The sequence below is a fragment of the Prinia subflava genome, chromosome 20, assembly GCF_021018805.1.
Source record: "Prinia subflava isolate CZ2003 ecotype Zambia chromosome 20, Cam_Psub_1.2, whole genome shotgun sequence".
NCBI lineage: Eukaryota > Metazoa > Chordata > Aves > Passeriformes > Cisticolidae > Prinia > Prinia subflava.
In genome coordinates this window covers 8,556,068-8,676,801 of record NC_086266.1, presented here as the reverse complement: position 1 = coordinate 8,676,801, position 120,734 = coordinate 8,556,068, and the positions used below count along the sequence as shown (strand labels likewise).

Genomic DNA, 120,734 nt, shown 5'->3' with positions numbered 1-120,734 from the left:
ATGAAAGGCCTCTGTGTGCACTTGTCCCCAGAGTGGCCGGTGGTGGGCTTGGTGGCAGCCAATGGGACACAGCTTTGTCCCCTTGCTGGGACGAGTCCAGACCACCCACACCAGGGGTCCCTTGACTGAGTTTGCCACTGCAGCTCATGAAGCATGCTGGTTTCACTGTGGAGAAGACAGGGAGATGGGGAGAGCATTTTCTCCTGCAGCTGTGCAACATCCTGTCTTCTGCAGAGAGGTGTCAGCAGCAGGGAGATGGGGTGGGTGGACCCCAGCCTGCCCCAGCCCTGGCAGCTGTGCCTGTTTTCCCACCTCCTTTGAAATGGCCCCCCTTCCCCGCCTCCCCCCCCCCCCAAGTCCTGGCTCAGCCTCCTTCCCAAAGGAAGCCCTAAATCATTAGTGGCAGGGACCAAGGGCTCCAGAACAGACCAGAGCCTGGCTGGTGATCCTTGCATCACAGCTTGAGGTTCCTGGTCCCTGACTGGTACCTTTCTGATGCAGCAATCAGGCACCAAGGACTGAGGAAAAAAACCCAAGTATGTCTGCAGCTGCTAGGGTGAAGCTGGAAAACGCTTTGGGGGGAGATTGCTTCAGCTCTGCCACCTCCAATATTTTTCCCATGGAGCTGGGACTATTGCAAAAATAAACCAGAGTTAAGTCACTGATTTCCCTGCAGTCCTCCTGGGTCTTTCCACTCAGCCCTGCCCATTGCTCAGGGCTCTTCACTCAGGCTGGGCAGGATGCTGTCAGCCTTCAAAAGGCCCCAGCAAGGGATGCCCTGGAGGGGTGAAGAAGCAGAAGTTTCTTTCCTGGCATTCAGTAAATGAGGGATCCCTCTGCAGCTGGTGGCCAGGGCAGGTCAGGCTGGGCAGGGGGCTGCAGCCCCTTCGCAGCCCCACACCTCACGTGGGGGTGAGGCTCCTGAACGTGTTGTGGGGCACACATAGCCACGGCACACCTTGCAGCCCCTACAGGCAAGTCCTGCCTGCACATGTGTGTGCACACAGCACACCCACACACCCATGCCCCCGCATGCACACATGTGTTTGCAGCTCACACGAGAGCGTGCTTTGCACACAGGGGTGCACCCTGCACATGCGTGTGCACATTGGTGTGCCCACACACCACATGTGGTACTAAACACATGTGCAAGTACATTAGTTTAGTACCTGGAGCTGATGATCGTGAGTTTTTTTCCAACCTGAATGCCTCTGTGACCCTGTGACATACACTTTGTGTGCCAAACAAATGCTGCTGTTCTGGGTGCAGATGCACGAGCGCCGCTGGCACCCCCTGCGCATGCTGCCCTAACAGCTGATGCGCAGCCCTGCCTGCACACCTGTGTGTCAGCAGCATGGCACAGGGCAGCTCTGCATGCCCCTGCATAGCGGGAAGGCACCCCCAGCCCTTGGGTGTCATCTGCAGCCCTGCTGGCACCTCCACAGTGGGAGCAGCAGCTCCCAGTTCTGCTGGATCCTGTTTTGTGCCAGCTCTCCCCAGGAGCCCCTCTGAGCTGCCCCAATGCCCCCACAGCAGCAGGGTCCTACACGGGGCTCCAGCTGCATTCCAAGTGGTGGGGGGGCCCTTTCCTAGCGCACCACAGCCCTGGCCTTGCCAGGTTGCTGGCAGCCTTCTCCTCTCCCACCACAAGCATAGCAGGGTGGGCAACACACCACCTTGCTCTTCCTAAAGAGCAGGTCACGATGGACTCACAGTTACCCTATGGCATCAGTGATGAGCGCTTGGAGCAGGCTGGGCAAGAGGGGCCAGTGCCCTGCATCCCCGAGGCAGCAGCGTGGCATCTCCTGTTATCTACACACAATGACAGGAGGTTCATCGGGCTGGACCCGGCTCGTGCCTGTGGTTATTTTGGTAACAGCAACAGCAGCCGCAATACAGGGTAATTGTGACACTAATTGTTGTGCTCTCTGGGGGGAAAAAAAAGCACCCGCAGTTGTCATCAAGCAGTGAGGAGAGATGGTGACACCAGCCAATGACAATATCACCCCAGCAGTGGCCTTGCAGGACCCCAAAGCTGCCAGCAGCCCCTCAGCCCAGAAGATGCCAGCCCCCCTAATGGCTGACATTAAGTGACAACCCCCTCCTCAGCAATGGGACTTGGAATTCTGCAGCTGCCACGGGCCTCTGCCAGCCTGGAGCAAGGGGTGATATGGAGCAGGATGAGGGGATTATCTCTCCCTGCCTGGCATCACACACCTGCAGGGCTGTGGGTCAGAGGACATGGCCTTTCCCCACAGCCCCGGGGACAAGACGTGCTTTTGTCCTGAACCCTGTGTGTTGGACCTGTTCTAGGTGCTGCAGTGCCACTCACCAAGGGATGCTCCTGTCTCAGCAGTGCCAGTGGAGCCAGAGGGGTGGTTGGGGCTTCAGGAACAGCCCTGGCTCCCCAGACTTGGCTCTCCCTCTGCTCCAGGCTGTGTTCATGGCTCCGTGGCAGTTTTCCCGGCTTGCTCTCTCCCAAGGACTCAGCTCAATGGGAGAAAGGCCCTTCAGAGGGTCTGAGGCGTGGGAAATGTTTATAGCCTGGCCTCAGAGACACTGGAGAGCAAACTGGGAAAGGCACAGAGCCAAGGCTGCCCAGGCTGCTCTGCAGAGCCAGGTCTCCCACTCCAAGGGTCAGAGCAGAGTGGGAAAGGAAAAGCTACTGCTTGCAAACACAGCTAAGAAAACTCTGCCTTGTCACAGCCCCAAATCCTGCAACTGTGGTGGTACCAGCCAAGGGACTGGGAATGCCCGCACCAGGGCATCCCAGCCATGCCTGCAAGAACAGAGGGAAGAGTGGCTGGGGACACTGGTGAAGGCTGGGGCCTGTGGGAGCCTGTGGCAGGAAGGGCTGTGGGACAGCTGAGGAACTCCAGGTGTTGTCCAGCAGCTTTGTCCTGGTTCTGGGAAAGGAGATGTAATGCTAGAGGCTGCCCAGGGGTAAATGGGCAGCTGAGTCATCTGCCATGCCAATTTCAGGATCCTGAACAGCAACTGCCTGCCCTATGGCACTGCCATGGGGCTGTTGTGGTGGTCCCCAGGGCTGTGGGGCCTAGCACTGCCAGAGCATACCTGCTGTCCAGATCTTGGTTTCCTCGTCCTGGAGATTCCCTGGTTGAGCAGCTCCCTGAGGCCTGTCAGTACCCCCCAGCTCAGCTGGTGCCTTCCAGGAGCTGTGTGGGACATGCAGAAGCCCCATGCAACCAGGAGCCCTTTGACATGGGCCCAGGTCATGCCCATCAGAGCCCTGGAGGGGTCATAAATCCCCCAACCCAGGGCAACTACCTGGGCACATCTGAATGTGCCTGGGTAGGCATGCACTCCCTGCCTGCAGAGCTGGTGCTGCTGACCCTGCCTGGTCCCAGTCCCAAGCCAGGGGACACCAGAGTCGTGTGTGGCCCACACAGAGGTGGTGGTCCCTGCCACGTTGGGGAAGCCCAGGAAGGGTTTCAGTGAGGGAAGGCTGGAGGAGAACCTACCCTTGGGAAGGCTGACAGGGAACATGTCCTCCTTCTCTTCATGCCCAATGGAGGCAGAATGGGCTCTGTGGCCATGGGCAGGGGACACAGATGACCCTCCCCACCAGGCAGCAGGCATGGGCAGGGATTGTGGTGTGGAGACTCCTCCAACCTGTCAGGCTGGAGGCAGTGTGGGGTGGTGGAGGGAGCCCTGGTAGGCCCTGTGTCCAGCTGTGGGGCTGACTGCTTCCTCCGATAAAGGTACTTGGCTGTACTCCCAGTTCTGTTTTTTCTAGCATGCGAGTGCACACCCTTGAGTCAGCCTGCTGAGAGCTGCAATTTTTCTTTAACTTTGCTACCAGACCCTCTTCCTCCTCCTGCGCCCCTAGCAGCAATTGCTCCCAGCAGTAGTGTGAGGAGGGGAGGTCAGAGAGGACCCAGTTCCAGCCAAGCCCTTCTCAGCATGTTGGAAACTCCCAGAGTCACGGCTTCCCCATGCATGCTGGCATAGGAGAGGAAGAGACAAAAAGGCTCATTGGGTTGTTACAAGCCCTGGATCAAACATCCCATCTTGCTGGTGTTTGTCAACACCATCCCCATGCTGCTGCCAAACCACTGCAGGCCCCCCTGCAGGGGCTGTGGGGCACTCTTGCACCTCACTGCTCCCCTCAAAGGGTCCTACAGCTGCCAAATGCTGGTATGGCATAGCCCAGTGAAAACCCTGCAGCTTTCTCTGAGTATCATGCCTGGCTGTTGGGGCAATGAAGCTAACCCCCACCATGCTACCTGCTCCCGTGGACCAGGGATGCCCAGCCCAAGGGAGGATGGCAGGCTGAACCCTTGGCAGAGCTTTAACCCACAAATCTGTCTGCAGAGCAGAGTGTTTCACACCCATGGGCCGGGGCTGGAGTCCTGTCATTGAACTCAGTGTTATCGCCTCCTGGTTACCCGTGCCCTGCCCCAGCGCTCCTGCCAGCTATGGCTCTGAGCTCCCGAACTATCCTTGCTTAGCTTATTGTGTTATCCTGCACAGCCCTAGCTGGATCACCCACAGATCCTGGCTGCCTTTTCTGGTGCAGTTTCAGGGGAGTGGGGATAGAGCATAGGTGTTTGCAACACTGAAGGGACTACCCTCAGCACGAGGGCTACACAGTGCCCTTGCACCCCACAGCAGGTGGGCAGGGGGCTGCCAGCCCCGGTTCTGCTTCCCCCAGCCCCTCATTCAGCTTTGCAGGGATCCCCAGCCCGAGAGAGGAACCCCAAAGCAGGGCCTCTGGCATCCTCCAAAAACAAGCCTAGGCCCCTTTTCAGGCAGGAGCGGGCTCTCCGGAGCCCTGCTGGGTGCTGGCAGCTGCTGCCCTGTGGCGTGCAGGAGTGCCCGCTCGCTAATTGGGAGGCAGCTCATTATGTAATGAGGACGGAGGCAGGGGATCTTCCAGAGCTGCGCAGCGCACCCCACGCTACCCAAATCTGCTCTCCCAGCCCAGAATAAGCCCTGTTTATGGAATCTCTCAGGCCCCTTCACAGGTGCTGAAGCCTGGTGCTCTCCTGCCTGGCCCAATGCTTGAAGGGAGCCCCAGCAGCCCCCCAATATCTGAAGGACAGCTGGACCCGTTGGGGCTGTGAGGCCCAGACAGACCTGACCCAGCGGGGGCTGGGGGCAGAGTTGTTGTGCTCGGCTGATGCATGAGCCAGCACCCGCAGGAAGTCAGGCAAGGACATGTAGGGCAGCACGGCTTCAGCAGGGACGGTTATTAATACCCTGCCTGGCCTTTGCAAGGAATCCCGGGCATTTTGAACCGGGGACTTTCGCTGAAACCCTGCCGTCACTGACATTTCAGAACAATAACAATGTGAAAGACAAACAGTTGCTGGCAGGATGTATACCTGTGGCTCTGTGTGTGCCTGACCTCAGCAGCCAGCCCTCACGTCATTTGTACCAACCCTTGGGGACAACCTGAGACCATCCATCTCCTGCCTCCAAACCACCTGAAGCCGTCCTACTCCTTTTCAGTGGCATGTCATTTAGATGGTCTCACTTAAGGACATGGAAATGTCTTGTCCTGCCCCATGGCATCTGCCACCCTCTGCCAATCTGGACAGGGCTGCCATACCCAGGGACTTGCAGGTAGGGGGTGGCAAGGACTGGATTCTATCCTGATCCTGGAGTCTGGAGGGCCCAGAGTTTCTTCTCTGCTACCAGAGTTGTTCTGCAGCAAAAGGCCCTTCAAATATGTATATATAAAACTCAGCACACAGAAGATGATCTCCTGTCCCAAAGCCAGCCATTTGCAGCACCTGGATAAATATAACTCAGACCTCGTTTGCAAAGCATCAGGATGGGTTGTAGATTCTCTTGCCTCTCCAGCCCTCTTCCCCTGACATACACTCTTGGCTAAAGTTGGAAATTATGATCTCAGAAGTCTCTTCCAGCCTAACGGGTTCTGTGATTCTCTGCCCTCTACCAACAGGGTCTCAGTCCTTCCCAAGGGCAGGATCCACCTGGAGCCTCACTGGCCTTGGCAGTCCACATAAAGCATAGGGACCCATGCACAGTCACATCCCCTGGGCACACACACAGATTCCAGCCTCTGACAACATATATCCCAAGCCTTTGGTCCCATGCAGCTCACGGCGCTCCCCCAAAGTACAGAGTCAGCTCTAACCCTCTTTGTGCTGGGCAGTGGCCGAGGAGGTGGTGTTGGGTCCCAGCAGAGACCATCCAGGATCAGGCCATGTCTCACTAGGAAAGGATAATGTGATGCTGGAGGGAGGGGGCATGATGTTGGGATCAGGGCAGACCCCAAGTCTTCTTCAGCTTCAACCTCTTCCACATCTATACAGTTTGAAGCCAGAAAAAATCTTAGCCAGCCTTTTCCCCATAGGGCCATGCTGTCATCCCTGCCTGACCTTGGGACACCTACTTCTGCCTGTGCAGAGACAAGTGCCTGCCCTAGCAGATGGACAGTGCTGGAGAATCCCCAGAGAACCAAGATGACAGTCTCCTGAGAAGCTGACATTGGCATCACCACACCAGACTGGCATAGCTGTGCCAGCCCCCTTGGCCATAGCCTTGTGGTCAGGGACAAATAGTTCCCTCCCAAGGGGCTGGAGGGGATGAGCAGAGCCCTCCTGTGCTTCAGAGAATGTCAGGAATATCCTTCTGGAGGGAGCTGAGTCTTGCAGGAGCAGGCAGGAGCAGACATGGTTCATGGTGTGGCACACGCTGCTGCCAGTCCTGCCGAGCCACGCCAACCCAGTGTGCTGTGGCAGAGCCCCTGTGAGCCTGCTCTGCTGGGACATAGGCCCCAAGTCTGCTGCGTCATGAGGTGGGGGTCCCAAGGTGTTGGGATGCCCATGATGGAGACTACAGCAGGCTGAGCCAGCTGCCTGCCTGACATCTTCCCAAGGGTGGGAGGATTTGGGTCCACCAAGGTCAGCACCTCCCAGCAGTACAAGCTACTCCTGCCACTGAAACAAAATCTCCCCAGCACTTTGGTAGTATGCAGAGCTTGCAAGCAACACTGCAGGCTGCAGGTGAGGCCATGTGCAGCTCTGTCTTGTGGGAGTAAAGCAAAGAAAGCCCTGGTGCATGATACTCGAGGCGGGGGGTCTCTCCTGGGCCCCTCCATTGCACAGCTGTCTCAAGGCCAGAAGAAGGAGAGTAGGACAGCTGGGTCCCACACCCACACCACTCTCACACTCACTCATGGCCCCTCTCCCCATCAATGTGTCCTTGTTGCTCCAACCCACTCGACCAGCAGGAATGCTTGCCCTGGCCCTGCTGCCACGGGATGCCCTTTATGCCCTGGCTCCTCTCCTCCTGCATTGCTGCTGCAAAGTGACACCCGACAGACAGGAACAAGTGGTGCTGTGACACAAATGCCACCCTGGTACTGCTGCCCTGGCAGCTTTTGCTTGCTGGCCCAACCTTACAGCGTGAAAGGCAGTGCTTCCCTGCTTTTCCCAAATTCATGCTTCCCCCAGCCCCTCACACAGAGCTTCCCTGCCTCCCTGTGACTCCCGTGGCTTGCCCAGGCCTGGGAGAAAGAGGCACTCAACTCCTTTCATGGCTCAGACCAAAGGATGGGTCACTGCCCACGCTGTTGGATGGATCAGCAGGTCTGGCAGTGCCTGCCCATGATGTGGCTATGCAGAGGTGTCCCCTCATAGCCTGGAGCAGGATGGGCACAGGCTGGCCAGGCTGCCAGGTTGCCCAGGAGAGGCTGGGCAGGAGTGCTGGCATGGCTGGCTGATGTGGGCAAGCAGGCTGGCCTGTACTTTCTGTCCCCATCCAGAGCCAGGCACGTCCTGTTAGATCACATGCTAGTGCACACCTGGGATGCTGCTTCCCCTGCAGTGCCAACCTCCTCCCACACCACTGGCTCCACTCAGCCCCCTGGCCCAGGAAAAGGTGCCATGTGGTCATGGGCCTGCTCTCCCTGGCCTACACTCAGTTGGGCTTGTGTCTGGCTCTGGGGTAATGGTGGCATTACAGAGGGATGGCAAAGACCTTTCTGCTCATTTCATTGGCATCTGCAGGGAGGTGTGCCCAGCCAGGGTGGTGGCAGCTGTCCTCCCTACGCCTGGTGCTTCCATGTGAGCTTGGTCCCTAGGCACTGCCGAGGTTTCCTTGGAAAGCAGTTTGTGATGCCCTGTGTGAGGAAATAGCAGAGAGAAGCCCTTTCTGCACAGGATCCCATGCACTTCTGGAACAGCAGGGCTTTCTGCAGCATGAGCCCTGGAAGCAATTTGTCCAGAGCATGCCTTCCTTGTGCATCCCTAATAACATCTCTGCTATGAGCAAAGGGTATGGAGAGCCTGGCAGTGATCACCCAGCTAAAGAAATCCCTGGAGACAGGTTGGACATGCTGAAATATGTGTTGTCTGAGAAGCCCAGCACTAATCTAACCCTGACTGAGTTGTCCCCAGCCAGCCCCAGAGCCAGAGTCAACTCTGGATTTAGGATTTTGGGGATCCTGTGTTGTCCTGGATGTCAGCTACACACAAGGACGTGTATCCACAAAACTTTTTTCCCCTCCTGTGTTGCTGTAGGAGCATATCAGCCAAAACAACAGGCACCAAATGGTTTGGGTTCCCTGGTACAAGCAGCAGGATGCCCTTATCAGGCATGTTATTGGGGTGTTCCTCTGGCACCCACAATCCTCTGCTGTGTATGCTCTCTCCTTTTGGATGTGTTGGCTCATTCCCCAGAAGGAGAAAGTTCAGGCTGGAGCAAAACAACTGCAAACACAGGTGTGGGCACACCTGACTCCAGTGCCTGGGGCCGTGCACCTGGCTCCCCCATGCTGTGCCACCTAGGGGTGACAGGGGATCACCCAGGCAGCCTCCAGACCAAGGTGCCTGGTCACTGGGTATGATAGATGGACATTGCTTTGCGCCACACCATGGCACAGCCTGTCACAAACACAATGCATGGAGCCTCTTTGGACACATCACACAGCAGGGCATGGAACACAGGCAGCAAGGAATACTAAGAGACACTGACAGGGAGAAATCCTTGTCCCTGGCATCTCTGCTCACTCCCTACCCCACCAGCAGCACCACGGGTCCTCTCCAGCAGAGATGAGTTTGAAAGCAGCCTGCTGTGCCCATATCAGTGGCACCTGGCCCACAGGCACTATCACTGCCCACTGAGCAGCTTAGGTGCTTGGCTCTGACCCCAGCCCTGGCAGCCCGTGCTGAGGACAGTGTCTCACTTTCCCGTTCCCCCACGGTGCCAACTTGCTGCAGCCTCCCAGGGAGGAGGGGAACCTCTTGCTCCTGTTCCTTCTCATCTGGGTAGGTTCCCTGCTCCCCGTACGGGCCAGGTACCGGCGCCTTGGCGGTTGTCCCAGCTCCTCCTTCCCCACCTGAGCGGCAGTTCGGCGTTATGTAAGTGCAGGAAGAGCGTCTCTGCCAAGGCCGGCCCGAGGCAGCAGCCTCTCGGCGGCAGACGCTGCTGGGCGAGGAGGCGGGCGTGCGCCGGGGTGGCTCACACGCGTGGGACAGCCACGTGTGAGCCCACCCGCCTGCCGCTCCGCGCACAGCCCGGGAGCGCGCCCGCAGAGCGTGTGCGCGTAGGGTGGGAAGGGGCTGGCGGGGTGTCTCTGAATGCGTGGGTGCTGCTCACCCTGCGCATTACCCACCCACGGCGGAGCAGCAAGCCCCAGAGCCGCCGCCTGCCATGCCAGCCAGGCAGACATCTGTACCTGACACACTGATGGGCCACAGGTCCCCTCAGGAAGGTGGATGTGTCCCACCTGCTGAAGACATTGGCAGCCTCGGGCACCTGTGGCACTACTGGCCCAGCTCGGTTCTCCCAGGCCGAACTGGGGAGACGCAGACCTGCTAGCCCCCGTACAGCCTGCTTCCCCGCAGGGTGTCACCAGCTCTCTCTGTCACCAGAGCCAGCCCCACACAGCGCCAGTGCAGGACCTGAGACAGCTCTGTCCACTCCTCACCCCTAGGGTTCACCTGATCAGGGCTGGGGAGCCTGCGGAGTGGTAGCCCCTGCGACCTCCTGTTCAGCCTTCTCTGTCCTCACTGCTAGAGGAGGGAGCAGGGCAGACCCCGCAGTCTTGCCTCCTCAGTCCCCCAGGGAATGGATGGGAGCAGCCCTCAGCACGTTCGGCTGTGGGGGCACAGGGAGCCTGCCCAGAGCAGCCCCGAGACCAGCTCGGGCTGGGCAGAGCCGCGCTCTAGAGACGGGAAGTACCACTCTGGGCCAAACCTGTGTCCACTTCGGGGAGGGCCAGGGGAGTTGTCGAAAGGGCAGGAGCTGGCACAGGCACTCTCGGGCTCCCTACCCAGGCTCTCAGTGACGCTCAAGATGGCTTTCGAGGCAGCATAGCTGCTTTCCAAGGAACCTGCTGCGCTCTCCACGCAGGATGGGGCTGATGCCTGTCTGCAGCTGGACACTATCCATGCCCCTGCGGGCACTGTCTGTGTGGACAGAGGTAGCCAGGGAGATGAGCACAGAGGCCAGCGGCCAAGACACACAGCTGGGGGCTGTTGTCACTGCCCGGCAGACACAGGGCACCACAAGATGGGCATGGCGGAGCAGAGCCACCCGGACCCGCACCCAGGGATGGGCTGGCACCACGTACGGACCCCGTGCCAGACGCGGCCTCTCCCCACCCAGATCCCACCGCTGCTGACACCCCTGAGCCCCGGGGTCACACAAGTCCCCCTCTCTTGCCAGCCCCACACCCCTGCCAGCTCCGAGCCCGCTGCCCCCGGCAGCTCCCAGGCTCCCGGTTGTGACACCCACCTGTGAAAGAGGAGGAGGATGGAGAGTAGGGTCTGGTCGATGTTCCTGTTGCAGATGCCCTGGTTGAAGAGGTAGCAGGGGTCCCGCACGACGGGCTCCAGAGAGTCCTGGCGCATGATGGAGCTCAGCTTGTCGGTGTTGAGGTTCTGTTGGACCAGCTGCTCCCGCAGCTGCCGGAAGCTGCTCACGGTGGGGCTGCCTGGGTTGTTGTTCTCGCCCTCGGCCCCCTCCTCCAGCCCGCTCCGGTTGGCCAGGTCCAGGCAGCAGCTGCAGCAGTCCAGCCCCACGGGCGACCGGCACTCTTCCGCGGGCGACGAGGACATCCCGGGTGTCCCCGCGCCTGGCCACGGCAGCGCCCCTGGGGCCGCTCCCGGGGCCGCGGAGGGCGAGCGGCTGCAGGACGCACCCGGTGCCGAGCGCCGCGAGCGGCCCCCGCCCGCCCCGGTCCCGTTCCGCCGGCCCCGCCCCGGCCCCGCCCCGCCCCGGCCCCGTTCCTCCCGCCCGGGCCCCGGCCCCGCCCCGGCCCCGCCCCGGCCCCGCGCATCCTGCCTCTGCTCCGCTCCTCTTCTCGGCGCTCGGGCCCGGCCCCGCTCCACCCCGGGCCAGCCCCTCTCCGCCCGCCCACCGCCCCCTCACCCCGAGCAGCCGTTCCCCGGCAGCGCACGCACCCCACGCTTGGGTCCGGGAGAAGTTGGCGAATTGTAGCATGGGGTGACATGGGGTGACAAAGGGCCATGGTGCCCCCTTCCCGGTGGGGACCCTCGCCCCGCTGTGTGCTTTCCAGCGGTGGCGTGGGGCTCAGGAGGCTGGCGCTGCCCGTGGCATCACTCCCTGAAGGATTGGCGCGGGCAGCCCGCGTGGCTCCGGAGATGGGACAGGAAAGAGGAAAAAGGGGATGAAACGCCGCAGGATGGGGGGGAAAGCCAGGAAGGACCTGGCTCCACTGCTGGGAACATCTGGGAGCTGCCTCGCCGGGAGCCAAGTCAGGCATGGGTGGAACCCACGAAGCCCGGGGGCTATGGATGTTGGCCGTGTTGAAACTCGCGGCAGGTGCCCGGGACTGGGGGATATTCGAGGGGAAATGCGGGTTTTTAGGAGGAGGAGAAGCTTCCCTAGTACTGTTGCATCTCAGGGTGAACGTTTCTGCCATCACTGACTAGCACTGGGGGGCTAGTGAAGAGTGGTTGCGGTACACGATGCTGTCCTGGTGGAGCTGGGGCATGGGACAACACCTCAGAGAAGTGGGACGACTGGCCCGGGCCCCTCGGAATGAGATTCGGGAAGGTGACAAGGTCCCGGCACATGCAGAGATGGGGTGATAGGGGGGCCGCGGGGCTGGGCTGCCATCGCTGCCGGTCAGTGAGCCCCGGGGACCAGCCCGGGGAGCCCTCACCCTTCAGAGAGATGAACAGCCGGGAGCTCGCGGGGAAGGGCAGGGGTCCAAGGAAGCAGAGCTGCGGAGGGGAGGAGCAGGCAGGCTGGGGAAGCCCGTCATGGGCAGGCAGGACGTAGGGGCGGGACGCGGTCTGTACAACGGGGTTGCAAAAGGGCTGATGGAAGGAGCTGCAGGAAGCAGCGATCGGAGGATTGCAGCATGTCTGAAGGGCGCGGGATTGATAAGAGATAAACCGGGTCAAAATCTGGCCGGGCAAAGCCACCAGAGCACTGGAACAGCAGAGGTCCCGGTAGCAGCGCAGTGCTGCCGGGGTTGTTAACAGGGTAGCTGCTACCAGTGAAGAAGCAGGAGTGTCCAACAAACATTCCTGTTCCTTGTTTAGCGTGAAGAAGGAAGATGCATCTCATGAGGATGAAGCAGTTTCCAGGCCATTAGTAACCAGGGGAGTCATGAGACTCCCAGATCCACCGCAGATCCGTATCTGGGAGAGTGGCCACAGTGACCTCGGGTAGGGCTTCCCATGCCAGGCCCCATTGGACCTGGGGACCGGCAGGATCCAGCTCCCGCTGGAGGTGGCACCAGCCTGGGCTCCAAGTGTGGGTGGGGGGAACTGTCAGCCCTGGGATGATGCTGAAAACAGGCGAATACCTGAAGGACAGACGACCCACAGGCTGCCCCAGGAGTGTCCCCTCCTATGCACTGGTGGATGCTGAGGGCTGGTTTTGAGGTGCTTCCTCAGCCCTTCTCGTGGGCAATGGGGGAAGGAAGGGAATTGAGTCTTATCCATCTGCCCTGTGGCAGGGGCTAGTGAGGGGGGTACCTGGTGACCTCACTATTGCCAGGACCCATGGAAACAGGAGGGCGCTGAGATTTCTTCTGTCCCTCCGGTTTCAGAACGGCCCCAGTGAGCTGCGCTGCGGCTGCACCCCGGGTGGAGCTGAGCCCCACGCCGCGCTCCGTGGGCAGGTACCCGCGGGCCCGCAGGAGGCTGCTGCCATCCCGTGGGCACAGGGAGAAGGACGCGCTCAGGGCTGGCATCCCTTCCTCGGCCCCAGCTCCCCCAGTGGCTCTGTCCCGGCTCCGGGGCGTCTTGCGCGGCCCCGACGGCGCTGGAGGCGGCTCCGGGTGCAAGTCTCTGACTCCTCCAGGCTCCTTGTGTCCTTTGGCTGTGCCTCCTCGGCCACGGCCCCTCCAGCTGCAGCAGAGGTGCCACACAGGGCTTGAGGCTACTCCCCAGCCATCAGCTCCTCGCTCCTCATCTTCAACCGGCATACATCATGGGCTACCACCTTCTCACGTGCAAGCCATGATGAACTCCCTAAAGCCCCAGATCCAGGAGCCACATCCTGGTTCAAGGTGATCAGCTGGAGGCGGCAGCTGGAAAGTAGGTTTCCTATGTTTAGCTCTGGCCTTTTTGGGTCCTGCTGTTCACGAGACTGGAGCAGTGCTAGTTTCTGCACACCCACTTCCCTCAAGGGCACCCACATGCCCCACACCCAGACATGTCATTGCAGCCCTAAGCCACAGCTGGTACAGGGTGGCATGCTGAAGGGAGCGAAGACTCAGCCAGCTCTGAGGCAGATCAGGAGGGCAGGGACAGCTTTGGCCCTGGAGCCTATTGCACTCAAAGGGGTTCCATGTTACTCCCTCAGCTCTGAAAAAGATTCCCTACTCCTGGCTGAAATGCAGGGTGTTCTGCTCCCAGCTCAGGGCAGGCACTCCAGTCCTGCTCTGACTTCTCCTGCAGCCCCCTGGACAAGAGGGGGTGGTGGACTGGGACGGAGAGAACAGGGGGACTGTGTAGGGCTGTGGGGTCTTGGGTTCAGCCAGCTCTTTGCCAGCCATGTCCCCAGCCATGTGCTGTCTGTCCTGTGCCACGCAGGTCCCCCAGCCACAGCCCCTCTCCCCAGTGCTCACTTTGGGAAAGCCCTCCCTGTGGAGTCTGGGAGAGAAGATGCTCCCTGTCCTGTTCTCAGGTGGTATCCAGATCACCTCCTATCCTCAAAGATCCCACGGCAGCTGGGTCAGAGGCAGGCAGGGCTCTGTGTGCAATCTGCCTGTCCTGCCTTCCCTATTCCTTCCCCGTTGGTGCAGTGGTGAGAGCTGGCTCATGCCACGGGGCCATCTGCTCCAGGGGAGCCCGCCAGTGCCAGGGCCCCTGCCAGGCCACTCCCCCCCTCGCCCCCCCCCCTCCGATGCCTCCACGGGTGCTAAGAATAACCAGCGCCGTTAGCAGCCGTGGTATTTGTAGGCATCGGCAGTGCCACCCCCGTGCCAGCCTGGATCCATCTGCTGCCTGACGTAAGCCACCCGCCATGGGGGGAGACAGGTGGGCAGGCTTGGGGGCCATGTGTGGCTGTGAGGAGGGGTTCTGTCCCTGTCCCCCCCACCTGAACAGGAGCCAGGATGCTGTGGTGGCACATGGAGGTATTGCTGCCCAGCGCCCAGCATGGAGACATGGAGAGCTGCCCACCTTTCTTTTGTCCTGGTTTTCCCAGTGTTCCACAGACACCCTGTCCCCAGCTCTGCAGGACCCCTGGGAGATCCTATCAGGGATCACCCCAGAGCTGGTGACAGTAGCTTGCCTTCCTACCTGCAGAGGGATGGGGACCCAGCAGGCTCAGTCACCTGGAATCTCCACTAAGGAAGATGAGCCACCCCAGAGGTGTAGAGCAGTGTGTGGGGCAGCTGCCCTGAGCACCAGAGCAGCGCTTTCCCCTGTACATGAGGCCACAAGGACCAACACAGCTCCTCGAGCTTCATGTGTAGTGGAGTCAGAGATCTGCAGCTGGCAGAGGAGTGGGCTGGGAATGCCTCCAGCTGTTGCCACTCTGTTATTGGGGGTTCCCTCCTGGACTATTCCCCAGGAATACAAAGCTGCTGCTTCTCCTCTGAGACCCATATAAGCTGCATTTGCACCTGTGCCTGGGCCATGAAGAGAGGATTCTGCAGGCATACCGTGCTCCTACCAAGGGCAAACAATGCAGAGCCTTCTTCCCGGACAGTGATGGTGAGTCATGCAGAACCAGGCTGGGATGTTTTCTCCTCTCTTTGTGACACTCCAGTAAATCATATAAGATGTCCTGACAGGCCGGGCCAAGGCGACCTGTGGCATGTGGGGCTCCTTGTATCATTGGCCTTTCAGCATGGGGGCTCACCCAGCCCTCAGAATGGCCCTGGGCACAATGCTATTGTCAAGGGGCATTTCCTACTGGGACAGAGGGTAGTGGGCTATTCCAATGCAAGGGTTTGCAGCTCATTGGGGAGGGATTAAAACCAAGCTGGCATTTCCACAGGACTGATGAAAGCCTGGAGTTTCTGTCAACAGAGAGGTAAAACTTCCTGTTCATCCACATGGTGAGCACTAATTGGTATTGAGAAACCATCTTCAAGCTCTGTGAGGAGCACAGCAAAGGGTCATAGAAGCTGCAGGGATGCACTGGGGGAGTACTGAAATCATTATGGCACTCAGGAGTGTGGGTGCTGCTGGCAGAGCATGGAGCGGGCTGGCAGGGCTCAGCTCTGTGCCACTTCACCTGTTTGGAAATTGGGGTTTGGAGCTGAGCAATCTCTGCTCATGGTCTGAGACTGGGGGCACTCCCTGCAAAGGGCAGGTGAGGTCTGTGGTAGAGGTTCAGTAGGGACAGAGACACACTGGTCATTTGGGCATATTTTATTTTATTTTATTTTATTTTATTTTATTTTATTTTATTTTATTTTATTTTATTTTATTTTATTTTATTTTATTTTATTTTATTTTATTTTATTTTATTTTATTTTATTTTATTTTATTTTATTTTATTTTATTTTATTTTATTTTATTTTATTTTATTTTATTTTATTTTATTTTATTTTATTTTATTTTATTTTATTTTGCCTATGCTTCCCTCTGGTGGGAAAGAATTGCTGTGCTGGGGGAAAAAGTCCATGAGTACAATTAGACATGTCATACCACAGTGAAAAAACCCTTCCTGGGTGCCCACTGCTTTGACAGTGGCTGTGGGTGAGGAGGCACCTGCTGTGCCACCCACAGGTAATGCCTCCATCTCCTATGGCTGAAGCTTTGCACTTACCCACTTTCCTGCCTTCATTCCTAGCTTGTGGTTCTCAACATGTTCCCAGGTGTCCAGGGAGGTGCTCCTGCCCTCTCCCTGCTGGTGTTAGGAATAACCCTGTTCCTGCTTGACCTGGGGTGAAATAAACCCCAGTGGGTCCCAGAGCTGTTGGCTCTTGCACCACTGGAACAGGAGACACGGGGCCTGACACAGGCTTGGGGAGGAGGTAGGAGGGCAGGATGTGACACATGGGATGCTGGACCCTATCAGGATCATCCCAGGCCAGGCGCAGCTGGGGCAGCTGAGTTGTTGCAAAGGGTACATGAGGTGGTGGGACCCATCTCTCCTCCCTGCAGTGGGCTCAATGAGACACAGCCTCCCAGGCACCTGTGTGCCTGCACACGAGTGTGTGTCTGTGTGTGTGCTTCCTTTCCTCATCCTCATGTCTGTGGGGCTTCTCTGTGCTCCAGCTGGTGTTGTTAGTCATGGCAAGTACCAGGAATGTTTTATTTTTGGTGGCAATTGAAAGAATGTGCAAATACTCAATGAGACATTACATCTTCCTCCTGAGACTTGTAAGCTGCCTCCCCACAGCAATAAACTCCAGTTTTGAACATTTTGAACTACAAGAAGTGCTTTTGGCTGTGAGTCCCTCTTTCCAGCCCTTTTTGGGAAGGGACAGCAGAGTGTGTGGCTACCTCAGGGCTTGCCAACACACCTACACTGCCAGCTCAGAGCAGCAGCAGTGGATTTAGCCTGAGGTGCTATTGCCTGGCACCTGCTGGCCCTGCAGGTAAACCCATTCCTGGTGCCACCACAGACCTGGTGCTGATGTCCCACTGCTCTGGCAGGGCTGCCTGGTGTGCTGCTGGAGGTGCAACAGATACATCCCCCTCCAGGCTCATCTCTGTGGACTGAATGGTCACTGAATGATGAGAGCAAAGTGGGATGCAGGTATGTTTGTTTGGAGAGATCCAAGAGCACATTGGACTCTCCTGCTCCTCCTGGCTTGGTACCAAGCAGGCCTTCAGACTCTGAGCCTTGTCTGGAGGGATTTTGGGGATACCACCCCACTCAGACCCTTCTCTCAGCCCGCTTCTTCTGCCCAGCCTCCTATACCTCTCCTCAAATTCCCATGGTGGGCATGCAGCAGGTAGGCAGCCTTGGAGACCTTCTTGCCCTGGAGATCCGTGGCAGCATCTCAAGGAGCAGTGACTGATTCAGCCCTCACCTGTGGCCACCCTGGAAGATACAGGAGCTTCTCCTTCAGCCCCCATCTGCCCTGTGCTCCCAGAATGCTGGATTGGTGTTTGCTCAAGGTTCAGCACAAAAGAATCCCCCCACCCCTCTCCTGGATTAGTGAGTGCCCCAATCCCTCAGTCTCTCCTGTGAAGTTGGAAGAGCCACAGAGTCAAAAGTTGCTGCTGGAGGAGGTTTGACACAGCAGCTGGGCTTCCAAAACCACTTAATTGGGGATATTAAAAAATAGTCATCCCTGCAAAGCAATTCATTTCCCTGGAAAGCCCCTGCAGTTTCAGGTTAGTTTCTTCCCAACACTTGTTAATTTATGGGAGACATTATAGGTGTTAATTTACAGGAGAGATTATAACTTATCACAAAGAAGAAGCAGAAAGGCCATGGTTACAATTTCCAGTTCTGCCTTTCATTAACACTAGTGATGGGCTGCCCAGCTGTGGCAGTACCAGGAGGTGGCACACAGTAAATCCTACCCAAAACATTCACGTGAATGACCACACAAATGTGGGCTTTTTAATTCGAATAAAGTTGCTTCATGTTGGACAATTTAATCATGCTCAACATTTATCCAGCAGATGCCCAAGTGGGTGGACAAAATCTTGTCCTTGCCAAGTTTTCCATGGTCAAAGATGAAGATGGAGGCTGGCCAAACTGTGGAGATGAGGTAAGCCTGGTCTGGATGCAGGAATCAAACACAGACCTGTGGCTCCAGCTGCCTGCCTGAATGTGTCTGGGTGACGAGGCTCTGTTGAGACTCCTGCTCACAGCCTGGCCAGGGAGAAGTAGACCTAAGTAGACCTGGCATCCCCAGATCCTTGCATGCTGAGCTGGCTGACGTGGGGCAGTGGCATGGCAGAAAGGGGCCTGGCTGCACCAGGGCAGTCAGGGGCTCTTAGCAGCAGCAAGGGTGGACAGTCCTTCGAGGCTGCATAGAGAAAGAGCTATACTAATGAATGATGTCCCTGTGCTGCTTTTGGGTATGGGATGAGTGGGGCTCCCTATCCCATCGGTGCTGGGGCAGTCTCCCACCTCGGAGAGAAGACAAGCCTACAGTCATCCTGGGACCAGGAACTGGCTGCCAGTCCTCTTGGCCATGACACCATAATGCACACCTTGGAAGATGGGTAGGTAGCAGGAGCTAGAACATGACACACACACTGAGCTCTCTTGTGGAGGGTGGATCCCAAACCCTGTATCCAGCTGCAGAGTTGTTGTGGGACCAGCTGTGCTCCAGTGACACCCACATGGCTGACCTGCGCTGTTCCCCACTCAGATCCTTCAGGAGAGGACATCCTGTTCTATGCGTGCCTCCACACCTCCTCACCTGTCCCCAGCTGCAGGTGGTGAGATGAGCTGGGAGCTATAATAGCCAGCAGGGATGGCAGGTGCAGGGAAGGTCTGTTGCCCTGTTTCTGAAGACTTTTCTAAGCCTTCTGAATTGTTCTTCATATTGGAGTCAGAATTCTTACTTTCTCGCACTTTCTACTATAAACAATAGCTTTGTTTTGCTAACAGTCCTTCATTACATATTTTTAGGTAAGAGGAGAAAGTTGATTGACAGTTGGCTTGACCAATGTATTTTGAGAGGTGGGATGCAATCCTCCAATCCACGGGCACCGTGAGAAATGTATAAAATTGAGTTTTGTAAATAAACTCGATCCTTTTCATGCTTTGCTCACCGGCGTGTCCTCCTGCGGTTCTTTTCGTGTCGTCTGTGACAAAAGTCCCTGTCCCCGCTTACAGCACGGCCGAGGTATGCACGGCAGAAACAAACACGGCTGTGTGCAGACACTGGCCCGCGTGTGTGGCCGCGGCACGCAGAGACACGGACACACGCGGGGGTTCCCCGTGCCGGAGCCGCGTTCCCGTCCCCGCGGCAGCAGCCACTGGATGGCAGCAAGTGCCCGGCGCTGCCACCAGCGCCACCGGCACAGGGAGCGTGGCTGGCGGGCACAGGGCGTGGGGAGCATGTGGGCACCAGAGAGGGGGATCCGCTCCTCGGGGGCGGCCGTGAGTGTCCTGGTGCCAGGGTGTCCTTTATGGAGCCTGCTGAAGGTGAAGGATGACTGTTGGGCAGCGATAAACTGGCACAGCCAGGGAGCTGAAGCAGGGGCAGACGGGCGTGGGACAGATCTGCTGCACAGCCCAGCAGTGCTGGACACTTCCCCAGGGACAGTGGCACAGCACCCACCTGCCCAAAGGCAAGGGGTACAAGATAGCACAGTGTAAGGGATGGAATCATAGAATCATAATTTTTATTAGCAAAAACATCTGAGGTCACTCAATCCAACCATTAGCCCAGCACTGCCCTGGTGCTATTTGGCCCACAAAGCCTCTTGAGCCTTTGATCCTAATTATTGTAGATGTAATGAAAGCACGCTGGCTGCCATCCCTGTGGTGGGTGCTTATGCAAACACCAGGGGGAATTAAAGTCTTCCAGCAGATTCTGTAGCAAACAGCTTCTGATTCTACAGATGGCCCTTGCACAGGAGGGTGTCTTTGCACAGGCATGAGCACGACACCTCAGCCTGATCCAGGTGTTTCACACCTTTCTGGCCCTTCTGGACTTAGCAAGAGAAAATCAGATCCCAGGCTGTTGGCTGCAGGAACCCAGAGGAACATGGAACTCCTCTGGAAATGCTTCCAGTGAATGAAGGATGCTGATGGTTCAGCTGGAGAGGGCTCTTTGGATGAGTGAATGAAGGCTCTTTGCATCCATAGAAAGTGTCCTGGAGATGGTTCTGGGGTGATGAGGTGCTCTCACAATTGAGGACGTTTGGGAAAGCACTCAGGGCAGCTGGAGCTGAGGACAGCAAGGATAAGAAGGATCCAGGCCAGCATGGCATGGTTGGTCCTGCTGGCAGCGGGATCACTTGTTCCCGTGCTTTTGAAATCAGGAAGCCAGGAGTCATCTCCCAGTCCCAGGGAGATGATGGAGGGGAAACCAGTGAGGGAGGAGTTATGTCAGCCACAAGACCTTTGCAAAGGGCTTCTTGTTCCCACTTGGATTTCTGGTCCTGCTTGGACTCAGGGAGGTGCTGTAGTTCTCTTTCTCAGGTGATGTCCCTAAGCCTCAGACAGGAATTAATGGGCTCATGAATGGAACTGTGAGTCTGGGGGGATGAGGGAGATGTCACCTCTAACAGCTAGGTGGGAACCTCTCAGGATTGCTTTTCCCTGCGATCCACCTCGGGGTTGCTGTTCCCTGAGGTTTGTAGGGTTTTCGAGCTTTTCTTGCCCGAAAGAGCCAGAGCCAGAGCCGGAGAAGACAAGCAGAGTCTGCCAGTCCGTGTTTATTCTTTCATTATCTCTTAGTTCTTTCCCAGCTCTGCAGAGCGTCCCCAGCAGAGCAGGACACATGGCAGACTGGGTGGATCAGAGGGTCCTGGGCTTTCTGTATGGTCTCTCTGACCCAACCACTGTCCACAACATACTTTTTGTTTACAAAATCTGCCTGTGTTAACACATCATTTCTACTCTAAACCAATCCTTGTGATCCAACTCAGCAGAAAATGGGGGATGAGAACAAGAACAAGGAGGACAGGACCACTCCCCAGTTCCTCCATCTTGCATCTTCAAGCCCATATACTAAAAATCCTAGATTCTACATTTACACTCTGTGATTAACTAACTACTACTTATTTCAAACTCTCTTGGCTTGTAATTCTTCGTACAATGTGGGCATTCTCTCCCATGGACAGGGATCAAAAGCAGTGTCCTCCTGGGCTCTGTGTGAGGCTGGCTGACCCCCCTGTACAGATCCCAGACCCCCCTGTCCGGTCTCCAAACCCTCCTGCCCGGGTCTCAGACCCTTCAAGACCAGAGGTTGTCCTGGACTCCGACAGGGACCAGGTATGAGTGGCTGCAGGAAGGCGGTTGGTGGGAGAGCTGGCGGAGTCCTACCTGGCAGCAGTGTGGGATTCACAAATGCCCCCAAAGTGCTGATGGGGTTAACTGGGGCACTGGGGGAATAGGCACATTGTTATCGTACGGGGATTACAAATTCCAGGGTGAAGTAAACCAGGTAGCAACAGGCTGTGCTGTTACAGGCCACTATTCAACCAACTGGGAATTGCTCATCAGAAAGCTGGGGCAGAGCAAAAGAATAAACAGCATAAATATCTTAGGAATGACGTAAAAGTTTGTTGTCAGTTTAATGTAATTAAGGTATATTAGTCATTACATAATGGTGAGACATGGACGTAACGATGCCCTTCGGGCCTATCTTATGTGTGTGGCCTTTATGAATAAGAGCTGCTGGGATCCCTCTGTGACATGGGTGGGTGCATGAAGAGGGGAGCACGTGCACCCCAAGTGATTAGACTTGTGTTCCTGAGCATGGCCTCACTCACTCTCCAGCAGCCAGGCTGGGTGTCCTCAGGGACAGGAATAGTCTCAGCACAAAGAGAGAAGGCAAGGCAGAATGCTTTCCTGTCAACAGCTCAAATTCAAGCTTCTCTTCAAAAAACAGAATGTCAAGAAACAGCACAGCTTCAGCATCAGTGGTCACCTGGGAGAAATGTTAAAAGTGGGATCTTAAGCAACCAGTTTCCGTAACACAGGAAAGCATTGGGTTGATTGTGCCCTGATGGATTCCCCAGGATTACTTCAAAGGAGTCTCTCTCCCCAGCCCCCAGCTCATCACCAGTGTGGGGTTTCATCTGAGGAGCCAAACCCCAGGGGACAGAGGGGACTCCCTTAGAAGCTGGGGGCCTGGGAGGCCTTGGAGTGGTGGTTTTGGTGTCAGCAGCACGTGCTAAACCTCATGCTCAGCCTTTTCCATTTGGAATGCTGTGTAACAGCCTCCTGCTGCTGTGCTGCCGGGCTGGCCTGAGTGACATAAGGCTGCCTGGCCAAGGTAGTACCCCCCAAGGTGGGCACCTTGGGATGCTGGGAAGGACCTTCCTTACCCCAAAGAGCTTCTTTCCTTGAGCACTGCTTTGGGAGATGTGTGTGCTGCTGGTGGTCAGCAGGAGCAGGGAAAGACAGCCTTGGTCCCTGGAAGGACAGCTGTGGTCCCTGTCCCTCTCCCTGGAAGGACATCCTGCCTGCTCCTTGTTTATTCCCTGGGGTAAAAATAACCCTGCTTGTCTGCTGAAGCCTGGTTTGTGCTAGACATCTTGCCAGGCCTCAATTTAAAACATGAGGGACATCAGATCCCAACCTGACATCAAATAAAGGGCAAAGCTCAGCTGAGCTGGGCTGTATGTCTGTTGGCAGTGTCCTGCCCTTGGCAGGCTGCTTGGGAATGTGGGCACAGAGACAGCATGGAATGGGGGTGGCTCAGAGGTGAATGGTTATCTTCACAGGAGGATGGAGTTCCCAGACCAAGACTGGGATAGGGCTGTGGCTATCCCAGGGCTGTGTCTGGACTCAGCACTGCTGTTACCCACAGGAAAGGCCTTGTCACCACGTCTCTGCTCTCATGTTTCAGAGCTGCTGGGTTTTAAGTCCTTGCAAGTTCCCAGCTAAGGAAATCCCTTGGCACCCTGATCTTTAGCACACCTTTGAGTCCTTGGGGGTAGTTCCTGGGGAGGGGGGGTACCTGTCTGGGAAATGAAGGTGATTTTTTTTGCACTGTGTTCCTGTGGGCTCACATAAACCTGATCTAAATTCTCTGAGGGTCCAGAGACAGGAGTGAGGGAGAAGGGCAGAATTCAGCCCTCTCATCAGAAATGGCTCTTGCTTGGATAAATTGCTGAGCATCCTCAGGACTCATCAGGGGTGGGAATAACCTGGTTTTCTTTCTCCACTGCTTCTTTTCCATTAGCATCAAGTTTCAGCAGTGTGCTGGCACCATGAGCTTTGGCTGCTGCTGTCTGGGACACTCCTGTATCCATGTTAAGTCCTGCTAAGACTGACCTGGAGGGCACTTATTGGCAAAAGCATAAGGACCTGGACCTGAGGTGGCAGCAGACATCTTGCTGGGTGAGGGCTGCCCTTGGTCAAGGTTTGTTCAGCACAGATTGTTTTGTCCATTAATTGCTGGTGCCTAACAAAGGCACACTCAGCATCAGGTGTATCCCACACAAAGGACCTGAGGTGAGGATGATGGACCTGGCACACCACACATTGAGCAGAGCCAGCCTGGTCCCTTTTGTCCCTGGTAATGCTGGTGCACACTCTGGGCACACCTTCTTGCTCTAGGATTCCTCTTGGCTCTCCCACATCTTCTGGTGCTGAGTAGGGTGTCAGGGGCCCTGCTGAAGCATGGGGACAGACTCCCAATCAGCTCTGCCACAGAGCAGTCCTTTGTGTGTCAGAGTGCACTCCAGAGTCCCTCCTGCAGGGCTGTGTGCCCCAGATGTGTCCAGCCCTGGGGCACATGCTCCTCAGGGACAGGCTTAGGAGAAAGAGGCTGGTGATGCCAGGAGGGAAATGCCAGCTTCTGCTGCCACTTGGACACCTCAGCACAGCCAGGACATGGCACCAGCTCCCAGCACTGTGTCCCCACACCATCCTATGGCTCGCGCCAGCCATTCCTTACAGAGTAAGTTTCAGGCTTTTAATTAAATGTCCCTGAAACTCATTTGAGATGTTTAATTTAAAGTGAGAGCTAATTAATTTTATGGGCCCTGGCCATGCCTGTTTCATTTCTGAGTTAATGCCTGGGTTGTGCTCGTGGAGGTGCAGAAAGCAAGGCAGCCTCTGGCTCCTGGGACTGTCTAGACTGTCCTAGCTGAGTGTGGCTGATGGCCCAGGCAGAGGCTGGTGATCCTGTGTGGGGCTGGCGGCCCTGTGCAGGGCTGGTAGCTCACTTAACCTCCTTGCCAGGCTGGCTCTCACTCCAGCCCAGCTGAGCAGGAGGAAAATAGTGCTGAGTTTGAGCCTCTGTGCCAGCTGGTCCAGCAGGGCTGGACCCACATCCAAGCACCACATCCCAAGGACAGGCTCTGCTCCACAGCATGTCCCTGTTTCCAGGCTCAGCATGGCATTGCCTCACCCTGCATTTGTCAGCCTTGCAAGAACCTTTCCCCCCACTTCAGAGTGGATTTAGGGCCAAAGATTTGCTTTCTCATGGCTGGCCTCTGCAAGACCCCCAGCATCATTGCAATGACTCCCATGGCCATGGGAACTTGGTGGAGCTTCTCCAGCAGCATCTGCTCAGCTTGGGGATGCTCAGAGCATTCTGCCCAGCCCTCCAGTTGTAGGGTGTCCTTGATTATGATCTCGCTGGGAAAAACAGAGGGGCAGCCAGCCCACACCTGCTCACTACATCTGTGTGCCAAATGGCCACCAAGAGACAGCAGTGGCACATGGCAGAGCCCCTTGCTGCTGGCTGCAGGGAGGCTGGGAGCCAGCACACAGGACCTGGAGAGTGAAGGTCCCTCCAGGACCAGCCCAGGGCTGAATGAGGCATGAGGGGGAAAGGGGGTGGGGGGGGAGTGTCAGTCTTTCCCATGCTTCAGACCCACTGGAAAGGGGTTATGGGTGGCTCTGGTGAAGGTCTGCAGGTGCTGGGGTTCAACTGGGCCCCTTGGCATGGTGACCCCATCCCTGCAGACCTGGGTGCACTGATGCCTGCCCCACGGGGAACACAGATGGGTTGTTTCTGAGGGCCTGGCAGACCTGCAGTCTCCTGCTTTATGGTTGACTGTAAAGGGCCTGCTATAAACTGTGATTGAAAACATGAATCATCTCACTAATTAAACAGCATTACTCCATGCCAGGTTATCTGTCTCTTTTGTCAGGATCTTTGTTTTTAAATGGGCATAACTCTCAGGGTAAGCTAAATATTGGCTCCTGGACCCTTTATCACCAAGTAGCAGTGATTTATCCTGCGATTTACCCTGGCAACAGAGAAGGAATAGAATTAATAATAAATACTCATTTCTAAGCCACAGTAAGCCTGGAAGTGTCTAGACATCCACCAGAGCAGCATTACCATTCCACAAACTGAGTTTGATTTGGCTCTGAGAGCATCTTGCCAAGGCCAGCCTGGTCTGGTGGGAGAGACCAGGGTACCTTGGGCACTGCACTGCCCAGCAGGCTCAGTCAGGGGATGTTGTGTGCTGCCCCCACACCAGCTGGTGAGGATCGACAAGGAGGGCCACAAAGGGACTTATTTGTACTTCAGGGCTTGTAGCCAAAGCATCAACTGATGTGATAGCTCATTCTGCAGTGCACTGCTTCCTACTGAGATCAGTTTGGGCAAGGGTGGCTTGATGCTCATATCCCCTCTGAATCACCAGGCTCTGGGCATGGCCTAATTCAAGGTGGGGAGGTTCTCTGTATAGCACAGGCTTCAGGAGGGGTATGCATGTGTCCCAAGTCCCCATCCTTACCAGGTCTTTGTTCACTGTGGCCATGAGCCCTCTCTCCTCCTGCCCAAGCAAACTGGGACTCATGCTGTCCCCATTGGGGGTGGTGCACCCATGCTCTTTGCAAAGAGCCTTGGAACTTGTGTATGAGAGTAAATCCCTGCAAATACTGCTTGCAAATTTCTTTCCAGCTTTGGGAGAGCGGGAGGACCATATCAGGATGTTACTATCACAATGGTAATGTCACTATGGCTGCAGCACTGTCCAGATACAGTTGTCCAGGATGGGTTCTTCCTGGTGGGGTCCTGTGGTGGGACCCCAGCTCCTGCCAGCCCCCAGTCCTAAGGCTGTGCCTGGTCTTGCCGTCTCCCAGGAGCAGCCTCATCCCTGGTTCCTGTGCCATTTGCTTATGGTGCCTCATTGGTATTTACTAAAGGTTCCCAGGGAGTTACCTCACACCCAATGATCTGTGAGTCAACATTGACAGAGCCTGCACGAACACAGGAACAAGGCACAAGCAAACAGTGGCAAATAGTGCAAGGTGTTCAACCAGGAAGATCCTCTGGCCTGTATTAGCAGCATCTGCACAAGGCTAGAGAGAATGTGGAGCACCTCAGAGCAGTGGGTTCTGCAAGCTGGAGCCAGATATTTGTGTTACTACAATGAGGAGAAGAAACCCCTGCCCTGAAGCTCCTGCTCCTCAGCCTCCTTTCTCTGAGTGGATTTATTTGCACTCAGCTCAGCAGTTCAGCTTAACAGCCCACAGCAGCATGTTTGCAGTCATGCAGAATGGACTCAGCAATGCCAACAGGAAGGATCATTCTGGTGGGATGAGACTCTGGGATGCCAGAAGAAGCTGCCTACAGCTTGGGCTGTAGCAGAGCTGTTGTGGGACACATCCCCAGGTTGGCTTGTCTGCTGTAGATGTGGCCCCAAGGCCCTCGTCTGGGTTTTCAGAGGGTACCAAGTAGGGATGTCAATGCCTCAGGACTGTGGGGTTCACCAGGATGCTGGTGGTCCATCCTCATGCACTGCTATCTGTGCCTGTGTCCATCGCTGCTTGAAGGCTGTGGAGTGACCAAACTCCTCTCTGCTCTGTAGAAGACTTGGGGCTCTGTGAAGGACCTGTAGAGAGGAGTGGGGGACATGCTATGTCCCCCCACTACCAGTTTCTCCTGCAGCAAACCAGTTTGGGATCTTTTCCTCACAGCCCAAAATCCCAGCGCTGCTCCAGTTATGTTTGGCTGGCTTCAGGACATAAGCACTGGAAGAAGGGATGGGGGCTTGTCATTTCCAAAATGCTGTTAGTTGTCCACTCAGACTTCCTTCTGCAGCCCACTCAGACTTCCCCTGAGCCACTCCAGTCCTGAGAGAGTTTGCAGGGAAAGCCTGAAACTACCCCTCAAGCCCTCTTTGGGACCTGGGGTACATCTCCAATCCCATCCCAGAAGGGAAGTGGGGAGCAGCCCTCTCTTGCCACTGCCCTGGGTGTGACTGGGCACCTTGAGGCTCATACTGGGGTCTTATTCACCAGCCAGCACAGGAATCAGGGAAGGGTTTGTACCCGCACCCACACCTACACATGCACAAGTGATTTGTGCTGTGACACACCATGGCCAGTGCCAGGGAAAGGTATGTGCTGCTGAGCAGAGGGATGAGCGTGTCTGGCTGCAGAGCATGGCTGACCTGGGGCTCTGCAAACCAGTTCTGCCATTCCAGACATGCTGGTTTTGATATGAGTGTCTTTATCCAGCAGCAGCAAACACTGATGAGATAATTAGAACTAAAACATGGAGTTCATCAAGAGAGCACTGCCCTGCACTGCCAGGAGCTGCGATGTATTGGGAGCTGCTCCTCCCACAGAACCAGGTCTCCTGCATATGTGCTGATATAAAACCTGCTCCCTGGGTGATTTTAAGTGAGTGACAGGAAGAAAACAACTTTATTACCTTGAAAAACCACCAGCTCTCATCACTTCTGCCGCAAGGCAGATGGGCATTGCTGAGACTGAGAGCCAGCTCAGGAGTGGGCAATTGTTGGGGGGAACTGGAGAGAGAGCTGGCAGTGCCCTGGGGCAGCAGAGGTGCCACCACCAGTGCAGGGAGCTGGGGGTCTCTGAGTTGTGCCTGGGCTCCCCAAAAAGATTTCAACACCTTACTCCCTTTCAGCTGAACTACCCCCATTCTTCAGTCTGTAGACAATTTGTATCCCTGCCAGGTGATTTCTCCTGCTTTAAACAAGGGATTTTCAAGGAGATGATTTTCAAAACCCATTTGTATAGTGAAGAGTAGTAGATGAGAATATCACTGACAGTAAAAAAGGCCTGGGGAAAGCTGTGAATGCTGCTGGGAAGGTTTTTTAGGTGAGTAGACACTCAGGAGTGCTTTGCCAGTGTTTTCAAGGCATCTACCATTTATCCACAGGATGCTCCAGGTCACTTGTGATGGCCCTGAAGGGCTCAATTCTTGCCCCCAGAACACACAGGGGGATTTAATAGAGAAAGTTTTAACAAACACTTCTGATGATTTTAACAATTTTTTGCTGTCTGGGAGATCCAGCACAGCCAGTACATCAGTGTGTCCTGGCCAGATAAGTCAGGCAACATGACTCACTTTTTTTTTTTTGGCTGCTACTAATAAAACAGCTCAAGAGACTGTTCAAAGGGTCACAGTCACCAAGGAGTCGCTTGTGTTGCTCTAACGTAAGTCCGAGGAGAAAAGGGAGGTTTGGGACTGTGAAGATGATGACACTCTAGTGTGCTGGCGAGGGCTGTGGGGCCCTGTGGGTCCAGTAATAAGTACAAGCATGATGCTGTACATGGCTCAGGATGATGACATGCATGACCAGGGGGGATGCTCTGTGGGGAGCAGGGGGGATGTATCTGCAGAGCCAGCTAGGCTGGGCTCTCTGTTCTCAGGATGTTGGTAGAGCGAGCAGGCCTGCCTAGTGTTTTGAGGACCTCTGCTGCCCAATGCTCACTTTCTCCCCTTCCTCAGCACCCCATCCCGTGTCTGTTCTGATTCTGCCAGTCTCTGGCTGTTTGAAGCTCTTTTCCAGAGTGGGCTGTCAGGCTGGCTGTGGTTTGAAGCAGAAGCTCCTGACACACCATCAGCACGTGGTGAATAGAGACAGTCTGCAGGAGCTGTGGGAGATGTGGTGAGATGCTGCGGGAGCAGCTTTGAGCTGGAAGCCCTAATAGTGAGGAGGGGGCTCCATGCAAGAGCTCCAGTGGCTCCATCCCCTCAGCATCCTGGAGCAGGAGCTCCAGCTGCTGGGATACTGAGAGTCTGGGCTGGGGCTTGTGGAAGAGCTACAGCATCCGTAAAGCCCCAGAAATGGCCTCTCTGTTGGTGAGAGCCCTCACCCCTTGCCCTTGCCTTCACCCTGCACCCACTTGTACCCCCATGGGGACTGGTGGTAGGTGGGGACAGCTTTGCCTTAAGACTAGCCCTACTCAGAGGCAAGGTTCCTGCACCTGCAGCACTGGGAATTTTGCTGCCCTGTTTCTGTGCTCCCAGCAGGCACCATGGGCCCCCTGGAGCAAGAAGGGTGGCTTATGGTTCTTCTCATGCTCCTTCCTGCACAACAGCATGGATCTGGGAAAAGTGGGTTAGTAAAGGGGTAAGATGTGCTGGTTCCTCTCTTTTGGGCTTTAGCCCTCAGCAGCTGGGAAGCCTGACATCCTCTGGCAGCCAGAGTTGCCTGTGGCTCCTTGTGGGGTGGGGGAGATGGAAGAAGAACAGCAAGTTCCAGATTAATTGCAAGTTCAATGACTGTGTACATGAATATTTAATCATCTACATCTACCATGAATATGCATGATATGCAGATGCGAATGGCAGCCAGCAGTGAGGTGGCTGTAGGCAGGAGTACAGAAGAGGGCTGGAGTGGGAGGAAGAACTGGCACCAGCAGCACCAGCTCTCAGGGAACCCATGTGTCCCTGCAGTCTGGCACACAGGGACCCCAAATGGGAGAAGCTGTGGGACTGCAGGGGACAGCCTGGGGCACACAGTGTGACACCAGGGGCCGTGGGTGACACCAGGGGCAGTGGGTGACATCGGGGGCCATGGGTGACACCGGGGGCCGTGGGTGACATCAGGGGCCATGGGTGACATCGGGGGCTGTGGGTGACACCGGGGGTGGTGGGCACTCACCTTGGTGAGACCTGCTAGCACACACACACATCTGCACTATGCAAGTTGGGCCTGTTCCTTTCAGCAGGGAGAAACAAGGACACATTGAGGACTTTCCTTGTGTCTGAGATTATATTTCCCAGTACTGCTCAAGGACAGGGTCTCTCAAAGAGTTCCAGAGATGCCCCAGGTCACCAACAGCCAGCAGACGGTCTATGAGCCAAGCAACCCAACACCCCAGCTCAAGGCATTGCTGCCAGATAAGAATAATCTCATCAGAAGGAATTCTTCCCTGGGAGGATGCTGAGGCCCTGGCACAGCATGCCCAGAACAGCTGTGGCTGCCCCATCCCTGGAGGTGTCCAAGGCCAGGCTGGATGGGGCTGCAGTGGAACCAGATGCAAGGTCTAGAAGTGAGAGCCTTATCTCCAGTTCCTGTGGGATTGTTATGGTGATTAGTGTTGCTGGGGCCGGGCTGTCAGAGGCAGGTACTGGAGTGCTGTATATCTGTCAGCACAGAGCTTTTTATTACTTGTAATTACACCACGAAATAGCTTTATTTTTTTTTCTGGCATTAAGAAAAGCCATTATGATACGAGGACAAGGCTGTCACTCTCTTTAATTTTCTCATAAAGAACACTGTCAGTGGCTGTTGGTGGCTCCCAGGGCAGAAGGGCCATGGTGGAACCACATTTCTCCACTGTCCCCTGCCTCCTCCAAGACCATCTAGCACTTGGTCATCCCAGTGAGGTGGCTCTAAGCCAGCCAAGTCTATGCCATGGGTGGGGCTGCTTTCCCTAAGCTTCCATGAGAACAGCTCAAGAGGAATGAAATATACTGTCTCAAATTTTCTGGAAGAATTATTTTGTTTTAAACCAGCATTTCACATCAAAATACACGAACCCTACTCTAGATTCCTCCCAAGGAAGAAGCAAATATTTCACTCAGCCCAGGCTTTGGTATGAATGTGGTGGTGAAGAGCCAGTGTCTCCCCAGTTCCCAACAGATGGGGATGTGCAGGTAGAAGCTGGCTCTGGAAGGGACTCCCAGCCATTCCTAGAGGGTGGGAGGGGGGCTTGTCTGCCAACACTACAACACAGTGCTGCTTTTCCTCTCCAGCCCCTGTTTGAAATGGATTAGCTTAGAACATCAAAAGCACTTGCTTTATGTGAGTGTTTGATGTTCCCTGGGGCTGGCTGTATTTGAGGATACAGAAGAGGGAACACGTGTGTGGCATTAGCTCTTCACAGGGGGTCCTGCTGGGCAGGGCATTCCCTCCGTGGCATCTGTTGTGGCCACATCCATTCCCAACCAACAGTGATGGAACTCGTGGCTCCTCGGTGGCCGCTGCCATGGCAGAGGGTCCCATAGACTCCACTGTGGTCACTCCTGCCATCCTCCAGCCCCTGTCTCTCCCAGTCCCACCGGGGAAGCGTCTGATGGATCATTGTCAAAGGGACCCTTGGATAAAGTTTCTTTTTCCCTGCTGCTTTTGCCATGTAGGTGCTGAATGCATTTCTTGGCTTCTTTTAAACACTTTGTTTCCCTGCACTACATAGATTGCAGCAGTAATCTTCTGCTCTGAAAAAGTAATTTAATATTTCTGAACCCACCGTTCCCCCAGATTTGTTCTCTGGAATCCTTGTTCCTCATGATGTCCTGTCACATACACATCCTTTCTGTAGAACAACAATCTTTGAGAAGGAAATAAATTACATCCTTACAGTTCTTCAAATAATAGGAGTTGCTCTGTGAGTTATGGGATTATATCTCCTTCTTCGAGGTTTTATATGCAAAATGCTGTTGCTGAGGGATGGACACAAAGAGGAAAAGGCATTTGCCACAGAGTGAGCGCCTGCCTTAGGGCTGGCAGCAGCAGCTCACAGGATGAGCCTCAAAAGGCTCAGAAAGACCCGGCAAGCCCAGGGATGGGGCAAAGGCGGGACCACAGCTGCTGGCAGCTGCATTCATCAGCCCTGTGCAGCTACATGAGCCGTGACTGCCAAAAAGCCTGGAATGCTGCAAACTCCACTGCTGAAGGATGTGGGGCCACCTTCCCCCAGAGACGTGCCTGCGTGCCCTTGTAAGGATCCAGTGCCAGGACACACTGGAGGTAGAATTTGCCTTTCTGCTTTGCCCAGTCAGATTAAACCCAAATCCTCTGCAGTCTGTTTGGGGGCACAGCTGCACACCAATGCTGCAGCAGCACGGGATAGGGAGGGGACAGGCAGGAGATTGAATGGAGTCAGTGACAATGCTCAGGGGGAAACCTCTGGCCTGAGCCAAGGGCCAAGCCTTTGCTTCTATATTTAATCTATCTCCCAGGGAATCAGGGAGGAAGGGCAGCATTTTGCAGCTTCTCTGGCATTTGCAGGCTCTCTTCCTGCTTTTGCAGATCTGGGTTAATAAACAAATCGGTGCAGCTGATTTTCTGGCCCAGATCCTCTGGTGCCCTGGTTTGCAGCTCGTTCCTATCTGTGAGAGACAGTAGGTGAAGGGCAGTGCACCCATGGGTGACCAGATTCCCTGTGTGCCCAGGACAGCAGGGCCCTTAGGCCAGACCAGTAACTTGGGATATGCTCAGGAAAGTGTGAAATGGATTAATGGCACAGTGGCACTGGGGTCGTGTCTGGAGCTATGCTGTCCTCTACACCTCTGCCTTGGGAACCAGGGTGTCCATGAAGCCCTCCAGCTCCTTGTGAACATGCAACAACAGCACCTGTGGTGCTCAAGCATGGTTAAAAGAACACAGGTACTTCCACCTCTGGAAGATTATGGAAGAGGACACGTGCTCATCTCCCATCCCTTGAAAGTGGTGAGTGTAGAACCACCTGCACTGGTGCTGCAAAGAGCCCACCTGCAGCACAGAGCCACTGGCCCTGAGGCATTCAGAGAGCTGACCTCACTGGAGTGGCAGAGAACAGGGCTCCCACAGGGTCCAGGGGCTCCCATCCAGGTACCCAGAGCCAAGCTTCCAGCCAGTGCCACCAGCCCAGTGCCACTGGAGTACCAAAGACCAAATCCATGAGACCTTTCCCAGCCGGTAGAGGTTGCCCATGAGCCAGAGGGGATCGAACTCAGGGGACAGACTGCAAGGGGACCTTGTTCTTGAGTCAGTGTTGTCCAAGTGCTCTGTCAGTGAGCTGGGAGAAAAGAGGCATTTGCAGGCTGCTGGAGTTTCAAACATCAATAGAAACAGGGCAGGTGTACAGTGTGGGGAGCCAGAGGAAAGCAGGACTGGCCAATAATGTGGGTGCATCTGCACTCTGTGCAAGAGGATCCAGCTCCTCCTCTCTTTGCTCCAGAGCCAGGATGCCTGTGCCTGCCCTGTGCGTGGCAAGAAGCTGAGGGGTTGGGAAAGGCTTAAAAGCCAGTGACAGGAGGGTGGGCTTGTCAGAAGGACTCACGTCAGTCTGCGAAAGCACAGGCACACGTGGCAGGGTTGGCGTGCCGGGCCCAGCTGCAGCCTGTCGCTGGCTGACCGTCTGCATCGCCGCTTCCACACCGCTGCCTCGGCATTGCCCACCACCTGCTCCCACACTCTCAGACTCACCTCCTGGCTCTCTCCTCACTGAAGCTCTGTAGGCAGAGGCTGTCTCGGCTGGAGGAGAACAAACTCTTGCTCAGGGACAGCAAGACTCCCTGGAAACCCATCCTCTGAAACACAGGAGCTGCATGCGTGGCAGAACTGCTCCCTGTTCCCAGAAAACGTGCCTGGGAGGAAGAAGCAAGCAGCCCATATGACCTTAGTGCAGGGAGAAAGGTTCTGCTAGGTCTGGGAATGGGCTGACATGTGAAAAGGGCATCTCTGGCCCCCAGTAGCATCATGTTCTCTCACAAAGGTCTTTAAGACCTTTTATTCAGAGATTGAAGACAGGTGGCTTAGTCCACTGTGCTATGAGGGAAGGCAGCCCAGGGGAGCCAGGAGGCAGACACTGGTGCCATTGGTGCCTTTGGTGCCAGGCAGTGACGTGTGTGCAGCAGAGGAGTTCAGGGTGCAGACAGCTGCCCTGGGGCTGTGCTGTGCTCCTGGTGCCACAGCAGCACAAATGGTCTGTCTCTCCTGCTGCTTTCTCAAAGCCAGTCACTGTCATCAGAGCCACCAGCACTGAGAAAATCAAATGTCTGGGAAACTGCTGGGGTGGGAATGCTGGGGATGCTGGTGGAAACGGTGGGGATGTTGTGCATCACAGCCCTTACTGCCAGGCTCAGCTGCTAATGTGCCCCAGCACTGTCTGTCAGTGATCAATGAGCCCCTTCAGTGTCAGGTGAAGGAAGCAGAGAATGGGACAGAGTGGAGAGGAAGCTCCACTCTGGCCTCTTGTGGCTTACATTGTGGCTTGGCAAACCTCTGCTCCCACTGAGCATCACAGCTGGGGACCACAAGTGATAAATCACTGCCATAACCCTGCACACCCATCACTTTTGTTCAGGAGCAAGGAGCAAGAATCTATTGTGAGAGGCCATTCAGTACCTCTCAATACCGAAAATGTCTCTCCTCAGAAGCACACAGCACATTTGCTTGCAGCTCCCACCCAGGACTGACTGCTGGGTGATGTGGTTGGAGGAGGTTACAGGTGACCAGGACTGGGCAGCTGTAACCCATGAACTGCCCAGGTAACTGAGTTCCTTCACAGCTGCCTCTTCCTCTGGACAGGGATAGAGGTGACCCTTAGCTAAGGACCTGTGATAGAGCTCTAGCCCATGGGCAGCTCCCAGCTCCAGGCTCAGGAAGGGAGAGAACGGGGTCAGTCCAGAGCAAACCCTGCTCACAGTCCCCATCTCCTTCCTGTCTTTGGACCAAGCCAGTACAGAATGAACCAAACTGAGAAATCAGACAGCTGAAAAATAACTCCTCTTTCTTACCTTTCTTTTTCTTTGCATTATTTCTCAGCTGGATTTGTCCCTGCTCTGGTTCACAATGCTATGCCCCTGCAGCGGGTCACAGAGGACTGGGGACAGCAGAAGAACAAACTCCTCAGACTGTCCCTGGAGCCACAGGAGGTCTGTGCCAAGCTGTGCCAAGAGGGCTTTCCAGCCCAGCTGATGTCCAGCCTGTCCTTCAGACAGCGTGGGAAGGCAGTGGGAACTCCAGAAGGGATAAGAGGCTCTGGATCTGGGCTGTAGGCAGTGGCAGAGCAAGCCATTGCCTAAGGGACACAGCCAGTAAACTTTAGCACCCTAGGGTTTGCACCCCGAGGTATTTGAAGCTGTGGCTTCCCCAGGCCTGCATGTCTTCAAGGCGAAATTGAACAGGACTTGGAGCAACCTGGTACAGAGTCAGTGTCCCTGTCCATTGCAGGGAGGTGGAACTAGATAAACTTTAAGGCCCCTCCCAAACCAAATCAGTCTGTGACTCCGTGATTTTATGATTTATATCACGGGATTTGTACCCTGGATTATTATTTGTACCCTGGGTGTTGCTGTCTGAGTTTTTAGACATTCAGACAGAAAACTTAAGTACCCACCATCTGTTACCAGCAGCATCCTTCCCCTGATTGCCTGTGCTTGATGCCAGTCACCAGTCACCCACTGATCTTGTGAGTGATTCTAACTTAAATTTGGTTATATTTTATGGCTGGAATAATCCATATGTTTAATTTTCTATTTAACTGCCGCTCCAAAGTCTTAGTGAGAGCTGGGGAAGGTTTGAGACAGAGTAGAAAATACTGACCTGCCCTGAGCTGGGTCCCTTGATGGCACAAGCAGGGACCTCGAGCAGCCAAAAGAAAACCAACTGTTTGTTACCTGGACAAAGTATCTGCTCAGCTAGGTATGGGGAGGCCAGTTTTCTCTCCCAGACACCAGGTGACTCCAGCAGCAGAGAGCTGCCATCCTGCTTCTGCTCCTGCTCTGACAGTGTGGCCAGACTGGGGACCAAGGGAACTTCCTTCCTGCCCATGACACTGTGGAACTCCTGACATGATCCCAATGTTTGTATTTTCTCAGAGAATTCAGTGAGGGGGCTAGATGTGAAGAGTTAATCTGCCTTGGAAAGGGAGGTGTTACCAGGATGGTGATGTAAAAGGAGTCGGCAGAAACAATCAGAAACCAGACACTGAAATTAAACCTAATTCTTTTGAGTTTAAACCCTGAGTACTAGCATCATGCTGCAAAGCAGCTGCTGCGCCTTGGGAAACAAGGATCCAGCTCTTCAGTACCCTAATAGAGAGGGATCACTGCCAGGATCACAGCAGCACCAGTAAATAGGACTGGTTTTCGGACTCTCACCCCAGTTCATTGATACCAAGTGTTCTGCTAAACCAGGTATGTGTTATCTGGAGACAACGGCAGCATTTCTAGCAGGCTCCTTGTGCATGGGGAGCTGTTGCCAAGGTTCCCTGCCTGGCCCTGGCTCACAGTGCAGATGTGTGGGATGGCCAGTCTGACACAGCAGCTCCACATCCCCTATCTCACCAGGCCAGGAACCCGTGTACAGTGAAACAACCCCAGTGTGGGCGAGCAGCAGAGCCAAGGCCACAGCTCCTGGGTTTGCCTTTGATCTGTGTTCATTTACAAAGAACCTGGATTGAAATAAAAAACCTGGACAGAGGAGAAAATGTTTTTACTTGCATTGGGTCTGCTCTCTTCTGGTATTACTGGCACTGGCAGAGATTTGGCCTTCCATGCAGGCTGCCCAGCAGAGTCACAGCCCTTCCTATTCCCCACTGCTGTGGGACCTTGCTCTGGTTCCCAGCACCACATGCCAACCCAGCTGTGCCTGGTTATGGTGGTGGGAGCTGTTTCTCAGCCCTGGTGGCATTAGCTCCCCCGTCCTCCTCCTTGCAAATATTTGTGTATTTCCTCCTCTCCTGGGGCTGCTCTCCCTTCCCTTGCTCCAGTGAGGGCTTCCAAGGGCTTGAAACATTTACAACCCACTAATGAGGACCTGGCCTGGCTAAAAATTAGATCTCTCTTCAATAAGCACAAGAGAAGTGACCACAGCTAGCTGGGCCTGAGTCCTGAAAGCTGTTTCCCTGCTGGCCCAAGGAGATAGAAAACAGGGGTGCTGGGGAGCCCCTTCTCTTCCTGCCCACCGTGCCCAAGCAGCTCCAGTCAGAGCCCCCCTCCCCAGACCTACAAATCATTGAGCAGTGGGCACAAATTCATTTATTACATCAATTAAAACACGACTTCCTCATTTTTTTTTTGCTTGCAGAGAAACAACCACAGTGTCAGGAAGGTATATAATTATGGCTCATGATGGCAAATTTTACATCCCCAAATTGAAGTATTTAATTAAATTAGATGTTATAAAGCTGTCGTTATGCCCTTCAGATGTTGGTATGCTCAAGAACTTAAAACTCCCTGTATTTGCAGCTCTCACCATCTCGAACTGCTGTTATTTATATGTTTCTAAGCTGTTTCCAAACAGAATAGAATTTATTGCTTTCTGGCCTTATGCCCAGAATGAATGGGCAAATTTTGGGGAAAAAAAATAAAAACTGGAAACTTCTCTCTTTTTTCTCTCCTCTGTCCCTTTCACTGAGGGATGTATAAGCTCTGAAAAACTCCCCAGGGGTTAATGTTGCAGGAGTTGTGTCCAAAATCATCAGGGACTCCTCAGGAATGCTGGAGGGGAGCATCCTGTGAGGGCTGAACAGGAGATGCTGCCCTTGCCCCATGTCTGCCTGAATGATACTGCTTTTGGGGTTTTTTTCTGGAAATGGGTTTTCCCTGATCCTTCTGGGTGATGAGCTGTGTGGCAGAGCTGCAGGACAGATGGACACAACACAGCCCTGCCAACACAGGGGCCAAGGCATGACAGCAAAGCTCAGCAAACAGGATTGCCAAGGCGTGTGTTAGTCCACCCTGTCTGATGTTGGCTCAGCAGCCCGACCCCACAAGGATTTTATTCCCAGAGTTCCAAAATGACCACAGGGTGATCTCTTGAGTGACCCAAAGCATGCTTTGCTGAGCTCAGGCAACTGTGCCCAGCCAAGCTGCTGCTCTCATGGGATATAGTCCCTGAGGTCTGGTAAGCTTCTTGCTTTTACTTGTGGGAAACTGGGATAACTGGGGGAACCCAGGCTAGTAGCCATTTGTGATGCTTCTTGAAGGCTCCCTGTCTTTACCTGTGGCTTGCCATGTCCATTCCCCAGGTACACACACAGAAGTATGCACAGGTGCAGGAGGTCTCCCTCCCCCTCAGACTGGCACAGCCAGTGATCTCTGAAAAAGGGAGTGCTGCATCAAAATGGAAAGAGAGAAAATTTAGGTTGAATGTACAGGCCCTGGCACAGGTTTCCCAGAGAAGCTGTGGCCGCGGCCCCTGGATCCTTGGCAGTGTCCAAGGCCAGGCTGGACGGGACTTAGAGCAGCCTGGGATAGTGGAAGGTGTCCCTGCCAACAACAGGGGTGGAACCAGGTGAGCTTTAAGGTCCCTTCCAACCCAAACCATTCAATGACCGTATGTCCCCAGAAGCATGTGGATAATTGAGGTTTTGGACATCACCTGTCTCGCAGAGGGTTTTGGAGCCTGGTTGTGCCTGGTCCCCAAAGCCACAACCCTCACTGGCCATGTATGAATTAGCATGGCCCCTGGCTTGGTCTGTACCTTAGAACTTCTCCGGGTTGATGTTCCCCGAGATTCTCCTCGGGGCGGCCGTTCCCCGAGGTGGTGAAATCTTCCCCCAGGGTTGCTGTTCCCTGGGTATTTCCCTGGGGTTGCTGTTCCCCAAGATAATAAGGTTTTCTGTCTTCTCTTTGCCCTGAGCGTTTCACACCGAAGGCAGAGACGACACTGTGAGTCCAGCAGCTCAAGTTATCAAGGTTGTTTATTTCATATTATCTAACAGTTCTTGTTCGGCTTTGCAAGGCGTCCCCAGCAAAGCAAGACGCGCTGTTGGACTGGCGCTGGGCTGCCGCTGGACTGGGGCGGATCGGAGAGCCCCGTACCTTATGTACCGTACCCCCAACCCAACCACAGTCCAAGACGTATTTATTGTTTACAGAACATTACCAATACTAACTTGCTACGCTAACATGTCAGTTCTATTCTAAACCAATCTCTAAAGTCCAAATCAGCAAAAGATGGGGGATGAGAACAAGAACAAGGAAACTAGGGGCCACTCCCCAATTCCTCCATCTTGTCCTCTCAGCCCTGTATACTATGAATCCTAATCTCTATATTTATACTCTATAACAAACTACTATCTACTTCTAAATTCTTAGGATCTGTGATTCTTCCTTCATGTGAGCATTCACTTCCATGGATAGAAGCCAGAATCAGAGTCCTTCTGGGCTCTGTGAGAGGCTGGCTGACCCCCTTGTACAGATCCCAGACCCCCCTGTACAGCCCCCTGACTCTCCAGGGCTGTCAGAGGGATCCCCTGGACTCCAACAAGAGCTGAGTAAAATGGTGGCATGTCCTAGGTCACTGTGTCTGTGGGCAGGTGTCAGGGCTGACAATGTGGGGAGAGTCTGCTGTGTGCCAGTGTGGAGCCAGCAGGCACTGCCCGCACAGCCCCTGCACATGGCTGGGAGCAGTGCCTGGTAGGGCAGAGCAGGCAGCTGGAAACGTTTCATAACCAACAGCAGTGGAGGAGCTGGGCACACATTGCTTCAGACATGCTTCTGACAATTTTCTGGCTCCAGACTGTCAACTTCAGCTGAAAAAGGCTGAGCTATTAGTTCATGGTGCAGAACAGAACTGCCTGGGCCTTGTGAGGCCAGGGGGGTGATGTGAAAGTTAGAGAATTATTTTGTATGAATGTTCTTTTAAAAAAATTCTTTCTCTAAGTCCCTGAGGCTTTTCAACTTTGATTCTGTACTCTTGTGTGGAAGCTGCATTGGCCAGCTCTGTCATGTCAATAATGCATGTCACACAGCATCCTGGAGGGCTTACTGGCATTGGGGAACACAACAGGTCATCCTGGTGCAGCGAGCCACTTCCAGAATTGTCTTCTAAATTAAACTGATTAGAGTTCACAGGATGGGAGCAGTTGGAATGCTCAGAACTGGAAAGAAAGATCACTGTCAGACCAAGCTGAGGAGCCACGTGAGCTGGAGCCTGGTCACAGAGCATCAGTACTGTGAGAACAAGCTGCAGAGAGGGGCTGGGATCCAGAGGAGCAGAGGAATATGTCAGTCTCGGCACAGTGAGCACTGAGACAGGCACTGAGAGTGCCCTGGAAAGCCACCTTCGAAGCAGGAGGCACCTGTGGCACATTTGCACCCCTGTTTGAGAGAGGGAAGTCTCTCTAAATGAGTTTTGAACAGGTTCAGTAAGAGGATCAGAGCTGAGAACACATCAGGACCAGTGGGGTTTTTTTGATGAATTCAGGCAGCAATTCTGTCTGTAGGTTATCAGAAAAAAGTGCCTTGATTTGCAGAAATTCCTTCATTATTCTCAGTTTTTCAGAGTGCATTGTGCAGCCTCAGCACTGCTGAGGGAGCTCTCTGTGCCTCCTCGTTCCATCCTGGAGTCTCAGGTCAGTGCCTGACTCGGTCTCTGTGCTACGGCTTCTCACCAAGACTCCAGTGCGGTGAAGGGAAGAGCAGCTGGATTCCATTCTGCCTGAAGAGCTTTCCTTTTCCCTGAAGAGATTTCTCACACCAGGGATGTGTGACCAAAAGTGTGACAAATGGTGTAGGTGATGCATGCCTGCCATCACACCAAATGGTAAGCTGGTGTGGCTTTCTGGAGTGGGAAATGCTCTCTCAAGTGGGAAAACCTGCTTTTACAAATGTTTCACAGAAGAGGATTAGTGAGCAAGCTGGGGACATGAGGTATATCTACCTGTCAGAGCAGCTGTGGCTGCCCCATCCCTGGGAGTGTCCAAGGCCAGGTTGGAAAGGGCTTGGAACACCCTGGGATGCTGGAAGGTGTCCCTGCCCCTGGCAAGGGGTGTATCTGGAAGGGCTTTACAGTCCCTGACACCTAAGCCATCCTGTGATCCTGTGATCCCTGGATGATGAGTTTCACCAGCTGCACGGTCAGTCCAACAAAGCTACCAGCTACAGCCTCAGCATGCACAGGGCGAGGAATTATTAAGAAAACAGAATAAAATGTGCAACATGACCATCGCCATTCCTGAGTCACATGCCAGCAGCATCTTTTTGAATCCCAGCCCCTGCCAGATGGATGTGGGGCAGCCTTGGGGGTCAGCACTACAGCAGGCACCTCTGTCTCCATCCTGAGCACCTACCTCCACATTGTGTGAGGCACTGGCATCGTTTTTACGTTGTTTGGAAGGATTTTGCTGAGGAATCCCTGACAGCTGAGCACTGGGGTGATCAGCTCACAGGCATAAATTCCAATTGGCCAGGCCAACACACCTATGAGCACTTAGGCCACCTGCCCCAGCTGCCCCACAGAGGGCTTCAGCCTGCTCTTCCTGCCCCACACATCTTCCTTGAGGGTCAAACTTTTCTGCTGAAGCCTAATCACTGTCCATCATTTTTGACACAGCCATTAGGACATTCGAAAATGCTTTTCAATGAAAACAAAACCCAGCATTTTTGTTTAATTTTGGTGCTATCAAAAGCTGCTCACTTCTCTATATTTAGCTCCCCCAGAACAAGCTGCAAGAGCTGGGTGAAAGGTGCAGCATGCTGTGTGTGTGTGTGGGGGGGGGGTTATTGCATCCCAACCTCCCACTGGTCCCACACCCAGCAGGGCTCTCTGCCCACACTGGACATCCCCCACGATGCCTCAAATGGGCTGTTGACCTCTCTTTGCTGTGATCATGAAGTGCAAGTTCACAAAGGCTTGGAGGAGTACTAAGACCTGTTGGTTTCTCAATAGCATTTTCCTGTTGGGACAGAGCAGTCCAGTGGAGCCCAGCATGCCAGGGGATTCATGAATGTCATCAGTCTCTGCCTAATTGCTTTTTCCTTTGGCTCAAGGTTTGAGCTTAGGTGTACTGGGAGACATTCCCATTGTGTGTCTTTGTTGGGGAGAGAACTTCTCCATGGAGAATTTTGTCCCAATGAATAACCCACGAGGGAGATGGCAATGAAACACAGCTGGATGTTGGTGAAGAGCAGCACTTTCAGCTCCCTGGAATATGCTACTGAAGAAGGAATAAGCTTGACCCAGATACATGAAATAACACGGTCGCCGACAAAGCACTGCAGCAAGAGCTGGAATTTCACATCTATTAAAAAACCAACTTACTTGCTGTCCACAGATACACAACCCAGAACTAGGGATGCACTGGGATAAAACAGCGTTAGCATAGGCTGGATCCAGCTGATGCGCTGCCACGGTTCTGTGCTGGGGCTGTGCAGCACCAACTCTGCTGCTACACCTGCCTCTCAGCACTGCAGATTTTTTTCCCCTTAAATCCAGTTTGGGCAGGAAGCATGGAAAGCACTTGGCATCTCCTGTGCCAGACACCTGACCTGGATTAGTGCTAGGGACACATACTGTGCATTGGAGCTGCAGGCAAAAAAATCCCCCAAATTAACCCCTCAAGACCCAAATCCTGGAGTTTGCAGCACTGGAACAATGATGATAATTCCTGAAGGCTTGTGTTCCAGGTCTGGAAGTGATGGGCTGCCCACAGCACAAAGGATTTCTGAGAGTTTCATCCTGGCCATCCATATCTGGTGTATTCACCTGCTGTGCAGATCCCCAGGACAACAACTTCCCCTGACCTGAGTCTTCCTTTTCTTCTTTGTAATGGCTCTTCCCCTAATTAGGAGCCATAAATATGATTCTACAAAAAATTAGGTTATGCTCCATGTGTGATGCAGGGAGGACTTTGTACAGAGAGATCAGCTTTAAAGCTGCAGAGTGGGAAGGGATCTTTGCAGGGATTTTAATCCCAGAATGTTCCAGTTCTTTCCAAAGAAAAGAGAGAAAAATAAAGAGATGGAGAAAGAACCATCAACACATGTCTTTTAAAGCCGCTAATGGAAGATTCCCCAAGGTGTTCAGCTGAGCTGGAAATTCTCCTGCTTCACTTCTTGACAGCTTCCTGCCTCTGCCTCAGTTTTTAGCTTGGACACCTCTGTATTTTGGCATTTAAGAACTGACAGAAACAGCAGGACAATGCTGGGACCCAGCAGGACCAGGGCTCCGGGGCCATGCTGTCCCCCAGCTCTGACCCATCTTTTCCACAGGTGTGCCCCGGGACAGGCGAAGGTTTTCTCTTTTTCATGGTGTTAACTCTGATTTGCATGCCTGTGGTTAGTGAGGACCCAGAGTGACTGAGATCTGTGCTCCAGGTAACACAGCCAGCGGTGGCCGTCGGGGCCAGTAGGGATGGGTGGGTCTTTGACATCCCAGCACACCTGAGCTGACACAAAGGCATAAAACGTGCCCTGCTCCTGCCTTCCCCTTGTCATGGACTGTGGGGGTGTGCAGTGTGCACTGACAGCTCTCCAAATTGCCAGATGGCTCATTTTATGCCACTCCTGCATTTCCTTGGAGGGGTGCGTCGGCCTAAAAAAGTGTTTGGATCAAAATGTGACAGAAAACTTGCAGAGATAAGCTTAGAGCTTTTTTATACCATGAATATGGGACAGACCCAACAGTCTCATGATGCACCCATGGGATATGGATACAGAACAGATCTGTGAGTACCAGCAGAGCAAGGTCTGGCACACTAAGCAGGTGTCTGACTCCCAGAGTACTCACTGCACCACAAACAAGCTCATTAGCAAGCAAGTGGCCTATCACTTAATCATCTGTGTGGTGTCATTGACCTCATGTCCAGCCACAGGGAGGGAGGTCACATTGCTTCCAGCACCCTGCTCTGGGACAGTGTGTTTAAGCACTGGGAGTAAGGAGTAAAAGCCTGTGGTTGCTCATCTTGGGCGCTGCCAGCCAGGCCCAGACAAGAAGCCTGTTAGTTCTTGTCTAAAACCAGAAATCTGAATGGAAACCTGAAAGCAAATAGCCCCAACCCTTTGAAAAAATGCCTGGAACAGCATCAGAGTATTTCCCTCTCCAAGGCAACAGCCACTGGGAAACAGGTATAGCAATAACAAATGGCAGATGTATCCAAAAAAGAAATAGTTGAAGTTTCTTTTCCCCAGCGGATCTGCCTCATCCCTTCATGAAACCAGGACTTCATATGAGGTAGCTGGTGGTACTGGCAGGAGATGCTCACAGTCTGCCAGGCCTGAAGTGTGCACAGAACTGGCATAGGAAGAGCCAGTGGTGATTAATGCTTAATATTTCACACCAGAGGTCCCCAAAGCCTCCTGTTTGGGTGAGTGTTCCAGCACCTTTGATGTTAGTCTGTTTTTGTTCATTTCTAAGTTGCAATAAAGCTCCCAGAGCTGGTACTGGAACACCCCTGGCCCTGCTGTACTGCTCTGGACAGTGTAGGACATGTGCAGGGCACTTGACTCTGTGGGGAGGCAGCATCTCTATCTGCCATCAGGATAGAACCAGGAGATGTGTCTCCCAGGTAGCTACCGTGGGGAAGGATATCATCTTCATGTGTATTTCCAGTAGTTCTAAAAAACAATTCCAAAGAGGTCTTGGCATCATCCTCACTGTGTTTCTGAGAGGTGTCCCACAGCAGGGACCCCTCCGCCACATGCAGCCAGTATGGTGTGACCAAAGGGGTGAGGAGTGGTGACATTCCTTGTTATCCACAGGCAGAGGAGCTGCACTTGGGGGCCCTGTCCAGCAGCTGGGAGAGACGGTCTGTTCTCCTGGTGCCCTTTTCCAGGCGACTCAGCTGATTCCTCAGAGCCATTGAACACACAGGAACAGGGAGCAATTTTGCTGCCAAGCCCAGCTAGCCCAGCCAAAGCCATGCAGAGGGACTTCAGGCACACTGAGCAGGTGGCATTGTCCATCCCCACCATAAGGTGGGATCCTGTAGAGCTCTCACAGGGAATGTCCTGTGTCCCAGCTAGGGCTCCCTGGGCTCTGCCTCCCTCGGTACTGGCCGCAACACAAAGGAGCAACACCAGCTGAGCTTCACCTGCCATATGAGAGCTCCTGAAAGCCCTGACACTTCCCGGGGTCTCTGTTCCTACCTGAGATAGAGAGGTGGCTCTTGCTTTGGCTCTTTATGGCAGCCACAGTGTCCAAACAGAGCAAGGAAGGGCAGCTGTTACCAAAAGGATCTGCTCCTTGTGTTCCTGGGTAGTTCTAGCACCATGGCATCCTTCTACCCTAAAAACAGGGAGCACTGTCTGCACACCCCAATGGCACAACCACAGCCCCAGGGCTGGGAGCTGTGTCAGCAGGGCTGGTCCCAAGGATGGGGAGCAGAATCGTAGCTGGATAGTGTCACCAGAGGGTCACAGGGGCAGGGCTTTGGCCAAGTGCTCTTGCAGGGCCACTTATGTGCTATATCCGTCCACTGAACAGCAAAATGCCTTGAAAAGACACTGGCTGGGGACAGGGAAACTGTCACAGCAATGCATATGTCACATACCTGGAAAACACAAAGCAATGTCCACCTGCACCACATTGTAATAAATGGACAAAACAGAGCAAAATTATCTATAAAGGCATATCCACTTAGGGATAACTAAGTCCCCGTGTCTGCCTCTGCCTTCACACAGATATGCTGTTGAAAGCACAGCAGCGTTTAAGGATGCATTGCAGACTTTCCTAGGAAAACATACTTAAAAATCCTAATCTGAGATTGTATTCATCTGACCTACTCAGCACCACATGATCTGTGTAGCAAATCATCTGGATACCAAGTAATTACAGCCTGGTGCTAATAAATGAGCAACAAACTCATAATTATCTGCAGAAGTTTTGATGAATGATTTTTGGAAAACCCTTCATGAATCTTGCTAAGTTTGGGAGGACTCATATTCTATCTGTGCCTGCGGGAATGACTCAGTGGGAAGGACGATGGCTCCTGGCAGTAGTGTGGGGCTATCGCTGATGTCCTGGGAGGGGGGAGGGTTCTGTGCCAGCTTTTCTGGCTGAAAAGCTACAGTTCTTTGTTCTTGTGGAGCATGGCAGACAACCTGTGCTGTGTGTGCAGGGAGAGCCAGAGCCTGCACAGGGACAGTGGCAGTCGTGCTGGCCCCAGGGCGTCTTGCACGGGTGGTCCTGGTGGCCATCCAGTGCCTCCATCCGGGGTCCCATCCAGCCAGAGGGGGCTGGGCAGGCATCACGGCCCAGGTCAGTGATGAGGGGCTGGCAGGGTGCTGCCCATCTGCCCTCACCCTGCCTGGTTCCCAGCATGGCTCCTGCTGTGGCCCAAAGCTGGGAGAGCTGCCTCTCATCCAAAAAGGGCTTGGCATCACCTGATCCCAGCCAGAGATAACGGCAGCAGCGGGTGGGAACCCAGCCCAGGCTGATTCTGGGGCAGGCAGCACGCAGGGCTTTGCAACACTGCTCTGCAGGTATCCAAATGCATCCCCAGGCTCTCTGGGGCAGTTCTGCTAGGGCAAATCCCACCAAGGACATGGAGGGAGTGAGGCTGCCTTTGGCAAGACCCTCTCCTGCAAATATTCACTGTGCAGGAAGGAGCTTCTCTGCTCATCCCTGCTGTGTTCAGCACAGGGTGGAGTTCCCTGTTCTGACAAAGTCCCACTAAAGTGACCCCTGGGCTCTGCTTCCCCAGGCTCACATCTCTCTCTGCGTGTGGGGATGGGGATGAAGGCTGAGGATGAGGCCAAAGCACACATCAGCTCAGCTCCATCACTCTGTCTGTGGTTTGTGCCTGGGCTCAGCACATACCCAGTCATTTCTGGACCCTCCCATGAGGACAGGCAAGTCCTGGGAGCATGCGGCACTCTGTGGCAACGCTCTGCAAAGGCTATGGGCAGCCCTGGAGCTCCCCTGCCCACTGCAGCCCACCCAGCAGCACCCTGGGGTTCCCAACAGGTCCCCCACCCCTGCCTCCGGCAGAATGCCTCGGGAGGTGCTGAGCTCTGCCCAGCCCACTGAGCACTAACCCCTCCCAATAGCAGCATTCCCCCAGGACAGCAGAATCCCATGCACTGAGCCAGCTTTCCTGCCTTCCTGAGCTGGTGGAAATACTTTTTTTCAGACCTGTAAACCTTTGCGAGTGGCTATAAAGTTTCAAAAGCTCACCAAGTGCACTGCAAAACCTGTGAGGACTGACTCAGGTACTTCCTGGGGCTGCCTGCTGGAGGCAGCCCGGTTCCGAATGTTCTGCCCAGTATGAAAATGAATTAAAACAGATTTTTTCCTCACTCTGTCGAGCCAGCAATGTGTTCCCCATACACAACGCTCAGCTGGCTGATGGATGTCTCAGAGGCCTCCTTCCCTGACAGGGTGAAACACCTAAAGCAGAAGGGCTCTCCTGAAGTCCTCATAGCCCTGATTTGTGATGATTTATCCTTGGCAGTGAGTCAGAAGCCATTAGGATGCATGTGCCTCTGAAGGAGCACATTTCTTCTGTCCCTGAGAGCTGCAATTACAATAATGTGCTGTATGAGAGTGAGACCAACTTTTCCAGCAGCAACAAAGCAGCTCCACAAACCCTGGGATGCGACCAGCATGAGGAGACAGTGTTGGGAAGTCTTCTTCCATCAAACAAGCATCAGATCTTAAAACCTTATATGGACTTTTCTTTGAATCAGTGAGTTGCTGGGGAGGCAAAAAGCTTGTCTTATTTTTTTAAGTAGATGGTGAGGTATGACAATCCTCCCATTGTTCCAGGAACTGGAGCTTTAAAAATAAAAATATTTGTGTGAGTTCCCCCCTCTGCAGGAATTTTGTGGCGGCTGAAGACTGATATCCTTGGATAGCTGCAGAGTAGTTTAGTCTAGCAGGAGCCTCTCTGGAAAAAAAGGAGATAAACCACCTCCACAACAACACTTCAGAGCTCTTAGATGTAAAGTTTTTACCTTTTATCTCTATCCAAATGAAAAATATTTTTGCTCTGCCCTGTCAGCTGCATGGTCCATCCCCAGGGCGTAGGGGCAGCAGGGATGACTGGGCAGCTCATGGCACAGATCAGCTCGCTGGTGGGCATTCAGGGCTGCTGGTGGAAATCCCACCACAATCCTCAGTAAATGGTTTGAGTAACTAATCACCCTCCTAATGAGCTGAGTGGTGTTTCCTCTCTGAACTGCTGGGTGAGACTTCCAGCTCTGCTCTTGTGCTAGACCTTGCGTTAGGTGAGAGAAGCTTTTCCCACTTGTCCTCAGCTCCCTACACAGGTTTTCATGGGCTGGACTGGTGTCACCATGGCCTTTGCTACAGGAAGCAGCTGAAATTTTGAAGACTCACCACAGCTTTTCAGCTTCTCTGCGTAGTTTTATCTCCTATGTGGGATGTCCCTTTGCTTCACCAGCCCCAGCAGCAATGGAGGGGCAAGACAGTCAGTGTATGTGTAAACCTGTGCATGGCTCCATCCTCCACCTCCTCCTCTTCCTCCTCCAGGCTTCAATTTCCCATCAAGCCTGAACATCACTTCAATTTGGAGCCAGCACACACCACTCTGCTCCCGAGGAGCCTGCTGAAGGAGGAGCAGAGAAGCAGGCAGTGCACCCCGTCGAACCTGCTAGGCCAGGTGCCTGTTCCACTGGGAATTCCTCTCCTGAGGAAGGGGGGGAGTCACAGCTGGCTGGGGGAGGGGTGGAGAGAGGTAGGGGCTGGAGCTCAGGGAGGCTTCATTTGAACCTCCCATATGGACCTGAGGGCTGACAGCCTGTAATGAGGTGACAACCATATTCATGGGTAGAGACTTCTCCCTCTAGGTCAGCCACTTCCTTGTCACCTCACGCAGCCTCACCTGCTGTGCTCGCAGCTCTTTCAGCATCAGTTGCTCTCCCAGCACCTCTCACTGAACAGCAGCCAGCACAGCACGTTGTTCATGAGATGAGCTTCTCTCGCTCTGATTGGCACTTTGTTCTATTCTTCATGGCCTGCCCCAGTCTCATCTGACTGGCTTGCCACAGCAGGACACAGTGGGGCAAGCTCCACTCTCCGGGCTGCCCAAAAACTCTTGGCCTGTCTCCCTGCTGGAGAGGGACCAATTCCCATCGCAAGTCTGTGTCCAGCTCTCTCCCTGCGTTTCAGCTCTAAGACAGACTCAGTGCCTGTTCCTAAGGTTAGCTGCCTCCCAGGAGGCCTGCCTGCTCCCAGTGCACAGATAACAATCCAGGCTTCATCATTCCTACTGCCCAGATAAACATCTGTGCTTCGCCCGCCGCAGTCTGGCTCATCCCCACACCTGTGCCTTGGCAGCTGCTCTGCCTGTACCACCTCTGGGGAGAGGCTGTGGGCACCCAGCCCACGAGGGTGTCTGAGTCCACACAGCCTCTGTTTTGCAACCTGATCTAGGAAATACCTTCAACGTGCCTTTTCTCTCTCCTCTGCCTCAGTAATAAAGACAGTGCTGTTTAGGAGCACGAGTTATTTACTGAGGGTGGGCAGCGGGCTCAGGACAGCCTCATGTGACCCACACACAGGGATGGCCACCCCAAAACAGGGATCCTGCTCTGGCAAACCTCAGTTCTGTCTCCCCAGTTCCCTGCCCAGCACTTGCTCCTACCCAGAGGTGCTACTGTGAACCCCAAGGGAGGATCTGCTGTCATTTGTCTCTCCTTAAATTCCCTCAAGCTCAGCATTCATTTTTTTCCCACCTTTCAGCTGATGAGTTGTGAACAGGGAGGAGGAATCACTTGCTGGGTGGGTGCCACAGGTGGGAGAATACGCAAGCTGTGAGGGCACATCTTCCCTTTTTGCAAAGTCTTTGATGTCTTTTGAGTGCAGATGATGACTGTTGAGGAAATTTTGAGTGCTCTGGAGTGAGCATATGTTGTGGGTTATATTTGTTTTTTTCTTTTTTCCCATAAGTTGCCGGTAAACTAACTACTGAGTTCTTATGGGTGCTTGAGGAAAGCAAAGAAGTGGCCAAAGGAGAGTGTAGCACCAGGCTACAACTTTTTTGTTAGTCTCTGGGAGTTTTCTCTTGGAGGGGAAAAGATAGGGCAAGGTTTGGGGACAGGTAAAGGGTGGGGGTGGGGGCAGCTACACTGGCTCTTGCTCTCGGCATCAGGGAGAGAAGGCAGGGCTGCTGCTTGCTGTGGGAGGAGTGCACTGTCACCAAGTCCAGTCCTGAGAAATCTACCACCATCTGCTTGTGTGTCCCAGCATTCCGAGCTCACCTCCTCCTGCCCTGCTGGAGCAGGGCCGGTCCTGCCCCGCTGCTGTTTCTTTGTCGCTGTTTTGGGGCTTTCAGCTACTCTGTGGCCCCGCACTGCCCCTGCCCTGCTGGGACATCCTTGCTGTTCCAGCTGCCACCAATGGAGCTTCTGATTTATCTCATCCAGCCCGGGACTTTCCACCCTTCCAGCTTGGTCCAGTCCCACAGAGGCACCAAGATCAAACTGCTCCGGGCTTCGTGAAGCAAAGCCCCTCGAGGTTCCTGGTTCTGTTTATTATTAGTGCTGTAGTTGTTTTTGTTTGTTTGCCTTGTTATACATACAAGTAAAGAACTGATATTTCTATCCCCATACCACTGCCTGAAAGCCCCTTTAATTTTCTAAATTATAATAATTTGGAGGGAGGGGATTTGAATTCTCCATCCCCAGGGAGGCCCTGCCCCTCCCTAGCAGATACCTGTCTTTCAAACCAAGACAGCATATTGCTTTTTTCTGGTTATAAGCCTGACCTAGGTCTTACTTAGTGCATATTTTCTTTGTTTATTTGCTGAGGTGGCCTAATGCTGGGGTGAAGAAACTATAGCAGTGGAATACCTGTTACCTGTCAGTGTGTGAGGTTTAAAGAAAGAGAGAGATTCATGTGAACGTGGAAGGGCTGCCCTGAGTGTGTGTGAGATATGAGGCAGGGAGAGGGAATACTCCTTGCAGCATGGTGAGTCGGTGCACCTCTGGTGATTCTAGGAGCTGGCTGGGGTTGAGGGAGGCTGGTTTGGCTGCCGAGAGCTGGTTTCTCTTTTGCACAGCACAAGGGTTACCTGAAGCATTCCCCAAGCAGCCTGGTCACTGTGGGAGCCCTGTGACAGCAGGCTGAGCCAACCTTGGCTAGGAGCTGGTGAATGCAGGTGTGGTGTGACCTCCCTTTCCCTTTGTGCCGTCACAGGGATGTGTGTGTACAAGGTGACACTCATAAATAGAGCTTTGGAAGTATGTCAGAGGAAGGAGAAATAGTCATAAAAATGCTTTAGAAATTTCTGTGCTTTGAAAGCAAATGTTCCCCTTGGATGCTCCATTTAGCAGGTCCAGCAGCCTGAAATCAAGTTCATGGGGAACATTCCAGCACTGCTGCCCAGCTCCTTACAATGCATGTCCCACTGAATGCAATGCTGTGCTCTGCAGTGTGTGACCTTGGGAGTAACATCTGTACGCCTTTCTTGTTTTATTTCTTACTGAATTGATTGTTTAGGAGTCAAAATCATGTCATTGGGTGCAAGGCTTCTTGGGCTTGGGCCCCTTTCCCATCCAGGGGCTGGTACAGGTGCATTAGCTCAGGCCATCACAGCTGGCTTTGCCTGTGGGATGTTGTTCCGGATGCAGAATTACAGATGTGTAACACTGAGCCCTGGGCTCTGCAAGCATCATGCATGGTTTTGCAACATGAATATGTGACAGCCCAAGCACGCCAGGGAAGAGTACAGGCAGTATGTCATTCCTCTACATGCCTGGCCTGGGGGACTCAGGAGCCTTTTCCTTGGCACAGTAGTACTTCATGAGCAAATCTGCTGCTGAACTCTGGCATGGGGGAGTGCAAAAGGCATTGGCAGTATAGAGATGTGCAGGAGATGGCTGGAAACCTGGCTGAATAATTTTCACCTGTCAAAGCCTGCCTCCGTTCCCTCTTGAGGAGGGAGAAGAGTCCCTCCTGGAGAGGGGAGGCAGAGCAGGGGATTGCTCACAAATAGGGTGACACAAAATCCTGTGCCCATTCTGAAAGAGCTGGGCTGGATTGGGAGAGCATTCAGGGTTGGTTTGAGTGCAGAAAAGGGATGGACTTGGGAAAGCAGACTTTCCTCTTCAGAAATCACCTCTCAGAGCCCATGGGACAGCTCATCTGGCTGCTGGGGCTTCGGCAGGTCTGTCAGACCATGGGGCCTTAACAAAGGGCAGGACACTGCCGCTGAGCCCTTGTGTGACGATGAGGCATCACTCTTATTCAGCAGAGTAAATTCCGGGGCAGATGATAACTCCACCTCCCTCGTCATGGGAGAGAGCTGGAGCTGGTATCAGGCTCTGAAATTCCAGGCCTCAACATGAGGTGGTGCACAGCATCCGCTTCTATCCCTGCTCCGCCGCTCCCTTCGCAGCAGGAGGGAGAGAGAGCAGAATGCCTTTGGGGAAGAGCTGGGTATAAAGGAGGCGCTAATGAGAGCTGGAGAAATGAAATAATCAAAATGTAGAAAAGAAGCGAGAAGAATTTCTTCTGGGGGAATTCATCCATCCAGCCCTGCTAATCTCCACACTGCCGGCCTGCTCTTCAGAAGGAGTGGGAAGAGGGCTACAGAACTTAAAAGGATTTTTTCCCCTCTTTGTTTTTTTCCTCTGTGCTTTGGAAGAACAAGTTTTCGAGGGGGAATCCTGCTTTATAACCTCGTGTTATTCATTCAGTCGGCATGCCAGGCACGTGGGCATAACTCGCAAGTTTCCATTCCTGTCTGTGCAATGTGGTGCAATGTGGATGTGATTGCGGACCAGCCTTGGGCAGGAAAAATGTGTGATGCAGAAGCCGAGATGGTCCCTATTCAAACCCACAGTTCCTGAAGAGGCTGCTAAGCACTTGCCACTCCAACATCACACGTGTTTGTGGGCAGATGAAGATGATCTCCCTGCCCTGGACTTCTCAGCACATCAGTGTGAGGAGCTCTACCCTCCTGCTGCCCTGCAGCTCAATACAGTACCATTTGAACCCTCCCCCTTCTGTGTTTTTAGTGCATACACAGACACGACACTACAGTAATTGTAAATATTTGCCCAAGGTCACCTGTGACGCCTCTTGATTAATGCAGGATCCCAGCTAATCCAGCACCCATCAAGCCTCAAGGGAGGCTGGCATCTGCAGTGATACATGAGGAAAAAACTGTCTGAGGGACTTCAATATACTGTGTCTCTAGCTATGGTCGCAGCCCGCTCTGGGCCTGGCATTGGGTCTGTTCAGCAGCTGGAGCCACAGCTGTGCATGTCCACCACTGCCCCTCAGCTTGGGAGTGCCAGCAACAGCCAGATCCTGCAGAGCAGAGGAGGCACCAGGGCTGATCTCCACTGTGGCATCCCAGCAGCTGCTCCAGCCCCACAAGCTGGTTCTCAGTGTGCAAGGAGACACTGAGACTGATCTCTGCTGTGTCACTCCCGCAGCTGCTCCAGGCCCCTGTGCTCCCTGGCCCTGCTCATTCTGTGGCGAGGCTGACACTGGAGCTGGGAGCTAGAGGGACATGAGCACACTACAGAGCTGCCCACCACTGCACTGTGGTGGCGCAGGGGCACCATCTGGGCTTTGTGTCCCTGGCTGTTGTGGGAGGAAGGCTGAGGAAGCTGAGGCTCTCAGAGATCAGGGCTGAGCTGCCACTGGTCTCTGCTCTCTAGCACTGCAGCAACTGCTGGGCAGTCAGGTTGTCACCCAGAGACCCTCGGTGGTGGGACTTTGCTGTGACCTCCAGCCACCTGCTCATTTTCACTGATCTCAGTTCCCTGCAACCTAATGTGCTATATCTGAGGGTCTGCATATCTCTGCTGTTGCCCTCGAGCTCTGACTCTGCTCAGAGCTTGAACCCACCCCTGGCTACCTGCTGTAGGCTACTGGTGGCTCTGAATTTGGAAAAGTGGCTTTAATTTCCTGCCTGTCCAAGGTCAAAGGATGGGCCTCTGGTCTGGCTGTTCACTCAGCTCACATTGCTCTGCACAGATACAGAGACAAAGGCTGGTCCCTGGACAGCTCTAGATTCTGTGTTTTGGCCACAGCTGACTGGGCTGTGCTTTCACTGCTAGAAAATCAGAGATGGGGTTTAATGCAAACAACATGGTGCACATTAACTCCCCTGTTGTCAGACCCTGCTGGAAGCAAGCATGTGTGATCCCTCTGCACAGTGAAACAGGTGAGAACCAGGCCGGCCATGGTGGTGGCAGCCCTGGTTGCTCAGCAGCCATGCATCTGTCCCATCTCGCTGGAGAGCCGCAGCAGGAGAGCTGCCGTGTGCTCAGTGTCTGCCCCGACTGACACGGGGGGTGTCTGTGTGTGTGTGTCTGTGTCTGTGTGTGTCTGTGTCTGTGTGTGTCTGTGTCTGTGTGTGTCTGTGTGTGTCTCTGTGTGTGTGTGTCTGTGTGTGTGTCTGTGAGAGTGTGTGTGTCTATGTGTGTCTGTGTCTGTGTTTGTGTGTATCTGTGTCTGTCTGTGTGTTTCTGTGTCTGTGTGTCTCTGTGTCTGTGTGTTTGTGTGTATCTGTGTCTGTCTGTGTGTTTGTGTGTATCTGTGTCTGTCTGCGTGTCTCTGTGTCTGTCTGTCTGTCTGTCTATGTGCAGTGATCGGCGCTCAGGGCATGGAGGAGGCGCCTGCTGGTCCTGGCTCACAGCGCCTCCTCCAGCACCTTGCCCGGCCTCACCTTCAGACGTACCAGGAGCCTGGATGGATTTTTCCTCATGCTTATTTTTAAAAAACGGCTCATTTTACACTCTGGGCAGCCTTCAAATATAAATAACCTGTGCCACATGTCCCCATATTACCAGGGAATAAATCAGAGCTCTGAGTTCCCCCTCCCATATTTCCCTTTGATGTTATTGCTGTGGATACATGTATAGGTGCACTTTGCACGTATTAATCCAACCTCACCCAGAGCTGGTTTGCCATATAGAGAACACTGGGACATCTCTTTGTGATGCTGAACCAGGTGGTGAAAACCCCATTTAATTCATTTTTCACTTTGAAAAAAATAAATGTGTTGAAAGACCCGCTGTCAAAGTACCAAGTCTCACCAAAAATACATGGACATACATGGTATCCATCGCATGGGAACACACAATTTCCCACATCTCATAGGGACACACACTGCCCCCCATCCCACAGAAGCACAGGGTGTGCTCCATCCCATGGGAACATGCGCTGCCTCCCCCTCCATGGGAACACACAGTGCCCTTCATCCCAGGGGAACACGCACTGCCCCCGACCCCACAGGGACTCACACCGCCTGTAAACCCACAGGAACACAGAGTGTTCCCGACCCTACAGGAGTACAGAGTGCCCCCAACCCCACGGGGACAGGCATTGTTCCCTGCCCCAAATACTGCCCCCGATCCCACTGGGCACACGGTATCTCCGATCCTACGGGGCACTCGGTGTCCCCGATCCCACCGGGCACTCGATGTCCCCGACACCATGGGGCACACAGAGCCCCTGATCCCACGGGGCACTCGGTGTCCCCAACCCCGGGCCGGGCGGGCTCCCGGAGCCGCTGCCGCGGCCTCACCTGCGGCGGGCGGGGTCAGGAGGGAGGGGCGGGGCCCGTGAGCGCGCGCGGCCCCGCCCCGCCCGCTCCGCGCGCCGCCGCCGCCGTGTCCCCGCGCCTCCAAGATGCCCGGGCAGCGGCGGGAAGGCTCCCGCGGGCCGCCGGTACGTACGGGCACCGGGACGGGCGGGGGCACCGGGGCGGGCCGCGCCGCGCCGGGGGGGCTCCCGCGGGCCGCCGGTAGGTACCGGCATCGGGGCGGGATGCGGCACCGAGTTGGGGAAGGAATGCCGCGGCCCACCGGTAGATACCGGGGCGGGAGAAAGCACCGAACCGGCCGTCGGGGCCCCGGCGCGGCCTTTCCCGCGGGTTTGTAGCAAGTGCCGGGGCGGAGGGCTGCCGCCCTTCGCGGGAGCCGTTGCCGGGTCCCCCCGCTCCCAATCGCCTCACTCGGTTGCCGAGTGTGTCTGCCAAGCCCGCCCAGGCACCTTCCGCCGCTTGGCGGGGAGACCCTGGTGGCCTGTCCCCGCCCGGCCCTTCCCGCGGCCTTCCCGGTTCGCCGGGAGCCGTCCTGCTGGGGAGCGGCGGTGCCTTACGGACGCGGCGGGTACGAACTCGCCGGCTCCCTGCTCCCCGCTCGCGGCTTTGGGGATCCCGCGCCCACCCCGTCATCCCCCCGCGATTCCCCCTCGTCCCGGGGTTTACGGTGGAGAGTGTGGTATCCCCCCCGCCGCCCAGCCCCGTGGCCGCGCTCCAGCTCCGGGCGGTTTGCGGTGCCGGGTTGTCGTTGCTGCCGCAGAGCCGGTGCGGGGCCGGTGCTGCCCTGATCCTCCTGGTCCCCCCTCCCCATGCGCCCCTTCCTCCAGCGCGGCCGGAATCTGATAAACTCCAGGCCATGGAAGTTAATCGGTACCGGGCTCCGTGACCGGCGCTTCGGAAGCCACAGAGGAGACACGGCCACGTGTGGGGATCTGCCAGCGCTGCCCCCCGGGCACCGGGGGTCGGGAGACATTTCCGGGGTACTGCCTGCGCTTTTGGGGGCGGGGGGTAGGTCACTGCTGAGCTGGCAGCGGAGTGTGTTTTGCTTGCGCCAAGGATCTGTGCAGCTGCTGGAAAACGTGCCCGAGAGTGATACCTCGTTCTTGCGCTTTATTTTCGTGTTTTGCCTCAAAAAACATCCCAACCGCAAGTTTATTGCCCCTGTGTGCACATCTGACGAGGGCTGGAGTGCGGTGAAGGGCCGTTCTGCCCTTCGTTCAGCGGTCTGCGGAGTTTCTGGAGAGGGCAGATGGCTCTGCTTGCTCCGTCATTCCCTCAAGTCCGGACACGCCGGCGTTAATGGCTCCTGCCCTTCCTGGCTGTCGCCCAGGTCTCCCCAGCCAGCCCGGAGGTTTCGGCTCAGCTTTTGTTGTCGGAAGGCGGCTTCAAGGAGACCGGCTCTGCCGGAGGAGCTACCGCAGCCGGGTGGGAGCTGGCAGCAATGCCTGGCAGAGCACAGGGCACCGTTGGCTTCCAGGTGGCAGAGGAGCATCATCGGGCAGTGCCTGGCAAATCTGGGAGGTGCCACCGACCTGTCGGCCTGCCGGCAGGGCGTTGAGTGTGGGCTGAAGCTGCTCCTTGACCCTTCTGATGTGGGCAGCAGTGCCCTTCCCTCCTGTACCGCAGCTGCAGCAGGCGGTGACCCTCGGTCTGTGCTGGAGGGGCTGTGCAGAGCTGCCCCTGCTCCCGCGGGTGCCATGGGCTCTGTGCTGAGGTTGTTGCCACTACATTTCACCATCGAGGAGCAGACTCGAGGCTCCTTGCTCGGCTTGTGCCCCTGACCAATGGGTAGTAAAACTGGCCACAGCACAGAGGGAGAGAAGGAGGGAGCCTGGCCCATGCAGCAGTGCTGGAATGCTCTTGCACCGAGGGGATGTTCCCTGAGGATGCTCCTGGGAAAAGACAGTAAGTGCAATAGGAATATGAGGAGGAAGGATGAATTGATGCCAATGACAGCAGCAGCTGTCTCGGTTCAGGCAGGTGGCTACAGAGCCCTGGGTGTGTCGGCTGCTGTGATCCAAGCTGAGTCTGTGCCCTGTGCAGCCTTCCATGGCGGCTGGGAGGCCGTGCCTGTGTGCAGCCCACATCCTGCCTGCTTTGAAAATGCTGCTTTGCAAAAGAAATGGAGCTGCAGTGGGTGATAAATCCCTGCCTTGCAAAGCATGCACCGGGTGAGTTGTGCTGCCCTCTGAGGTACAGGCACGGCTCAGGGGTGTGTGTCAGTGCGTGTGCAAGTTTGTGAGCAGGGTGAGATCGGTCCTGGGACCATATGAGATTGCTAAATGACTTACTTATAGAATCAGGTTTGTGTTGTCTCCTGTTCCACCCCTCTAGGGATGGATAGGTGTTTCCAAACGCACGCTGCAACTCCCCTGGGCTCTCTGTGGGTTTCTGAGCCGTCGACTGGGGCTTCTGTAGTGGGGAGGAGGGTGTTGAGCCTTTTAGCCCTTGAGCCAGCCCCTCGCTTTAGGGGGTTGGTGCATCCCAAAGGCTGGTTTACTGGATAGACCAAGGCTGTCCCATCAGAGATGCTGGAACCAGAACTGTCACTGGAGGCTGCGTAGCTGGTTCATTAAATGAAGCTGATGAGCAGTGTGATTATTTTGTTCATCTGGAAGGAGTTGCTGCTGCTGATTACAAACACCTTCCATAACAAACCCACCTCAACCTGCTTGGAACCCCTCTGAGGTTGATGCTCCCCTCATTGAAGTGAGGGGGTCTGTGGCTGCTCCCCTGAGCTCCCTCCTGGAGAAGGACAAAGCCTCTGGGGGCTGGAGCCTGTGTTGCTGCTTTCCCTTGTTTTTAGTGTTCTTTGCCTGGAAAGCGAGTGTGTGTTGCAGCCTAATGAGTGCCTGGCTGTGCCGTCATCGTGTGCAAGCGGGCAGCCCTGTCAGCCCCTCTGATTAGTGAGCACACTCGTGGGGATGCTGATGACCAGCCTCAGGCTGCTGCTTCCAACACCATCCCCTGCCATGGCTCGCCGCTGTGGAGCCTGGGTCCCAAAAATGCCAGGGCAAGGAGGTCATCAGCGGGAGAATGGTGTGTCTGTGCGGCTCTGAAAGGCGCCTTGTGCCGTGCAAGGGCGGAGGCTCCAGTGGCGTGCAGGGAGTGTCTCACCCCTCGGATCCTGGGTGCCTGTGTGTGTTCCTACACAGTGCTAGAAACATCGGGTTGGACCTTTGTGCCAGCAGCCCCAGAGCTGCCTCTCATCTGGGGTGCGGGGAGGGGCACGGTGCTGAGCTCGGAGCTTGTGGCTATGTCATCCTTGGGAGGACATGGGGCAGAGCTAGGCATGCTGCAGCCCCGGCTTTTGGGGTGCCAGTGGTGGGGCCCTGCCAGCATCAGCAGGATGTGGTGGCTTCAGCATCTGCCCTTCCCCTGTCTTCATCCCAACCCCTGGCCCAGAGAGCATGGCCAGTGGCAGAATTGCCCTTTTCGTGCCTCTGGATGCGCTGCACTTTCTCAGGAAGCAGCCAGTTGTGCTTGCTGGCAGTCCATCACTCTGCCTCGCTCTGGCCCCCTGCCGTGGGGACAGCCTTGCCCTTGTTTTCTGAGGCAGCACCCAGCCCCCAGTAATGCCCATCAACACAGCCAGGAGAGGGGTGGGTTGCTGGCCCCCACAATTGCTCCAGTGTGGGAATGGGGCTGGGTGACAAAAATCTGGGGTGCTGGTGGGAGGGTCAGGCTGGACCCCTTTTTATCTCCTTTTCATGCAGTCTCAGCTCTGTGGTGCTAGTCAGCCTCCATGCTCACTGGTCTCCATGTGACTGTGGGCTTGGCTTCCTCCCCTAGCAAACAAACCTGAAGTGCCCTGGGTGCCTGGAGGGCAGGGGACATCTCTGCTGGGGGAGTTCCCTGTGTTTCAGAGTTGCTGTCATCCCTCTCAGAGAATCACAGAATAGGCTGAGTTGGAAGGGACCCATCAGGATTGTTAGGTTCGATTCCTGGCCCTGCATGGACAGCCCAAGAATCTGACGCCTGAAAGCGTCCAAGTGCTTTATGAGCTCTGGCAGCCTTGAGGCCATCACCATTTCCCTGGGGGGCCTGTCCCAGTGTTCGGTCATCTGCTGGGTGAAAAAACATTTCATGATGTCCAACCTAAATGTCATGTCCCTGACCCCCTTTCCCTCCCCCTATGTGATGTCCCTTTCTTCAGTGCATGTTTGCTCATAGCGGAGCTGTCCCAAATGTCTCCCAGTGGCTGCTCCCAGAGCCCAGGACTGTGGAGGGGACATTGCACCACTGCAAGTGCCAACAGGTCCCCCATTCCCCAGGTGTGTGGGAAAGTTCACTGTGTTCTGTGTTTGCTCCCACCTCAGCCAGGGCTGCCCTGGCATGGTCCAGAAGCATTTTGGACTGTGCTGAACTGGGGGAGTCTCTTAAATCAAAGTGGAAAATGCTTGTGGTAATTCTGGTGGAAACTGTTTATTATTGAAGCTGTGCTGGCTGGGAGGTCCCAGAGAAGAGCTGCTGCAGGAGCCCAGCGCCGCCACCAGGTCTTCCTGACTGGGTGGTGGCATCTGGTTTGCTTCCTTTTGGGCATTTCCCATGGGATTTCTGCCCTTGGACAGGAAGAGGGTGGGGATGGGATCCGGTTGTAATGGAATTTCAGCCAGAGCAGCCTGTGAATAAATGGGGATGCTGCTGTCACTGTGTGGATTAAACTGCTTCTGAGTTTTTTACTCTCAAAAGAGTAGTGACTGAAGAGAAATGGGGGAGAGGGAGGGGAAGGTTGTGTGGGGGTTTTTGTTTGTTTGGAGGAGTTGGAGTTTTTGATGTTTCAGGGATTTTTTTACAGATGTCACAGTTGGATGCTGCAAGCTCTCAGGCCTCAAAACTGTATTTTATAGATCTCAGTCTGGTGATTCTGCTAGAGGAGGAGAAGGAAAACCCACAGGCTTGTGAAAAGCCAGTGTGAGAAATAAATGGAAACTTGCTGCATCACTGAGACTCTGAGGGCAGATCCAAGGGACTCGTGCTGCATCCATGCAGAAAAACACAGCATGTCCGTGTGCCACTTGTGTCGGGGGTCTCCCAGCCTCTAACACTTTCCATGGGATTCCAAAATGAAAGGCCTCCATGACTCTCTGCGATGTCATTATTGTCGTTCATAACTGAGATTCGTGTCTAAGAGGGAAATGAATTGCTCAGTCTATTTCTTGTTTTGCAGATGCAGGAAATAGACCATGCTGGGGTAATGGGCTAGAAATTAAATTTTGCTTTAATACACAAACCCAATTTTGAGTTGGTTGACTGAAGGGGAAAAATTACATTCAGGCAGGAAGCAGAGGCCTGGCTGGAGTGGGGTTCTGTGGGGGCACAGGAGAGGTGGGAACGTGCCGGCTCTCCAAGGTGCAGCCTGCAGCATCCTCTGGCAGCACAGCAGTGATATTGTGGAATAAATTAGCTTTGTTTTTCAAAGAGACACAGAGCAGCTTAAATGCATTTTGTGGATGATCCTCATAGAACCCTACAAACCTGGTTGTGTAACAGAACTGATTGCAGTGAGGCAGGGAAGGGTGGACTCAAAGATGCTCAATAACCCAGAGCAGGAGTGGGCTGGAGAGGTAGCACCAGCCTTTGAGCTCAAGGTATGGGGCTGTGGGCAGCTGTTCACTGCCCCCTGGGCCTCCTGTGGGGGAGTTTTGAGCTGCAGGGTGACCTGGCTCAACACCTCTAAGGAGGAGGCTGGGGTTTTGGCTGGATGCTGTACTGCCTCTGGCCACCCACACTGTCGTGCTGATGGTGACACTGTGATGATGGCACTGCTGGCTGTGGTGCTGCTCAGTGCTCCAGCACTTGGATGAGGGAGACCATGGGCCTGCCAGACTGAATATATATCTATACACATAACACTATTAATTTTTTAAAGGCAGGATTTTTTTAAAGTCTTTTGCTCCTGTCAGTACTTTCCCAAGCCTCTGGCCACTGTTGTGGTCAGTCCTGGAGTGCTGTGCAGAGCTATGCACTCCTGCAGAATGCGATGCTCCCTCCAGCACCCCAGGAATTTGTGTCCACTTGTCATTCCTCAGGGAACTAGGAGTGTCAGGTGCTCTTGGAGATGCCTTGGTGTGTCAAACCCCTAGGGAGGCTCTGGAATCGTCTGTGATTGTGACAGATGCAAAATTCAGAACGTTTTGGGTTCCTTTCAGATCATTAAAGAACTCATCAGTGTGTGAGAGCAGGTATTGTCTCTGCCATGCCTGTTGTCACCAGAAGCCTCTGCCTCCCTCCGGCAGCCCATAGGGAGGGAGCGGAAATGGCCAGAGGAAATTACCTTTCTAGTTACCTGCTTCATCTCCTGAATTGCAGCTGAGCAGAGCTGAAAGGGATGGCAGGCAGATCCACAGCTCCTGCATGCTGCCAGAATTACCTGGCTGCCCATCAGAGCAGAGAGGAGAACTTTGGAGAGATGCAAAGTGGTAGAGCCAAGCTGGCTGGGAATAGGGGTGATGGAGGCAAACGGCATGGTCCAGGTGCTCCACCCAGCTGGGTGGGGGTGGTGGACTTTTCTTTGGTGTGCTCTGGGATGCAGCCTGTGCTGGGTTCAGGGTTATTTGCTGGTCCATTGCCACAGGCTGATCCATAGGGTGATGGGGTAAGCTGCATGGTTCTCCCCTGGCTCTGTGAGCTCCGGGCCTGCCTTCAGCAGTTAATCCCAATCCTGGCATGAGCTGTGGGAATCCATGTCCTGCAGTGGCATGGCTGTGCTGGTGTCCTTGGCTGAGGAAACCCTCCTGGGTGGCTGGGGTGTGAGCTTGGGGCTGGCCCCAGAGGATGCAGTGAGATATTGCTAGTGGAGCATCCTTTGATGTGCTTCATAAAGTGTGAAGGACACCACTGTGGATGTCGGTGACATTCATAGCAGATCATGGGACATGGGGACAGCCAATGGCTCTGCCATAGCTGTCCGTTCTGTGTGCTGGAGCCTCTTCCTTCTCTCTCTAGAGCCCCAGTCCCCTGACAGGGAATATTGCAAGGGGAGGCTGAGCCAAGGGGAATTGGTGCTTTTTTGTTTATAAATGTATTTCATGTATTTTGTTTTGACGGGCAAAAATGCTCCTGTGCAGCAGTGGAGAGGCCTCCCCAAAGAGATGCTAATGGCTTTGAGTCACCTCAGGGTTTGGGGGCATTTTGTCTTGAAAGGCTTTAAATGACCTGTGTAATGCGCTGGAAAAGTGTCCAGGGAACACTGGGTCTCTCTGTCGTTCCACAGCTCCGGGAGGAGGACTGGAAAATCTGGCTGGTCTGTGGAGCACTCCCAAGGGACTGGGGTAGGAAAAAGATTTGAAATTGCTGTGTTTTGAAAACAAGCCCTAGCTGGGCCCTGTCTGGAATGATGAGGTGGTAGCTGTAGGAAGAGCAGATCTCTGGCTGGCTGCGGAGGGAGGCGTGGGGGTCCCGTCCCGGTGGGACACAGGGTCCCTTCCTGCAGCGATGTGGGCGCTCTCCTTGCACTTTGCTCGTGGCTGATCCGGAGCAGCGCTGGCATTGCTGGCTGTGCTGGCTGGAAGCGAAGCACCAGTGCAAGCTCCATCTCCAAACCTCTGCTGGGACCCTCAGTGGATGGGCCCTGCAGCCCCCAGCTTGAGCTGGGATGGCTCTGGGAGAAACGTGTCTCTGACACTTGTCCTTGTGCGCCTGGAGGCATGGAATGGTGAAGCCCCAGGCTGAACCCTCGGCAGCGGCAGCTTCCCTCCTTTTAAATCATTAATCTCTTTAAGCTGGCCTGGGAGCCCAGTTACATCCGTCTGAGTGTCTCTTTCTCAGCATTGCAAAGGGGTGTGGGGGGAGGAGGGTGTTCAAGTCCAAAATATCTGCTACCTGCTTTGTTTCTGCACTGGGCATTAGCACTAATTATCCCCCCATTGTCTCCAGTTCCTGCAGGAAGTCTTGTTTATCCTTCCAGCCTTCCAGGAATGCAGCCCAAGGAGCTGCACAGATATATTTACCCTGGAACAATGGATTTCCCCGGCTCTGTGGTATCTGTCAAAGTGCAGCCAATCTGTCGTTTTGGGGCGGGGAGGTTGGAGAGGGCACTGGGTCGGGACATCGACAAGGCTCTGGGCTGACTCCAAAGCCTCCATGCACAGTGTGAGGCCAGAATCTGCCAGGGGGTCAGAACTGCTGCTCTCCTGCTGCCACACTGAGCAGCAAAATGGGGCTGAACCGATGGCATGGGCAGGGTGTGTTCCCGTGGGCTGGGGGCTGCAGTGGTGCTAGGTCACGTGTGTGTCTTGGAGCTCCATCAGGACACAGGGCAACCCTGAGCCAGCAGGAATGCGACAGAGCCTTAGGTTCAGGCAGCAGCTCCCATCCCCTCTGGAGCCCTTCTTGCTCCCTTGGCCCCTTTCAGTTTTCTCTCTTACCAGCATGGGTCAGAGTGTGCAGAGGGGCAATGCCCAGAACAGGTTGGAGGGCACCATGGTGGGCTGCCCTTCTCGGGCTCTGTGCCTTTGCTGGGGTAGGATTGTGCCATGCAGGCGGTACCCTCCTTGTTTGGTTGAAGATTTATTATTCCATCCCCCTGAAAACATCCCTGCAGCAGAGCTTTGGCTTTTGCATGTCTGGGGGGCCCTGAGGAGCACTGGTGCAGGGCCAGCTCCTTGCTGAGGTGCACTGGCCTCTCACCGTGGTCACACTCACGTGGCAGCAGCACCGGAACCTTCCCAGGTGTGGGTCTATGTCTCCTGGCTGTTTCCCATGTGGGCTTCACCAAGAGCCCAGCCTTGCGTTCACTGTGGTTGTGTCTCTGCACCTCTTTGAACTCCGCTCCTCTGTGGGTGAGTCGTGCCAGTGTCCTGCACTTGGTGTCCTCTAGGAAGCACTGGAGTGGGGATAAACCTGGGGTGCATACCCTGAGGGATGCCCGTCTCCTAGTACAGCACTGGGGCTGTGAGCTGGGACCTGGCTGCTGCTGCTCCAGCCTCTGGAGAGACCGAGAGGTTTTGCCTTGCAGTGCACAGCAAGACGGATCTCTGTGCAGAGCTGGATGATCTCTGCAGAGTCCATCTGGGGGATAAGAGCCATGACTTGTTCTGGAGCCCAAAGGTTATTCCAGAGCACCAGCTGCTACTGCAGCTGTGCCCTCCTTCATCCTTGCCAGGCCAGGGGCTGGTGGCTGCGGTAGGGATGAGGCTGGGCTGGAGCCGCATTGCAGGCGGTGGCTGAGGAAGATGGGAAGAATGCAGAGCCACAGTATGTGCCTGGAGAAAGGCTCAGATCAAAAGGTTGCTGCCATGTGTGGTCTGGCAGGAGCCAGCTGGGAGTGGGGCTGTTTTCTGGAGCTGCTGGTGCAGACATGAGTGCTGGGTCTGCTTGCCTACTGTACAGCATCAGCTGGAGAGGCTGGCAGAGCAGGGTGGCAGGAGAGCACAAAGGGAGGGAAAGGGGTGGTGAGGCCCAGAGCACTGGAGCCCTGTGGCAGGAGGGGAGGGACGATTTGCGGGGGATGGCAGGGCTGCCAGGGCTGTGTGAGTGCTGGATGTGCCAGTTTGGTGCCATGCCCAGTCCCCAGCTGCCTTTCTCAAAGGCCAGGCTGGAAGGGGGTCACTCACATCTGTGATGGCCTTGGGAAGGTGGGTCTGCTCCCATTAAAGCCATGTGCCTGCAGCTGTCAGCTGTCCCTGGCAGTGCCATGGCTGCCCCCACCCCCCCAGTCATCAGCATCACTGTGATCCCCCAGGTCAGCTGAGGTTTCAGCCCCTGAGCTCTGGGGGCAGCTGCTGGCAGAGAGGCAGGGACTGTGGGTTTCAGCATTGCAGGAGGAATGGGAGGGATGGAGGGATATATGCAGTGTGTGGGAAAGAGGGTTGCCATGGGCTATGACCTGACAGACCTGAGACTGGCTGCTGCAGCCCCAGGTTTCATGGATTAGGGAGAGAAGTGCTGGGGACTCTGGGAAGCTGCTGTCTCCTCCAGGAACTGGAAGCAGCTGTGCTGTGCTCCAGGGACCTGGCACAGCAGAGGGGCTGGAGAGGTGCCCTGAGCCTTTTGTGTTCTGTCAACCCTCAGGCCCCTGATGGAGATGGCAGGGGAAGGTTCCTACATGGTGTCAGTGGGAATTGCCCCATAATGTCCTGGAGGACATTGCCATTGCTGCCTGGGGTGTCTTCAAACCCCTCCAGCTGATGAGGAATCCACATGGCATGATTCCCCCTCTATGGCTGGAGAAGCCAGGGAGCAAGCTGCAGGGAATCCCTTCCTGATCCATGCTGCAGCTCAAGGGCTCCAAACACCACATCCCCTGGGAGCCCTTGGTGGATGTATGCTGTGCTGAGGTCCTGTGGGAGCACTTCAGTTGCTGTCACCTTCCTGGACACGGTAGAAAAGAGGCAGAATCTTCCTAGCACCAGGATATCGCTGCAGATCAAACAAAGGATCTCTCTTTGGTGCTTGCATCTCTGACATCATGGAGGTGAATGAGGTGGAGACCTTGTAGGCTTTAGTTGGAGCATCCTTGTCCTGTGCAGGAAACCCAAGACAGTCCTTTTCAACCTTGGAACCTGACAGAAGACATTCAGGAGTTAAGGGGGTTTTGTGATGGAGCAGAATGTCTCATCCCATCAGTGAAGGCAGTGGTGAAGGTGAAATTCCCAGAGGGTGATAGAGTTGCTGCAAATGGAGAAGTTCAAGAGCACAAATGGCCAGTGCCTGCTGGGGTCTGGTGGATCTTCTGGAGGGTTTGAGAATGAAGCAGCTGAACTACCATCACACAGGGGTCTCTCAGTGAAGGGAACTGCTGCATGGGAATGCAGCCTCTGGGCTCTGTCCTTCACTTGAGAGATGCAGGGAGAGCAGTGGATATTGTGTGGAGTAACCTTGCTTTAGCACCAAGCAAATTGGCTGGGAAAATAATTAAAGCTGATATGGAAATGCTGTTTCAGTTTGGTGGATTAGGGACAGCAGCACTGGTTTTATAGGGGGAATCCAGTTGAACTGCAGCAGCCGGTGTTCTTTTTCTAGCATAGCAATAAACTGATTATGGAGGACAGCTGGGAGGTGGATCATTGGGATTTTCAGGAAGCTTCAGACAAATTTGTGGAGTTGCTACAGTGGGAGTGGTGGGAGGAAAAACCAAGTTCTGTTTGGTGTGTTCACATGTGCTGGAAGGGAGGAGTAGAGGTGATGATGTGGCCAAGGGGTGCTCTGTGCTGGCCTGGCTGAGGGATGCTCTGTGCTGGCTGCAGCTTTGAGCTTCAAATTTGGTGTTAAATATGCACAGCTGATGCAAATAAATCACAAAAAATAGTTAAGGGTGGATGTGAATTGGCTGGAGGAGCCTGATGGCCTCCCCTCTCACTGGAGTGCCTTCCTTAGGTCAGAAGCTGTTGCTGATCATGCAGCTAGGGCTGTGTTCCCTCTTAGGACCTTGTTTCTACTGGACAGGCCCATCCCAAGGGCAGATTCAGGGAAGTTGGTTGGGCAGGCTGAGCTGGCAGAAGTGCAGGGTCGTTGACAGAGCTGGGGAAGTGGAGGGGGGAATCTCTCCCCCTCGAGTTGCAGAATGGGTCCCTGCCGCCGTGGGGGAGATGTGGCTGAGGCACAGGCTGTTCTGTCCTCCCCTCAACACTGATCCAGTTTTGAACTAATTTTCCCAAGGAGAACAAAAAGCATAGAGACAACTGCTGCCCAGATTTTGTATCCTGCTGTCACTGAGCCAATTAAGGAAAGGGTTGCCGTGTTTTATTACTTTTTTCGTTAGTGCACGGGTGGAGCAGCATAGCTCTTCTAAAGCCTCATTCTTGGAAGGGGCTGAGAAATGTCGGCTGGAGCTTCTCTGAGGGGGAGAAGGAAAAAAAGAGGGATAAAAAGGGGGAGGGGAAATAAATAATCATACTTGGTGTGGAAAATACCAGCCTGCAGAATTAGCATTTGTCTGAACAGGTCTGGATATCCTGATGTGGGACTATGAAGGCTGGCCAAACTCTTCCCAGGGTTGGTGCTGGGGGAGACCAGAGGGAATTTTATGTGGACTTGGAAAACATGGGTAAAAAAGGGGCCTGGATGCTGGTGGAGAGGAAAGCATGAATTTTGGGTTGGCTGCCTGCGGCCTCAGGTGATGTACACTAGGATGTCCCCCCTCCCAGGTATGGATGGGATGATGTGGGCAGCATCCCTCTTTCCATGTCTCTCCTTCCTTCTTCCCTTGGTGCCAAACCTCTGTACCTCTCCTGACGAACCCGTGACCTTAAGGCAGGGATGAAGTGCTTTGATATTGTAAAAATAGTAATTTGGGAGAAGAGGTGGGGGAACCTTTGTATCCGAGAACCCTTGATGTAACTTGCCAAGGGTAACCAATGCACTCTCATCAAGCTCATGCTGCTCCAGGCAGGCATATGGGTTTTGGAGACCGTCTGGGCTGGAAGTACAAGCAGTGGTCACTGTGTCCCAGAGGACCTGGCACTGGCTCTGCACTGGCCCTACATCACCTCAGCTCTGCCCACCCTGGGGTTCACTGCCCTTCCCTATCTCTTCTGTTCTATTAGTCATTGATTCACACCCCTCCCCCCCTTTTCCCTCGGTTTTGGGCGAAGCTCAGATCAACACAGAAAAATGTTTGTTTGGATGGCATGTATTGTTCACCTGCTGCTGCTGCACATCGTCATTACAGGCCAACGCAGACAGGGCCACTGACCCTTGGGCACAAGTGACACAGGACTGTCTGTAAACACTGTTAGTATTTTATAGCTTTTGTATTTAGGGAGTTAATGACTGTAAAGAAAGCAGATTTTAATCTAGACAGCTATTGTTTGTGCTGTGTCAGTCCTGGACATCAAAGAGAACATCAAAGTGGGAGGCAATAAAGGCTTTGATGGCAGCATGGCTGCTTTGCCAGGTGTAGCATCTTGGAGCAGGTCTCCCCTCCCTCCTCCAGCAGGGTTCCTGCGGCTCCAGCAGGGTTCCTGCGGCTCCAGCAGGGTTCCTGCGGCTCCAGCAGGGTTCCTGCGGCTCCAGCAGGGTTCCTGCGCCTCCAGCAGGGTTCCTGCACCTCCAGCAGGGTTCCTGCACCTTCAGGCAGGCTCCTGCCCCTGCTGCTGTACTGTCTTTGGGCAGGCTACTGTGCCTCCTCCACACCTCCGAAAGGGCTCCTGCTCCTGTCCCAGCCTGAGGCTCCTCTTGGATACATCACAGATAAAAGCTGTTGTCGCAGCTAGGAACACAAGATTAATGTACAAATGTGCCTCAGTAAAAAAAACAAAGGCTGTGTAAACTTTTTGCATTGTTTTCCCTGGGATAGCAGTGGAGCTGGATGTGAAGCATGATGTTGGATGTGGGAGTGTGAGGTGTTGCTCCATGGGACAACTGACTCTGGCAAGGTGCTGGGGAGCCTCTCACACCAATCCAGATTTTAAATTCTTTTCCCAGTCTTGGTCAGGCCATGAAACAAATCTTGTTCTTGTCCTTTCTTTTTCTTTCATCTTTGTATTTGCTGACTGGAGGGAATCTGTGGATGATGTGGGGAGGCGGAGGGGCTGTGTGCCCCCTCAGCTGGGTTCGTGCAGTGGAATGTGGGGCTCTTAGGGCCAGGCAGCCTCTGTGTCTGCAGTGTCTGGCACAGTGAGGGACCGGCATGGGAGGTGTGCCAGCCCAAGTGCCAGGAGGTGCCTGGAGCCCTGGGGGTGCATTGGGACCCCTCATCCTGCCAGGCCTGCAGCGTTGGGGAGCCTGGTGGATCTGGGGCAGCTTGAACAGCCAGGCACAGGGCCAGGAATGCTTCTTCCCTGCTGCTTTCCCGTGGCAGTGGCGGCTCCAAGGCTTCAGAAACCCTCCATGGGCTTTGCAGAGGAAGCTGCTTGGAGCCCTCATGCTCCTCTGCTTGTTTGGATCCAGCAACTTCTCCATTGTCTCTCTTGGGGAAAAGAAGAATAATTTTAAATGTGTGTATGTGTGTGCAAGGCTGCATTTGGCCAGCAAGAGCTGCTGCAGCGTGAACGTATCAAAATATCCAATGGATTTATTTTATAAGCTCCCTGAACGGCTACAGGGACAGCTCAGGGTTTCCTCCAGGCACTTGCAAATCCCATTTCAGACAATGGGGAAGAGATGGTGGGGTAGGGTATGTGGGGCGGTGCGTATGGTAGGATGGGGGTAGGCAGCTCCCAGTGTGACACCCGTGCAGTTTGCCACTTGCAGGTGCTGCCAGCAGCCTGGGGCTGACAGCAGTCAGGCCCTCTCCTGCTTCTGACTCACTCCCTACACTTCGGTTACAGCCCAGGCTGGTTTGGGTTGGAAGGACCTTAAAGCTCATCCAATCCCAATACCCTGCCATGGGCAAGGACACCTTCCACTGTCCCAGGTTGCTTCAAGCCCCTTCCGACCTGGCCTTGGACGATTCCAGCGATTTGGCAGCCACAGCTTCTCTGGGCACCCTGTGCCAAGGCCTCACCACCCTCACAGGGAAGGTTTTTTCCTCTTCTCCCCAAGCAAAGCCTGTGCACCACACCATGGTATTCTGGGGGGAAAACAGGGCAGGGCTGGGCACCACATTGCTTCCCACGGGGTCAGTTCCTGCAGCAGTGCCAGGGTGAGGGCTCCCTGTGGCTGTGACTAAACGGGGCTCTCCCCACATCCACGATGAGGGACACCACAGTGAGCATCACTTGGAGCCTGCCTTGCTGTGGCTGAGGAGACCAGGAGGTACCACTTGTGCACTGGGTGGTGAGTGAGAAAGGAGAGGCTGGATCTGGTTGTGTGTCACTACATGACGGTTTGGGAACATGCTGGGATGCTGGCAGAGGCTGGGTAGCACTTGGGGTGCAGGTCCTGGTGTTCTGCACACCAGAGTTGGGAGCAGCACGTGGAGTTGCCTGCTGGGAGCTGTTTTCCAGCCTTGTGCAAGGCAAAGGAGCTAAAAATACAGCTTGTTTGCCTCCAGCTGGAGTTGATTTAGGCATCCCTGGCTGTTTAGGAGTGCAGTGGAGGACAGCCAGTAGAAGTTTGCCGACTATAATTTTGCTGCTCTGCCCTCCCCACCCTGCTCCAAAATCCAGTGGCCAGGAAGAGCAGGGAGCAGGATGGGATGTTAAGAGCTCCTGACCTGCTCTGCTTAGAGTTTCCATGACTTGATTCACCTTTTCCCCTTCATCAGAAGCAGGCCTGGAGCTGCTGGAGGGGATGTTAAGAGGTTCATCTGTGCCATGCAGAGCAGCCCTTCTGCATGGAATGCCAGCGTGGCCCCACCCCGGTCTTGGCAGTACGTACCAAGACAAACATGAAATCATGTGGTTTCTCCTGGTTTTGTCTCCAGCCTTATGGTCCAGGTCCTGCCCTGGCTGGGCTGGAAGATGTCAGAGGAGCTGCTGCTCCTCCTTTCTTGTCCCCTCCATGTGGCTCCTGTCCCGCTGCAGCTCCAGGCTCTGCTCCATGTGGGGTGAGACAGCTCCAGCCTGTGCTTGCATGGGCCTGGCAAGGCTGGAGCTGGCAGCGTCAGAGCGCGAAGGGTGTCAGGGTGTTGGGGGGGTGACGTGTCCAGCCCCCAGGCACCTGCTGCTGGAGGAAAGGAACAGCCCAGGAGTGCAGCTGTAGTCTCACATCTCTGCTCTCCTTTCTTTCAGGTTCCTGACAGCTTTCCCTGGTTTTTGATGCTGAATCAGGATTGTGTTAACTAAAGATGGAAACACTGGAGTCAGAACTGACCTGCCCAATCTGTCTGGAGTTATTTGAGGACCCCCTTCTGCTGCCCTGTGCCCACAGCCTCTGCTTCAGCTGTGCCCACCGCATTCTGGTGTCCAGCTGCTCCTCCAGTGAGTCCATTGAGCCCATCACCGCCTTCCAGTGCCCAACCTGCCGCTATGTCATCTCCCTCAACCACCGCGGCCTGGAGGGCCTCAAGAGGAATGTGACCTTGCAGAACATCATCGACCGCTTCCAGAAGGCGTCCCTGAGCGGCCCCAACTCCCCCAGCGAGAGCCGCCGCGAGAGGACCTATCGCAACAGCCCTACCATGTCCGTGGCCAGTGAGAGGATCGCCTGCCAGTTCTGCGAGCAGGATCCGCCCCGTGACGCCATCAAGACCTGCATCACCTGCGAGGTGTCCTACTGTGACCGCTGCCTGCGGGCCACCCACCCCAACAAGAAGCCCTTCACCAGCCACCGGCTGGTGGAGCCCGTGCCTGACACGCACTTCCGCGGACTGACGTGCCTGGAGCATGAGAACGAGAAGGTGAACATGTACTGTGTTGCTGATGACCAGCTCATCTGTGCCTTATGTAAACTGGTTGGCCGCCACCGGGACCACCAAGTGGCATCGCTCAGTGATCGCTTTGAGAAGCTGAAGGTAAGGGCGCAGGATCCCTCCCGAGAGCTCTGAAGCTCAACTCTTTATGTGGGAGCTGAGGCTGCAGTGAATGTGATGTGAACCTGCGTGGATATTTGACCTGTATAAAGTTTGAAATCCCTCTCTATCCCCTCTGCATTCTAAATGAGCCTGCAAAACACTTTTCGTTCCTTTTTTTTTAAATGGAAAAACCCTGCAGCAGGTCCCATCTGAGGTCATGCTGGTGAGGCCATGGCTGTGGCAGCAGTCACGTTCCCATTAGAACCCTGCTCATGCCTTTCTCAGCTGCTGCTTCCTCTGGCCTTTCTCCCTTCATGTTCCAGGCTCATTCTGCCCCAGAAGTGCATTTCTTGGATCTTTGACCTGTTCATGTTCAGAACAAAACCAGTCTCTCATGTATTTTGAGGGCAGAAGGAGTACTTCATTGCTTCAGCAAAAACGCAGAACTCTTGGGGAGGGGTTTTGTGCAGACCAGATTATTTTTTCCTCGTTGTTTTTAAACAAACTGGTGCCTGGAAGGAAATCTTCCTAGATGTCCAGTTTCCTGGGCTGGTTTCCCACCTCCCCATCTCCAAACTCTTCTGAACCTGCTGCGAGGTGCCCAGTGCTGTGACTAAACACCCCTGATGGCATGAGGAATGGGATGGGATGTCCTGGGTGTTCATTTCTTATATTCCAGCCACCAAATTTGGCTTTGGATTAGTGCTGCCAAATGGGGCCTGGGGAGGCTCGCTTTGCCTGCCAGTCTCCCATCTCATCATCCTCACCTAAGCTTCCCTAGTGTGCAGAGCTGCGCCAGCAGCCCTGTCCGTAGTCCAGGACATTCTTTTTCCATGAGGAAATGTCTCAATTAGCAAATTGGAAATCTTCAAAAGCAATGACCATATATGTTTGCATGCAATAAAACCTGGGCAGAGAAATTAAAACCCTGGAATATTCCTCCCTGGTCCAGCCTGTGCCAGCCAGGCAAATCCATCTGAGGAAGCCTAACAGGTTGCCAGAACACTATTCTTTTCCCTTTTAAATAAGAGTCTGAAGTGATTTTGGCCATGGAGGGAAGCTTTCCTCTGCTGAAAGCAATCTTCCTGTGCTGTTTATCCTGCCCAGCTCCTCAGTCTCTGCAGGGCTGGAGCTGCTGGGGGCACAGGTTTGAGAGTGGCCACAGCTACCTGGAGAGGACCTCAGTGTGTGTCCTCTTGGTTCGTCCTCCAGCACACCCCTGCCTCTGGTTGTGCATTGCTGGGGCTGGTCTTGGGTGTCTCTTTTCCTGACACTCTGCCTCCACTGCAGAAATTGCTCAGGATTGATTCTGGGCTTCACCAACAGAGCCAGTGTTTGTTTTGGCATCTTGTGCTGTCTCCTTGCATGGCCTCAGTCCAAGCTCCGACCACCGCGTGCTCCCTGGCAGTGATGAAAATCCTTCCAAGTACCTGAAATACTTGAAATCCTTAAATACATGCTGATAGGATGCTGCTGCCTGGGAATCTGTTGCCAGTGGAGCAGCTGCTGCCTCCCGTGGGCCTGCCCCAAGTCCCGTGCCCACGGCAGGGCTCTGCCCCTCTGTCCCCTCCTCTGGACATCATTGTCCCCTCCTCAGGACATCACTGGTGAGCTCAGTGGCTGCTTCTGGAGCTCTGCAATGCTCTCAGGCAGCCAGCAGTGAGCAGATGCACTTAATCCCTGGCTTTGATCCCGCATCTTGAGTGAGCTGGGAACGCCTTTCAAGTTAGATTTTTTTGATGGAAAATTGGGTTTTTGAAGTAACTTCCTGTTGTCAGAAGGGCTGTGCTTTCTACAGAAATCTTTCGTGGGGAATTTTTTTTGTCTCTTTAGAAGAGCTGAATGCGTGAAACTGGACTGGTGTGTGTAAATGAGAAACCTCCTCCCAGTGCTCCCCTTTCTTCCAAGCTGGTTTTACATCTAAAGTCCCCAGCGTGTGCCAGTAGCCTGGCTTCCCTGTGGATGCTCTGCAATGATCCGTCCATACTGTATTATACACCTCCAGATGTTTTAGGAACCATTTTTAATCCCTTTAATGCATGTGATGGGTTTATTTTGTGCATCTTCAACTCCATTTGTTTATGTTGCAAATTACGATTTCAACCCGTGTGAGCAGTTTTCTGGATTTAAACAGGGACCACATGGATGCTGGGCAGGATGGGGCAGAGGACGGAGTGCTGGATTGTGTCCAGAAGTTTTCTGAAGCTGGGATGCCAGGGATGGATGCGGTGACATTCTGTTTCCCTGGGAAGGTTCATGTCAGGGGTTGTCAGCTGCAGGTACCATTCCGTGGTTCTCTGATTCCCCAGTCCAGCAGGCAGCACCGGTGCTCCCGCTGTGCAGGCGTGGCTGGGAGCAGTCCAGTACCTTGGGATGGTGGTGCTTGTTTCCCCTCTCTGTGGGTTCAGGAGGAGTCAAGATGCTGAGCGCAGTCAGGGACAAAAGCTGTCTACTGGCTCAGCTCACTGGCTGGAAGGCGACATTAAAGATGAAATTAAAACCGCGTGTAGATTAAGAGCAAAACTAATGGCCTGACCTAGATATAGCGAGGGCCCAGGACAGCAGTGCATTGTCTGCCGAGTGAAATCTCAGCCAATTATAAATTCAGATTGCTTGAAACTTGTAATTAGCATCCTCTCTGTGGAGCCTGCCTGGGTCCTGCCCACGCTGTGGTGCTGCTGCCGTGCTGGGACATGGTTATACTGGGGGATACAGCAAGAACAGCTCTGTGTGCAGAGCTCCAGCTGGCTCCTCTATCCACAATTTCCAGTGGAAGGAGTATTTGAAGAAAGGATTTTGCCTTAATTACTGGCCACTGTTGATGGCTTTTCCGTGAGCTCTGCTCCCTTTGAAGAGCCAGAGAAGGGCCAGCTCTGAGGATGCTTTTCCTTTGCTGGTGCTGTCTTCTGTAGATTGACAGCCTGGAAATATGCAAAAGAAAGAGAAAAGTGGTGTTTTGTAACACTTACATCCACTCTCTGATGGAGAAGGAGCCACGAGCCAGGTGGAAAACACATCCTCTGTTACCTGTCAGAGCAGCACTGCCTCCCGTGGGGCTGTGGGAGTGAGACCAGGATTAACAAAGCCTCCCTGTGCTGACAAATTGTGCAGAGAGCTGGTAGTGATTCCAAGGCTTTTAGGAGAGTGGTAGGGGAGAAAATTGAGGAAAACCATCCGTCACACTTCCACGTGGGACCTGTTCACCTGGGAGCTGCGAGTGCGTTGCTGCTAGTGCAGGGTGAGTCACAGATAGCTGCTTGATTTATAATTTACTGCACTGCCATGGGGCTCAGAGGAATTTTGATGTGTATATCTCTATTTCTTCACACCAAGAAGAGTCAGCTGAGGACAAGGGCTGCAGTTGTGACTGCTGAGACTCCCACACAGCAGATGGGGGCTTTTCCTAGCTGGAACAGAGTTCTGGTGATGTCAGAGCTGTTGGCCCCTGAGCCCTGAAGCAAGGATGCTTTGGCTGCTTTATTTCCAGAAGGGGAGAGAAGGGGCTGCAGCCCCAGCCAAGGCTCACTCCAGGTTGGTGATGGAGGCTGGAATCCCCCACTTCTCTGGGGACCCCAGGATGCCATGTACCCTCAGCTGCCACAGCCTCAGCTGTGGGGCAAGGGGGCTTTGGGCCCACCCAGCTCAGCCATGAGTTTCTCCACAGCTCTGTGTGTTTTTAGTGTTATCTTAGGGCTAGTTTGTTGTCTAGTGACCTCCCTGAGCAGGGGGACCCATGCCACACCCCAGGGTCCCCACCTCAGGGTGCTCATCCCCATCATTTCCCTCAGTGGCAGAGCAGCAAGTGCTCAGCTGACACTGAACACCCAGAAAATCATCCTCATCCCTGCTTTAATATTGATTGTTTGGAGGTCACAGGGGCCAGAAACCAGCACTGAGGGCTGGGATCTTTGATAATTTTCTTTGCTTCCCAGAAATCTTTTAAGGAAAGATTTTCCTTTTTTACCTTATTAATAACTAAGCTATTATGGATATTGAGATAGCAGAGCTGCAAAACTGCTTTGATTAGATAATCTCTCACTTTTTCCAAACCTATATACACATCCAAGATGATTTCAATGTTGCTATCTCAAGGGCAGTTGAGCTGGAAAATGAAAGCCTAAAACTGTGTGAAAATCCCTTGGTGGCACTATGTTTGGGATGAGGCTGAAGGATTCGTCTCTAGCCTTTGTTTCCTGGAAGATGGCAGCCCAAAACTGGAGTACAAGCTGTCTGCAGGGAGAAGGATGGTTTGCAGATGAGGTTCTTTTTAAATAACACGTGTCACCCTCTTTGATCAAAGTGCCTGTGTTTCTGCAGCAGCGTGTGGTTACCTGTCTGCTTCTCCCTTCTGTGGCTGCAGGTTATTCAGCTGTTCAGAAGAGCCTCCCTTGTGGGCGACTGACCCTCTTGCACTGAGGGGCTGTGGAGAGTGTGAGTCTCCATCCTTCCCCATCCAATGGCTGCATTTCTAGAGAGCTCACAGCTGCTGCATTTTCTATTTTATTTGATTTTTTCCCCCTCTTTCTGCTCCTGGCACTTCAGCCATGCCAGTGACAAGCCCTGCCTGAGGGCAGACTGTGGTGGGCAGAGCTCAGTGGGATGGGACAAGGGGTCTCGAGCTGCTTATGCTGGAAGGTGCCACCCTGTGAACACCTCACTTGGGGGAAACGAAGTCTGGTTTTGCTTTTAAAAAACGCATAGCCAGCAGTTTTGGAGAGCATAGCCCTACTTGAAGGCTGGGCAGCACGGCTGGCCTGGGAGCAGCACTGGGGTGCAGGGTTGGGTGGAGTGGGCTGTGCCTGCATGGCACAGGGCTGTGTGCCCATGCAGCTCCTGGGCTGCAAGGGTGGCTGCTGCAAGGCCACCAGCCCTGCTCCCCCAGCACCACCTCCCTGGGAGATGGAGGAGCAGCAGTGCTGTCTCCCTCCCCACAGTTGGCAGCCCTCTGTTCCCAAAACAACCAGCAGCTTTGCCGAGGGATTTATATTCCTGCCCTGAGTGGCTGTTATTTAATATTCAGGATATATTGCATTTGGGCATGATGAATATTCAAGAGTAGGAATGAGCAGAGCTCAGCCGATGCTGCTGGCTGACTGCTGGGGGTGGCGCTGGCTCTCCTCAGGCTCTGCTCACTGATTCCTGGCATGTGCATCCCTGAAAAATGGGTCCCAGCAACATTCAGTGGTTTTGAGTAATTTGGAAAGTCGACTACATGCAGTTGAGTGTCAGATGAATTTCTCAGCAGGCTCAAAACCTTGCTCTGTGATACTGAATATTGCTATTATTATCACATTAGCCTGTGAAGCACCTGACAGGTGTAATTAAGTGATTTTACCTTGACAGCTGATGTGTTTTAAAAAAAAAAAAAAACTTTGAATATCCAACTAAAGTAGTTTGATGTGCCTTTTTGTAGAAATCAATATGCAGTAGCAGCACATTTGCTGATAAATCCTCCTGTGTCAGGAGTGGAGATGGATCTCAGGGACCTTGGAAAGGAGGAGCGGGTGCTTACCTTACCAGCTGTAGGTTGGTCCTACGGAGTGTCCCAGCTCCTGCTTTGTGCTTTCAGGATCTCCAGGGAAACCATCCCCTTGCTGAAAGGTGCTTGTTGGCTACTGTGGAGCTGAGCACGTCCCCCAGAGCTGACAGACTCTGCTCCCCATGGGAGCTGTGACCTGTCACTTGACCTCAAAGGTCTTTTCCACCCTGAAGGATTCTGTGAGCAGCGGCAGATCAGCCTACCTGGGTTTGATCTTTATCAACAAGCAGGTAGGTCTGTGATGAGGAAAGCAGAGGTGTGTCCCCAAAATTGCCTGAGCTGGCTTCCAGATGAACAGGTTCTTGCACCTCTGATATTGTTTCCGAGCTTTTGGCTGGGTGGTCCGTAGGAGGCACATCTGGAGCAGCTGGAGAGCTCTGTCCTCGCAGGGTGTCATGCCCCTATGGTGCTGTATGATGTGCATGGGACATATAAAGTCTGTACATGTGAGGTAGAGCATTGTGTCAGGAGGTGGAAGGGGAGGCTGTGCAGCCAGGCTGGGTGGCAGCACTGGAATGGCACCAAGTGTGAGTTCCTGCTGACTGGTTACACTTAGAAGACACTCAGACCCCCGGACCTGCCTGTCCCCTGTGCTGGGCTCTGGCCATGCATAGCATGATTAGGGCTGTCTGGGTGTTCACAGTGTCTGTGGGAGCCAGGCCCTTTGGGGCACAGATCAATGTCCTTGGCTCTGCTGCGTGGAGCAAATGAGTCTCAGATATGAGGTGCAGGGATATTTGCAATCATCTTAGTCTCTAGGGCATGGATTAGGCATTTCCTGGTCCTACCTTTTGCCTGCCCTTTATTTGGTTGGTTTGGGAGAGTATTTTGCTTTGATGGGAACATGGCCAGCAGTGTTTTTTAGAGGGATATCAGCCACCACCACTGGCTTGAGTCCTCTTGGCTCTGACCCCCTCAGCTCTGTGCATGTGGGGCTTCACCAAATGTGCTCCAGGATGGAGAGACCTGGGCAGCCAAGGGCAGGATGGGCTCCCACCCATGGCCAGAGGTGAGCAGCCCACTGACCAGGGAAGGGAGTGGGATGTCCCAGCAGGAAACACCTTTTCCTCCTGAGAAACCTGTTGGATAAATCTGCATCCTGCTATCCCCTGCACTCTGCCACCTCCTCTGAGCATGGCCCTTTTGGAGCCCATTCTGGGCACTCCAGCTTTTCCAGGCATTAATATCTTGTGAAAGGCTTGTGAAAGGCTGGGATTTGGGCATTTTAGTGTTCAAAATCATCATGATATGCAGCCAAATACTTGTGAGCCAGCCGAACCCCTTTCTGCTCTTGTGGGTATCTCTGGTTTATGGGATAAGCTCAGCAAATAATGTGCAAAAAGGTGTGTGTTGTGCAGGATGTGCCAAAATGATAAATCCAGATTCCTCCCTTGTTTCTCCAAAGGGCTTTTGGGAACCAGACATCCAGTATCCAAAAGAAAACACGCATGGGTTATCTTTCGGCATGAGTTCTTTGGCTTTGTTTGTTTATTTTTATGATGACGGTCATTGGAAGCTAAAGGTCGAGAGACAAGAGAGCCTGATGGATGTGCTCTCTGCAGCTTTGTGTCCTGGCTAGAGTCTGATGCTTGTGGTAGAGTGATCCATAAAAATCCAGCCTATAACGGAAAACGTGAAAAAAGCAATCCCCTTCTTTGGCCTCCCAAGGAGGGAACCATGTCCTGCCTGAAGCTCTCACAGTCCTAGGGAGAAGGAGAGGTTTCCAAGTGGTTCAGGGGTAATGGAGCTGCAGCATGACGCCTGACAAAACCCAAACCTCTTTCTGAAGCGTGTTTGTAAAATTTCATCTCAAAATAACTCACCCTGAGTATTTCCATCCTGCTCAAAATGGTGTTTTTCCTGGATAACTGGTGCATGGAACCATTTTTTTATTAACACTGGATGAAGGATTGTGGGTTTATTGGGTGCAAAAGCTGAAAGCTGGCTATTCCCTGATGGCATCTGCAGGCATAAAGCTGGGCCAGGGTCTTGGGAAGCTGTGAGCCCATGGTGGAGTCAAGAATGTTGACGTTTTAGGAGACCAGTAACTGCATTAAAGGTGGGAGACTCTGAATTTCTCTTCAGCCACATCTGCTTCCAACAGCAGTGGCTTTATTAGCCAAGACTCCTGACAGTCAGGTCCAGCAGGAAGCCACGCAGGCTGGAAAATGGAAGGATGCTTAGAGGGGATGTTGAGGAGAAAGCAGCTGGGGGCGGTGGAGGGGTGGGAATTTAGGAATGTGTTTTAGGAATGCTGTTTGCAACGTGAACTTACTGGTTTTATTTGGAATGTGCCAGGCGAGGACAGAGCAGGTTATTTATGCATTGCAGGGGTGGAGGTGGGACACACACGATGACTTTCATTGCATTCTCCTCCCAGACACCCTCAGGTACCAGTACAGGGTCCATGAGATATTGTCCTCCAGTGGCAGGGCTGGAGAAGAGGATGCAGTGGCATCTCTCCCCCAGCCCCTCAGGAAGCATCAATCTGATGGCAAAAGCCAAGGGGTTGCAATTCCTGCTGTCCTCACCCACCCCCTCCAGCTCAGGAGGCTCTGGAAGTGGTGGGACATAGGTAAACTGAGTAAACCAAGGACTCAGCCCATCTCCAGGGGCCATGGAACAGGGCATGGGATGCAGTGTCCTCTCACAAGGCAAGGTCAGGCTCTGCCCCCTCCCACAGCCTGTGTGTATCCGCAGTGTGGCTCCCACATGGCATCACACTGCTGTGGGCCTTGGCAAGCCCCTGCTTTGATGCTGTCCCAGTGGCAGATTGCTCCTGGGATGCTCCTGGGCTTCCTGTGCCTTTGTAATGCCAGCTCTGAGCAGTGCCTCAGAGGCAGGGAAGATTCACAGCTGCTGTGGGTCCCTTTGCAGTCCCACAGGCTCTGAGGGGGCTGGTGCTATTCCATCAGTGCTGGAAGGGTCCTGGGGTTTTGCTTTAATCTTACAAGTCACGAGAAGAAAGGGTGAATTTCCAGCAGAGCCTGGCAACAGGTGATGTGTGCAAGGCTGAAGTCTCCCACTGTGCAGCAGTTAGCTCAGTCCCAGGTATGAGCTGTGATGGACCAGCTTCTCCACCCAGGGGGTCAGAGCATTTCCCTTGGGAAGACCCTCTCACCCAAGGAGTGAGAGCATTTCCTGTGGGAATACCCTCTCACCCAAGGGGTCAGAGTATTTCCCTTGGGAATACCCCCTCTCTTCCCCTAAGAGCATGCCCATGGGCAGTGCTGGCCTTGCTAATGCCAATGAGTGCCAGTTGCTGAGGACCAGAGCAGTGGTCAGAGAGGAATCTGATGTTAGTCCTTGGGCTGATGCTTCTGCTGCAGACAAAGTGCTGGTTATTTATTGCTTGAACTCTGTGTTTGGGCTTTCGTTGGGCACATCTCCCACGCGCCCCTCAGGGGAAGCCCACCCTGCAGGTACTGTTCCCAGCAGCACACCCTCACGGCTCTGCTGCTGGTTTGGGGGTGGAGAGTGCTGCCAGGACCCACAGTTTGGGCATCTGTGTTCCTCCTCCTCATCACCATCTCTGAGCCCTGCAACCTGCCTGAGGTGTAGTGTGGTTGTTACGCCCTGGAAGAAGAGAAGTTACTGTCTTGAGCTCATTTTTATCTGTTTTTCCTGATGAAATGAGAGGGAAATTTCATGTTTCCCTTCTCATAAAGTGGTAGTGTGGCCACTGGAAAAAAAAATCCATATTAAAATTTAGGACTGGGAGGAGGGTGAAGGAGGGTGGCACAGCCTGGGGCAGGTCCCAGGGAGAATGAGGGCTCCATCTTCAGCAGGGACTCCCTTCACCCCTTGCAATGCCCCTGCCTTGGGAAGCCCAAGTCTCTGCCCAGGACTGTATTTGCTCAACCCCTTCTGCATCATCCCTTGTTCAAATCCAGCATATCTGTTTCATCTGATGCCACTCAGTTCTTAAATCTGTGATTCTGAATTTCACAGTGTTCCTTGTCAGTCCCAGCAGGAAATATGTTTGGGACCAGTTGGGAAACAGAAGGGAAAAAAATTACCAGAAGGAGTTTTTTTCACTCCTTTGATCTGTATTTATTTATTTATTTATTTATTTATTTATTTATTTATTTATTTATTAGCAGAAAGCGCAGCGAGAGCAAAACTCGTCTCCCACAATCTGTTTGCTGCTTGCTGGGTGTTAGAGAATGACACCAGCTGGGCTGGTACAAAAAGTCTTAAAAAAGAATAATCCCAATGCCACATTAGCAATTAAACATGTCACTCCCTGAACTCAGGAGTTTAATCCATTTTCTTCCCACTTTTTCTCTTCCTTTTTTTTTTTTTTCCCCTCCTGCTTTGTTCCAGGTTCTGGTCGGAGGCCATGCCAGATGGGGGTTGTGCCTCAGACTGATGCTGAGTTATTTTATATTCTCTTCAAGATTAATGAATGCAGGGCATGGGCAACTCCTGGGTGGTGGCTCTCCTCTGAGGGGCACGGGGTGAGCAGGGTGTTTGGGTCAGAACCGAGTGCGGGGTTTGAAACTATGAATCATGGACTCGTTAAGGCTGGAAAAGACCTTTAAGCTCGTGAAGTCCAACCTTCAACCAGCACCATCAGCTTGTTCATCACTAACCCACGTCTTCCCAAACTTCCCAAACCATGTTCCATGGTTCTAATACAGCAGCATGGACAAAGCCCCTTCTGTATGGGACCAGAGCCTTGGGAAAGGGCTTTGAGAACCCTCCCCGTTCTGGGGCAGCAGGAAGGCAGGAGGGGCTGTTCTCCAGCCCCACCTCCCCCCAGGTTGGGCTGCAGAGGCCAGGCTGGGGGTTTCCCATACTTTCATCCCAACTGGGTGTGGGTAGAGCAGAACAGGGGATGCCTGGGGGGCCCCGCCTGAGCCCTGGCACTGAGCTCCATTCACTGCTGGGCTGAGGCACAGGGAGAGCGGGGAAAATTAAGGAGAATAGAGAGTAATAAACATGACGGTTTGGGAATAATTTAAATACAAGTCATGCCCAGCCAGGGAGTTTATCGTTTAAGTTGCCCACGGCTGAGCTTTGTGTAACCTTGGGTAAGTGAAGGGATCCCACACACCTCTAGTATCATCTGTGGTGAGTTATTTAGTGCTCAAAAGCTACTTTTTTAACTGTTGTAAAACACCACGATCAAAAAATAGAAATTAAATTCTAAAGGGGCTGTTCCAGAGCCCAGGCCGAGGCCTCTCACGGAAGCTGTTGCTCACAGCGGCCCTGCCAGCACATAAATCTCTAGCGTCAGAGGGAACAAAAAGTTCCCATTGGCAAAGATAGTCTCTAAAGAAAGATGAGGGGACTAATGGGGGGAAGAAAGGGAAGAAAAGCAAATTAGATCAAGGCTCAGTGAGTGACTCTCAGGGTTGGGGCCTGCCAGGAGGATCAGTGTGAGAAGGTTATTCTTGTGCCTTGACACTGTTCAATGTTGAACGAGTCTTTTGACCACTGGTGGATGAGCAGGAAGGGGGCTGCTGGAGCAGCCAGGGGGAGTGGGCAGGGAAGGGGCCGGGAGCAGGCAGGGAGTAGGATTCCTGTATCAACCTTTCATTATAATAACTCAGGATCTGCTGCAGAGAAGGGCCCTGGTATCTTGACTGATGCAGCTGAGCTCCTGGCGTGGTGGGAAAGGGTACAAAGAGGTGAGGCCACAATTCTTGTGGATGTGGGAATTCCTGTTGTTCCTTCCCCGTGCATAGTCCTCCTGAGGTGTTGCTTCACTGCTGAGCTTCTTTGGGAGTGGCTGCAGGGACCTTTGGGGGTCCCAGACTCTGTCTCCCTGTGCATCAGGGTTGGGAGTCAGTCCAAGATGCCAAGGAGCTGGGATGCTCTGTGGCAGCTCCCTGCACTGGTGATGCTGATCCACTGTCCACCAAGTCAGGCCCCAGTAGGACTTACTGGGCTGAAGGGTGCCTCCGGTTCAAGTGCCATCCCAGCTATCCCAGGGGATTTGGGAAGCCCCTCCTTCGGGAGGAGAGGGGATGTGAGCCTCAGCTTTCATGTCAAATCAAGCATCCCAGGGCTGGTATGTGTGTTATGCTGAGACTTTGGAGAGAAGCTCAAACGTTGACTCAAATCCACTCCAAAGGTTTGAAAAAAAAAAACCAAAGCGAACCCACAAGGTGTTTGTTTATTTTCTAGAACTCTTGGGATTTTCCAGCCAGCCTCATGACTCCCTTGGGCTCTGACTCACTGGGATGGAATGGAAGGCCTGCACTGGGCAGCTGAGGGTTGTCAGGCAGGGGCTGTCAGGGGACTCAGGGGCAGGGGCTGCCTGGGGCTGCTGCTTGCCCCTCAAGAGCCCTTGTCTTGCTGCTGCACACCAGTGATGGTGGCTCCAGCCTAACCCAGGGCTCTCCCGGTGAAACAGCTGGATGCTCTTGGTCCATGCTGAAAACCTTGTGTGGAGATGGTCTGCATGTGTGAGGAGGGGGTGACAGCGACACTGCCCCCTTGGCAGCCCCCCAAGGATCCATGGGTGGCCCTGGGGTCCTGCCCACAATGTTTGAGGCTGCCCTTTACTGGCTGTATCATAGAGCAGATCTGTTTCCTTTCTAGTTCAGAGGAGAGAAGGAGATTTTTCCTTATATCAGAAATGGATGGGTTTTTTTCTAGAAAAGGGAGCAAGGGCTGGTGGGAGCTTTGCACTTCACTGGCTGCAGCTTTAGCCAAGTTTGAAGCAGCTGGAGCAGGTTTTGGCATGAGCACTTAGCCCGTGCTCAGCACAAAGGCTCCTGTGGTTCCTTCCCTCTGCACTTCCCAGATGTTCTGACTGTTGGAAACGTCTGCCTTGGACTGGTCCCTGGTCTCATTCCTGAAGGTGGTCTGCAGAGAGGCTTGGGTGCTCCTGCCCCCATTCAGTGGCATGGCACAGGATAGGAAGCTCCTGAGGTGTTCGGCACACTGGCTGGCTTATGGTCGTGGTTTTGGGGGAACAAGGAGGGCAGCAGGGCTGGCTGAAGGCAGGGCTGGGCTCTGCCCAGACCCTCTGCCTTCGGGAGCCTTGGGGCACCTGCCAGCAGCATGCCGTGTCCCCAGCCCCAGGGCAGCTGCGGCGGGCAGGGCTGTTTGCTCCAGGAGGGAAAACCTGTTCAGGCATTTTCTCTCGTGCCCACTGCCGTAAGGCATTGGAGCTTGAGTAATCCATGGGGCTGGTGCCCAAGATGTGCTGGATAAGCTGGCGCTGGTGCTGTGCCAGGACAGCCCAGGAGCGTGTTGGGATGTGCTGGAGGAGGTTGGACCTCTGGGTGATGTGGGGCTCAACCCATCGAAGTCACCAGTGTGCCCTGGCTGTTCAGGGGGAAGTGCACAAGCTTTGCTTGCACAGGATTTCTGTGGCAGCCACGATGCCACTTGGTCTGGTGGGACTCTGGAATACAAAGGCTTTGGAAGGGCAGTGTCCCCTCCACATCTCTGCAAAGTCCTCTCTAGCATCTCATGCATTCCAAGGGCAGAAGGAGTCCCCAAGCAGCACCAAGGCTCTGGGCACAGCAGAAACTCTGAAAATGCTGTTTGTGCCGTTGCTCGGTGATGGTTTTGGTGACTTTTTGGTAGGTTTAGGCATTTTGTTTACTTTTCCAGAAGAAGAAGAGCAAAGGGATAAAGGCAGAAGGACTGGGACTCTCTGCTTGCGTATGCACAAGGGGTTAAAGCCTTCTCCAGCGTTGGCGCCTTCAGCCCGAGGCTCAGTTTGTACCGAGTGCATCTACCTCAACATCTCCAGCGCTGGTTTGAACAGCCCCACTGTTGCTTTACATAAGCAACAAATCAGCCTAAATGAGCCCCATCACAGGCAGCTGTTGGCGCTTCCCAGCGAAACCCAGGGGTTTGGGTGCTCTCTGGCAGCGCCCACATGGTGACCTGCCAGGCCGGGCACGGCCGGCGCTCCTAGGGTCCCGCCTGCTGCCCCCGCAGCCAGGTGCAGGGGCACAGAGCCCGCAGCGCCCGCACAGCTCACCCTGCCGAGCTGCCCTCGGCCTGGCTCAGGGCCAGCCAGGGAGAAACTCGGGGCAGGTTCCCTGGGAAATGTGGGATGGCCCGGCTGCAGGCGGGGGTGAACGTGCCCCTGGCGGCTCTCACACACTGGGGCTGGGAAGGTGGAAGAGTTGGTTCGGTGCAGGCACGTCCCGCAGGAAGCAGGAGTCTGGAGGAGGCTCTTTATGCAGCAGCAGTCTCCATGGGCTTTACACTTCATAGGATCACAGAATATCCTGAGTTGGAAGGGACCCACCCCTTCTGGCCACCTCCTCCACTTTTTGCCTCCAAATATGTTGTTCTGCCTGGGTAGGTGAGGAAGGGAGACACTGGCTGTGGTGTCAGCCTCCAGCCCAAGGCTGATGCTGCTCCATGACAGCCTCTCACAGCAGGAGACAACTGTGGATAAGAGAGGAGGTCTCCCAAGGGTTGGGCTTCATTTTTTCCCATTTACTCCTGTCCTGCCTTTTCCAGCAGTGGGATATGGGTTTCTAAAGCATCTTTGGGGGCTCTTCTTGCTCACTTGGGCAGGAGCATGGCAAGGCCCCAGTGGAAGAACATTTTCATCAATGGCTCCCAGTGCTGCTCTCCTCTGTCTTCAAGGTATTAAGGGAAAGTGGCAGGTTGTTTCCTTCAGACAGGCTGTTCCCTTGGCAATCCCCAACAAATAAGGTTGCCAGGGCTGCGTGGGGTCATGCTCCAGGATCATCCTGGCTGTCCTTGGGGTGTTCATGCATCTTCAGGATAGGGAGGACTTTGTACTGCTCATTGCTAGGCTGTGCCTTCCTGCTGCTGCTGCCAGCTCACTCTATTTGGGTCAGGTGCTGCCAGGTGTAACCAGGAGCCTCTGGGTGCTGCCAGGTGCCACCAGGTACAACCAGGAATCTCTGGGTACCATCAGTGCCGGGTCCTGTCTCTTACGGTCCCAGTGCCCGAGTTTTGACAAAAGGTTTGCAGCTGCCTTTCAACCCTGACACTGATGTTTTGTGACAATTAATCTTGCTATTTGTATCAATCTAATTAGCAGTGTTATTAATATTATTGAGGCGCCACAGAGGTAATTACATGTCTGCTTAACATGTGCTATCAGTGCTGTTCCAATCCAGTGTGATTCTGCCTGACATTATCTCACCATTAGCATTGTTTGTTGTGTGCTGCAGAAGATAATTTGATGCTCCTAATCGCTGCAATCCTCATTAGTAAACTGTCCCCATGTGCCCAGGCATTTGAGAGTGATGCCACCAAGTGGTGCAGCTTTCCCAGGGATATTTCTCTGGGAAATCTTCCCCATATTGGGGGTTTCCTGTCCAGCAGACTCTCCTTCAGAAGGGCGGGAATCCTTGAAAGATCCTGCCCCCGAAATAAAGCGAGTAGATCTTTGCTCTGGCATCTGCAGGAGCTTCTCTAGTATTTTGCCTGGAAAAGGCTGTAAACTGAGAGGAGTCCTTTAGTATGGGACAGGTGAAGAGATGCATGTGATTCCTGACATTCTTCCGCCTACTGTTCTGCCTCAGCCAACTGTCCCATGGCTCCAGCTCCTCCAGCTGCTGCTGCAGCAATGGGGGAAGGAAAGAAAAAGGCTCCTGAGAGTGCGCAGGAGCTGGATCAACAGGGAATTAAAACCCAGCTGCTGGAGCATTTGATCAGCTTGTTTGATCACTGGAGCTGGAAGATGAATTTTCAGGGCATGCTGGGAGAGGGAGGGCTCCCAAGTGTGGGCTCTGTATTCCATTATCAGGCATTGGCAGCCAGCTCAGTGCCCCTCTCCAGCACAAGCCCCTGATGGGGAGGGGAAGGCTGTGAAAAAGGAGGGCTGAGGAATTAATATTCAGGAGTCTTGGCAATGACTCACTTGCTCTGTGTCATGTGAGGAGGGGGCTTGGAGGAGGCTCCCTGGGGCAGGTGGTTCTGGTGCTTCTGACTGCCCAACTCAGTTCCCCCTGGTGGGATGCACCCCAGAGACGGCATGGGTATCACAGCCCTGGAGATGGGTGTTTCAGCCCAGAGATGGGTGTCACATCTTCCAGACAGGTGTTTCAGCCCTGGAGATGGTGTCACAGCCCTAGAGATGGGTGTTACAGCCCCAGGATGGGTGTCATAGCCCCAGAGATGAAGGTAGGCAGGTGGTTTCCTTCTCTTTGGGTTTCTTACTGAGCTTTTTCCTATCAGATGGTCCTTCTGGACATTGTTACCCAACACAACCTCCTCCTTCGCCCTCGTTCCCCATCCACTTCCAGCTCTCACCCCTTCCAGCATGGATTGTCTGGAAACAGGCTGTGCCTGTACCCAGCTCCCAGATGGAGGAACTGAGAAATAATCCATAGGGACAGGAGCTGGGTGCCAGTGCCATGGCAGGTAGTAGTGAGGTGCTGATAGAGCCAGTAGAATCATGAGGAGGATGAGACACCAAACAAACTCAGGCTGGGACAAACAGGCAGGCTGGAGCCTGAGCTATTTGCAGACATAATTTATGCATTTATTGCCAATAAATATTTTAGATTAAAGCTGTGTTCTGCAGTGTAACATTTTAGATTAAAACTGCATTCTGCAGTGTTTTGGCTCAGTAAAGCTGAATCCAATGGCATGCTCACAGCATGAGTCAGGCTTGGTTTTACCCCTGTCACTTATCACCAACCTCTGGTGCCAGGTCTGGCTGATCTCTGCAGAGTTCCCTATGTCTCCTGCCATAACTTAAAATGCAGGAGCTTTAGCTTCACTCTCCAGCTAATTTTGTATTTGTAATTCAAACTATTTCTTCCCAGTGTTTAGGTGTGAATTCTGCTTTGCAGCCACTTTGTGTTTCCCATTCAGTTTGGGAGCAGCCAGATCTCAATCTTGACGTGCAGCCTAGATAGTGAGGAGGTGGGGAACAGGTACCTTCTTCAGGATTCTTCCTTACTTTTTGCTTGAATTTTGCTAATTTGGTTTGGGAGGTGAGATAGGAATTGAATTAAGTGATTAGTAAATCTTTGATAAACCCATTATCTGGTGAAAATCACAAAGTAGCTTTTTTGATGTTGAATGGAACCAGATGTTCTTTGGGAGTGTATGAATCTTCCATGAGTTTCTCTCTAGCACTAAACTCCCTGCTCAGTGCATTCCCTTTGAATTGCATCTCTTAATTTCTGCCACAGACACTTGGTTGTTTATTAAGTATGGACAGGAGTTTGTATAAATGACTTGCCAAATTCCAGATTTTCTTTAGCAGCCTCAGATGGGTGTTTGTGCCCCTGAGATGATATCTCTGCTTGGAAAGGCTGTTGGAACCTGTGGAACCCCAGCCATGCCCTGACCCAGGTGTCACAGGTACCCATGGGATGGTCCCGTACCTCCTGAGGACACGTCACATGTCACAGGGTTTTGCCTAATGAAACTCTCCTGGTTGTGAATCACACAGAGATCCTCAGAGGGTGAGGAGGAAACCTTAATGGAAGAAGTGTTTGTTGATGCTCTTTCAGGCAGTTTGTCCTCCTGTGCCTTTGGTAATTGTTGGTGTCGCTGAATCTCCTGCTATTCAGATGCACCCATGTACCTCGTATCAGTATGTATCAGGCTTTTTCCCTGGAAATCCCATCTTTGAATTCTCACACACCCTGTGAGTATTCCAAAGGGCCCTTGCCAGCCAGACAGTTACTTGCAGCAGGAGCAGTTAAGATGAATGCAGTGTCCCTAGAGCACCCCTGGAGACTGCTGTTCTCTGGGTTGGTGTTCCTTTTACTGCCTCTCCTCTCCTCTCCTCTCCTCTCCTCTCCTCTCCTCTCCTCTCCTCTCCTCTCCTCTCCTCTCCTCTCCTCTCCTCTCCTCTCCTCTCCTCTCCTCTCCTCTCCTCTCCTCTCCTCTCCTCTCCTCTCCTCTCCTCTCCTCTCCTCTCCTCTCCTCTCCTCTCCTCTCCTCTCCTCTCCTCTCCTCTCCTCTCCTCTCCTCTCCTCTCCTCTCCTCTCCTCTCCTCTCCTCTCCTCTCGAAAAATTTGATGGTGTTGTTTGCCTACCATGTATTCATAGAACTCCTTCAAAAGATGCATCTTCTTTCCACCAGTCAGGTGTTCCAAGAGGATATACATATTTATGGAATAAAGCATTATCTATCTTTTATACTTTGAAAGGGTTTTGTTCACTTTGGCTTCAGAGCTAGCAGTGCCAGGTGCTGGCTTATGCCTGACAGTTAGTCCTCAAACGTGGCGTTCTCAAGATGTCTCATGGTCTGATCTCTCCTCAAGCTGTGTTGTTGTTGGTTTGTCCTCTGGTTATCCCTCTGCCTTCTGACAGCTCCTCCAGGCACATGGTGTGTTCTGCTTTCTAATCCTTCCCCATGCCTGATATTTCAGGTTCTGTGTTTCAGGCTGTGGGTTGTGCCTGTCCATTGGAATCTCTGCCTTCCCAGGCTTGCGGGTGACTCCTACCTGACCTTGCCCTAGGGCTTGCTGGGCTTCTCTCCCCTGAAGTGCTGCTGGGCATGGGACCCTGTGAGCCATCCACCCTTGGGGGTCTGGCAGAGCCCAGATCTGGCAGGATGTGCAACAGGGATTTGTTCACCCACATATCCTTAGGACATTGAGGATCTTGGGAAGGATCTGCACTGCTTGCCAGCACTTCGATCCTCCAGCTCCAGCAGCAGGAACTTCCTCTTCCCCAAGAGGAAGAAGGAACTTGCTCCTTTGCAGCCTCCATAGAGTAATCCTCCTGTGCAGGGAGGGCTTTGGGCATCATCCCCAAGGCCACAATGACCCAAAAGGGTGACAAATGAGTCCCTTTTGGTGCGCAGGAAAGACAGAAACCCGAGAGGATGGCAGGCTGGAAGGTCGAGACTGAAGGAGCTGGTGGACATATGCAGTGTCTTCTTTTGGTATTTTTCTCTCTTTCCTCAATTTTTGTGGTTTCATCACTGAGGCAGAATAAAATAAGATCATTGTTAATGGCTTACTTTTCTGACAGAAGGAATTTTTCAGGGAAGCAGGAATTCCAGCAGCACTCGGCTCCACTGGGGACAACAGAGCTGCCTCTTGGGTTCCTCCCAGAATGACCCCTGGGTTTTTCTGGGGCTTGTGTGGGAGGACCTCAGCTGGTGGCGAGCTCTGAGGCTGCTGCCAGCACTGGGTTTTTTGCTCACTATCACCCCTCCTGCAGTGAGCTCAGAGGGGGGAAGTGGGGGGCCTATTCCCCAGACCATCCACCCCTCGGGCTGTGCAGCTGTGGTGGTTCCTGCAGCAGAGCATCAGAAAGTGACCCCTCTATAACTCCTGGTTTGGAAGGAACCAGGAATTACTCACTGGAGAAAAAATTCCTGGAAAAAGGCATTGCTTGGAGTGCTGGAAATCTTTTCCTTCCACTCTGTCCTTTTAAAGGAATAAATAAAAATAGTGGGAAATGCACAAATACACTCCAGGCTCACTGTAGTTTGGGAATTTTTAATAGCAAATGTAGCACATTTAATAAGATGTCTGACAATCACATTCTTTTAAGATGAAAAACACACGGCCTGAACTGGGGAGTAAAATCTCGGTGTTTAACTAGGACAGCCGTGACAAGCAGATCATGCTTAGATGACTTCAGGAATGAAAACTGGCTTACCAAACTCAGGATGAATTTAATAAAATATTTAAACAGTTTTCAATACTTCTGTAATGATACAGAAAACCAGGATAATATCCAAGCGGAGAAGAATGCCTTTGGAGAGATTAAAGGATGTAAAGACTGAAGGACCTAAATCAGCCATATGCATTTCTGCCAGGATAAACCTCTGTGATGCCCAGAGACTGCCCCACCTGAGCAGTGTACTTCCCATCCTGGAATTGTACAAGGCCAGGGGCTTGGAGCAACCTGGTCTAGTGGAAGGCATCCCTGCCCATGGCAGGGGGTGGAACTGGATCGGCTTTAAGGTCCCTCCCAACCAAAACCTCACTGATTCTGGTGAGTGCTTGAGGAGCTGGGGGACCTGCCCCAATGCAAACAGCTGCCTTGTGTGCTGCTAGCCCCATCATACCCATCGAGGCAGCAGGCAGTGCAGGGTGGCACTAAAATGTCCTCTTCAGGCTCTTGTGAAAGCTGCTCTGTGAGAGCTGCTGCCTCCTGGCCTGTTCATGGGAGTTCCCCATGCTGGGCTGGGAGGATGCCTGGTGCTCCAGCAGCTGTGTGCCTCGGATGTGCCTTCTGACTGCTGGGGGGGCTGGGTCCCCCCATGTCCTGCCACGTGTCCTGCCTCTCTATGGACTGGAAGTAGGTGTCAAGATCTGTCCCCAAATGTCTTGGTTGATAAGGAAGGATGCAGGAGAGGGAACACCCAGAAGCTGCTGTGCTGTGCCCTGGCACAGAAATGAAGGGAACCAGCCTCTACTGGAAGTGTATTTGGTGGAAGTGTGAGAGCTTGCCAAACTTGTCTTTGGGCAGCTCCTGGGTTTCCCTTCCAGTTCCAAGAACTGCAGGAATGTGCAGGGCTTTGCAGGGCTTTGCAGGGCTTCTGCCTTGAGCTGCACACTTAGGATGTGGGAGAAGGTCTGGTCACCCAGTATTGGGGAGGGTGCCAGCTGCCTTATTCCCATCATTTTTCTTATCTTAGCCAGGAAAATGGCTGTTGAGAGGAAAGGGTTAAAACCCGGAGATTTGGCGAGGAGTATTTTTGCTCAAAGTGACCTTGCAGATGGGAATGCTAAGATCATCAGTGTGGGAAAACTCCGTTTATTATACCGAGTTTTGTTCATCTTCTGCCTGTTTTGAGAAGTAGAATTCCTGTCTAGGGGTAACACATTCTGACAGACATGCTGGAGCCTCCTGCTGGGAGACAAAGTGATCTTAAAAACACAGCCGTGTGATAAACTGCATGTGCAAAAAGCTCTCTGATCCCAGCCCTGCCTGCTGGGATGAGCTGAGCCTAAAGGAGCAGTGTCAGAGCAGTGTCCCCGTGTGTCTGTGCCGCCCAGCATTGTTATGGAGGTGGTGAAATGCTTCTACTCCTGGCATTTCCGCTGTGGTTTGGTGTCACCCTGGTTACCTATGTGTGTTGATTCCCACAACAGCCCGGCGTGGCTTGCCAAGGAGCAGCTCATCCCATGGGAAACGTGTGTGTAGCTCCAACAGCACAGGTTCTCAGCCACCGCCAGCCATTCCTCTTCCCCCTGCAGTGAGGAGGATGGCCGTGCCAAGGATTTTCAGGTGTCGGGGCTCTTACAGTATTTTGCCTTGAAGGAATATTTTTTGGAAGCAAAGCCCCTGCTGCTGTTAAGCAGCACAGGGACAGGGTAAACGAGGAACAGGGAATGTGCACTCTAGAGCTGCACCAGGCAGCCAGACACAAACCTTGCCAAAACAATGCTCAGACCAAGTCTGCAACTAATCAGCGACTTTGGAGAAACAACAACATTAAACTAATTTGTGTGACTTTTTCCGCTTGTGACTTTTCCCCAGGACAGCTTTGATTTACAGGAGAAATAGCAGCACTCCCCACCCCTCAGGTTGTCTACAGGAGCAGGAACAGTTGTTCACATTTCTGGGTAGCAGAGGCCGAAGAGTGAGGCATTGGGAGGAGGTGAGTGAGACCCTAGGTCACTCCGTCAGCAGGTGATGGAGCAAGTTTTACCTGCAGCCATTTCTGTCCCTCTCATTCCTTCAGTTGAGCTGTACCCCAGAAAGGCAGGAGCTCTGCAGGTGTCATTAAATGCTGGAGCTGCTGGAGATGTGTGGCACTGGTAGTGGTGTCCTATGGAGTGTGGGTATGAGCGACACCTCCCCATGGGTGAGGCAGCTGCATGACACATCCAGAGTGTGCTTTTAGCTCATGTGGTGGGACAAGCAAGGGGTTTGCTCCCCAAGACCAGGCAGGTTTGAGCGATGCTGGTTGGCTCAGCCCAAGAGGAGATGCTGCAGAAGAGCCGACAAGACACAAATCCAGGATGTGCTGATTTGGCAGCACACGTGCAGCGGCTGCAAATCCCACGCTCGGCTCACCCTGTTTACTCGGGGTTTTCTGCTTTAGTTTTTCTCGCCTCAATTTAAATTCCCAAGGAGACACAAGACACAGTAAGTGCTGATGCAGCCCGCACTGGAATGCTGTGTGGAGGAGCATGCATCCCACTTGCCTGCCTGCCCCCCAGCCCTGCTCAGCCCAGCACAGCTGCTCCTATGGGCTCTTGACGGTTCCTTCCTTTCTTTCATCCCATTTACAAATTCGAGCATGGCCACTGAAATGGTGGATTTGCCCCACTGTGAGCAGGATCCAGCCCTAGATCTTGTCAGGCTGGGATTACCCTGTGCTTTCTGTGGGGTGGAGGGGAGGGGCTGGGCACTGGGGACATAGCTGGAGCACTGTGTGCCCAGGTAGCATGGGTGACTCCCACCACAGGGCTCATGATGGATGTGGCTTGGAGCCCTGGCTGTGACAAATCTACCCATGTGTCACCTGCATCCCCAGCCCTGCTCCCTGTAGAGAGTTTCCCTCCAGAGCTGCTTCTGAACTGAAGGTGAGCATAGAAAGAGGCAGTCAGGATTTAAGCCTAATAGATGATCAGGGATTAAACCTGATGAATAGATTTGGAGCTGCTCTTTCATTGCTCACACTGCTCAGGGGACATGGGGCATGCTGCTGCACCCTCAGGTGTGTGTTGGTCAAGTGCATCACCCTGGTCCCCATCCCCTCCATGCTGAGGGTCACTGCCAGAGCCCCTTTGCCTGGCTCAGGCTCTGGCTCTTGACTCTTCAACACCATCAGAGCCCCCCCAGTCCCATATCGTGCAGAGCCACTTGGTTTCTAGGTCAGCTCTGCCAGTGGGGAGACAGCAGCCCTGAATGCTGGCAGAGGTTTCAGCTCTTGCTCAGTCTGTTTTGCTCCAAAGCAAATGCATTAGTGTCACACATGGCAGCTCAGTCCTGTCTCTTTGTCACTTGTCCTGTTGTCTAGGGACATTCTCTGAGCAAAGCCCAGTAGCTGACTGGCTATATTTTTCCCCAAAGTTTTTTGTTTTTTTTTTTTTTCTTGGTGGTGGAATTTGATTCTAAATATAGAATTGTGGAATCACAGAATGGTTTGGATTAAAAGAGACCTTAAGCTCATCTTGTTCTACCTCTCTTCCTGGGCAGGGACACCTTCCACTATCTCAGGTTGCTCCAAGCCCTGTCCAGCCTGGCCTTTGACACTTCCAGGGACGAGGCAGCTGTGCCTCACAGAATTTCTTCCATATATCTAACCTAAATTTCCCCTTTTCCAGTTTGAATCACCTAGATGTGCTGCTGCCAGGGCTGGTGGTGGGCTGTGCCGTGTTCAGCTCTCTGTGCAGCCATGGGAAGGGGAGGTGGGAGTGGGAACATCCGCTGGTGCAGGAGCAGTGCCAGGCTCTGGACCTGCTGTGGCCACCGAGAGGAGCCTGATCTGTGCAGTGCTGTCAGTGCCTTGGAAGTGTCCAAGGCCAGGCTGGACAAGGCTTGGAGCACTCTGGAATAGTGGAAGGTGTCCTTGCCCACGGCAAGAGGTTGTATGAGATGAGCTTTACAGTCCCTTCCAGACTTCTGTGATTTTAGCTTGGCAGTGCAGAGGTAGCTGCCAGTGGAGTGAGAGGATGCTGTACCAACCCCCCACCATCACTGTCCTGCTCTAAAATCCCCTCAGAGCAGATGGGGTTGGAATGACCCTGGTGGGAGGTCATTCCCTGCAGGTCACCCTGTCCAGCTACTGCTTCCCCAGAAAGCTGCCCCAGCACTCCTGAGACAAACCATGTCAATTCCGTCATGCACACAGTGGGTGCCTGGGGCAGGAGCTCTGCAGAGCAGTGTTTTGGCCAGGAACAGGGACATGGCTCCAGTGCAATTACAGCTGCCTCACGCTATCAACAACTTTGTGGTTTTAAAAAATGAGCAGCTCCCTCAGGAGCTCCATGGCAGACTCCTGATGCCCCTGGGCAATGTCCTGGCAACATCTGTGTTCCCTGTGCTGCTCCAAAACATGTCAGAGGACACTCAGCAGGAATCCTGCCCCGTGCTGGGACCTGGCAGCACATCCTCAGCCCCGAGGCCTTGACTGTGCATCCTCAGCATGGCAGCAATCCCAGATGGCCACCACTGGTGCTCATCCCCTGCCCTGTCCAGGTGATGCTTGTGAACGCTGGTGGCTTCCAGGAACTGGTTTTCCTGCCACTTTGGCATGCAGGGAGCATTTAGGAGTGGGTTTGGCTTGATGCCTGTGTGCCTGCACGTGGGTTTGTGGATGCACATGTGATTTGTGTTTGTGGTGCACAGTACTCCATTATTGGAAGTGATTATAGGTGAAGAGGGGCAATGAGAAAAGCCCTGCGTAAATCACTTGAAGTATCACTCTCCAGTTTTGGCTGCCTTCCGATAAAGATAAACACAGAAACCTGTGTGGAGTGAGGCAGAGCCAAAGGACACCCTCTGTGCCATCGTGCCAGTCTGTCTCTCGTCCCTCCGAGCAGCGCTGAGGGATGGCAGCAGGCACCCACCACCCCTGCATTCCTGTCCCTAGGGCTTTGCTGGCTCCAGGGTTCTCCAGGTCCTCCCATCCCACACCCATGGGTTCATGCTGCTGGAGGAGATCTGAGGTTTGCGTGGCCCAAACCCCTGGGGACTTGGACCCCCTCAGCCTGTGTGATGCATGGGGAGCCTGTTCTTTGGCCACCTGCTTGGGGCTCACAGCCTGCTCTGTTCTGTCTCTCAGCTGGTGAAAGCCACAAGGCTGACAATGTTTTCAGTGAACCAGCTTCCAGCCTGGTGGATGAGCTGGGGACTGGCCATGGAGAGCAACTCTGGCCATTGCAGGCAAGGTTGTGTTTGATGGGGCACAGGAACCAGGAGGTCACCGTGTATTTATAGTTCCTGAAGTTGTCTTGAACCTGCAACCTTGATGCCTTCTTCAAACAGAGAAATCCATGTTTAGTTCAACTGCTTTGGTATTTGGAGGAAAAGGAAAATCGGGTTGGGTCTGCAACTGAACAAACGTGACCATTGGTACTTGCACAGGCCAGTGCTGTGTGATTGCTCTGCTCTGGCTGGGTGGGAATGGATTTATTGTGCATCTGGTCACTGGCAGATAAAAGGGCGCAGGTGCTGAGCTGCTCTGTTGGAGTCATGGGAAGGTTTGATCCTGTGGGTCCTTGACACTCAGGATGGAGGAGGTTCAGCCTGTCCCAAGGTGCCTGGGCACTTCCCTCTCTGGTCCTGCTGTCCCTGGGTGATCCAGGCCCTTCTCCCCACAGAGCACCAGTGACTCCTGCTCAAGGCCTTTTTATCACTTTTTCTCACTTGTCTCCCCAGCTGTAGAGAAATCACCTATTTGTATTTCAGGACAAAAGGTGGAGGTTTGGGGAAATGATGGGCATTTTATAAAGCAATTGAAACCCAACCCCTGTAATTGCTGTAATTTATATACACCTACAAAATAACCAGCTGGTGTGATCCAGGCTTCAAGCCCATTTTATTTGTTTCAGCACGTCAAACAGATGGAAACATTCCATCTATGTTTTCCTGGGATGCAGAGGGGTTGGTAGCAAGGGTCTGTGGATGCAGTGAGGGGCAGGGAAGCAGCAAAGGGCTGTGGAACCATTGCTGACACCAGTATAGCACCTCCATTTGCCTCAGCATTACCACAGAGAGGTGTGATGAAGGGATTGGTACCTGGGGACGGGGTTTGTGTGTGTTTGTGGATGGCAGGAGTGATGCCATCCCCTAGAAAACTTGGGATGCTGCAAATGGGGTGTGGGCACATGTGCTTCAAAGCTGTTCCCCAGCCTCCCACCCTGTCCTCCATCACATCCTGGAAGATGAAAGCATATTGGTGTGAGTTCAAAGCTTCAAATCTCAGTGTAGCCACGCTGGTGACGAGGGAGGTAATTAGCAAGTGAAATGTTAGTTGCTGTAGTGAAATGATGTTTATAATACTGGGCTCTGAGGAGAGGGGGGCGGGAGCAGCTGGCTTTTCCATTATCCATACCCTACTCTGCAAACCCTTCTGGCATAACCAAGGCTCCCTGGATTTTATTCTGTTTCTCCAGCCTATTCCTGCATTCTGCCTTACTCGCCCTTGGCCAGCAATTTTCAGGGTTGCAAACGAGTTTGGAGTATTTTAGGAGCCAGTGGTTTTTCAGGAATGAGTGCTCTGCCTGTGCTCCGTGCCTGTGATTCAAGTTCTCCTGGCTCAGTAGCCCCCAGTTACCCATCTGTGTGGAGAAGGGCCATGTTTATGGGTCTGCTGGGGTCAGATGAAAGCCCCAGACTGCAGTTCCTACCTGCAGATGAATGAACCACCTCAGGGACCCTCTTCCAGCCCTGGAGTTTAAAATATTAATAAGATATAATTTTCTGACAAGTGCTGCAACAGGTACCGAGTTCTTTGTAACAATGCATTCCCCTTCCCAGAACACATGGAACTGGCAATGCTGTGTCTCTGAAATCAGTAACACCCACAAATTGTTCTCCCCTCATGATCATGGATATTGAAATTCCCTCAAATGGGGTCTTCATCCGTGCTTCACTGGATCCTCTTCTTCTCCCAGAATAATGCAGACTGTGGGCACCAATGCAGGTCCAGGCATCCCTGTCCTCTCAGGTTGTGATCTGCTGGCCATGATCCACTGTTCATGACTTCCTGATCAAGAGCTGCTGGCTGGAATCCACTGCCCATAGTCTTCTCACCCAAATCCACTGGCTGTGATCTGTTGTCTGCAATCCACTGGCCATGATCTGCTGGCTGAGAGCTGCTCTGGTGAGCAAAGGGCAGCATGGCTGGGGACTGAAAGCCAACACAGGGCAGCTGAGGTCTCCCTGCCTGTACCATTGTAACTTCAGCTGAAGTGGTTGGCAGAGGAGACTTCCCTCTCTCATGGCTCTTGTTCATCTCCCTCACCCTGTGCAGAACAAAATTCATGATGAAAATAGCCAAAATTTTCTCTCCAATGGAGTGGCAAAGGGCAGACACCCATGCTGTCCTCTCCAGCCAGTGACACCCCCGCAGTGCTGGGCTCATGGGCAGGAGCTGCCAAGGACCCCCAGAGCATTTGCCCAAAGTTATTCCAGTGTCCCTCCTTTAGGCAGTGTGCTGGGTGGCAGAGGGTCTCAGTTCCTGGCAGGAGACTAGGGACACTCCAGCTTTGCTGACCTCTGTATTTTTCCTTTTTCTTCTATTTCTGGACCTGCAGCAAACCCTGGAGACAAATCTCACCAACCTGGTTAAACGCAACAGCGAACTGGAAAACCAGATGGCCAAGCTGATACAGATCTGCCAGCAAGTGGAGGTGGGTGAGGGCCAGGAGGGACTGGGGGAGGTGCCTGGGACAGCTCCCAGCTCAAGGGAGGCAATGCATGGATCACCCCAGAGTCCTTTCCTGGGGCTCACCTGTGAGCCGGGATGAGTGTGGGTGGTAGTCCCAAGCAGTGGAGGACACAGGGATGTTCCCAGAGGTCTGAAGGAGTAGGCATGATTGGTGGCCACTGAGAAGAGACATGGGCTGCTGAGCTGGCTCCAGGCAGGAGGACCTGCCTGCTGCTCTGTGCTGGGGGCAGCAGCTGCTTTTGGTGGAAGACTGAGTGAAACCAAGTGTGGAAACAGGGCTCAGCCAGGTGACACTGAGCCTGTAACAGGGCTCATCAGCTGGATGAGACTGAGCCTGCAAAGAGGTCTCAGCTGGGTGACACTGAGCATGCAGCAATTCCTTGAACTACCAGCTTCCCATAGGACTAAACCCCAGGCTGCTGCTGGGTTTGCAGCCGTGGATTCAGGGAGTTTGCCAGTGCCTGAGAGAGCACAACCGTTGTTTACTTCACCCTCGACACCCCAGACCTTGCGGGTTGTGCAACTCCTGTGCCTCCCCTGCACTCCCCCAAGCCATCCCACGGGCCCAGCAGTCAGCAGGATGCAAAAGTGCTGTGGTAGGATGTGGGGATGTTGCCTCAGGATGCTGCAAGTAAGACAGAGGAATGCTGTGGTGGAATGCTGTGGCAGGATGCAATAATGCTGCAGTAGGATGCAGGTGTGCCTCAGTGGGACAAGGGATCCTCCTGTGCTGGGGGAGCCGTTTCCCTGCAGCAAAGCATCTATGATGCATTTGCCCAGGGAGCTGCAGCCTCTCCTTCACCACCTGCATCTCAGAGCAGCTGGGGCTTTGGGGCCATGAAGGTGCTTCAAGCCCTGCAGTTTCTGCAGGCAGCATCAGCGCTTTGTTCTTCACTCCCTCAAAAATGTCCTGATGATCTGGCAAGAGGAAGTGAGTGCAGAAGCCCTTTTTGTGAGTGCCAGCAGGGCCAAGTGTGCCGCCAGCAGCTGGCAGCCACTGTCACAATGTGCAAAGAGAAGAAGGAGGGGGCTGAGATGCTCTGAACTTCCAGCCAAAATAAGGAGCAGAAAAATCCCACTTGGCCCTGCAGCATTGCTGGCCTTCTATGTCACTAGTTTTGTCCTGCTTCTCTCTGCCTGCACTCTGCAACACTCTGCAGTAGGAATGCCTTTGTTGGAGCTGTCTCTCCTGGGCTTCCTCTTCCACAGGGCTCAGTGGATTTGGACTGAGTCTGGGAACACAGATAGCAAATGGATGTTTGGCAGAGAGAGAAGGAGCTAGGATGCCCTTGCAGAGCTCTAGTGACAGTCACCAGCCCTTGCTGCTCTAGTGGGCCATGCTTTGGCTCTGAGAACCAACCAGGGATGGAGCAGGGATGTGGCTGGATGTCCTTCCAAGCCCCCTCCTTTGAATCCAGCTCCAATGTCTTAATGATCTGATGTAGGATAAATTGAAAGGTATTTGGTATTTTTTTCTGACCCTCAGAGTCTGAGAGCTCTAAGCTGTCATTTTTGACAGAGTTTGGGAGTTTTCAGCTTTGTCAGACACTCTGCTTAAAATAACAGTTCAAATAACATTTCTCAGCTATGCTGAATGCGCAGCCGGGCCCTCGGAGGCACCTTCGCAGAGAGCACAGTAAACTGTGAAGCAGCAAATATCTGTGCTCCCCATCAATCTGATTCCAGGGAATTTTGCTTTTGAGCTATTTGCAGACGTGGCACACAAGGCAGGCACATGCAATCCCCATGTACTCTGCCCCTCAGACACATTCAGTATCTCGTGACGTGTCCAGAGAGTGGTGCCACCAACACCCTGAGGGAAAGGGGTTTCATCCTGAGAAAGGCGCTGCAAGTGTTCTCAAGGCCCTGAGCCTGTGCTGCCCCTCAGAGTGACTCTGGTGCATGGGGGCCTGCACTGAGAGGTTGAAATGACCAAATCCTGTGGCAGTGATGGAAATGTGGACTAAGGAGAGCAGGTAACAACCCTGCGGAGAAGCTGAGTTTGTAAAATAGGAATAGTACCAGCCCAATGTCCCCGTTGTGGGGAGAGCAGAATCTGCATGTGTTGTGAGGCTGTGGCCTCTGTGTCACTGCAGGCTCAGTGTGAGCTCCTGGTGTCCCCAGGGCACAGCTCCTACACAGCCAAAAACCTGTTGAGGACTGTTGTCTTGGTTTGGAAAGACAGGTGTCTGCTAAGGAAGGCAGGAGCCTCCCTTGAAGGTGTAAGCCTTCTCCCTCCAAATTTCTATAATTTTGAAATTAAGGGGCTCTCAGGCAAAGATATGGGAATAGGAATAACAGTTCTGGACTGGGAAAATTAAACTTTAAATGTAGTAGTACAGAAAACCAAATAAACAAAAAAAAAAACCATTGACAGAGTCAGAATACAACCTGACACCCTGTTGGTCAGGGTGTTAGTAGCAGTCCAGTCAAGTCCTCCAGGAGTGTCCTGTCAAGTCCTCCTGGAGTGACAGATGTGGTTTTGTTGGAGCAGAGATGACCCTGTAGAAGGGTGTCGTTTTCCTCTGAAAGTCCAGTGGTGGTGTAGATGGATCCAACCTTCCTCTGGGAATCCAGTCCAAACAGGCTGCCCTGGTGTTCTGAATCCCAGGTTTTTATCCAGGTAGGAATGCTTGGCTCCTCCCCTTGGGTGGAGCATTTTCCAATGGGATGATGGAATTTTTTCAGTCATGCAGTGAGCCTCGATGGCCCATGAACAGCAGATATCCCCTGGAGGGAGGATGGGTCCTGGAAGAGATAAAGAACACTGCCCCAGCTGGTTTGAACAGATGGACAATTAACAGAAGGTACCCCCACCCAGAGCTATAAGGAATGGCAGAGATAAGGAAACACTGCCCCACCTGTTTATAACAGCTGGTAATAGAATACCTACTTTTGGTTACATCTTGCATTACAATCTAAGAACACTGTGTGAGGTGGGATGGGGTCCTCTGCTCCATCCCTGAGCTGCCGGGGTGCGCAGGAGGAGGTTTGCCTGTGCGTGACTCAGGCTGTGGGCTGAGATGGTGTTTCTCATCCCTATAAGGTGCAGGACAGGCTTTTCCCTGAGCTGAGTTTATTCCAGGACTGTTGTGCCTAGCACATTCCCCACCACCACTGAGGTGGGTGAAATATTTTTTCTCTCCCTTGTTACAGCTAAAAGCTGCCCAGCTTTCCTGCAGCCGTAGCACCTGCTGTGTCTTCATCCCCAAACCCAGCATTTACCTGGGAGCTGGTTCATCCATACTGAGTGGTTTGGCAAGTGTCCAGGTGTTCTTGAGACAGGGATTTGCCAGTGAAGCAGTCTACACTATCCCTTCCATGCTCTGCTGGCCCTTTGGGGCAACCCAGGCCTTGAAAATGCTTATTTTTTGGCAGAAGGCAACTGGGAAAGGGACTGTGGTGACCTCTGCAACTTTAACTGCCTTCAGCCCCCCCGAACATGACCATGGTTGAGGGCAGATTTCTTGCCCTGGACAGGTTTTCAGATGTAGGCTATGCATGGCTACAGATTTATGTTGTCCTGTAGCCATCCTGGAAGGGGAATTCTCCAGGCCTGAGTTGGACTGTTGGGCAGCAGCTGGAGGGATGGACCCAGGGCCGAGCTGAGGTGCCCCAACCTCCCCTCCTGTCCCTTGGCCCAACATTTCCTTCCTGCCCCTTGCTGTACACAGCCTTCAGCCTCATCTTGCCTCACCCTCATGTGACCCAGAAGCTGAATGAGAGAGGGAGTCCAGGCTTGTGTTCCTGGGAAGTTGGGGTGACAGCCATCCCTGTGGGCACACAACTTTGTGGGACTAGGATGCTGCCAGCTCTGCCACAGCAACTCTGCCACAGCAGCACTGCCACAGCAGCTTGCTGCAGGCTCCAAACCCTGGGGCCATTCCCCGCCCCCTGCCACATGCAGCAGATTGGGAAGATTTTCCGCTGTTTTTCCTCAGTGGAGTTCTCTTTGCAGACCATCAGCTGTCTCCCACTCCAGTATTGCATAATCTGCTGGCCAGGTTTAAAAAAAGATTCTGTAGCAAAAATGTGGTTCACTCAAGGCTGTCTTGTTTCAGAGGGATTTGGGAGTATAAAATGAGGAAAACTGATTTCTGTCCTGTAGTGTACTTTAATGAAGTCCTAGGGCTTGATTCCTCTTCCATGCATTCCTTCCTGTCCTGTCCTGTCCTGTCCTGTCCATTCTCCCATGGATACTGGTCTGCCCTGGAGACAGAGGACTGGAACCTCTGCTTGTGCCCCCACTGCGATCTGTGTGGGCACTGTTGTGAGCACAACCATGAGAGTGTGTTGTGTGTCCTTGCTAAAACCTGTGTGCTGTGTGTCCCTCCCAACACCTGTGTGCTGCTGTTCCTGGCCAGGTGAACACAGCCATGCACGAGGCCAAGCTGATGGAGGAGTGTGATGAGCTGATGGAGATCATCCGCCAGCGAAAGCAGGTCATCGCTGTCAAGATCAAGGAGACAAAGGTGAGGGGTCCCAGCTCATGTGTCCCTGGTCACAGGCCCCCTCTGTGCCCACGGGGTGGCTGCTGCAGGGTGTGCCCCTCCTGTCTAGGAACAGCCCTCCCACAGCCAGTGATGTTGGCATGTGCCAGCCCTGGGCAGAGGGGATGCACCAGGGTGTGCTGCCTTGCCATGAGGGGTTTGCTTTGGGCAGCACCAGCGCATCTCCTTGTCCGAACTCCAGGTGTTCCCTAGTGCTGCCCTCTGTACCACCCCAGATCCAGGTGTCTGTCACTGCTGCTGTCCCAGGGCTCCTCTGCCAAGGACAAGGCATGTGCTGGCTGAGACTGGAGGAGGAACAGTGTATTGGTTAGCGTGACAAGTTGGTGCAGAGGCTTGGATCACTCCAGACAGCTTCCTCAGGGCTCTTCACTGCTGTGGTTCTAATAGAATAATGTGGAATTAATATTGAAGGACTGTAGTCCAGTGTTGGAGAGAAAGCAGAAGCTGCACACTCTGCATTGCAGCACAGCTGGGGGTGAGCTTCTTCTCACTCTCATCTTTGTGAGAATGTTTGGACCTTTCCTCCAGTGGTTCCAGGTGTTTCCCAGTGATTTCTACATACAGCATCCCACCCAAAAGGGGAAGAGAGCACCCAAGATTCACAGATGCTCATGGTTGAAAGGAATGACAAATGTCAGAGGGTCAGCAAAAGCTTTGAGTTTTATTAGTCAATCACAAATAATTTATTTGGCATGGAAATTGTTATATAGTGGTCTTCCAGTATAAGCACACGGTGGTGGGTTTTGAATAAAGGGGTAGAGTGAAAGGGAAGAGAGAGTGGAGGTGGATTAAAGTAGGAGAGAGAAAAAGAAAGAATGGAGATCATCAGTCCTGATTCAAGCATCAGTCCAGTTAACAGGGTGTCCAAGGTCCTAGGAGCACTGCCTGTGCTTCCTGGGGGGACCTTTTTATAGATCAGTTTTACCTGCCCTGGGCAGTTCTCACTCTCTCTGCAAATCAGTTCTCATGCACAGTCCATTCTTCCAGACCTTTCAGGAAATGGATCAGAGGCTTCAGGGGTCTTTAGTGATCTTGATCCCCCTGCAGTCCATGCCACTTCTCCATCTCACCCCTGTGCTGTGCTGTGTTATGCATATCTCCAGGAGCCACAGCAAGGACGTTTGTCCCAGGACAGTGCTGCCCTACCTCCCTGGGGCTCCTTCCCCAGTCCCAACAGCCCTCAGCTGGCTCTGCAGCTGTCTAGCTGTTGGTGTTTGAGTCATCAGCCTCGCCTTCTGGACTCTCCACGTGCAGCAGTGAGAGGACTATAGGGCTGTAGCTCTGAGGGTGCCCAGGGGAGCCTGCATAACTCAATGCTGTTCTCACCAAGCTTGGGTGTGCACTAGGGTCCCACCACGGTATCCGTGGCCAAGCCCCAATACAGATGCTGCCCAGGTGGTTTGAGGGTGGGTTCCACTCTGTGTGTAGGCAGGAGAGCCACTGGCATGGCTCCAGGGCACCCTGGCAGCAGTGGGAGCTTTGAAATCCTGATTCTATCCCAAGCAGTCCAGGAAACATATTTTATGTAACGGTGCCGTCTGCTGGTCCATCTGTCTGTCTGCTTGCTCTTCCCACCCTCTTCCTTGACTGTTCCAGGCTCTGCTGTCCAGTTCCAGCCATGCTTAGAACAACCTGATAGCTCCAGGATGTTGTCCTACGCTGGCAGCTGGTAGAGGTGAAGGGCACAGATTAGTGCCCAAACCCTCCACAGAAGCAGTGGAGAAAGGAGTAACCTGTAGAGGCTGTGGCTGGTTTGAAGTGCTCTAGCTGAGGAGTGAGGAATTATGCTTTCCTGCTGGATTGCCATTTGGTCTTCCATTTGTTCTGCCCTGCTTTTCCTAACAAATGGCCCAATGGATGTATGGAGCCTGGGAGAAAGGAGGGGGAGAACATGCAGGTTGCCTCATACCTTGGTCACCCAGCAGTTCAGTTCAGCAGCTGTGAGTGTGATGTTTTCCATCAGCTCTGTGAACACCTCTCCTGTTCCTCAGGTTCCCTTGCCCTGTCTTGTGGCAGCCTGCTCTCTTCAGGCTGGCATGAGGGGTGACACTGTATTTGCATGGGAGGAGCAGAGAGGATGCATGGCACTCCAGTGTCCATCACACATGGGACCCTCAGAGCAGGTGCAGGCTGTGCCCTGGGACCTTCCCACTCCCAGCAAAATTTAACATGGAAAGTGCTTTGCTCTACTCCCTGCCCAGAGCCATTGGGACATTGCTGTGCTGTTCCACTGCTCTTTGCTTGCCACAGTCAGCTCCTGGCCAGGATGGGGCTTCCTCTGTGCCTCTCAGGCTCCTGAGCCTGCTGTCTCCCTGCCCTCCACAGGTGATGAAGCTGCGGAAGCTGGCCCAGCAGGTTGCCAACTGCCGGCAGTGCCTGGAGCGCTCCACAGTCCTCATCAACCAGGCTGAGCACATCCTGAAGGAGAACGACCACGCACGGTTCCTGCAGACTGCCAGGAATGTGGCTGAGAGGTGGGCTGGGCTCGGGACACTGCTGCTGAAACTGGCCCCTCTTGTAGGTCCCTGCCCAGAGATGACTCGAGTCCCCTGCAGTCACTTCCCCGGAGATCCCCAGCCTTCCCTGCAGCCTCCCACTGTGCTGTCCCCAAATAAACCCCAGGGTCAGGTTTCCATCCCTCACTGGACAGGTGCTGCATGGCAGGTCCTAATAGCACTGTGGAAGCAAGCCCTCTTCCCTGGGATAGGAAGGTGGTGGAAATGCCAATCCAAAGGGAGTTCAGGGGCCAGTCAAAGATGTAAACCCTAGGGATAGAGCACCCTCACAGAGCCTGTCCCCAGGCTAGGCCATCCTCCTGGGTGGGGGCAGTGGTCTGTAGGTACAATTTCCTGGCAGCAGGTAAGGCTGCCCCCATCCCTGGGCCTCCCTCATGCACCCTGTTGCGTACTGATGGTCCCTTCTTTCCTTTCAGGGTCGCCATGGCAACTGCATCCTCGCAAGTCCTGATACCAGATATCAATTTTAATGATGCCTTTGAAAACTTTGCTTTAGATTTTTCCAGAGAGAAGAAGCTGCTGGAGGGGCTGGATTATCTAACAGGTGAGTGCTCAGGTGTGCTCCACTCTGTATCTTCCCCGCAACCCCTCTGCCCTGTGCTCCACCAAGGGCTGGCAGAGCTACTTTAGGACTTAACCAGTAACAAGCATCAGGTCAGCTGTGGCAGAGCAGGGCCTGTGCTGTCCCCAGGACAGTGACCTGTCCCTGTCCTCCTGTTTCACCCTGCCGTTCCTGGAGGACCCATGGAAAAGTCCAGAAAGCCAAAAAATTATGGTCTCCATGACCTGGTGGGAGAGGCTGATGTCCATAAGGATGCAAGAGGGATAAGAATTATATAAGGGTCCATAAGGATTACAGAGGAGGAATGATGAATAAACCCATTATTATACTTCTAAGGCACTCTGTGCTTTAACGTTTACTTTTTTGCTGCCCGTTTTCTGGGTCACTTGGTCCTAAATTATGAACCCTGATGGGCAGGACCTCAGTGGGCCCCTCAGTGCTGCCCTGATGCCCCAGAACAGACTGATGACTGCCTCAGGGGTCTGGGAGCAGCTGTGGCTGGTCCAGCTGGACAGCCTGTGCTGGAGCACTGGAGGGATGAGAGCCCTGGGGAGGCGAGGACATCCTCGGTCACCCAAATCTGATTTTATCATCATGAAGCAGGTCAGCTTTCAGTGAAAGATTAGCACAAGCATGTCCACATCAGTTATGGGATAAAATACTTATTCCATAACCAGTGCAGTGAAATAGATGGATTTGGAAGTGGGTTCTCAGCCTGTTTCAGGGTGGGGGTGTCAGATCTGATGGAGCAGCAGTGACAACCCTATGCTCTGACCTCTGGATGCCTTGTTAAACTAAAAACTTTAGTTCAGTGGGAAACACAGTGACAGATAAAATGAGGGAGTTTTGGTGTTGAGAGTCTCTACTCCTGCTGCAAGCCCATCTCGGTCCTAACATGAGTGGATAAGCCCTGGGTTTTTGAGGAGGGAAATCCCAAACTGACCAAAGTCTGTGGTCTGTACCATCCCACAGCACCAAACCCACCGTCAGTCCGTGAGGAGCTCTGCACGGCCTCCCATGACACCATCACCGTGCACTGGATCTCCGAGGATGAGTTCAGCGTCAGCTCCTACGAGCTCCAGTACACCATCTTCACTGGCCAGGCCAACTTCATCAGTAAGTCACCACACTCCCCTTCAGCAAGGAAGCCCATGTAACCCAGACAACCTGTGGCTGCTCCATCCCTGGAAGTGTCCAAGACCAGGTTGGAGCAACCTGGGATAGTGGAAAGCGTCCCTGCCCATGGCAGGGGGTGTACCAGATCAGCTTTAAGGTCCCTTCCAACCCAAACCATACTGGGATTCTGTAAGGAAAAGGTTCTCAGGTTCATCAGTGGGTTTAAAGGCTGGGTATTTGTGGAGGAAACAGCAGCAAAGGATCTACCAAGGGCTAGTGGATCAGAGCAATGGACACCTCCCTATGCTGGGGGGCATCCCTGAGGTGCTCTGGTCTGCACTTAGTGTTATCAACCCTGACTTGGTGAAGCATCATTGGAGCTCATCTCACAGTCCCCAGATCCGTGCACTTGGGATCATACGCAGGGCAGTGCTGGCTGCTCCGTGGCTGGTAACTAATGTGGTTTATAAACCCTCTAGAACAGCTCTGAGGCATATTTCCAGGTAATTTTTCATGAAAATTACTGCCCTACCTAGTTGATTTTCCACACTACCACAGATCTGCCTCACCGGGATGGGATTTGATTTGAGGACTGAGGACAGAATCACTGATGGTCTGTGGCCTGTGAGAAAGTTTTATTCCTGGTTTTCCTAGCAGCACTTGCCATTGTGAGAAGTGCTGACAAGGTACCTCAGAGCGGGTGTTTGGGCTGCCATCAGTCTGTCCTGCTGGCTGGAGGAACATTGGCACCAGCAGCACGGTGTCAGGGCTCCGGAAGGCTGTTCAGTGCACTCTGAAACATGCAGGAAGCTGCCAGAGACCCAGTGACTTTCCAAGCTGGATCTCACCTCCCCAGTCCTGGCCCAGCCTTTGCCCTTGATTTGGAAAACAAGATGATGTGTTTCCTTTCCATGGAGGCTGTTGGGTGCCGGTGCTGCCGCAGCCAAACCCGCCTCACTTGGCTCACCTCTCCTTCCCGGCTAGAGCACATTGTCTCCAGCACTTTGTCCTCTGAAAGCCTGGAGAGCTCAGCCACCTCTCTGACTCTGCTCTTGGATGGCCACCAGCTCCATGTCCCCTGCACTTCCAGCTGCAGACAAGATGGGGACTTGCTGATGTCACTGAGTGGTTTTGGTAGGGAGGGGCATCTGAAGGTCCCTGTGCCAGCTCTGCAATTTGGGCTGACAGGTTGCTCAGGGGTTGCTCCTTGAGGAGGAAGGGCTGTCCAGCAATGGAGCATCTAGTGCTTCCCCACACTCAGCTAGGAGGATTTTGCCCTTTTCCAATCAGGATTTCTTCTGCTGCAGCTTATGCCCTTGCCCTGGGACGATACCAGGGAAGGATCTGGCTTGCTCCTTTTCTCACATGCCACTCTGGACACACATGGCTTGGAGTCCCATACACCGAGGGACTTGGGAATGAGTCACCTGCCCAGCTCTGGGGTCTGGCACAGGCATTGGGAAAGGAGGAGCTGTGGAGATCACGAGGGTGAGGAACAATGAGGGTAGTGCTGGAGGAGAGCTGGGAGGGTCACATGTCAGTAGTGTCCTCCTTGGCCAGCCAGCTACCTCCAGGTTGCTCTTTGTAGGAGTGAAAAAATCAGTCAAATCCCTGAGAAGAAAATTAATAACTTATTGTCCCTTGGCATAGCACAGTTTGGGTGATAGAACCATGTGAACCCTGGCTGAACTTGTGTGAAGAGACACTGGAACACTGAGCAGGAGCTGGGAGCCTGACCAGGAGAGGAAATACCTGTCCAAGGTGTGCAGATTGGCCTGTGAAACCCATACCCTTCATGCTTCTGTCAAAGCCAAGAGCTTGGCAAGAGCCAGACATTTTTATGGATAATGAATGCTACAATAAAAGGGATTTTTTTAAGCTTCAGCAAGGGTGGGAGTGAGGAGGTTGTTCTTTGAGGCCAAGCTCTTTGAGGTTATTTTGCAAAAGAAACCTACTTGGAAGGTCAAGTCCTTCTCATTGTCATCTCTCAGCCACCTTGTTCTTCCTGATGGAGCATCCGCAGGTGGTCCTTCCTGCAAGAAGGTGACACCGACCAGGCTGGGCTGGAAGCTGTGCACCCCAACGAGAGCAGCTCTGCATGCAGGCTGCAATCAGGATCACATCTGGTTTATTTACTACTTCACATCACACTGCACTGTGCCCCTTGGCCATTCCCATGTGTATCCCAAACCAAATTCAGGATGACAGGGACTACAACCTGGCCTTGTCCTGCAGCTGAGCCAGCCACTGAAGATAAATGAATTGGAAGCTGTTGCAGATGAGATGTGGAGCGTTCCCAGCTCCTGCCTCCCAGCCCTGCACGTGTTGAAACCCTCACTCCAGTCACCCTAAATTCACAATGCACTCCTCACCTCTCACGAGATCTAGAAAGCCTCCAGCTACTTCCATGTTTCCTTATTCCTTTCAGCGTAAAGCCCTGCCCCTGTACTGGGATAGCTGCCCTGGTTTCCCCTGAGCCCCACAGCATCCTTGTCCCCCAGTTCCAGCTACTCAGGTGCTCATGCCAGCTGTACATGATCCTCATCCCCGTTGTGCTGCTGGCAGGAACAGCCTCAGTGGCACCATGTAGGGCTTTCCCCCTTTCCTGGAACACTGTGTCACCCCACCTCTGAGGTACAGCACTACATTTCCACACACGCCAGGCCCTGTAGCTCAGATGCTGCAAATCACCGCAGCAGTCAGCTTGGCATCTCCATGGTCTTGGATTCTTCATTCCTTCCCATTTCCAGAAAGAGTTCAGCCTTCTGAATGATTTCCAAGTGTCTGGATCTCTTCACTGGGAGCTCATTTTCTTTGAACCACTCTGCAGACCAGTCTATTCAGGGAGCCAAGCATCAGCTTCCCTCAGCCCTGGATTATTACTTGCCACTCTGGAGCACTGACTGGGCAGGAACAAAATTCAGTTGCAAACACATTGATTTGGGTGCAGATACATCCCTTTCTGCTGCTGGAATTGCATACTGGGGCCCTGGAGCAGGAAGAGGGAAGCTGTCCTGCGGGAGTGGAGACATGGGAGGGAGTGGTGGTGGAGTGTTGGTGGGATGATGGTGGCCATCACTCCCTCCCAGGCACCAACAGCTTCCTCTGCCATCTGCCCGGGCCAGAAGGTGCTGCTGGCTGAATTTCCCTTTCTCTGCACCCTTTCCCCATCACTTCCCATGGCAGCATCCCAAGATGCCAGCACTGCAGCCCTGGCCCTGCCTTACCAACATTGCCTTTGTATGATAATGAAAAAGATTCTGTGTTGCTGGGATTTATCATCTCTGGAGATTTCCCTGCAGACACTCTGAGCTCCCAGACAGGCGGTAAATCCTTCCAAGGGACATGCGGTCGTGAGCTCTGTGTTAGCAGCACTAGGGCTTTGTATTCTGTGCTTCCCTGGGAATAAATTTCTGCCCCTCTCCTGCACTGCAGGTCTGTACAACTCCATGGACAGCTGGATGATCGTCCCCAACATCAAGCAGAACCACTACACAGTGCACGGGCTGCAGAGTGGCACTCGCTACATCTTCCTGGTGAAGGCCATCAACCAGGCGGGCAGCCGGAACAGCGAGCCCGCCCGCCTCAAGACCAACAGTAGGTGCCCAGGCCCTCAGCTGGCTGTGGCAGGGGTGGGGGGAGAGTTTCCTGGGCACGGGAGTGCCTGGGATATGGCTGAGTGCTCCCAGTGAACAGGCGGTGGCTGGCAGTGGGAAGGAAACACGAAGTCATTGAATCACTGGAGCGCCCTTCCCCCCTGGTGCCTCCGTTCCTTCTCTGCCTCAGGGATGGTCTCCTGATACCCCATGTGGTGCCAGGGGCTCCCATCAGCAGCTCTCTCTGCTCCTGTCAACATCCATCCCTGAGGTCTTAGGCCATAATGGTCCATTCTTGTGGTGGCTTTACATCCCTGTGCTTTTTGGGGCTGATGCAAGGAGTCACAGGGCAACTGTGTTCTTGTGTGTGGCTTAGCTTGCAGAAGATTGTGATTTGGATAAGGTTGAAAAATGTCTCCATGGTGGTGGATGGGGCTTTGCAGCCATACTCAAAGGAGAAGTTTTTCTTTCCAGTGCCCTGGGGTTGCCAAGGAAAGTTAAATGTGTTTAGGGAAAGCTGAGTTCTGAGGGGAGTGGAGCTAGACCTGTCCTGGCACAGACAGAGCTCCAGAGTTTGTGGTGGGAAACATTTTTCCCTTGAAAGACAACAAAGACAGCAGCAGCACTGGCACCCACAGCCTGAAGGGTGACACAGGAGGCACAGTGTAAGAAGTTGGGTCTTCAGGCTCCTGCCTGCCCCATGCCTGTGCCTTCCCAGTGCTTGCATGTCTCTCTGTGGTCCTGGTAAGCACAGCCCTCCCATCTGTCCCTTTCCCAACAGTTGCTGCTGCCTGAACAAGGCTTTCATGATGGTTTATCACCTCTACCTCCTCCTTTTCTTTGCGTGACATTAAACTGAGTAAAACAACATTGAGCCCGTGGGGCTGAGGGAGCTGCTGAGGAGCAAACTCCAACCCAATCCTCCTGTTCATTAAAAATTTATCCCTCCTGCAGCTGCTGTTTCTTGGTGCTTCCCCGGCTTTGAAAGGCGCTCTGGGAGTGAGGAATGTGCGGCTTGGGGAGCTGGGAGTGAGGAGGGATGGCCGTGGTGGCAGCTCTCATTGGACAGGGTTTGCTCTCTGTGATTTTAACTGTGTGTCAGTCAGACCTGTCAGCACAGCTCTGAGAGCCCCTGCCTGGGGTGGACTGGGCTTGATTGGACTCCAGCCCGGTGTTGAGCCCCAATTGCTGCAGGGATATGTCTGCAGCAGCTCCTTGGATGTTTGAGACCTGGAGCAGCCCCACCTGAGGCACTGCACAGGTTATGTGTGATTGTGGTTTTGCCTGTGCTAAAGCCCCTTCCACAAGGACCTATCCCTCACTTCCCACTCAGGTGTCGGGCAGGAGAGGCATGTGGCACTGATGAGCACATCCCTTTCTGCCACCAGTTTGGTGTTCCTCTGCCATCTGTGTTCGTGGAAACTTCTGAATTCATGAAAGTTTGATTTAGCTATATATATGGATATAATATATATTGCTTTATTTCCTTCTGTGGCCAGCCTCAGGAGACAAGGGCTCTTTTGGTTGTCCAATGGTGCTGCTGCCCTGTGCTGCAGCCGCAGCATATCCCCACTGGCTTTTCCTCCTACTGGTATTTGGGACCAGGGTTTCTCCTTCTCCAGTGGACAATGTCCAGAGGATATCACACCCACGCTTTCCCACTGCTGTAGCCTTGGTGGAAGTGTCAGCAGCTCTACACAGAAACAGCCCATTAGCATATTTCACAGCCTGTTCTGTTCCTGAAGGGATGTCTGGAGAGATCTCTCCATTGCCAGAAGGTCAGTGTCAGGACACATCGATTTCCACAGCACTGTCAGTGCTGGCACTAAATCTGCATTCCTGAACAGAGACACTTGGGAGAACAGGTTTGGTTTAGTGATAGAGAGACCATCTTCTGCTGAGGCTGGGCCTGAGCAGGACTTACGTAGGAGCAAGTGTCCAAAAGTTGCTGAACGTGCTGGAGTGCAGGGACAGGCCCAGCTCTAGCCATAAATAAAGTGCAAGGAAATGGATTTTATGGCCCTTGCCTTAGCCACTGCTTCCTGGCCTTACTTTCTCTTGCAATCTAGCATTTCCTGATTTCTGCATCTCTTGGCAAGACCTCAGTGTGCTGCAGGATGGCTCCATCCACATCCCATGTGAAATGTCAGGGGTGGGTTTGATGCCTGAGCAATGGGCTGCAGGGTCACTGTTACTGAATGAATCATGTTAGTGCAAGTGTTTTTGAGGAGCAGGTTGATCCCTGCAGAAGCTTCCCAACAGGGAATCTGTGAACAGATTCATAGATTTAGATGGATTTATCGCTTTCCTCTGACTTGATGGCTCAGCAGTACAGTGCTGCACCTTTGTTCCATTCTTTGCAGAAGGTGATGTCTTCAGGGAGGACAGGATGGTGCTGGCAGCCGTGCTCTGTGGGTGTCCTGTGCTCCACAAGTGGCATCTTGGATGGCTGGTGGGTGTAGGGACACTGCCACTGGAGGCAGAGAGGAGTGACAGAAAGCAGGAAGGGCTGGCTTTGTGTCCCTGTGTCCCTGCAGCTTTGTTTGCTCTCTGGGCAGAACGTGGTGAGTGCCTGCAGCATCCTTGGGAGCAGAGCTCATCTCCATCCCTCCTTTCTCTCCACACATTTTCAGTCAAACTCACTCACCAGCTGTCTGCCCTCCCCGCTGCGCCCTGTCCCTCTGCCCCCACAGCCAGAGGAGTGGGGCACACAGGAGCTGCTGTGCTGCAGGGCACTGGTGCCACCAGGGGCACCCCTGCACTGATCCCTGATGGGGTGGGCTGCTGCTCCTGGATTTGGCTGAGCGTTGGATGTCATCTCCTGCTCCTGGGGATCTCATTCCAATTACTTCATAGCTGTTAGGAGGCAGCTTGTCCTCACTGTCCCTCTGGGTGGGTGACAGGAGCATCCCAAGCTGGTGAGCCCCTGCTCCCTGTGATGGCTGCAGGAGCCCTGTGAGGTCCAGAGAGCAGGCTGCGTGTCTGGGGCCCTGCAGGGTGGGGGTGCAGCTCCAGCACACACCTCCCTCTGCCTGACCTTGACCGTGCTCCTGGCTGCCCCCTCTTTGCCCCCACACATCCAGTGCCAGACAGGATTTCCTCTGCTCTGCTCACTCGGGCTCTGCAGGGGAGGGAGGGATAATCCAGCTGATAAATGCCCCAGGGGTGCAGCTGGCTGTGTCCAGCCCTGAAGCTGGCTGCTTCCCCACAGCTCCCGAGCCTCATGGAGTGATGACCAGCAAAAGGCTATCAGGAATATCCCAGCAAGCTGAATTTGTGGGATAAAGGTAATCTGAGTGACCCACCCAGGAGATACACAGTAATGATGAGAGGAAGCGTTAATGGTGAGAGGAATTGTTAATGATGAGAGACATCATCTCAACCCTCTGCTCTCTGCAGGACAGGGCTGGGGGGCTGGAGAACAGCGACTAGGAGTCACAGAGGCTGGTGATGGTGGGGGAGCAGGGAGTGAAGGCTGCAGTCAAAACCGTCCCTTCCTCCAGAAGCTCCCATGGCAGGGGCTTGAGGTTGGGATTGTCATGACCTCTGTGAAATCTATATTTTTTCCAAGTGCTAGATATGTTGGAGAGGGGGTTGGTGGTAGCAGGTGCCTGGCTGTGTTCTCTGAAATACCCTCTGACCCCTCCCAGCCTGCCCATTGCACACACTGCCTGTGGATGCAGCTCAGTCACTTGCTCCAGGACATGCCAGCACAAACCAGTGACATGGGCTGGCCTCCAGTTTTTCACACTGACCTTAGCAAGGGGTTGCCTTTGGAAACAGAGCTGTGAATGTCTCTCTCCTGATGGAGCCAAAGTATTTTTATACCTCACTTCCTCAGAGCTTGTCTCTTCGCATTACTGCCAGGAAAAGATACGGCAGAAATATCAGACCAGCCAGAAGAAGGAGGGGGCAGGTCACTCCTAATTTGCAGCTTTACTTTCAGGCTTCTCAGCTCAATTATTCAGCAAATTGGGCTCCAAGGAAAACCAGCACAAGCTACCGTCAGGTAACAGGGCACGGCACAGATGAGCTCCACTCTGCAGCTGCAATTGTCGCTGATGTTGCAGCTCTTTGCTGAAGTTCCCAGCTGTCCTGGGGTTTTCCTTGTGTGTCTGTTTTCAGGGTTTCCTGGCTGTTCTGGGGGTCCCCAGCCCAGGCTCAGGACCCCATTGCCATGGTGGTGTCCACATTTCTCCTTGCTGGGATTCTGTGTCTGTAGCCAAAAATGGGAGTGTGCAGGAGGACACAGCTAGTCATGCCCCGAGCCAGGTATCAAAACATGAGGGTGAAGATATTGGCAGGACTTGAGGTGTTCTCTGCAGCTGTCATTTGCTTTGTCCTGAAGCAGGTGAGTCCCTATGGAAATGCTCTCCATTGCCTCTGTGCACTTTACTGCATCTTCCATGAAAACACAGCGGCAAAACCCACCTGAACTCAATTTGCTTCTTTGTAGCATCTTGGGGTTTTGTTTGCAAATCCAGGGATAGTCTAAGGACTTCCATAGGGAAATCACTAGCAAACAAGGAGGTTGGTTGAAGCTCTGGGACATCACCCAGATCTGGTCTGGTTTTGGGGAATGCACCCAAGCAAACTGTTATTAAATATGCAAAGCTGAAAACACAAGATGTGAAGAAGCCCCTTTCCTGCACCATGATGCTAATAACGCAAATCCTAATCCATGTGTCTCCTCCCCACAGGTCAGCCATTTAAGCTGGACCCCAAGATGGCTCACAAGAAGCTGAAGATCTCCAATGACGGGCTGCAAATGGAGAAGGACGAGAGCTCCTTGAAGAAGAGCCACACGCCGGAGAGGTTCAGCGGGACAGGCTGCTACGGCGCAGCCGGCAACGTCTTCATCGACAGCGGCTGCCACTACTGGGAGGTGGTGGTGGGATCCTCCACCTGGTAAGGCGCCACCTTTGGGAGGGGGGATGCTTTCCCAGTCCGGCCTCTGCCAGAGATGCCCACGCTGTGCCCTTTTACAGCAGGTGAGCTCTGAAAGCACGAGGTGCCCTAGCCATCCCGGCTGGGCCTGGTGCTGTGCCAAGGCTGGAGGGTGCTGAGCACGGCTTCTCCTCTACTGCAGGTATGCCATTGGCGTGGCTTACAAGTCCGCCCCCAAAAACGAGTGGATCGGGAAGAACTCCTCTTCTTGGGTCTTCTCCCGCTGCAACAACAACTTTGTGGTGCGGCACAACAACAAGGAGATGCTGGTGGAGGTGCACCCACAGATGAAGCGCCTTGGTATCCTCCTGGACTACGACAACAACGCACTCTCCTTCTACGACCCGGCCAACTCCCTCCACCTCCACACCTTTGAAGTCTCCTTCATCCTGCCAGTGTGTCCCACCTTCACCATCTGGAACAAATCCCTGATGATCCTCTCAGGGCTGCCTGCCCCAGATTTCATCGATTACCCTGAGCAGCAGGAGTGTAACTGCCGGCCCCAGGAGTCCCCGTATGTGTCAGGAATGAAAGCCTGTCACTAGGCTGCCCAGGCCTGCCCATGCCCTGTGGCAGCACTGGCCAGGCCAGTGGGTGCAGGTGGCCAGAGCTGCCCGCTGGCAGCCATGCCGGAGAGCCGCTGTGGCACCCGAGCAATTGAGCACCATCCACACCCAGCTCCATCTTACTTTAATGGAAACGTGGAAGAACCTCAAGCCACGTCTGGGAATGAACTGCTGTTGGTGAGCTCCAGAGTGCACAAGAGTGGCTGGAGCAGCTCTTTGGCGGTGGCTTCCATCTCTCCCCAAGAAGATTGTCACCTGGATGGTTCTGTCTTCCCTTGGGAGCTGGAAAGGCTAGGGCGGGCTTCAGAGTGACCTGAGGTGCCATGGTGGTCAAGGAATGGCTCGTGTGTACCCTGAGGGGCAGGTTGGGACAGGAGGGATGGGCTCTGGAGCCTGCTGACAGGTGGTGTGGGGACCCAGAGCACTGAGCAGCACTTTTCAGGGAGGACTTTCCATGTGGCTGAGGCTCGGTAGCTTCCCTGGTGGAATGTATAAGGCTTGGAGCCCTCAGGCTCTGTGAGCACTGGCAGTGGGTGTGTGGTGGGTGGTGGTCCCGTGGAGAGAGGGTGGTGGTCTGTGGGAGTGAAGATGGCACTCGGGGTGTCCCCAGTGGCTGTCTGTGCTGCAGATGGCATGCTCCTGATACATATTTGGGGTCCTGCAGTGGAGAGCCACAGACCCCCAGCCCACCATCTCCTCCTTTGAGAGCTTCCCAGTAACTGTGGAGGCCTGCATCCTTGAGGAGCTTTGGCCCCTGGCACAGAGATTTGGCAGCTGCTCCTTCCTGATGTGGGCTCTGGCCAGCAGTGCCCTGCTCCACAGAGGCCTCCCTTAGTCTCCTGTCTGGTGTCCCAGCAGCAAAAACTCATCTTCCTGCTCTGAGCCCTCAGTAGAGTCCTGCTCAAAAACCACCTCTATGCTCTATGACTCAATCTCAATTTATGACCTCAAATGTTGACTTCTGTTTTTTTCTCCACTATGCCAGGGAATTGGACTGGGTGCATTTTAAAGATCCCTTCCAACCCAAACTATTCCATGATTCTGTGGTGAGGTGAGTGTGGAGCCGTCCTGGTTACTCTGTGGCAAAGGACTGAGTCTGGCTCAGAGGCTCAGAGACCCTGGTTACTGGGAGCTCTTTGGCTGTCCACCAGTATTCCCAGTAACCACAACCATCAAGTCCCCTGGCCAAGCTCCAGTCTCCAGATTCATTTTAAGAGGCCAGGAGGAGCTGGGCTGGCGCTGCTTTTCAAATCTGATTCCTTCTGTGAGAGGGTAACCCACCTGAAAGCCAAGAGATGGAATCTTTTTGGACTTTAGCAGGCTTTTGACACAGTCTCTCACAGGATCCTTCTGGACAAAATGTCCAGCCCACAGCTGGATAAACACATCATGGGGTGGGTGAGCAACTGGCTCACGGGTCAGGCACAAAGGGTGACATCAGGCTGGCACAAGTCACTTGTGGGGTTCTGCAGGGCTCCATCCTCAGCCCTGTGCTTTTCAACATCTTCATTAACAACCTGGATGCAGGACTGGAAAGAATAATAAGTCAGTTTGCTGACAGCACTCAGCTGGGATGAGCTGTCAACTCTCTGAAGGACAGGGAGGCCCTGCAGAGAGACCCAGGAAAATTGGACAGATGGGGAATCACCAACTATGTGAAGTTTAACAAGGGAAGGTCATGGATTCTGTGCCTGGGATGGGGCAACCCTGATTGTGTGTATGAACTGGGGAACAAGAGGCTGTGGAGCAGCTGTGGAAGGGCTCTGGGGGTCCTGGTCCATGGCCGTTTGGATCTCAGTCAGCCAGGAGGGAAATCCATGTCCTGGGGGGCATCAGGCCAAGGAGGGGATTGTCGTGCTCTGCTCTGGGCTGAGGCAGCCTTACCCTGAGCTCTGAGGGCAGTTTTGCACACCACAATTTAAAGGCATGAAGCTATTATAGAGTGTACAGAGAAAGGCTGTGAGAACAGAGAAGGGTCTGCAGAGGTCTTGTGAGGAGTGGCTGAGGTCACTTGGTTTATTCAGCTGGAGAGGAAGAGAAGGGAGGCCTCTGTCATCTTCAGCTCCTCCCAAGAGGGAATGGAGGGGCAGGTACCCATCTCTTCATTCTTGTGACCAGTGATAGGACTGAAGGAAATGGCTGGAGCTGAGCCAGGGGAGGGTTAGGCTGGATGTCAGGAAAAGGTTTTTCTCTCAGGGTGTGGTCAGGCACTGCACAGGCTCCCGAGGGAGTGGTCATGGCTCCAAGGCTGCCAGAGCTGAAGGAGCATTTGAACAAAACTCCCAAACAGGGTGCGATTTTTGGGGTGTCCCATACAGGGCCAGGAGCTGGGCTTAATGATCCTGATGGGCCCTTTTCAACTCAGCCTGTTCTGTGATTCTGAAGCCCAGGCTGTGGGAGCAAATAGCTGGCTTGGACAGGGCGTCTGGGGCTGATACCATGGGGGGCTGTGGCAGAGCTCGGTTGAATTCATCTGGAGCCAGTTCAGAATTCATCTGGTGACCCCTCCTAGAAACCTGGCCAGAGGGATGTATGTTGGTGAGTCTGGTGGTAGCAGCTTTGCCCAGGAAGAGTGTGGAAGGGTGCCTGTTCCCCAGTATGCCATCCCTCCTTGTGTCTGGGCTGTGGTTTTTGGAAAAGGGAGGTGGGCAGCCCCTTGGGAAAGGATCTGCTGCCAGCCCTGCCAAGCTTAGAGGGGTTTCCCTCTGATACAGGCTGCTTCCCCATGATGTCTGGCAGGGCAAAATGTAGGGGATACACCCCTCTTTCTGACTCCTCCTGAGCAGAGAAGCAGCTCTGTTTGCTTCTCCCAGCCCCGGGGTGTAGGAGCTCAGGGAGGGTGCAGTGGGGGCACGTCTGCCATCCCCCCAGCCTTGCACATGGCCCCATTTCACTTTGGGAGGTTAAATCACCCTTTTAAGCTGGATGTTTTTCATGGGAAGGTCTCACAGAACTCCCTTCCACATGTGCCAGTCCCATGGGGCTGCTCATCTTGTGTCACCTGAGGGATGCCAGGCCCTGGAGGTGGGTGTTGGCCCTGGCAGTGCCAAAGATGGCGCATCAGAGACCACAAGCCCTTAGCATGGCATTTGCACCTGATGAAATTGCACTAATTGTGGGACCCCCTGGCCCCCACACATGTCTCGTACTTGGCCAGGTGGGAGCTGGGGAAGCCCCACACCCCAGGCAGGGGCTGAGGGCCTTTCCCATGCACCTGCATTGTCCTCTTGTGATACTGAAAGGAAAGCCCACCCAATTGTCACCATGATTTGGGGAGCAGCAGCCCCATCCCTGGGCCCTCCTCAGGACATGGAGAGGGGCTCAGAGTGCTGCTGCTGGTTCCTCTGCTCCTGGGGACACCAGTGTACAAGTTTGGGATGTGTGGACTCCTGGCTCCCCTCAGCCTCTCCTTCCACGTGTAACATTCCTGCTTCCCTTTTGTTTCGGGGAGGGCTGTTCTTCCTGTTGGGTTTTTCCCTTTTTGTTCATTTTTTTGCAACTTCTTTGTTAATGTCTGTATATATATATATATATAAAAAAATATATAATATAATATAATATATATATATGTTACTGGGTATGTCTGTGTGTGGGGGAGGCCATACAGTCAGGACAGCCCGGGGATCTTCTTGCTGGCCATCAGAGTGTTCCCCAAACCTGCCAAAGCATATGGCCAAGCATCCCCAGGAGCAGAGGGGACTTCTTGTACCACCCAGCAGCAGCTCTCCTTGTGCTGGGCTCAGCACAGCCTGGAGAGCCCGTGGGGTGGCCAGGCACAGGGTGTGCTAAAGCTCTGTCCAAAAGTAAACAAATACTGAGCACCCTGCTTCCCGCCCCTGGATGATGGCACTGAGGGTGCCAACCTGCCCTTTCCCAGTCCTGGATGGCCACAAGGATTCTGGACATCTCTGAGTGCCAGCCATGTCCTCCTGGTGCTCTCGACCCCCCAGTGCCCTGAAGGGGGTGGGGGATGAAGCCAGTGGTGGGGCCAAGCTGGTGATGGGGCTGAGCATTGGATGTGACAGCCCCCTGCACAGAGCCCCTGCCATGCACAGGGACTGGCGGCCAGCAGGGAGGAACTCGGGGGCTCCCCCTGCCAGCCCAGCCCTGAGTGTGCTTCCCTTGGGTCTCTCAGGGGCCCCACCCGGCAGGACTGAGCCCAGGGGGTGGGGACGCCCCACTGGATCCCAGGCTGGAGTGGGGCCACTGGGCAGAAGCTGCCCAGACGGGGCATTGGGGGCAGCCTCATGTCAGGGAGCACAAGCTCACAAACCACCAGAATACAGAGCCCATTTTTGGAGCACGAGTGCCTAAAATATTTATTAAGTGGAAAACATATGGTGCAAACCAACACTGTGGAATTAAATATTTCTTGCTTTATGCTTTTGCTCCAGGCTTTTACCTATTAAAGATTAATCACTAGCACATGGAACCTGCCTGGAGGATGAGTTGCTGCTGCCGCTACAAACAAACCTGTGGCATTTGCATTGGTCAGAGCTCTGCCCTGGCTGTGGGGTGTCAGCGACACAGCAGTGATGGGCTGGGTCTGGTGCTGGTGCTCCTGCTTCTGCCACAAACACCCCACTGCCAGAGCCCCACACTGAGGAGTGGGGGCTACAATGCCCAGGGCTCACAGCCTCCCTTTCCAGACATTGTATTCCCTGGTCCAGAGATTGGCAGGGTAGCCCCAGACCAGCGCCAGGGGGCTG

The 120,734-nt window shown here is 53.7% G+C and overlaps 2 protein-coding genes across 6 annotated transcripts in view; one reads left to right on the top strand and one right to left on the bottom strand.

Annotated features, from left to right (window-relative positions):
* The window catches only part of TSC22D3 (TSC22 domain family member 3), a 15,976-nt gene extending 4,775 nt beyond the window's left edge, over window positions 1-11,201 (bottom strand). Inside the window, exon 1 of one of the 2 annotated variants that reach the window (XM_063416950.1) lies at window positions 10,735-11,201. In XM_063416950.1, coding sequence (XP_063273020.1) covers window positions 10,735-11,057 — 323 coding nt within the window. In that variant the 5' untranslated portion in view covers window positions 11,058-11,201. The remainder of the gene's footprint in view (window positions 1-10,734) is intronic. The other variant, XM_063416949.1, reaches the window with a different exon arrangement.
* A 43,947-nt stretch (window positions 11,202-55,148) lies between these two features.
* On the top strand, window positions 55,149-120,457 carry MID2 (midline 2). Of its 4 annotated transcripts, none has more exons than XM_063416978.1 (10): window positions 55,149-55,286; window positions 70,719-71,440; window positions 98,078-98,173; window positions 102,576-102,683; window positions 105,048-105,196; window positions 105,655-105,782; window positions 106,773-106,916; window positions 110,352-110,513; window positions 115,213-115,420; window positions 115,602-120,457. In XM_063416978.1, the coding sequence occupies exons 2-10, from the start codon at window positions 70,775-70,777 to the stop codon at window positions 116,002-116,004; spliced, it is 2,064 nt and encodes a 687-aa protein (XP_063273048.1). In that variant the 5' UTR covers window positions 55,149-55,286; window positions 70,719-70,774; the 3' UTR covers window positions 116,005-120,457. The 4 variants fall into 4 exon arrangements, with proteins under 4 accessions (XP_063273048.1, XP_063273047.1, XP_063273051.1 ...); XM_063416977.1 differs by having other exon boundaries at window positions 55,217-55,362; XM_063416979.1 differs by lacking the exon at window positions 55,149-55,286 and adding an exon at window positions 57,047-57,066.
* Window positions 120,458-120,734: the final 277 nt, after the last annotated feature.

Bases quoted from the DNA above. Each gene is read 5' to 3' on its own strand.
- MID2 (XM_063416978.1), top strand. From the start codon at position 70,775: ATGGAAACACTGGAGTCAGAACTGACCTGCCCAATCTGTCTGGAGTTA. The intron at 106,917-110,351 runs GTAAGTCACCAC...CCTGCACTGCAG, and splicing joins TGGCCAGGCCAACTTCATCA to GTCTGTACAACTCCATGGAC. The intron at 115,421-115,601 runs GTAAGGCGCCAC...CCTCTACTGCAG, and splicing joins GTGGTGGGATCCTCCACCTG to GTATGCCATTGGCGTGGCTT.